This window comes from Arvicola amphibius, chromosome 7 (assembly GCF_903992535.2).
Source record: "Arvicola amphibius chromosome 7, mArvAmp1.2, whole genome shotgun sequence".
Classification (NCBI taxonomy): domain Eukaryota; kingdom Metazoa; phylum Chordata; class Mammalia; order Rodentia; family Cricetidae; genus Arvicola; species Arvicola amphibius.
The window spans coordinates 4804003-4941420 of record NC_052053.1 but is presented as its reverse complement, the minus strand read 5'-3'; the positions used below and the strand labels follow the sequence as shown (position 1 = coordinate 4941420).

The 137418-nt window shown below is 40.9% G+C and overlaps 1 protein-coding gene across 1 annotated transcript; it reads right to left on the bottom strand.

Moving 5' to 3' along the window:
• Window positions 1-34404: 34404 nt before the first annotated feature.
• Window positions 34405-113707, bottom strand: Nckap1 (NCK associated protein 1). Its single transcript, XM_038336072.2, has 31 exons — window positions 113544-113707; window positions 103421-103531; window positions 89634-89726; window positions 89289-89345; window positions 88476-88618; window positions 88304-88394; window positions 83605-83742; window positions 82480-82528; window positions 80094-80250; window positions 77433-77489; window positions 76488-76584; window positions 76084-76190; window positions 74808-74940; window positions 72315-72396; window positions 70416-70474; window positions 66730-66875; window positions 64976-65108; window positions 61808-61927; window positions 55473-55612; window positions 54037-54168; window positions 52269-52487; window positions 51522-51652; window positions 51243-51340; window positions 49708-49801; window positions 45008-45090; window positions 44608-44688; window positions 42167-42260; window positions 40250-40366; window positions 39473-39582; window positions 35983-36072; window positions 34405-35285 (listed from the first exon to the last, which is right to left on the bottom strand). Exons 1-31 carry the CDS (start codon window positions 113649-113651, stop codon window positions 35169-35171), a joined length of 3387 nt encoding a protein of 1128 aa, XP_038192000.1. The 5' UTR covers window positions 113652-113707; the 3' UTR covers window positions 34405-35168.
• Window positions 113708-137418: the final 23711 nt, after the last annotated feature.

Genomic DNA, 137418 nt, shown 5'->3' with positions numbered 1-137418 from the left:
ACTCCCGTATCCACCCCGGCTACCCCCCTTGGCTTCCACAGCATTGTACGTGGGAAGTCGTGCGGAGGCCCAACCACTGTGCCCCTGTGGAGGAAAATGATTGAGCGGAGGGACGGCAGCGTCAGAAGACAGCGGGTGCTGAGAGGCAAAACCCGGCAACAAAGCCTGAGTCACTAGAACAGTCCCGATTCATCCATCCAGCCTTCCTCAGCGGTCAGTGTTAGGCAGGGAAAGTCAGTCTCCACTTCGGAAGGCACACAGCGGGAGACGGATTTAATCCCCGGCGCTGGCTCAATGGCACTTAGGGAATGTCAGGCGCTGACTAGAGCTGAAGGAATTTTTATCTCCGAACTGATCATTAGCAGCGGTCAGTGTTTTCTGATGGAAGTGTGGCCACTTCATAGGAAATCAACAACAGATGGCAGCTAGGCCACCATTTAATTAATAAATAAACCATTCCTGGTTTGCAATTATTTTGGTGTCATATGAAAAAACAAAGCCAAAAGTTATATAAACGGATTTAATAAAAAAATTGAACAAACAAAAAACTTGAGCGCTGGGGGGATTATAAACGGAATATTTGAAGACTTTACTGGGTAAAGAAAATATAGGAGGGATTTGAGATTAATTTGAAGGTGAACGATAAACATGATAGGTTGTTGAATATGGTTTTGTTCGTCTCAAATCTTTTAGGGGAAGAAAGGAGCCGAGTGTTTGAATGACCCACACTGACACAAGGCCTGGGCTTCTGTGGTTCAGTCAGCTAGCAACCCCTTTGTCCAGCAACTCCTTTCACAACTCCTCGCCCCCACCCCCACCCCCACCCCCAATTTTGGTTTTGGAGACAGGGTCTCACTGTGTACCTCTTGCTTTCCTGAAACTCACTATATAGAACAAGCTAGTCCTCCTAAGGGTCCTAGCACAAACCCCCACCCTCATTCAGTATCTTGGTAAAATGAAACTCAACTAACAAGGTCACCCACCTTTTCCCCTAAAGTTTCAGCCCTCCCTAAAGTTCCATGCCTCCGTGAAGAGAAGACACAGAGAAATTGAAGTCCACCAACGAAGTTCGATGGGAGTGCACTGTGTGTCCCTGTTAATGTTCTATTCCTGCCTTTCCACTTCAGAATTGTGTTTGTGTGTTTTTACATACATGGAAGCACCAAGTACCATTTAAATACATCTGAAATCAGATACAGCAGAGTTCTGTTTATACAATCCCTTAGCACTCATTATCCAAGCTTCCAAACAGCCCCAAAGGATTTGGGGGTTCGAGCACATCCCAGACATGTTTGCCTATGCCTAAGATCAGCTAAAACCCAAACCAGCCTACATTGCTTCTCTTTTCCTTTCTTTCCTTTCTTCCTTTCTCCATTTTTGTCTTTTGTTTGTTGTTGCTGGTGTGTGTGTGTGTGTGTGTGATAGGATCTCAAGTAGCTCAGGATGACCCATGACCCATTGTGTAGCCAAGGCTACACTTGATGACCTGGTTAACCTGCCTCAACTTCTTGAGAGCTGAGCTGGGATTACAGGATGCAGGGTAATAATCTGAAACCTTTGACGAACTAAGACGACAGACAGACTCTGGCATGCTCTTACCCTAAATAGACACCGCACATTTTGTTATCTCCTTCCTCTCACTACCTCTTTAAGGGGCTTCTTTTATTCTTTGATTTATCTTACAGTGGCAGAGGAGAAATCTAGTAGCCTACAGTTTATTCTAACACAGGGCTTGGGGTTGCTACACTGTAAACAATTAACTGTGATTACAGTCAGATTAGAAAGTAGCCATAAAATTATCTCTATATACCTCAAAATTCACAAAACAATCACTAAGAAGCAGTAGCCCAGCTGCTTATCAGGCCCCGTGGATTTACCACCCCAAAAGTGGAACACAGCTGTGGGCCTGTGAAAATGAGAACATAAATCTGCAGAGTGGTACTTTCACTCGATACTAAGTCCTGCAGATTTATTTTGGTTTATTATTATTATTATGTATACAACATTCTGTCTACATGTGTGCCTGCAGGCCAGAAGAGGGCACCAGACCCCATTACAGATGGTTGTGAGCCACCATGTGGTTGCTGGGAATTGAACTCAGGACCTTTGGAAGAGCAGGTAATGCTCTTAACCGCTGAGCAGCCCCCTGCAGATTGTTTTTAATCTAGAAAAGAGATTATAAATATCTATAAATGACTTCTGGATAAAAAAATAAAGGCCAGCACTAGTGACACATGCTGTCAATCTCAGCACTCAGGAGGCAGAACCAGGCAGATCTCTAAATTCAAGGCCAGCCTGGTCTACAGAGCAAGTTCCAGGACAGCCAGGGCTATATAGAGAGACCCTATCTTACCTATCTTAAACAAACAAACAAACAAACAAACATCAAACAAGGAAGAAGGAAGGAAGGAAGGAAGGAAAGAAAGAAAGAAAGAAAGAAAGAAAGAAAGAAAGAAAGAAAGAAAGAAAGAAAGAGAGAGAAAGAAAAAAAGAAAGAGAGAGAGAGAAAATAAAAAAATTTCTTCGGTTTTGAAGAGGAAAAGTTAGTCACAATTATTGAAATGATTATTGAATGGTACCTGAAGTCAAAATGGAAAACCTCAAGATAATTAGCCAATGCCAATGCCTGAGTCTTCATCTAGATCCTCTTGGTGCAGACAGAACCTTTCCTGGGAGTAGGGTTCGTGTCTCTGCATTGCCAGGCAGTTAGTGGTGCCATCTGTCCTTGCTAAGTCATTCATCTCGCTAATCGTCCATGCCATTTCCTTAGGATCCCTTTCATTGAGCCCCCATCCTCATGCAGGTCCTCGCATCGCCTCCCTTCCCACCACTAGGTGACACTTTCGGCTCTGGCTAGCAATCCTTCAGTCGCCCTTTCCATTCTCCCATCACAAGAAACTGTGTGACTTGCGACGCGGGACAGAGAAGCGCAATCACCTCCTTGTTCATAACCTTAGCTACTGAGCAGTGAAGCCAGTAGCTGGAGGATTCCTTACCTGCGAGTCTCAAACGGCAAACGCAGGCATCTACTCCGTTCCCCAAGCGTGTTTACCCAGTTATACAGACATGACATTAGATTCCCTCTAATGTTGCCTCCCGCAACAGAGAACGCTTTCTTCCTCTGCTGTTACTCCCTCCGAAAACTGTTCCTTACACATCCATTCCTTTTCCTTTTTTTGTTTTTGTTTGTCTGTTTGCTTGCTTGCTTTGTTTTTGTTTTTGTTTTTTTTTTGTTTTTTTTTTTTTTTGAGACAGGGTTTCTCTGTGTAACAGCTCTAACTGTCCTGGAAGAAACTCTGTAGACCAGGCTAGCCTCAGAGTCACAGAGATCTACCTGCCTCTGCCTCCTGAGTGCAGGGATTAAAGGTGTGCACCACCACCACCTGGCCTGCCTGCCTGCCTGCCTGCCTGCCTTCCTTCCTTCCTTCCTTCCTTCCTTCCTTCCTTCCTTCCTTTCTTTCTTTCTTTTTCCTTTTTGCAAGCGGTTGGCTGCTCACTAATCTGGACTTCAGTCAATGTAGTAATGAGGAGTGGGCTACATTCCCGCTGCCCGACTATCTTAACCCCAAAATAATCACAGAAACTGTATTCATTTAAACCCTGTCTGGCCCATTAGTTCTAGCCTCTTATTGGCTAACTTTCATATCTTGATTCAACCCATTTTCTTTTCTTTTTTTTTTTTTTTTTTTTTTTTTTTGTTTTTTGAGACAGGGTTTCTCTGCAGCTTTTTTAGAGCCTGTCCTGGAACTAGCTCTTGTAGACCAGGCTGGCCTCGAACTCACAGAGATCCGTCTGCCTCTGCCTCCCGAGTGCTGGGATTAAAGGCGTGCGCCACCATTTTCTAATAATCTGTATGCCACCACGAGCTCGTGGTGCTCGTGGTTTACCGGGAAAGATTCAACATGTCTGACCTGGCAGCTTCATGGCGGGTGGCTCTCTGCCTCTGCCTCCTATCTCCCAGCATTCTGTTCTGTCTATTCCGACTATCTAAGTTTTGTCCTATCAAAAGGCCAAGGCAGTCTCTTTATTCAACCAATGAAAGCAACACATAGAAAGAAGATCCTCCTACACCAAGTCAACACCAGAAATTTATGCTTTGAATTATTTGCTAACCTGTGTCACAACATTTATGACAAATATTTGCATGTCACTTACCCTGCTTTATTCTATACCAGGCCCCTCCAGAGCTTTAAGTATCACATCACCCTATTGTACAGCACCACAGTGTCATCTGCTTAGGAACAAGGGAATTTTGCAGAAAAATAATTTCTCCCAAATCCTGTGACTCAATAAGAGCTCATGCCACAATTCAAACCAGGTAGTGCAGCTGATAAGGGGAAACCGAGGCCCCTGTTGGGATTCTCGGTCTCATTAATACAGGAATTTAAGAATGGACTCAAAGCGAAGCACGGGGTAACCTTATCACTGCTCAGCAGGAAAATCACAGACAGGCAAGCTGTGAACCTCCACTGCTGCTCGGAGACAGGCAACACAGGAGAGAAGGCAGAGTCCTGGCATGAAGGTCAAACACAAGGCTGACAGACAGCCACAAGGCAGGGAGGGAGGCTTCGGAGAAAGAGGAAGGGATCCTAATATGTTGAGGGAAAACCCAAAGTGGCAAGCTTAGATGACAGACAGCAAAAGAGAAGTTATGCTTTTTTTTTTTTTTTTTGGTTTTTCGAGACAGGGTTTCTCTGTAGCTTTGGAGCCTGTCCTGGAACTAGCTCTTGTAGACCAGGCTGGTCTCGAACTCACAGAGATCTGCCTGCCTCTGCCTCCCGAGTGCTGGGATTAAAGGTGTGCGCCACCGCCGCCCGGCGAGAAGTTATGCTTTTCTCAAGAACTTTGCAAAGGTGGCTAATGTAAGGATCCTCCATGTCCGTGCACGCTTCTGCACTACGGCTGAGGATTCTGGGAAGGAATGGACAGTATTCTATTAAGAACTAGTTATGGTGCCTATGTCTTCAGCATGGCTTAAGGTGAGTCCGCCTTCCCAGGGGTCGTCCCTGGAAATTGAACTAGTCCAGCTGCAGTGTTGGCTCTCACCCAGGCCAGAGATTCTTTTCTCTTGAGCAGGAGTTTGTTCCTTCTCTAATGCAGTTACCATTCCTGTCTCTTTATTTCGGTAGTGCCACCTTCTGAAGGACGATAAATGCACTCAGCCCATCGAGACTCAATGCCCAAGAGGGACAGTTTGATCTGCTGTAGCATAAGTAACTGTGACATCCTATGCTAATTTCTCAGACATACTTGTTGCAATGATATTGGCACTGGGGTATCGCTTACACATTATGAAATACACCCTTTAAATTGGGTGGTTTGAAGCCTACTCACACCTGTGAACAATCGCCACAATCATTTTAGAACATTTTCAGTATCCTAAAACAAAGCCCTGCACCCTAGACAGCCAAATGTTTTTTCATCTATATAATGTGTCTATTCTGGATATACATACATCTGTTTATATAAAGAGACACACACATACTGTAGAATAACCCCTTTGTGCACTGTGAAGATATGCCACTGTGCTTGGTTTAATAAACAAGCTGAGTGACCAATAGCTGTACAGGAGTTAGGCAGGGGAGCCAGACTAGGAGAGTGCTGGGAGGAAGAAGGGCAGAGTCAGGAGTCGCCAGTCAGATGCAGAGGGAGCAGGAGATGAACGTGCCATGCTAATAAAGGTACCACTACTTGGCAGAACGTAAATAAGAAATATGAGTTAATTTAAAATGTAAGAGGTAGCTAGCAATAAGCCTGAGCTATTGGCTGAGCATTTACAATTAATGTAAGTCTCTGTGTGGTAATTTGGAAGCAACTCACAGGATGGGAAACTCTGTCTGCACACGCAACCTGTGTGTGGCCTTTGCCACTGACTTCTTCCACTTTGCACAATGAATCTTTGGGCATATATCAGTACTTCATTGCTTTATCTGGCTGATACATATTCTCCTGTATGAATATATCAGTATTGTATGCCAATATTATATACTACCAATTGCTGGTTTTGGTTGTTTCTACTTTTAACTTTTATAAATAAGGCTGCTATGAATATTTGTGTGCCATAACATCATAAGTTATTTTAAAGTAGAGCGAGCAAGTTACCCATCCTTTCTCATGGCCTGATAGAGACAAAATTTGGTGCAGTTAAGCAAACAACACACTTAATGATCACATGGGGACATCCATCTTCTAATACAAAATTTCTATAATTAAAAAAATTACATTTACTTACTGTGTGTATGTATCCACATGGGCATGGGACAGTCAGAGGAAATTTTGTGGGGATAGATTCTCTTTTTCTACCACGTGGTCCTGGGAATTTAACCCTCTTCATCAGGCTTGGCAGTAGACATCCTTAGCCACCGAGCTGCTGACTAGCTCAACATTTCTATAAACTCTTCATTTCATGTGACAGAGATTCAAGTGTCAAAACATTTCATTAGTAATCACCAATAAAAATGTCAATTAAATATTCTACAAGAATATCATTCCTCTTGTTGGATTTCCTGTTTTTCCTTTTTCTTTATTTATTTATTACGTATACAATATCCTGTCTGCGTGTATGCCTGCAGGCCAAAAGAGGGCACCAGATCTCATTACAGATGGTTGTGAGACACCATGTGGTTGCTGGGATTTGAACTCAGGACCTTTGGAAGAGCAGGCAATGCTCTTAACCACTGAGCCATCTCTCCAGCCCTGTTTTTCCTATTTTTAAAAAGTAAAAAACTTCTAATTTGCATGTGAAAATGTTATCTACTTTGAATAAAAATAGGCATTGGTTCCTGAGAAGGCCTTGGAGGGGAGTGTCCATTAGAACTGTTTATTCTAACGTTTCTGGTTATGGTGATGACATAGTTGATTTGTAGCTATTCAGATCTACAGTGTGTGTCTAATAGGGTCAAACTGAGCAGGACACAGAAGAAACAATACAAGTTTTTTTGGAGATGAAGTAGAATACAGTCTCTGAAAAAGGTATCAAAAATATTGTTGTTCTGGGAAAACAATCCATTCATTTTTTTTTTTTTTCATTGAGTCCTCAGTGTTCACTTTCTAAGTACCAAGCAGTTTTAGATTGTGGTCAATAATATAACAAGCAAATCAAGGTGCATACTATTATAAAACATAAATTCCAATAGATTTTCTCTAGCGCATAGAAAAACCAGCATAGCAGCCAACCGTGTAGATTTACCGAGGGAAGATCAACTAACCTATGTTACAGTGAGATTTCCGCTGGAAATGAAAAATTCAGGGTAACCCACTTAAGAGTGTTCAGATGTGCTGGCTAGTTTTATGTCAGCTTGACACAGCCCTAGGCATTTTGGAAGAGGGAACTTCAACTGAGAAAGTGTCTGGAGTTAGCCTGTGGGCAAGTCTGTGGCGCATTTGTTTGATTAATGATTGACATAGGATAGCCCAGCTCACTGTGTTTAGTACCACCCCTGCGATGGTAGTCCTAGATGCTATAAAAAAGCAGACTGAGCAAGCCATGGAAAGTAAGCCGCTAAGCAGCATTCCTTCATGACCACTGCATCCGTTCCTACCTCCAGGTTCCTAAGCCCTGAGTTCCTTGGATAACGAACTGTAAGCCATAAGATGAAACAAACCCTTTCCTCCTCAAGTTGATTTTGGACACGGTATTTTATCTCAGCAACAAAACCTTTAACTAAGACAAGCATTGACCTGGATCCTTAAGTTAAGTCATCTAGGGCATCACTTGCCTGCCATTGCCTTGGGTTTGAGCCTTAGCACAGCCTATACCAGGTGCTGGTGCACATTTAGAATCCTAGCTTCAGAAGGCAAAGGAAGGAAAAAGAGAAATTTAAGGCTGTCCTTAGAGACATAGCGAGTCTGAGCTCAGCCTGGGCTACACAAGATCCATCTCAAAAAACAAATAAAAAAAAAACGCAGAGAACACATTTTTTTTTTCAAAGGATTTGGCTGAAACTGCCCCAGAAACCCGGCTGCATGCCTGCTTTCTTCAAGTCATTTCTGCACATAATTGAAAGTGAGAGTAATTGAGAGGTGAGGTTTTGAAAGACTGGTGGATGGAAAATAATGAACGGGGCAGGTTACAAAGCTACCAAGGGCTTCAAAGTACACCTTTGAATTACTCTTTGCTCACAAGCGAAGTTCTGTCATTCCATTTCACCAAATTACAGGTTCATATTTTCATTTTATTTTCTTCTTTCACATCATCCATAGACATGTTTTGTTTTCTTTTGTTTTTTTTCAGATCATTGCATTTCCTCTTCTAGGTCCCAACGCTTTAGCTATGGTATCTCTGAGACCACACTTGGCAGATTTGTGCAGCGTGCAAGGCCTGGCTGCTGTCAGCCTGTGCACAGCACCAGTGTAGTGAGCATGACCTGTGGCTAAAGATGTCACGTGTGGCAGGAGGCTAGACGGGATGGTCATGCTCTCCATCTGTTAGGCATCTTGTTCACAGCATCTTTTTCTCTGAAGAATGTGGTCAGGCTGGCGCTCGACTAAGAAGGCCCCTGAAGTATTTAAGAAGAAAGCAGAAGTGTATATAACAGTTGTCTGTGAGCTTTGACAGAGACAAGAGCAAAGAAGAGAACAGTCACAGCTAAAGGAGAAAACTCTTCGTGGAACACTTACCAAGGGCTTCTATTGAACTATTGCCATTTTACGGAAAAGGTTCTCAAACTGTAGGTCTCAACTCATATGGGGGTCAAATGACCTTCCCAGGAGTCTCAGAAAAGATATTCTGCATATTAGATATTTACATTATGATTCATTGCAGTCATGAAGTAGCAAAGGAAATAATTTTATGGTGGAGTCACCACAACATGAAGAACTGCATTAAAACATTACATCATTAGGAAGGTTGAGAACCTCGGTGCTAAGGAAACAGAAATTTCTAGGTTCTGTCTATGAGTGAACGTACTCTGCTTGTTTGTTTTTACAAATGCAATGCTCCTAAAGCATCCATACATTTCCTGTTTTCCCCTTAAATTTAAATTTATTTTTTCTCTCCTGAACAGAGGGAATTAAGATTTTTTCACTTAATATATAGATCTAAAGCATGTTAAGTTATATTTCCATTTTTGCATTTGTAAATTATTACAGACAATATGACTATTCTATCACTAAGGCTACTATCTGTATTTGAAATAAATCGTTCATTCGGAGAAAGTGAAGGGAAAGGTGGCGGTTCCGTTGGTGCTCAACCTCTGTATGCTCTCAAGGTCAGCTTTATCACGAGGAAATCTGTGCCGTCTCTGCTTTACAGCTAGAAATAGAAAAGACAAATATTTGCTAAATTTTTCAAGGGGAAAAAAATGTTTGAAGGCTGCCTGTGCCCAGTACAGCATGAAACCCTCCAAGCAAGAAACGACACGCAAGAGACACTAGAGAAAGAACGCCAGGGACCCTGGAGCTGAAGATGCTGTGACGAGCTCTGTCTGCAGGCAAAGTAGCCACACATTTCTAGACAGAGAAGACATCCATTCCCCCTAGGACTGACAATCGGGGCAGTGCAGGCAGAAGAGCAACTCCCGTGAGTGAAGCCAAGGTCTTTGGACACTCTGGAACTCGGGGTTCTTGGTGCTGTGTGCCATCACCCCGGAGCCCGCAGAGGAAACCCAGTGGGCCAGGACTCAGAGACCTGTCGTGACTAGTAGGGTCAAACAAGCAACACCAGCTCAGTCTATTGTTTTCTCTGCTGGATCTCGTTTCTAATGTGGGTTCTCATTGTGAAAGTTTCCAGAAAGCAGTTCTATCTTCAACCGGAAACCTGGAAGTCTGATTGATTGACTGATTGGACTTCAATGACTATGGGATGCTGGAATGTTGCAGGCCCAGAGTCGAATTACACTTTATCCTGGGCTGTCTTTAGCCTTCTAAATAGCCATCCGTTGCCCACCTCTGTGCTGATTGTGGTTAATGGATAGAAACTTTCTGTAGTGTATTAACTTAATAAAACTGTGGTTTCTACCAACCAAAAGGAGTCTTCAGGTAGCATCTGAGGCCTACAGCTGAGATTTTTCTGCTTGCTTGTAAGTGCGTACTTAAAGCTTCCACCAATGTTTCTGAAAAGCACCTTGACTTCAGGCTTTCTTTATTCTCTTACTATAAAAATTTTTATGAAACTGCTTCCACATTGGAACATGGATATGCAGTAGCCAAAACCTATATTTCTGGGCCATGGTTATACAATTTTGACTGTAGCATAAACTATTTTTTATGTTCTTTGAGGTGAGAGTTGTGTTTTTGTGTTGCTAGCAGATAGAACTTTGGTGGCCGTGGTGGCGGTGGCGGTGTCTCTCGGTTTTATCAGGAGTCTCACTTGTCATATCCACTCAGGGACCCTGTATAACAAGATGGATGTCATCTTTCCACAGTGACTTAACCGTACCCCAGCAAACACAATGGAATTTAAGATCTAAAGGTATTGTTTTTAAGAATATTATCTATTGGAGTTAATTTTAGTTTAGTTTTGTCTTGTTTTCTGAAGCAAAGTCTCACATAACTCAGGTTACTTCAAACTTGATAGGTAGCTGAGAATGACCTTGAACTCCTGAGAATGACCTTGAACTCCTGAGAATGATCTTGAACTCCTGGTCCTCAGTCCTTCATCATCCAACTGCTGGGATCCAAAGACCTGAACCACCACGACCACCTAATATTAGCTACCTTTATAAACAAAGTCAAAGAAAAGAAGCTTCAGAATAATAAAACAAAAACTATTTACAAGGACCCTAAGGCTTTCAATTTTCATCCTCTTCTTGTATTTCATGGCCCCACTCCAACCAATTTTCCTCTCACACCGCCTGTTCTTTGCCTCTTTGTAAACAAAATGCCCTAGACACTAAATACTACATAAACATGGATTGGAACAGATCGTTTGCTGAACAGCCTCGCTCTGAAACCCACGGCCTGAAGTGGTCTCCAGCCGCTGTATGTTTTTACAGGGCCATTGCTGTGTTACTTGTGAGTGTTGTTCAGACTCCTGATCTGCCCCAAGGCTAATGCTGATGCTGTCAAGTACTGTAAGATTCTGAGGCCATGCCCATAGACACGGCTACACATCTGCATGAGCCTGCTTGTGGTTCAACGCACATCTCTCCAGGTTTATCTTCACGGTCACCAGGATTCTCTCTGCTTGTTTTATTTCCATCAGCTCACCGATACAATTAATGTAGAAGGTGTTCTCATGAACCTGAGATGTGTCTAAAGGCAGCCATTGCCAAAACATCACGGAAGTGTCTGATAGAGGGAGATGTTTAACATAATATGAGAAAGCATACGAGAGGAACAGGACAAAATGAAACTCCAGATTTAAACGGGACTCTGGGGCTCAAGAAGGGATTTCCATGTTACACAAATCCCCTAAACCTTTCGGCCATCACACCTTTTCTCTCAACACACCCGAGCTTTCTCTTGTTTCTCTTCTTCCTCCCTCTACACATATGTAAAGTCTAGTTGACTCTAGCTAAATTTTCACTTGGCTGTCTATCTGCTGGTCATACTAAGATTTTCTAAAGCTATTTTTTAAGGTTGAAACAATTCAATAAAACATTTGTAGTTTAAGTCACTGTCCTCTCTCAAAAGAACCCGTGAATGTCTTCACTATGGACAGTAATTTAGGGAGAGAGAGGAGAGAGGCAAAAGACCATCGAGAATCGTGGAGGCTTGGGATCCTGTTGGAACAGCACTGTCAAACCAGAAAACTGTGAGCAGAAAGACTAAATCCATGATTGTCAAATTAAAGCAAGCTTTATTTAATACCGGCCAGCAAGGTGGACACTGACCAGGTCCATACCAGGAATTCCTAGAGAATGGCTGCTGAATTAGGATAGTCTGGTGCTCACAACACACACACACACACACACACACACACACACACACAAGGCTATGGCACTTCCCACTTTTGTCCAGCTAGGGACAAGTGTACATCCTGATGTACTTCCTGCCTACGTACCTCCCACCTATGTGTGAGGAAGCACATCCCACATCCCGTTGCTGGTGGGGCAACAACCCTTGTTTACTGAAGTGAAAACACGTGGCTTGTTATAGTAGATGAACAGCAACCCCCAGCATTCCAGGAAGTCATCTGTCCTTGGGCAAGCAAGCCTTTCAGGTTGTAGCCTTTACTGGACCAAGGCAAAGAAGAGAAGCCTTCCAGCCAGTTTCTCTATACATTATCAACTCTGCTGTCTTCCTACCTCTGATGAGACAGTCCTGATCTGACCAAAGAATCACAACATGGTTCTGATTAGAGTCCACATCAGTGTTAACATGGCAGGACAGTGATGGTTCATAGCATCAACAGACAGAAGGAATCACAAATTGACTGCATTTTGTACATGCGCCGCTTGTTGGTTGATACACATTATGCAAACACAAAGACCAAACGACTAAAACCAAACCTACTGCCCCCAATTAAAGATTTGTTAGTACAATGATTTGAATATGTTCCAGAAACATCCATTTCTTTCTAAAAACAAACCAAAATAAAACAAACAAAAAAACCTCACAGATTTTGTTTGGTTAGTTTGGTTTGGGACTTTTTGTTTTGTTTTATGTTCTAAATTTAGTGCTGCTGAGTTTGCTCAGTTCAAAGCAGGGAATTTAGGACTTATAATCTAAGGATTAAGAAAGGATAACCCAAAATGTGGATGCATCATACCACAAATTACTGAAATCATGTGTCCCCTTCTGGCTTTGTTGGGTGGAAAAGACATGGAATGCACACTGGATCTGTGTAAACAACCACAGCTCCTCTGTTCTTGTCAGAGCCGTTAGGGTGCTTCTTTTGTCTTCACAAGTTCACCTTAAAAAGATGACCTCTAGAGAAAAACCTAATGTGGTTAGTAACAAAATAAAAAATGCTTTAACCCGGAAAGTCTTAAAACTACCTATTACACAAAGCACCTTACGTGTCTCTCTTGCCCAGTAAAAATATCACTTATCAGAATAGAATTGTAAAACTAACTAACACTCTTGCTAGATTGTTCTGTGAGCCACTGTAGGATGAGTGTATGACATGCAGGATGAGCCCATCCCAGTTAAAGCCTTGAGATGGGCTGCGAGAACAACAAAACAATAGCATTATTATTGTTGTTGTTGTTGTTGTTGTTATTATTATTGAGACAGGGTTTCTTTGTAGCTTTTGGTGCCTGTCCTGGAACTAGCTCTTATAGACCAGGCTGGCCTCGAACTCACAGAGATCTGCCTGCCTCTGCCTCCTGAGTGTTGGGATTAAAGGCGTTTGCTGCCGCCCCGCTATAGCCTGGCATTATTTAACTAAGGGTTTGGCCCTTTTTCTTTCTTTCTGAGGCACACAGATTTGAGGAGGCTAAATGAAGCTACCCCGTTCCTGTAGGGTTCGGAAGTGGAAGCATAGTGGGATATGTCCTCGGTGACTCCCCCCACCCCAATCTGAAAGCGTTTGAATCACGTGACAACATGATGCGACCCACATCGGGGCAGGACCACTTGTGAAGAGAAGAGCTAAGCTCCTCCCATCTTGGTGTCCTCAGCATGGAAATTTTTATTCTGGTATTTTTGTTTGCTTTTTTTCAAGACAGAGTGTCTCTGTATGGCCCCGGCTTTCCGAGCGCTGAGATTATAGGCATCACCACCAAACCCAGCTCTGCACATGTTACTGTTTCACCAGACACTTGAGCAGGCTTCAAAATAAGATATTGTTTATTGCTATATCAGCGTAATAGTGCAGAAGCATCGGAAAGACATTATTTTCCTTTATAAAGAATGTACATTTCTTAGATCAATCAGACAAAACTCAGGTGATCTTGGTGCAGTATAAATACACAGCACCTCAAGTGCCAGTTCCTTCTAGACAGTTCTGTTCTCCACTGTCTCCTTATGGTGGCCTTGTACTTGACTTTATTACTAGTTTTAATTTGAACTCTCTAGAGTGACAAATAATTCTGACTTTGTTTCTTGACCTAAAATCAAATGGTCATGACGGTCTCACAAGAAGACACATAAGTAAAGGACACATTCTACAGCTTTAAAGACACTGGTGGAGGAGGTGAAGCGGCAGCTGCTCACTGGGTACGTCTGCCCCAGAGTGAGAACCAAATGTAGACATACAGGCTTGCCAGGAGCGTGTGCTCCTCTAACAAAGCAAAGAAGCACGTGTGTGGTCAATAAGCAAACTGTAGCTAGATTATCTGGGATGTGGGGGTGAAATGTGATCCGAATCCGGGCTGTATCTGCAACTTAAATAAATCTTCTACCCAAGCTTCAAGTACTTAGGGGTGGGGGAGGCAAGACCTTTTATCTTAATGGCTGGCACCAGGATTCTTAGGAAAGAAACTAGATCTGTTTAGGAAATGCTTTCCTAAACATCTCGGATGGGTGGGACTGAAGATCTGTAGCCAACCAGAAGTAAAAAAGAATTTGATGTCAGGGGGTTTGGAGGAGGGGGAGGGAGGACGGGACTGGGGCAAGGAAAAGAGGTGAATCTAACTCCGGGGCAGCAGCCGTGAACAATTGAGATGAGGAGAAGCGTGAGGCTAAGTTACTCCGTGTTGGGCAGAGTTCAGAGTATTATCCATCCTTCCTCCCTCTTCACCCTCACACCACCCGTGGCCGTTGGGTGTCACTGACAGAAACCACAGCACACTGCAGAAACAGCCAAAGCACTTCGTTTTGATGTTGACTGATCTGTGATAGTAATCTCATTTTCCTGAAGCATCTGTCATGTTTTCTACATGCAAACAAATGAAAATAAAAATGAGAAGGTTGACGCAGCCCAATGCCCATAAATTCTTGGGACGATGAAAACATCCTTTAAATAGTTTGGCAGTGATGGGACTGAACATTCAGGGAATGAGACATTAGCAACGTGGGAACTTACACAAATCTTAAAAAAAAAAAGGGTGGTAGAAGGTTTGTTTGCCTTTGTTGGTGGGGTGAGGGATGGAACCTGCAGCCTCACGCCTGGTAGTCAAGTTGTAGGCAAGTGTTCTACCACGGAGCTGAGCTCATCTCCAGACCTAATGCCTGACTCTTCAGCAAGCAAGGCGATCCCAGTAATACCTAGCACACTCAACGTTTTAAGTTGTGCCTCAAATAACTTTCTATTTCAACATCCTATTAAGAAGAGCAATAATCTCTTCCCAAATGAAGTGCAGGCTCTTCCTTCCCCCCACTTCTGCTGAAGGGGCTTTGCTATGATGCTTGAGTAGAAACGTGGAGAAGGTGAAGGGTAAGGGTCAGAGAGGAGAGTCCCAGATACAGAGCTACATAGGGCCTGAGGTGGGTGGGTAAGGGTCAGGAGAGTCCTGGACACAGTGGAGCATAGGGCCTGAGGTGGGTGGGTGGGTGAGTGGTGAGGAGGCCCTGTGGCTGGGGAAATGGAAGGACTGGAAAAGTCACAGAGGTGGCCTGAAGATTCTCATGACTTAAGTCGCAGAATTCAGCAAGAACAACAGGTATTTACAGTGTGTCTTTGTCTGTGTGTGTCTGTGTGTCTCTGTGTGTGAGTCTCTGTGTCTGTGTGTCTCTTTGTGTGTGTCCATGTGTGTGTCTCTGTGTATGTCTCTGTGTCTGTGTGTGTTATGTCTGTGTGTGTCTGTGTGTGTCTCTCTGTGTGAGTCTCTGTGTCTGTGTGTGTCTATATCTCTGTGTGTCTGTGTGTCTTTGTGTCTATGTCTGTGTGTGTCTGTGTGTCTCTGTGTGTGGCTCTGTGTGTGAGTCTCTGTGCGTGTTTCTGTGTGTGTCTGTGTATCTTTGTGTATGTGCATCTGTGTGTGTGTGTGTGTGTGCGGTACTTTGAGTTGTTCATATTAAGTAAAGCCTATAAAATCTTAAAATGACGTTTGGTATGAGGCAGGGAAGCAGGCCTGTCAAATTCTATGGAAGAAATAGAAGTGGAGTGTCTGCAGAACAAAGGTCACAGAAGGGCAGAATTCTTCCACCTTAACCCAGAATCCTGTACCTGTGAATGCTCCCCAGTGAAGAATCAGATATTAGTACATGATATGTAAGCATAAACTATTGAAATGATTTGGACTAAAGAAAAGGAAAAGAAAATGGCATACAAAAAAAAGAAAATGTGGAAACCAAAAAAAAAAAAAAGAAAAAAGAAAAAAAAAAAAAAAAAGAAAATGTTCATGATAGATTGAAAATTTTTGAAGTTATCAAGCAAGGCAGGAGTATAATTAATAAAAGAGCATTTACCTACCATGCACAAGGCCATGAATCTCATTCTTATAATCCCCATAAAACACACACACACAAACGCAAACATTATATGTACACACACATACAACACAATTATTATCTAATGGGTTATTACATAATGTTATGAAAGTGTATCATCAGAACTATGAGATAAATGATAGATGTCAGGATAGATACATAATTGTGGATGTAAACATAGATATAGTTATAGAAACACATAGTTCTAGGAAATATGTTATATATGCTTGTGGACAGATATAGATTTTAATCGTTTAATACAGTGTTCCATAGAGTATACTTTTATATATAGCTATAGATATTAAAACATCTAACAAAAACTTTCTGAGGAATGAAATTCAAGGAGATTTTAAGGTTTTGTATTCTTTGATTATCTGCAAATTTCCTGAATTAACATTGATTTTATTCAGCAAATATTTCCTCAAGGAGGAAATATTACTCTAAATGCCAAAAAATCCTTTAAATTATGTACATTATGAGAAATTAAAATAGATCAACCAATTACCATACTTTACCATATCTGGTATCATATTCTGAAAGAAAAATATTGTATTTTCTATGTTACTATTTCTCAAGTCCCAATATTTCTCTGTCAAAAGAGTTTAATTATTTTATTTTATTTATTATGTATACAATATTCTGTCTGTGTGTATGCCTGCAGGCCAGAAGAGGGCACCAGACCCCGTTATAGATGCTTGTGAGCCACCATGTGGTTTTGGGAATTGAACTCAGGACCTTTGGAAGAGCAGGCAATGCTCTTAACCTCTGAGCCATCTCTCCAGCCCCAAGAGTTTTATTTTTAACACATTTGTGTCTGTCTGTGAATGTGTGCACACGCACGTGGAACCTACAGAGGCTGGAAGAGCCCACGTGTGTCTGTCTGTGAGTGTGTGCACATGCGTGTGGAACCTACAGAGGCCGGAAGAGCCCACTGGATCCCCTGGAGCTTGAGTTACAGGTGCTCATGGGCCCTGTGCTGTGAGGACTGCTGTGGGCGCTGGGGACCGTGAAGACTGCTGGGACCGAACCCGTCCTCTGGTGGAGCAGGCACCTTGACCGCTGCGCCCTCTCTCCGGTTCATCAAGTCGCAGCTTTTAACTGCAGTGCTTTGACCTTTGGGCTTTGTTGCTGGCGGAGCTGTATTTCCCAGGCCATCTGAGCTTCAAAATTCCTCAAAGTCCCTCGGCAACAACTGAACCATCGATCTCTTAGGTGCTGTTGAGGTGTAGTGGATTTTTTCTAATTTTAGGATGCTAAACCACCCATTAGTTGAAACATGATTTAAAAGTCATTTCAAGTTTTCTTTGTGAAACAGCTCAGATTGTCAAAGCGAAGGGGTATCCAGTTCTGAGGAAGACTATTCTAACGGCATATGGATCGTGTATGAAACATTTCTAATTGGTTTGCATATTCTATTTTTCCTAGTGTAAGTCATTTAAATGATTTTTCTGTGTTAACTTACCAGCCCAAGTATGACTGGCTTGGAGTTCCGGCAACAGGAAATTTGTTTTGGCATCCAATTCCCTCATGCTGTTCCATCAGGGGCTGTCTTCTCAGCCCAGTAACAAGGAAGGGAATGTGGTTACCTCCACCAGAGAACACCACCTTCGAGTGGATCCTTTCTAATATAATACCCAAACTCTGTGCCAATTTTCATAAAAAATATTTCCTTTCCCACCTTGGAAGTCTGGGACTTTACCTGGTACATAACAGAAGACCTGCCCTGGAACAGCACAGGAAAACTACGGAAGAAGCAATGTGGCCACGTTTGTGCTCTCCTGGGAGCTGCTGTTGAGAAAACAGCACTGGGGTAGAAACAGCACACGGTGAAAGCTTTTGACAACAGGGCTCGTGAGAGTCTCCCTTGTTCTTTAAGTTTCTTGGCTTTCATTTGTGGTCTCGAAAAAAAAAATAGAACCCCCCCCCCTTTCTTACTTTTTAAGAAAGTGGGCTTCCTGATGACAATAATTACATGATACTTACTTTCTCTTGAATGGGCTAAAAAAGGCTAGGGTAAGAATATCCCTCAGAACCTTGAGTATCCTCTGAATATCATACGTCTGAAAGATTTCATTGTGTGTGTGTATGAGAGAGAGAAGAGAGAGAGAGAGAGAGAGAAAGAGAGAGAGAATCTGCTGCACTCCTCCTATATTGCTCCTTGCCTCACATCTTGTTCAAGATGTGGTCTCTTTGCTGTTGAATAGTCCATATGTCAAACAAGTAGGTTGTGAGCCTGGGGGGGGGGGGGATTCTCCTGGCTCCGCCCCCATCCTGCTCTAGAAGCCCTGGGAGAGAGATGCTGCTCCCGCAGTTGGCATGGGTTCTGAGGATTCAAACTCAGGTCCCAATGCCAGTGCAGCAAGTGTTTTATCCGCTGAGCCCTCTTCCCAACCCCCAACTTGCTTCCATTCAAATGAAGGAGCTACAATGTATCAACCTCTTTTTTAGTTCTTACCAGGAAAGGCAACCACTGATAATGGCTCCCATGCTCAGTGTCAAATGCCTGTTTCCTCATCTCAGAATCCAAGGTAACGAATTACCTTGCCGCTTAACAGAGCAAACCCAGTTCCTGTTACCAAGCCCTGCTAAATATACAAACAAACTATAATTCAGCAGAGGCTAGTTACTAATACTCAAGCTAGAATTCAATACATTTGTTTCCCGGTCAGATGACTTGTGAAAGCACCATAAAACGTCTCCACTGACAATAATAAAAGATTGATTCATTGCATTTCCTGTTCCCTACAAGACTAAAGTCTTGTAGTGTCTACCTAGAGGTCAGTGGTTCTCAACATGTGGGTCATGACCCCTGTGGCAAACTTCTATCTCCTAAAATATTTACATTACGATTCACAACAGTAGCAAAATTACAGTTATGATGTAGTAATACAAATAATTTTATCGTACAGGGTCACTACATCATGAGGAGCTGTATTAAAGGGTTGCAGCTTTAGGAAGGCTGGGAACCACTGTGTACTGGCAAAAGAAAATGACAGAATTTCAACTTCTTTTATTAATTGCTTGGGCTCAGTTCAGCTAACACAGAAGGGGTGGAAATAGGCTTTTCTTTTCCCAGCATGAGCTTGGTTTGGCTTTGTTTAGGTTTAAGCATAACATTCTGCATTCTGGGTGTTTGGAAATCTCTGGTCTTTGTTTCTAAATTAGAGGTTCTCAGTCTATGGGCCGCAACTCTTCGGGGGTCATATATCACACACCCTGCGTATCAGACACTTATGATTCACAGCAGTACAAAACTACAATCAGGAAGTAGTGATGAAATAATTTTTTTGGCTGGGGGTCACCGCAACATGAGGAACTGTATGAAAGGGTTGCAGCATTAGGAAGACTGAGAACCACTGCTGTAGGGTTTCTTTTCAAAATAGGAGTTGAAATGACTTTGTTGCTACTTTATAACTGTAATTATACTACTGTTGAAATGAATCGTAATGTAAATATCTTATATGGAGGACATCTGGGATGTGAACCCCCAAAGAGGCTCCCCAAAGAGGTCATGACCCACAGTTGAGGATAGCTGCCTTAATTTCCCACCTCCAAGAACCCCAGTGAAGTTTATTCGCACAGCTGGGTACGGAGGGTGGAATGGGGAGGAGAGAGGCGCATTCTAGATTGTGACCAGGTTTCCTCATGACACTTGCAAGTTTCCCACTTTTGCCACCTCATCTCACCTTCCCTTATGACCTTGCTTGTGACTGAAGATACAGGGTAGCTTTTCCAGGAGCAGAGCCAGCTCTGTGTGACACCCAAGCTGCATGGGTCCTCAGGCAACTGAAGACACGGAGGACCTTTCCCTTGACTTCACGGCAGCCAGGACTGGACATGTAGGATTTAATCTTCTCACAGTTTCCTACATAGCTTTCCTCAGCTTTTAGGAAAGATTGCAGAAAGGGGGAAGCAGGGAGCCCTGAGGAAAAGGCAAACGGTTTTTAAAAATGTTTACCCATTTGCTGACCCTTGCCTTCCTTAACTGGGAGTTACTAACTAACAGAGAAAAGCAGCATGAGAGGCTTTGCAGTGGCGGAACTCCTCCAGGAATGTGCCAGCTGCAAACGGCCATTGAACGGATGTTCTATGCAGATCGTGCTGGTCAATAATCCTTGGCCTAGCCGGGCGGTGGTGGTGCACGCCTTTAATCCCAGCACTCGGGAGGCAGAGGCAGGCGGATCTCTGAGTTCAAGGCCAGCCTGGTCTACAAGAGCTAGCTCCAGGACAGGCTCTAGAAACTACAGGGAAACCCTGTCTCGAAAAACCAAAAAAAAATAATAATAATAATAATAATAATCCTTGGCCTTTTCTCCATCTCCTTTGAAAAGAACCTAATGAGCAATATAAACTATTAAAATCTAATAAAAAAGGTGACTGTCTACCCCAGGAAAAACACACACGTGTGTAAGCATGACAGTGTGATGGTTGATATGACCAACTTGATTGATCTAGAAGCACCTAACAGACATACCCCAGCTATCTATCTGATCAACTTGACTGATCTAGAAACACCTAACAGACATACCCCAGCTATCTACCAGCCTGGAATTTCCAGAGTTGTTGAATGGAGGAAAGAAAAGCACCCTGATGGGGTCAGCCCCACCCCTGAGCCTGGTATTTGGGAGTGAATACAAAAATAAAGTGAGCTGAGCACAGCGTAAATCTCTCTGCCGTGTCTGCTCTTGGTTGTCAACTTGGCTACACCAGGAACGAACTAAAGACCCAGGCTGCTAGGCACACCTGTGAAGGATTTCTAGTTAACTGAGTCATTGAAGGCCAGAAGATCCACCTAAAATCCAGATCGTTTGAGGTCAGAAGACCCACCTTTGATTTCAGTCACATCTTCTCGTGGCCCCCTATAGAAAGGACAAGGAAGAAGGAAGCACTCTCTCTTTGCCTGTTTGCTCTTGCCTTTCTAACGAGTCCATTCCTTCGCTGACATTAGAGCCCACTTCTCTGGAATTTTGGCATACACTGAACATCTGCTGAGCCATCAGCCTTGTGGGCTGAGCAATACTGGATTCTTGGACTTACCCCTGGGGAGACAGCCACTATGGGAACAGCAAGGTTGTAACTGTAATCCTGTGTATGTACACACCCTGCCACAGACACACACACACACACACACACACACACACACACACACACGCACACATTCTCCCAGTTCCGTTTCTCTAGGGAACCCTGACTTATACACTTTGCTTCTGCACCCGGTGCACCCGGGCACAATGCGACCCAACCACCTCACAGTCTAGTCACCGTGCCTTCCCAACCGTGATGCTGTACCCTCAAACTGTGCATCCAAGTAAACCTTTTGTGACTAACGCCAGAACCTGTGTCAGAACCCTTAAATGGGGGCCCCACATCCCTGTGACCTGAGCACAGGTGTTGAGTATCAGTGGTCTGAGGAACTTACCATACTCCAGCCTGGGAGTGAGAAAGGAGCACAGTCTTAAGTCCCTCCAGGAAGCATGGGGTCTGTGCCAGCGTGGGTACCAAGCTGAACTAGCGACAGTGCCCGAGACATTATTCTTGTTACCCCTGATAGATGTGAAAATGCTGGGCTAAAAGCAGGAAACCCTGAGGTTAGCTGGGCACCAGCAGTTCCAGTGGGCTCTAGTTTATGTTCTCCTCCAGAGCCAGTTCTCCTGGGGAATGCAGGAGCCAACAGCACAGCCTGCTATGTGGCTCATACATTCTGGGAACACACTAGCCATTCAGAACTGTGGCTGTGCCTCCGTAGCCAAGATGGGGAACTTACCAATTACCAGCTGGATTAGAAGCCAGAAGTGGAGGGTTACTGAACTAGCTCTCTCACTTTTTTCCACGGGGATGTAATTATAATAAATGGAAGGAAATTAGCATAACATGAAACCGTGAGCGGCAGGGATGTAACAGCATTTGCTGCTCTTCCAGAGGAGCTCCACGCCTGGTACCTGTAACAGGTAACTCTTGTTCGATAACTCCAGCTCCAGGGAATTTGACAGCCTGGCCTCGGGGGACAGATATACTCATGTACACATACCCTCAAGCAGACAGAATGAGTCCCTAAAAGAAAAGATAAACTATAGTCGCTATAGAAATGACACTCTTGCATGACACTCTTCTTGGGGAGACATAAACATCTACTCCCCAAGAAGCAATGATACCTCAAAGGAGGGACCTCACCAAAGTACAACTTGTGAGCCAGTGAGTTTTATTGGGGTTACTTACAGGAGCAGAAATGACTCAAAGACAGCTGCATCACTAAAGTCCCTCTTAGCAGGAATGACAGCTCACAAAAGCTGGGCACCTAGACCGTACTGCATTCCTGGTAGCTCAATAGGCTGCAGAGTCTTTTGGTCTCTTCCAGGCAGCGCAGCTGGTCTAAGAACCGTATTTGCAGTCTTGCTGGTTTGAGAGTGTCTCTCAGCTGTCTTTACTGCGTACGTGTGCTTGGGCAGAGAGGAGCCTGGTAAATCTGGCTAGTTTTAGGGACTTCCTGAAGCTTTTAAGTTGTGCACTTCCTGGCTTAAAAAGTTTCTTTACATGATGGAATTTTTATTTCCTTTAGAACTTCCCAAGCCTTAACCAGCTTCTCTCTAAAACAGAACACTTGTTTAAAAGTTCTACAGCTAAAGGCATCGTATGAGCCAGGCAAGGCCATGCCCTCATGAACTATAAACACCTGGGAAGAGAAAAACACAAGAATCAGGTGTTCAAGGATAGCTTGGGCTACAAAGTGACCCCCCCCCCCGACAGAAACAAAACAAAATAAATTTTTAAAAATTGTCACACAATTTGGTAATATATATTTAAAATTCTTACTATAGCGGTTTGAATGAGAACTGTCTCCTGTATGTTCTTGTCTTTGAATGCTTGGTCTTTGGTTGGCGGCACTGTTTAGGAGGTGATGAAACCTTTAAGAGGTGTAGTCTTGCTGGAGGTACACACCTTTAATCCCAGAACCTGGGAGATAGAGGTAGGGTGATCAGAAGTTCAAAAGGGGATCAACGTGGGGTTGTCCGCAGATGTCGCTCAGTGGGTAATAGCTGCCATTTCCCTCCGTCTCTGTGAACTGACTACCCTCAGTACCACCGCAGAGAGGAGTCCCAGCATCTGTCCCGTGCGGTTGGCTTGTTTCACTTAGCACATCTTGACTCTTTTCACATGTTGTTGCACGTATTAATTTCCCCCTTTTTACAGCTGAATAAAATTTCATTGTGAACCGCACTTGTTCCTTCATTTACCATGTGTTGATGGGCATACGTTTACTGACTTTTCCTGTATGCTTTTGAAATGAAGTGATCAATCATTTTATTTTTATTCTTTCTTTCCTTTTTTGTTTGTTTGTTAATTGGTTTTTCGAGACAGAGTTTCTTTGTGTAACAGCTCTGGCTATCCTGGAACCTGCTCTGTAGACCAGGTTGGCCTCAAACTCACAGAGATCCACCTGCCTCTGCCCATCAAGTGCTGGGATTAAATTCATGTACTACCAACACCTGGCCTGTGATCGACCATTTTGAAAGCCAAATTTTCCCAGAGAATAAGTTTAGAATGCAAAGTGGCCAAAATAGAAACAATTTGAATGGAGTGTTTTCTGTGCTCTGATTTCTTGCTCAAGTTTTGAGACAGGGTCTTACTCTGAAGCCCAGACTGGCCAGGAATTTAGTGTAAATCCACACTGGCCTTAAACTCATGGCAATCCTCTTGCCTCATCCTTCTAAATGCTGGGGTTACAGGCGTGCACCAACATGCCCTGCTTGTTCTTCGTTTTGAACTTGGTTTATGATTCAGAACAAGATAGATGTTTAACAAGAGCTGAGTTTCGGCGTGAGCTATTGCGTATGCCTAAGAAAGACCTTCACTGCCGTTCTCTGACATCCACAGATTTATACTAAGGTTTAATGTCCTCTTGAGCAAACATCACAAATCCTGATTCATTTAGTACTCTCACACACACACACACACACACAACGGAACCCTGTCTGTGAGACGTGGACCGGGGATTCAGTGAAGACAAAGGGAAACGGGAAACGGCAGAGTCGTTTCTGAGCTGACTGAGGGTAGCTGTAACTCAGTAACGAGGCTGGCTGATTTATACGGCATGGACACCTATGAGTGTGGAACAAACATGAAGAAAAACCACTTGTACAAGAACGGGGAGGTGCCAAGTGCTCTTCACAGTAAACCTTTCTTGTGATGAACAGTCCGTCATGTGTGAGCAAGAAGTCAAGACTTTAAGAGAAGCACAGATCCCTTCTAAAGGCCTCAGCACCATTAAACCAGGGCCAAGCTTCAAACCTGTGTGGGACCAAGGCATAATTAAACCACAGGAGGTCCAGAAGAGAAACGTGGTCAGAGATTCAACTGCTGGGCTCTGACATCAAGGAGAAAGAGTTTCCTGCCGAGACTGCTTCCTTAAGCAGTTTGTACAACTACCTGGCCTTGCGGAAATGCTGTGGAAGCCAAAGCAGCGACGAGTAGGAAAGAGCTATCTTAATGAGCTCTAGGCTGTAGCAGGATCCCAGCAAATCCAATCAGGGCCAACCTTGGCCACCCACCCCATCCTCAGCTGAGTGCCGCAGAAGCTCCATCCCCGTCACGGAGCTTGAACAGCTGTCTTGCATTAGCCATGGCGATTACACAGGTGCTCTGGTAGGAGCATCAGCCCCCAGAGGCCGAACAGTGAGAGAGCTTCTGCATCCAGGGGGATCCAAAGTTTTCTGGAAGAAGTGTTTGTCAGAGGCTTGGAGGTCTGCGCAACATGTGGGGACATGGTTGCGGCAGTTTGGACGTGTGGAGTTCCCGTGGGTCCCTTTCCATCCAGTAGCCTTGTAACCAGCCTCCTCCGCGGGACCGCATTCACACACATCCGCTACACGGCAGCGGTGTAACTCACAACAAAGGGTCCACTGAAGCATTTTTCTTCCAAAATACTTGGGTTCGCCTGTACAGAAACTCACCATTCTGACTCCGGGGGCTGCTCCTCTTACCAGAGCACCTGAGCTAATTACCAGGACTAGCGCAAGACAACTAGCTGCTCAGGGTGTGAGAGGGAGCTTACTTTATGTGTGTTTACCTGTTAAAAACCAAGAGCAAACAGTATATATAGTTTTGTTAAATAAAGAGGAACTTTATGAAATATTAACCAGCATGCCACATGCTACAAACCTAGATCTGGACAGAGCCACCAGAAGCATAGAACGTCCAGGGAGGATGCCACTGTTACCCCAGAGGACACCGAACCACATAGCTTGCCAGTTCTTACCAGCCAATGGGCTCCACCGATGCTACCACTGAAGTTCTCTGTAGTCTCAAGCCTTGGATAAGCCGACCAGCTCCCTAGCCGCAGCGATGATTCCTGGAACACTTACCTTCTTGCATCTGACTTAGATATGGGGTACCTCATGGCATCTGACTGTGTGTACCTTGCAAGAATCCAACGAAAGCTCAGAAAATGGATCCTCGGCTGATCAGACTTTCACCATGCCCTACGCAGTACAGAATCAAGTACACGGGAAAGGATTCAACCCACGAGACAGCCCTCAAGTTAAGATTTTGTCAACCCACAGAGCAAATGCACACTTTATGTACAGTGATACACTGACCATAGGAAAACACGGAAGTACAGACTCGCACACTGTGAACATACAAACCAATACTCTGTCCCTTTGAGCCATCATCATGATTTGGAGCTGGCAGAGTTACAAACTAGTGTGCAAAACCTTCCTACGCCACTTCTCCTTGTTTCCGTTAATTGAAAGATTAGGCTGAAAAGCACCTGTTTTATTGATGGAGAGCTTATTGATGGGAATTACTTAAAAGAAAAAAAAACAGAAAAAAATGTCAGGAGAAAGCGCCTCAGTGCAGTGACTACGGCTCTGTTTTCCCATGAGCTCAGCAGAGAGCGGTCACTGCATAGATGCCCACTGTGAGAGGCCTCTTGAGAGCAGCTTCTGTGTTATTCGTGTGTTTTCATGACAGACACTTCATGTCTCTCAGTTGAGCAGGAAGTGCAAACAATCTAGCAAATAGACTTAGCCCTTAAAAGCTTGTGGCCAGCTGAGTCGACATGATATCAATTACGTCATGGGAAGAAAGATAACAAAACAGAAAGCAGTGGCTCAGAAGGCTTCCGCCCCACTGCTCAGCAGACGACGCGCTTGCTGAAGAAAATGCAGACTTGTTATAAGTATCTTTGGATGTTAGCGTTTAAAAAGGAAGGGAGTTTCGATGTGAGAAACTATGTCCGTAGGGCAGCACACTGTCCATCGGGCACTAATGAATTGGCTCCCACAAATACTTTCCGATCCAGCGATAAAATCCACCTACTATAAACAGCCATCCCAGTTCCGCTTCTGCCTGTGCCAAAAGATTTCTTCAAACCTTTCAGTTAAGAAGCCAGAAGGGATCAAAGAGTTTCCACCGTGCGTGGACTCATGTCCTTGAAAGGCCAGGGCATCTTTCAGCACCTTATAATTTTGAGGTACTAAGTTACATGTTCAAGAAAGGCTCCTTTCTCTGCAGAAAATGAGAAAATACAATATTCTACAAGCTCAGCCATGCTCTGTGATAGGGAAATAATAGGAAATGCGTTCCTTTCCTGCTCAGAAGAATCCACAATCCACAACTGCAAGCGTTTTGCTCTTAGTCATAGCAAGGATTCGACTTGAATGCTAGGTCACAACTGACAAAATGACCCGGTTTCTCCCTAACCCCTTAATGGCCCCTCTTTCAAGATCTCTGCTCACAGCTTTTCTACTCAGTCCCTCCCCGAACTCTTGATCCCCATTTTCTCATCCCTCATCCCCCTTCCTCTGTTGTCCTCCCCCCCCCCCAATTTACCCAGGAGATCTCATCTATTTCTCCTTCCAGGGAAATCCATATGTCCCTCTTAGGGTCCTCCTTCTTCACCTAGCTTCTCTGGGGCTGTGGATTATAGCCTGGTTATTCTTTTTTTAATATTTATTTATTTATTGATTATGTATACAATATTCTGTCTGTGTGTATGCCTGAAGGCCAGAAGAGGGCACCAGACCTCACTACAGATGGTTGTGAGCCACCATGTGGTTGCTGGGAATTGAACTCAGGACCTTTGGAAGAGCAGGCAGTGCTCTTAACCGCTGAGCCATCTCTCCAGCCCCAGCCTGGTTATTCTTTGCTTTATGTCTAGTATCCACTTATGAGTGAGTAAGTAGCGTGTTTGTCTTTCTGGATCTGGGTTACCTCACTCAGGATGATTATTTTTCTGGTTCTATCCATTTGCCTGCAAATTTCCTGATGCCATTGTTTTATATAATTTTGTAAAACTACATTGTATAAATGTATAATATTTTCCTTATCCATTCTTTGGTTGAGGGGCATCTAGGTTGTTTTCTGGGTTATGGCTATTATGAATAATGCTGCTGTGAACATAGTCGAGCCAAGGGTCCCTACGGTGTGGTTGAGCATCCTTCGAGTATATGCCCAAGAGAGGTATTGCTGGGTCTGGAGGTAGATTAATTCCTAAGTTTCTGAGAAACCACCATACTGATTTCCAAAGTGGCTGCACAAGTTGCACTCCCACCAGCAGTGGAGGAGTGTTCCCTTTACCTCACATCCTCTCCAACATAAGCTGTTGTCAACGAGTAACAGTTATTGTATATAAAAAAGAATCACAGTTGTTTAAATATCAAATACAGAGATTCTGCTGTATAAGTACTCAGAAAATAGTTGTCTACTATAAGTATACTGGAAGCCATTCCACATTTAAATTTTTATTTTGTTGGGTTTTTTGTTCTTCAGAATGGGGGCATGGCACAGTTCCCTTGTTAGCAGCATCTGGATCGATGACAGAAATAGCAGAGCTCACTCCGGGCTCCAGAGGCCATCAGCTGCTGTCTCTAGTCACTCCTGGTGCTGTGACCTGCAGCCACCAGGCCATTCGTTCTCCAAGGTTGTTCTGCCATCCCAAGAACCTATGAGCCTCTACGGTTCTCCTCGTGTGATCAGCTGCCAAAGAAAGGGCCAGTGCAGTCTTGAGCAAAGCTGGTGTATAAAATGTCAAGGCTTATTAATCCCTGGCGCTTGGTGACATCAGATCACCAAGCCAGCCTGGTGCAGGAGGAATTTCAGCAAAGGGATAGGATTACAGTTAAGTGCCACAAAGCCCCAGCATTTTTTATGAAGTACTGGCTCCAGCTAGAGATGAATCACTAGGATGGAAATATCATTTATCCGTGGACAGTAACTGCCAGGGTTGCTTTGTGATTCCTCTTTGTTCTTCAATATTTTGTTTATATTTCCAAATTAATTTTTTTCTGCAACAAGGAAAATATTTTTGATATTCCACCGATGCTATTCTGCCTTTCTCAAACTTTCCAGGCAAGTGAATTATCTTGCTGTATGAAATAGCAGAAGACCGTTTTTTCTGTCACCATGAAGGTATCCATATTTTGGTTACTGGAAATCCTCTAATTCCCCATAACTCAGCAGGCTCAGCAACAACACTAGAACCAAGAGAAATACAATCACCCTTCCCCACATGAAGCAAAACAAAGGGCAGCTCTAGCGAAGGAGATGTGCAGCATCTGCCTGGCCGCCACCCTTCTCCACCTTACCGCACACTTTCTGAGCTATACGGAGCTGGAGATCGGACCACGCAGAAAGATGAAATAAACAACAGACCCTACCTCAAGACACTCCCAGAATGAGACAGCCATCTTATGATTCAGTGGGTTCTATTATAAAGGCATCCACAAGGTTGAGAAGCAGACAATGGTGTGTTAAGGAGCGGGGATACTGATACTTGAACTCAATACCTAGAACATGATCAGAAATTTAGCTCAGAATGTAAGAGACCATTCCATTGTATAGGTAGAGAACAGCATGCAGAAAAGGAACAATTGTCACCATTGTTTTGAGTGTCACAATGACATCTGAAGGTATAATAAGCTCTACATCTTACACATATTACATATAGAATATACAAATTATTATGTACATATGCCATAGCATAATCTTAATTTTAGCCTTGTTTATGTTAAAATTAAGGAAATCATTCTTTTTCATTTAAGATGTGAGATTTTCAGATTCTGGCCACACCTGAACATGTCACATACTCATGAGATGATACTGCTAAAAGAAAGATATCCTCTCTGAAGACGCGAAAGCAAAGAGTCTGGGGCTGGAGAACTGGCTGCTCTTCCAGAAGACCCGGGTTCAATTTCCAGCATCCATATGACTGCTCACAACCATCTGTCCTTCCAGTTCTAGGGGATCTGACATCATCTTCTAGCTTCTTGGAGCACCAGACATACAGCTATAACATCACTACACACAAAAGGTAAATAAATTTTTAAAAAATTAAGAGGTATATTAATATGGATACATGGCACAGTACCTATGTTGTAACAGATTCCTGAGATGATTTAAAGGACGAAATGCACGTTGGTGCAATCTCAGTTGTCTGTGCCTGGTTTGTGAGGAGATGGAGAACCATGGTGAAGAGGCATGGGGGAACAGAGCCTTGCAAGCCATAGCAGGCAGGAAGCAGCAAAAGAGCTAGGAAGGGACTGTCTCCAGTGACCTCCTTCCAAGTAGTCCCCACCTCCGGTTTCTACCACTGCCTAGGAATTATGTCATATTTCAAACCCATATGGATTAATCTGCTGATTAGGCCAGAGCCTGTGATGGTTTTATCTTGACTGCCAAATCGACTGAATTTAGAATCACCATGACTAAGTTTGTGGCTCATGCCTCTAGTCATGTTTGGAAGTTTCTAGATTGGCTGGTGTATTAGGGTTCTCTAGAAAAGCTGATTGAATAAGTATAAATATTCATATACATTTATATAGATGGACACACACACACACATACACACATATGTATATATAATTACATTTATTTATCTAGACTTATTAGAGCGGCTTACAGGCTGTGGTCCAGATAGTCCAACAACTGCTATCTCTGGAGAGTAAAGTCCAAGAATCCACTGGTTGTTCAGCCCCAGAGGCTGATGTCTCCTCTGGTCTTCAGTCTATATCACAATCCCAAGAAATAGGCTCTAATGCAGGAGAAGGAACACCTCAGCAGCAGGATATTTGAACTAGCTAGTCAGACTGAGGGCAAGCAGGCAAAAAGCAGAAACTTCCTTCCTGCCTTCTTTCATGTGAGCTGCCGCCAGGTGTGGTCCAGACCACAAATCACCCAATCAAAGAAATCCCCTCAGAGGTGTGCCCAGCTGCTTGGGCTGTAGCCGGGAGTAGCTGGGGGAACTGAGGTGGGAAGCTCCATCCTAAGTGATGGTGGGACCAATTCCGTGGGTTGGGTCCCCAAACTGCTTAAAAATGAGCAAGGGAACTGAGCGTTGGCTGTCACTCTGCTTTCTGAGGATACAGTGACCAGCTGCCTCACACGCCAGCTGCCATGACTTCTACATGATGGACTATACCCCCAAACCGTGAATGGAAACCCATCTTTAATTCCTTAAGTTACTTTTATACCCCCAAACCGTGAATGGAAACCCATCTTTAATTCCTTAAGTTACTTTTATCAGGGAGTCCTTGACCCAGCAATGCAGAAGAGAACCAAGGCAGACCCATCAAGATCCATGGACTCCTCAAAGCCCGTTTGCTGGCCTGGTACCAGCTTGATTGTATGGTATGGGAGGCATTTCAGATTCAAACTCTAACATGGAATCAGAGGCACAAAGGAATTTGATTCAACACACAAAGTTGAGGCCAACAGAGGTGACAGATGCAAATAACAAAATTAGGATCAGTAAGGACCAAGGAGTGGGCAGAGTACCCATGCCTAGCCAATCAAGGAAACTGTTTTAGTACTTGGAAAAGAGCATGGTACAATATTAAAAATGTGGGCTAGAATGGCAACACATGCCCTTTAATGCGGGTTTTCAGTACTTGCATTGCTTCTCTGCAGGAGACCTATTTGAGAGACAGTTCCTCTCATGCACGACAAGTGGGGAAGCTGGGGATGAAGAAGCATGGTCGAGAAAGTGCCTGAGTGGTGTAAGAACTTCAGCGTTGCTTTCTAAGCCTTGCACTTTAGTGAGTGGAAAACTCTGCATTCATATGTGAGTAATCCAGGAGGCAAAAAACACAAAAAACAAAAACAAACAAACAAAAAAAAACGCAGCTTCTGGACTAGGTTTGCAACTAAATGAATGATACTTAAGGTCACGTTACACTGTGTGTTACACAGCACAATGCGATGCACAGCGAGCTCTCGATAAGCCTTACTCTCATTATTGCTTCAGTCAGTATTGTTGGCATGGACCGTCAGGAGCATCAGCCAAGCCTAAATTTTTCCTTGCCTTGCCATCCCAAGTTCTTCCAGCTGGACCTTGCATCAGGTCACACAACAGATCCTTGTACGCTGGGACTGTAGGTAAAAATTAGGAATGAAATGACAGCTCTGACCTGGGAAGTAGTATATTCTCTGCTCCTTAGTGTTAGCCTTTGCAAGGTCAAATAAGTAACTGTCTACTTCCCCATGCTTTATGACACCCACATATGTACTAACAAGTCATCATATAGGTTACGACCTGTAAGTTACTTTCTTTTTCCTTCTATTTATTTTACATCCCGGCCACAATTTCCCCTCCCTCTTCTTCTCCCCACATCTCTCAAACCCACTCCTCCTGTTTCTGTTCAGAAAGGGGCAGGACTCCCATGGGTATAAACAAAACAGCATATCCAAGCTGTGGTAGGACTAAGCACCTCCCCTTGTATTAAAGTTGGGTAAGGCAATCCAGTATGACATCCTGGCTCATACAACCCTTCCTCCCTCTCTTCAGGATTCTCTGAGCTCAGCAAATGTTTGGCTGTGGTCTCTGCATCTGTTTCCATCAGTTACTGGATGAAGGCTCTCTGACGACTACTGGGGTAGTCACCAATTATGAGTATAGCAGATTATCATTACAAATCATTACGTTGACTTTTTTTCTCCGTTTGGTTTTATCCTTGGTCTCTGGGTCATCCAACATCTGGGTTCAGGCACTTCGGGCAGTGTCAGGGGCAGGCTCTCTCATGGCACGAGTCCCAGTCATTGGTTGGCAAATCCCACAATCTCTGTGCCACTTTTAACCCAGCACATCCCATAGGCAGGACAGACTGGAGGTCAAAGGTTGTGTGGTTGGGTTGGTGTCCTAATTCCTCTGCTGAAAGTCTTGCCTGGTCACAGGAGATGGCCAGTTCGGGCTACGTATCCACTATTGCTAGGAGTCTTAGCTGGGGTCGTCCTTGTAGATTCCTGGTAGTTTCCATTGCATCAGTTCTGACCTTGAAGTGCTCCCCCTTTTCAGCCATCTTTCAGTATTCTCCCCTCTCACCACCCCAACTTCATCTCTCATGTTCCCCCATCCCACACCCCTACTCACAAGATCCATTTCCCCTTCCCAGGGAGATCCAGGCATCCCCCATGAACCCGCCTTCTTACCTAGTCTGACTGTATCACAGTTATCCTTTACAGCTAGTATCTGCTTATGAGTAAGAACATATTATGCTTGTCTTTCTGGGTCTGGGTCACCTCACTCAGGATTTCTTCTAGTTCTATCCATTTGTTTTCAAATTCACGATGTCATTGTTTTTTAACAGCTGTGTAATACTCCACTGTGTAAATGCGCCACATATCCTTTATCCCTTCTTTGGTTGAGGGGCACCTAGGTTGTTTCCAGGTTCTAGTTGCTAGGAATAAAGCTGCGATGGAGCGGTTCTCACCTGGCCTCTAGTACAGGATTCTCATTTATTAACAATTCAATGTCCTTTTAAGTAAATATACTCATCTTAGCTGTAACTTGAACTCCCCCTTTATGTCTTTAGATTATAAGCATTTATGTGATACTTGTCATAGCTTTTCTTTAAGTGCTGTGCACACCATTAAACAATGACATATAACTGGAAATCCAGAAGCAGTATTTTCACTCTGAAAGCTAGTTACACTGCTCCACAGGTAACACCCCCAGAACCAGGATGTCAGTCTGTTTGGGCTGCTTTAACTAGATGCCTCCGACTGGATGGCTATTAAGGAATCTCCAGATTAATGTGTTGGCAGATCTGGTATCTTCAAGGCCTACCGGCTGGTTCAGACTGTGCTCCTTACTATGTCCTCACATGGTGGCAGGCATCAGGAACTCCTCCCTCAATGCATAATCACCCCCCGCAGGCCACCCCATCATTACACCGGAGATTATATTTCAACATGTGAAGCTTGGGGGAACACGGCCTATTCTAAAGTTTATGGATATTGTATGATGCAGTAAATGCATGAGAAAACATCAACATCCTGCTGTTCTTTCTAAATACAAGGAATTTAGAAAAGGAGTAATATTGTGATATCTGAAAACATTGAGGAGCATATAAAGTTTATGAGAGTGCCTCAATAAAGTTGTATCACCATCGACAAATACTCAAACCATATTGAAGGGAAATGGGTTTACTGGTTAGTCACTAAGGGATAAAAAGAATTTTTTTTTTCTTTTTTAAGACTGAGTTTCTCTGTAGCTTGAACTGTCCTGGAAATCACTTTGTAGACCAGCCTGGTCTCAAACTCACAGAGTTTGAGGCCTGTCTCTACCTCCCGAACACTGGGATCAAAGGCATGTGCCACCATTGCCCAGCTTATAAAAAGAAATCTTAACAATTTGGTGGTAATCTTAGCATGAGTTGAAAGCAATTACAAAGTATCTTCTATGAGTGACTTAAGTGAGTTTGGAGGTAATGTCACAAGAGTATAGAACAGCTGTGAACAACAGCCCTCGTCTTCAGGCAGAGCTGAAGAGGCTGTCTTACACCAATCAGAATGCAAAACTGAAGGTGCTGCCCTTCTGCCCGTCAACCACAAAGCAGAGACACTGTGCGGGCCTCCACGAGGGCGGACCCAGTCCTCAGCACCACACATGAGCTCTATGGTCTCTCCACTTTTCCTTATTCTTCAACAACTCCATTTGATTATCGATAAAATTAGCAAGCCAATGACACACGCATGCACGCAGACATGCTTTCTTTTAGTTCTTATATTTAAAACAAGGTCATGTAGTCTTACTTCCTAATTTCAGTATTTTTTCCCAGTGGAATATTTTCTAAAACATTTAAACAAATTTTGTAATAATGGATCTGCTATCATAAGATATCCCTAAATCTATGTTTACTTTAAACAAAGTTTAAACTAAAAATTTCATATTCTTGAATAAATTTCCAAAGATCTTAAGGAAATAATTCAAAATATGATACAGTCTAGTGTTTATTTATGTTATGGCAGATACACTTGAATTTCAAAATTTAAAACATATAAAAAGTGGTTTGGGACTAACACCTGTATCAACAGCTGACAAGTGTCTTGTTTATTATACAGCAGGGTATGTGGTAGTGCTGATGCCAGTCGGGCAGCATGGGATGAGATCATCAGTAGGCTTTCTACAGGCAACAGCATAGGCTGCTGTTTGAGAGACTCAGAATCTGCTTCCACTGCTCAAGGTTCTAACATTTCTAAGGTTAAACAATGTTAGAGTATTTAGTTTGGCAAATGTTCAAAACAAAGTGGAAATGTCTTTGTAAGCATCACACAAATGCACATCCACTCTCGATCTCTGCGGAACCATAGGTACAGACCAGAACTCTCCCTCTAGGAAATAATTTACACACATGAGTGCTATCGTATCACTATCTAAAATAATCACTAAATACAATTCATTTTCAGAAATAAACAAGCAAGGTTTTTTTCATTATCAGTTATCAAAAACATAATGTTATGGTATTTCAAACAAAGGATACTCTAAAATCATAGAATTTCACTGAGTTTTGAGAATGTGCAACTAAATCAACCAAGTATACCGTATTACAACCGTATTAGGAAGCCAATGATCAGAAAACACAACGGCATGAAGAAAATTGATCCACAAAAGTGTTTTCAGGCTTTAAGGTAAAACAGCTCCACAGTTTACAGATAAACAAGGCAACAAAACCGCGTGCTTGTCTTGAGTGAATATTCTATGCAGAAGATGTAACACTTTGTTTGTAGACAGCATGGTACGCGTTTCTCAGCAACACATAAGGAAAACAAGATTCCAAGAGATCCATTGTTAGGAATGGTGATTCCTGTACAATCTGGAAAAGTAAGATAACGTCAGAAGTCAAGTTACTCACTCAACAATTTACAATCTTCTCATTAGAAACAGACACCATTTTACTTCAAGATCTAAAATACAAACGTGCCACAGTGAATTCTACCAAAATACTGTCTAATGTGATTTTCAAGTTTATCAATTAATCAATAGAAACACATGGAACATAAATCTTCAGCAAGGGGGCTGGAGAGATAGCTCAGAGGTTAAGAGCATTGCCTGCTCTTCCACAGGTCCTGAATTCAATTCCCAGCAACGACATGACTCACATCCGTCTGTAATGAGATGTGGTGCCCTCTTCTGGCCTCCAGGCATACACACAGACAGAATATTGTATACATAACAATGGAGCTCTGAGTTCTGCTGATTCTCCAAGGCTAAGGAAACGGGAAGCTCAGAGAACTGAACTTGATATATCAGGGAAGTACAAGAGCTGTGTACATCCTTACAGGAGTCTTACTTTCTATTACTGCCCCACGGCTAGATGGAGTGTTACCAGTCTTTGCAGGAGTCTTTAAAGTGCATAGTTTGAGTGGAGTGAACACAGGGAATGGAGAAAAATCAAAAATTGCAAAAGAAAAAACCCAAAACAGTACAACTTTCACTTGCCAAGAAGAGCTATGTTAAGGACTGGACCTTCCTTTATTAGTGAAGGTTAATTAAGTTGAAACGAGACGTACCATATCCAGAAGCAAATAAACGGATTCTCTATTTCTTGTTGTAGTTTTGTCTGTCTCTTGGCCGATTTTCAGTAGACTGGAGGACGCAAGCTTAAAAGTACAAATGTGGAATCAATGAGGTTGGCAATAAAACCCAGCTCCCTTACTTGTTCGTTCTCAGTACGGTTTGACCTCCAACAAGCTTGAGTTACTCAACGTATAATGTATGATGAGCTGGAGACCTTACATCCCTCAACAATTAAGATATACATATAATCAAGTATTCATGAAAACTGACATTTTCCTCAAGTGTGTCTTCTAAGATAATCCATGCTGTTTTCTCCCTTCCAAGTATCTATAATAACTATGCGGGAGCCCATCCTTTTACAAATGGTTTACTTTTGATGGCCAATCACAGCTGGAAAACAAAACAGAATATTCCAGAATTTTCTAATTTCCAATAATCAATTTCTAAAGTGGAACTACATGTCATTCTAAGTAGTGGAATCTTGTCTGACTCTGCTTCCTCTTTCCCAGGAACAGCTGTCCCTCTGCCCAGCACAGCCACACTAACTGCACCTGCTTATTAGTCACTTGCTCACTGGTTACTTGGCTGAATGACATGGCCTTGCAGTTTGTGTGCTCAAGTGACCCTTGCTATACAACGGTGCCCACACCCAGCAGCACTGCTTGCAACTGTACAGCCACGGAGGAGCAGTAAGTTCCTCCTCCCCATGGAAATGCAGAAATCCTTACAGGAAGAAAGTGTCTGCCAGACTCTGAAATCTCCAGAAAAAGCGACTCCATCTGCAAAGGGGCACGTGTTCTAGTGTTGTTGCCACATGTCAAACTGAGGGTCACAGCAACGGTGTATGCCACAGTACAGAGTGGTGGACACAAGAACCTCAGGTATAAAAATGTAACCAGAGTGTGAGCAAGTCATGGTGTTTACACACATCCCAGAACTAGGAAAAAATGTTGGAAGAAGGGTTTGAATTAAAAGGTCTACAACTAATAGATAATATCTGACCATCCTGAACTTCTGCAAAAAGAAAAAAGGAAAATAAAAGTGGCCCAGGCAAGGTGGCATACAACTTTAATCTCAGCAATCTGGAGGCAGGTTGATGATCTCTATGAGTTAGAGGCCAGTCTAATCTACACAGTGAGTTTCCACAACAGCCAGGACTACATAGAGAGACCCTGTGTCAAAAAAACTCAATGATGATGATGATGATGATGATGAAAGAAAGGAAGGAAGGAAAATGTAATGCTAAGTGATTCAGTTTGCAACTGAAACAAACCCTAACCTGAATACAATGCAGTACCAAAAGCTATTTGCTTTTATGGACACACCAACATCCATTACCCCTGCAACAGCTCAGTAAAGACTAGAAATGATGTGAGGAACTCATGGGTACAGTGATGGATGAGCTACTTTAAAGGCTTTCTGAAGATAGCTGGAAAAATAGAAACAAGAAGACAGGTTGGTGGAGAGGAACCAGCTAGAACACCGGATGAGGAACACACTGAAGTACACAGGGAGGGCTCACTACATGAGGACCCGTGATAACCTGAGTCTTCTACAGACAACACGGAAGATGAAAAGGAACCTAGAGCAGAACCAACAAGCTGGCGTTACTGAAATATGCCTATGTTTCCCACTGCACAGGCTCGGAAAGACAAGATTAATGGAGTAAAGTCTCTGGGTAGAAAACAGCGCAGAAGTCAACAACAGCCACCGAAGGATTATAACCTTTCATTAATGCTTTCATGTGTTAAAAATACAGTAACTGCTGATTACAACAGTCCTCCAAAAGGCTTCTGTTAAAGGCTGTTGAGAATATTATTATATGTCTGATAATAGACTTAGCACTATTCTCTTGGGTAGCAAGTCACGACACTCTCATGGCTTGATGAGAGGTCCTGCCTCACACTCTCCTGCCAGGCCTGTGTCTGTGACCGCCACCGCCATCTATCTCACCCACACCTGCACCACTTCAGTATCGTAAGTGTCAACACAGTACAGCAGAGTGTACTGAAAGCGCACGGCCCCTAAGGTTTTTATAGTATATAGGTAAACGTTTTCTATCATGTCCATCAATAATTTATTATGCATTAATAGTTTATTGTGTATAAGTAGTGTACATGTATGTATGTGGTTCAGTCCTATCCCTGGCTTCAGGTACCCTCTTGTGGTGGGAGACTTTGAATGCATATCTTATTAATAAGAGGGAAATTTACTGTGTATTTTTTAGGCCTTAAATAAGAAAACAATTTCATACTTGGTTTTAATACATAGTAATTGCAAGCAAGGACATTAACCCAGAACAAAATACATCAAATAAAAGAAAAACAACTGAACTGTAGTACTATTTTCAAACTTTAGTTTTCTCCTTAAGTTTATATAATTTAAAAGCTAAGAGGATTTCCAACAAAGAAAAAATTCAAATATTCTAGAATTCTTTGCTTGATCTCTTTTCTTTAAGCAAAGTATGAAAAAGATATGTTGATTGAGAAAAAAATTACATTAAACTGTGTCTGACTGACAGATTTAACATTACTCTCTTTTGGTAGCAAGTCACATTTTTATGATTTTATTTATTTTTGTTTACGTGTGTACATATATGTCTGTGTGAGTTTGTATATAAGTGGGCATCAGACCCCACGACCTGGAGTGAAGAGGCAGTTGTGAAGTCTGATGTGGTCACTAGGAACTGAACTCGGTTCCTCTGAAAGAGCAGTAAGCGTCCTTCACCACTGACCCATCTCTCCAGCCCTGTAAATCATATTTTTTTTTCTGAGTTTGTACTCATTAACAGCACTTCTTCAACTAAGTGGAAGTGAGAAAAAACACCTTTTATTTTCCTTTTCCATGTGAGTGCCTGAATACGCCACGTATGTGCCAGGGCCAAGCTGGCCAGACGTTCAGATCCCCTGAAACTAGAGTCAGAGAAGGTGAGCTGCACAATGTAGGCCTGGGAGCTGGGAAGCGAATAATCTTAACTAATGGACCACTTCTTGGGCCCTGGTGTTTCGTACATCCTTCAGCCCGGCTGCCTGGCCTGGGACTTGTACCCTACCCGTTAGTCAGGTGCAGGCTTTCTTTCCAACCCAGCTCTCAAGCAGTGTTTCTACTGTGGAGTTTGCCACCTTTTGTGATCTTTAACTAAACGGAAATAAGTAAATTCTATCTTTTAAAGGACACATGATCTCTCTTTGCTTCCATTTTTCTTTAAACGGGAAAAAAAAAACCTTTCAAATGTGAAGAAAATCCCTTGTCCAAACATTAGTTTAAGCAAAAAGGCCATATGGCAGAGAAGGAGACATTTAAGCAGAGGGGAAAACAATGATAAACTTGATGTAACGTTTTCTCTTCCAAAAGCAAAAACATTAAAATGTAAGTGAGGTTTATATAGTTAATAAACTGAGAACAAAAATATCAATGGAAAGCATTAAATGAAATGTTAAAGCTTGTAAAATGTCATGAGTCGTGATATTTGAATAGACATACCGCCAGGAATTCTTTAAGTCGGTCTTCAATACTTCCCTTGTGAATTGTAAACAAAGCTGCAGCGATCTGGTTGATGGCTTTGGCCAAACAATGTATATTGTTGCAGTGCCCTGAGAAAGTACAAACAGTAGTGTGCAGTTTGTGTGACTTCAAAATTTTGTGACACATTGACTCGCAGGCTACACAAACAGCAGGATGACTAAGTTAGGGTGCAACGTGAGTTACTCTTTTCCTGTTATGAGCTGAGTGTTTAGTATCACAGCAAATACAAGTAATGGTCAGGTCAGTATTTCATTAGCAGGCAAACCCTCTTGAAAGATGTGATACTTGTGAAAGATATACACCTTGTGGTAAAGGCTAAGCTGCTTAGACATGACGTCTCTTTAGAGCATGACGTCTCTTTAGAGCATGACATCTCTTTAGAGCATGACGTCTCTTTAGAGCATGACGTCTCTTTAGAGCATGACGTGTCTTTAGAGCATGATGTCTCTTTAGAGCATGACGTCTCTCATGATGTCTCTTTAAAGCATGACGTCGTCTCTAATGACATCTCTTTAGAGCATGTACCCATCCTTTGCTGTACTTTCGAGCTGACCTATACCTTTTATATTTCAGAGAACTACAGCTTCAAAACAGAAACAGATGCCCATTGCAAAGCTATTATGTGGCAGAACTGAATCTATATCTTATCAGAAAAGAACACAAATTACCCAAAGCAAAAAGCATCTCTGACATTAAAAGCAATGATGTCAGTTTCCGCACACGTTTAAGAGGTACCTTCTATAGCAGGGCTGTACTGCGACATCACATTACTGGCCAGTGTAGGCAAGGAGACTGCTACAAAGACCATCAGGAGGCAAGCAATCTTATATTCTTCTTCTGGACTAATGTTCTCTAAATGAGGAATTAAAAAAAAAATATCAAGCTTTTCTTCAACATTATTTAAAATTAATAATCTAACCTAGAAAAAATAATGGTAAAATTTTTAATCAAAACTTTCTAATTGAAAACTGATGAAAAATTATGAGGACACCATATATACTGCTATTTATAATTTTTTTTACATCTCACAATCTGAAAACTCACTGAAAGAAAAAATCCCTTCCTTTCCCTAAGACAGCTATGAAAATCATTTAAATATTGCTTAAAGGATACCAATATTGAAAAGGGGATAGCATTACCTATTTCTCCATCCTAGAAAACAAAAGGAAGCAGTTATGAATGAGAGTATCTAGCACGCTCTATAGCTGTAAGACGTTTTCTAAAATATTTTCTAAAATACTATTACCTTTACAAAAATATTTATGGCATTTAAGTTGTTCTGTATTGCACCTGATTTCTTACCTGATACCTGGGAACTTTTAGGTACCCTTCAGTTTGCAATTTTATATAACTATGGATTGATTATAGGAAAAAAACCCACATAATATTTTAAAATTTTGGTTGATCATAAAAAAGCAATAATATATTATTTGAATGATGAAAACAAAGTGTAACTAATAACAAAACTAATAAGCGCAAAGATTATGCTTTGGCTCAAAAGAACTGTAAAGGGGGCTGGAGAAGGCTCAGTGGCTAAGAGCACTTGTTGCTCTTGCAGAGCTTGGGCTCAGTTCCCAGCATCCACACAGTTGCTCACAACCATCTGGAACTCCAGTTAGAAGGGCTCATGCTCTCTTCTTCACTCCCTGGGCACTAGGCATGCACATGGTGCAGAAACACAAGTGTAGACAAAACACTTGCACACATAAAATAAATAAAAAATCTAAAAATAAAATAAAATCAATAGTAGAAGGGCATTCCAATACAAACAAAACAGATCCTACTTACACTGTAGACAAACACAGAATTATGTATAACAGTTTGTACTATGTTTCAAAGGACTGGCCTTAAAATTTCTAAACGGTCACGGTTTTTTATGGTACCTTTTATGGTCAAGGTACCTTTTTTATGGTACATATCTATTATAATTAAAACGGGAGACCATTTCTAGTTACCAATTTCCTTGGTATCCTAAGGACAGTCTTCCACAAGCACACGAGCATACAAATGTTCTCAACTTCTCCATCTCAGAAAGCCCTTTCACAACCTGGGGCATAGCTTAGGAGTAGAATGTGCAGGGCCTACCTGTGATTCCCGAAGCAAAAACGAAGCCTTGATTTTTCTTCTGCCTCTAGCTATTGTAACTTTATGTCCTCTTCCCGATAGAGTTGTCTCACACTTAGTGTCTGCAGCCCCTCTGTCTTGCTCATCTGCGAGCTGTTGCACTGGTGCTGCACTGACACCAATGCTGCGCAGCTGATGACCCCCCTCCACCTTCTGAGGAGCTTCCCCCCAGCTTTGGTCAGCATTTCTTTCTGACTCCACTGGTCCTTCCACCTCAGCCTACAGTTCACGGTTCTTCCTCCTCCCTGAGACATGAAGGTTGAACTGGTGTTCTCCTTGGCACTGACGAAATCTATCTACACGAAATGGCTTTACAGCCTCATCTGGTAGTATGGCTCAGACAGTATATATGAAATGCTACAGAAAACTCCAAAAAACAAGGTGTATTGTCTTTTCTATCTTGATATCTTCCAACTTAAAAAAAATTAAAGCTTAATACAAATGCAAAGATAAGCCCCACAAGCACAGCTAGGCTGCCCAGCAATTTTAGCAGGAGCACTGCACATCCGCTAATCTGCATGCGTCTACCTGACTTCTGTGAGGAAAGAGCCACGACTAGGGCAGGGTCGATCTCACACGGTAACCCAGCAGCTGATGACAGCTCATACACATTCATCGCAACCTGATGGAACACAAGAGGTACAAGGAGATCACCATTTTAACAAATGATTTTAATATCTGAGAAAGTTCACTTGAGCAAGAAAGCATTTATCATTTAAATAAGTCTGCCTACAAATATATTAGCAACTTGGCTGAAGCAGGGATGGCAGGGTAGGTGACCCACACTGGACAAAGATCTAACACTATTCCTTATAGCTTCCCACTGTGCAAACAAAATTTGTAGCCCCTCTGCTACAGAATCATTCTAAAGTTACTATTTGTCTTGGAAACACGAGTGTAAAATAGTAAGTCAAAAGAAATGAATAAACGAAGCCAGTTGTAGTGGCTCACACCTGGGCTATCAGCACTTCAGGGTTCAAGGCCAGTCTGGGTACAAAATGAGTTCCCGATCATCCTGGGCTACAGTAAAAGCCAAGAGGTGAACGAACAAATAAAAGCGAGCTAACATTACTGAATCTATGCTTAAGTCCACAGTTATTTAATGGAAAACTTTAGGGATTTAATGCTTAATCAATTACAGAAAAATTTAAAAATCACTACTTTAAAAATCTGATAAAGCAATTTCTAGTAAGTAATTTTCTACAGCATACATGCACGGATAGGCTGATAGTTTAGTTAAAAACTAAGTACATAATTCGTTATCTTTGATACTATAGTTAATAAACCTTAGGCAGATGGAAACAACCATGTACTAAATTCCAGACACACACACACACACACACACACACACACACACTCCTCACCACACATATAAATTCAAAATGTATTAAGGACATAGCATAAAAGCTAAAATTTTGGGAGAAAATACACACATAACTGTTGATGGCCTTTGTCAAGACATTGTTTGTCTGTTTGCAAAACTACAAACAAAAGAAAAAACGGGTAAGCCATACTACACTGAAATTAAAGCTCTCGTGATTCTTGGATACCATCAAGCAACTGCCAAGAGTTCAGGGGGAAATGTGCAGATGGTGACTCTACGGAGGACAATGACGTGGGCAGTGGTGACTCAGCAGGAAAAGGCACTTGCAGAAACCTGGCAACTGGAGACCAACCACTAGCGCCAGGCAAAGGTGGAAAGAGAGGGCCAACTCAGCACACACGGATGACAACATGGTTTAAAACCGGGCTTGGGATCCAAATAAACCATTCTCTAAAGAAGCCATACAGAGATATCGACAGATGTGTGGCATCCTCTTAAATGAAGGAAATGCAAACCAAAAGTGTGACATCACTGTGCACCAACTAAATGGCTCTTATTAAGGAGACAAGGACTGGATATAGAAAACCCTGGCACCTTCATTCAGTGTTGATAGTAATATAAAACATGGTGCAGTCTGGTGGTTCCTCAAAACTAAACACAATTTCTACAGAACCTGGCAATTCCATTCCTTATATAACAGAACAAAAATATCAACATAGGGGCCAGGCGGTGGTGGCGCACGCCTTTAATCCCAGCACTCGGGAGGCAGAGGCAGGCGGATCTCTGAGTTCGAGACCAGCCTGGTCTACAAGAGCTAGCTCCAGGACAGGCTCTAGAAACTACAGGGAAACCCTGTCTCGAAAAACCAAAAAAAAAAAAAAAAAAAAAAAAAACAACATAGATAAACAAAGTAGCATTATTTACAACATCAAAGAAGTAAAAACAACCCCTATCTCCAAAGATGGCTGAATAAAAAAACTATGGCATATTAATACAATGGAACACTAAACAGAGTGCTAACACATGCTGTAACAAGAAAACATGCTAAGTTAAGGACGTCTGAGTCAAGAGTGAGTATCTTCTGTACGATTTACAGCATACTCAAAACAGGCAGTCTGCAGTCAGCAACACAGCCATCTAGGACGGGGGGTGGGGGGAAAGTGCCTGCTATGGGTACAGATGCTCTTTGGGGATGATAAAAATATTCTGAACCTGACTAAAAACTGTGACATCACAACTCAAAACCACTGAACCACACTGAGAAAAAAATCTTTTAGCATTGGGGAATCTAGAAATGGTTCTTAGTAATTACCCACTTTTAAAACTGACTAGGACTGAATTTAAAACAATTCATCTTTCTGCTTTATGATCATGGAAGAAAAAGCTGTCATATAAGGGGGGAAAATGATCAATTTTAAAATAAATTTTATGTCCTTTTAGTTGATCAAAGACTAACTTTCAAAATGCTTAGGAACTTTTTGGTGCCGAGAGCTTAGTGAAGCAATCGCATAGACATCAAGCTATTTTCAGGTTTGCTACATGTTTAATTTTGTTATTAATTTTCCATACCCCCCCCCCACCATGCCTCAGATCTCCCAGGTAACTTGAGCCTCGCACTATAAACTACAAACCACACAGGTTCTACCTTCATGTCAGTCTCCCTTGGGATGTGGTCCTTGAAGTCCTCAATGGAGCTCACGAGAAAAGGAACGTGGTAGGACAGGACCTAGGAGACGGCACAGACACGGGTCAGCACTCAGCAGCCTGCACACTATGAAAGGTGACCATCTGGAAAGTCAAGTTTGCACAAAGTATTTACCAACCTCACTGGACCTGTCTAAGAGGCATTCAGTGCTAAGATGAGTCTAGCTCAGAAGGGACACTTTAATGTAGGAATAGCTCAAAGAGTATAGCAACCTAATTTCAATACCAAACCAAAATGCACTTTATTTACCATCGCTACGCAAACTGCAATTTTACTCTTAATATTGCTGCTAATTTTAACTTTTGAAAAATAAAGAAATGATATGGAAATGATTTCTTACATCTCTCAGTGCTTCTTGTGCCAGTGAGCGGAAGGATAAAATAACACCGATTATCGTCATCCTTTTCAATACACTGTCAACAGCTAAATTACAAGGAAGGGGAGAAGAGAAGAAAAACAAATACATAAACTTCTTGACTTTGGAGAAAATTCTAAAAATCATAATATTTTAGTATTTCTGAAATAAATGCCAAAACTAGCTACAATTTGATTCGACACGTGTTTAAAGAGCTAAGCATACTGATAGTCGATATTTAAACTTTAAATTATTTATCAATTCACACCCATATATTAAAACTGTTCTTTTATATGTATTAGAAGGCTGACATTCATCGAGATCCTGAAATAATACGTAATCCCTCACAAACTTGGCAGAGGTAAGAGTAAGGCAAGAGCTGTGGAAAAAGGCCATTAGGATAGTAAGAAGTTAAACCCTCAGATAGTAACAGGAACTTTGAGTATTTTATTTGTTTTTAAATTTTTATTTTATTGCATTTTATGTGCATGGATGTTTTGCCTACATGTATGTGCTGGGCACCTGCAGAGCTTAGGAGTGGGCATCAGATCCCGGGACTAGAGCTACAAAGGGTAACTCTATGTTACCCATGTGGAAGCTGGGAGTAGCAGCCAGTGCTCTTAACCTCAGAGTTTTATCTCCCACTATTTTAATTATTTTTGGGAGAAAGGGCTTTCAAGAGAGGGTTTCTCTGTGTTCCTAATTGTCCTGGAACTCACTCTATAAACCCACCTGCCTCTCAAGTGCTGGGATTAAAGGTGTGTACCACTGCGGCCTGACTTCCTATTCTAAAAATTTAAATACTTTTTTCTTTTAAATGTGCATTTCTGTGAGTCTCTCTGTGTGATGTAAGTGTGTGGATGTCCAAGGCGTGCAGAGAAGGTGTCAGGTTCCCAGGAACTGGGAGCTGTGGTTACAGGCAGTTGTGTGCCACTGAGGAGAACCTGGAACCAAACTCCGGTCCTCTGCAAGAACAGCAAGTGCCTTTACCTGCTGAGCTATCTTTAGTCCATGGAGAAAGCGCCTAACTTGTGAGCAAAAGCGGAAAAATAGCTTATTGAGATAAGCAGGTCTATGAACATACCACCCTGAACATCTCTGATCTCGGAAGCTAAGCGGGGCCATCATGGTCAGAGCTGGAGGGGAGGGAGATTGTAGGCAGTGGACACAGAATTAAGTTAGGGAACCCATAATGATGAACGTGGGCGTGTGCATGTTGCTCAGAGAAAAACTCTTAAAATGATTACTATATACTTAATACTCACACTGTGCAAATAAAATAAGTGGGATTCCAAGGGAATATTTATTAAATATCTATACAAGGCAACAGACTATGTAACAACATAAATATAGAAAACAATCTGGGCTCAACACAACAATCTAAGTAGATAAGGGGCTGGAAAGAGGACTCAGGTGGTAAAGTGTGGGTTTGGATCCTGAGCACCCATGTAAAAGCTGAGCATGGTTGTGTACACATGTAATTCTAGTGTCATGGGATGGACACATGGATGGAGGATCCCTAGGGTGTACTGGCTAGACATCTTGAATGATTGGTGAGCTCCAGGCTGGGAAAACCTTGTCTCAAAAAAACATAATGTGGAGAAACAACTGAGGAGGACCTTGGGGCTCCGGCCATGGGTATCCATGAATACCACCCCCCCCACGTACACGTGCCTCTAAAATATGACTGCATTTATGTTAGAAAAAATTCAAATAAGCAAATTTCTAGAAAGAGGTTTACAGAAAATCACAGATGAGAGTTGAATAGCAGGAATCGAGGTGTTTTGTTTGGACATTCTAGAATTTAAACTCTCACTATGAATGTTCTATTAAGTAATATAAGTGAGAATATAAACTAAGTGTGATAAACGTAAACAGGTAACAAAATGACACAGCACATGGTAAGTTCCACAAAAATCAATCTATTCATCCTTTATCTGTCTAGAGTAAACTAGCGCCTGCTGCTGATGAAATGAAATCATGCAATTTAATGAAAGCAATGCAACAGAAAACTAGGGAAGTGTTTCTACCAGAAGGAGAAAATGAGTGTGTAGGGGGGAGAAGGGGGAGGACAAGAGATTTATCTGAGAAGTTCTCATCCTAGTTGGCATAAAGGAGGACTAGGAAGAAAATATATCCATGCCAAAATGCTAAATAAGGGGCTTGCTGCCAAGCCTGACAATTTGAGGTCAGCCTCCAGGACCTCCATGGTTGAAGGAGAGAAGCAACTCTGACCTCCACATACACAGCCTTACACGGTGCATACAGACACACACAGTCTTTTACAGGCACTTACAGACACACACAGCCTCACACGGGCACTTACAGACACACACAGATGCACTCTAAACGTAAAAGGAGAGAAGGTGTCACTAATCAGAATTTATGAAAGGGTAAATAAGAGAGATCTGGAGAGAGGCTGGGTTTCAGTGGCTGACACAGACTGGAAGGAAGCAGTGGGACACAGAGCTCCAAACTGCACGACTACTGTGGGAGAACTTCCAGCGAGGTCACCACCCTAAACAATGCTCTGCAGAGACAAGGAGGGTCAGACACTGTGACAGAAGGACAACAGCAAATGAAGTAGATACGTAAAGAACCACGGCAGAAGCTCGAACAGAACCATCTGGGATCAGAGAGACTGTCAGAAGACAGAAAGTCAGGACCAGGGACACGGTCAGATGGGCTCGAATGAGACAGAAGCCCCAAAGTAGAGCCACTGAACAGTGCCCGTCTCTGCAATAGAATGATTTGCTGATTCCAAATCAAACTTCTGGCTTTCTGGATATGGGGTGAAGGAAGATCAAGAAGGGGTCAAGGACAAGAGTATATTGGAAATATTTCACCCCAAAGAATAGTGATCTGCTCGAAGAGGCCTCTCTGAAGCACAGCTTTGCTTTTTCTAATAAAACACAAAATAGGCCTAATATATTTTATTTAAAGGCTAATTTTACAAATATGGGTCACAAAGACTCAGTTTAAATTTCAGTTTTAGTAAGTCCCAAAGTCTTATTATACAGAAAATTTAATCATGCAGAATATTGATATGTGACAGTAAATTTTATTTTAAAAGTCTGCAAACTCTCTTGGGAACTTTAACAAGTTCCATTTTGTTTCATCTGCACGGGTAGAGTTAAGGACCAGGGTATTAAACAGCTCAGTGTATTAATTGCTTCAAATGACAAGGTCTAATAAAAAAATGGCTTATTACTAGGAAAGTTAAGTACAGTAAGGGTGGTAGGGTGGCCATGGTCAGCTGACTCTAAAAACTGAGAGAAACAAAAACAAAGAAGGAGAATAAAGAAAGAACAGAGATAGCAAAATAATAATAAAGATTAAAAGTTAAAAATTTCTCACTTATTTCTACTTTTCCCCTGTAAGTCTATCAAGCTGATCTTTTTTCTTTTTCAAACAACCACAGGATAAATTCATCTTCACTCCCCACCCCCGGCCACTCCCGGTGCACAGTTCTATGAAATTATCATGTATTTGTTACAACATCACTTCTAAACATCCTATAGCTTCCTGTCTAAGTTCTGGCAATTACTGCCGTGTTCTACAAGACCATCTTTAGTGTTCTGTAGCAAATGAAAATTTTAACTAACTGAGGTTTTTAAAAGCAGAAGTAGGCAAAAAAAAAAAGTGATTCTCTAAGCATTTGAAAGGAAAATGTCAGATGTTAGGTATCAAATGCATGCTCCAATTGTTTCAGACACACGGGTGTTCAGAACAGGAGCCACAGCTTGCCTGTGTTAAGGATGCACACTACCACTGAGCCCCACCCTACCGGAACCTGGGATTTTGGGTGGGATTTCTGGAGAGTAATAAACTCACTCTCCCTTTATCAAATACAAATAAATTTTATTCTGTATTCTTTAAGTTTTCAGTGCTGAGATAATCTTTACCATTCTAAGTAAAGCATAACTGCCCCACCAATTTCAAGAAAATATTTAAAGAAAATATTAAGCTGTAAATGACAGGCTCTGGGGTTTAGTGCAATAGAATACTAATTAGCAAAAAAAAAAAAAAGGAACGAAGTTTTCACTCAGCGGATGACACAGACAGGAGTCGTCTGTGACAGGAAGGGCTGCGCGAGGCGGGGCGCTGAGACGACAGGACTGCCGCATGGCCACAGCTGCAGGCACGGTCAGCGGGCACCACAGCCGTTGCTGTGTCTGCACATTTCAGGGAAGCTGACTTTAGGAGGTTACAGACTCGGAAGTTAATTATCCTTTAGTCTAATGAATGTAGACTTAATGTATTAAATCTAATAGGTTCAAGAACTTATTAATAGCAATGTTTGCTAATAATCAACACATACTAAAAATACATTCTGAAGTAAAGCCAGTATAGTGGTTCACCTCCTTAAATCCCAACAACTCAGAAAGCAGAGACAGGCAGACCTTTGTGAGTTAAAGCCAGCCTAGGTTAAGACTCTGTTTCTCCCTGCCCCTCCCAAAAAAACCAAATAACCAAAAAACAAGACCAAAAATAAACAAAAAACTGAAAAACTGAAGTAGATATACAGTGAAAAGTTCCATTGACTGCAATTTTTTTCTTGTTCTCTTCATATGCTAATGAACACTTTGCATAATTTGCTGCTTGCATTATGTTACAAATTTTGGCTAAAAATATTGTATATTATATCTTTCAAATGTTTATTAAAAGGACCACAAATTACTCACATGATAATCTTTTAAAGAGTGCAGCCATCTGGTCTGGCTTGTCAAAGCTGGTCCTCATTTGTGTTAGCACATCAACGTTCTCCACCACAAGTTTCTAAAAAGCAAGAGGAAGACCAAGTCAGGCACAGAGCCTTGTGTTAATGACTTAAGAACTTGCTTGTGAGTTACAACTGGAAAATAAAAAAACAAAATTCATGAAGTCCAGATGTTCTGTGCGATACAATTTTGTTTTAATGAAAGAATCTCAATATTGTTCACATAAGATTAATGTTTTCCAATTCAAGAAGGGGTCAGGAAATTCAGCAGAGGTGAGTAGCAAGAATAAGGACCATCATATGCTTCGATGCAAAGCAGCCTTTTAAAACATATCTTTTATAGTCTGTTAAATTCCAAAAGTTTTAGTGACCCAAATTCAAATTCTCTCAAGATCTACAGCCACTACACACACACACACACATATACATATCTAAGTACTTATTTAATATAGTTCATCTTAGCACTGACACATTCTTAAATGATAAAAATGGTCATTTAAAATGTGGCTGCCTTTAATAGCGTTTTTTAAACACTATACACCCTAAAGACATCTTTTACCCAGCTTAAAGGATTTAAGAAAAAAAAAAAAACACACTGAGCTAGGTGTGCTGGCTAGTTTAATGTCAACTTGACACAAGCTAGGGTCATCTGAAAGGAGAGAACCTCAATTTAGAAAATGTCTCCATAACATCAGACTGTACAGAAATTTCTTAATTAGCAATAGATGGAGGAGGACCCAGCCAACTGCAGGTTGTGGCCCTGGGTTCTATAAGAAAACAGGCTGAGCAAGGCATGGAGAACAAGTAAGAAAGCAGCACTCCTCCATGGAGTGCGCATCAGCTCCTCCCTCCAGGTTCCTGCCCTAGCACCAGGTATGTGGCTAGTGGTAGAGCATTTGCCTAGCATGTGAGAGGCCCTGCATTCAATCTCTAACATGCCCAATAATTTAATAATGTTCATGCAAAAATCTGTGGACAGGTGGAAAGCAATACACTCAAATGATACATTAGAACATAACCAAATAGAAGTAGCATCTGCACCAGAACTAAGGCTTTAGTTAAGAACACTGAGAAACCTAAACTCAGTCCCTTTTGCAACATAATTCACCTTTTAGGCCTCTTGCTTTCTCACCTATGACTATGCCAAGATACCACTTAGAGCCTCTTAAGTGTTTTAGTTTTATTTACATGTTGGTAGTTTCACATCAAGTTAATTTAAAATTCTACATTTTCTCACATTCTTACAATGTTTCACAAGAGTTACTGTCTAAGGGGTGAATTAAAGGCACGCCTGGCAACCTACATTTAAGACTACCAGCTATTTGGGAGGCTGGTGCGGGATGTCTGAAGTTGACTAAGACCCTGTTCCAAACTGAAAAGTGAGAAAAGGGCTCCAGATGTCCTCAGTGGTAGAGCACTTGCCAACTCACATGAGGTTGGAGGTTCAAAGCCCAACACTGCAAACAAGGACAGCAAGGTGGGTTCCTAAGGACTGTGTACCTTAAGTTCAGCAACTTGTGATGAAATATGCCACATCAGACTCTCACTCAGGAACTTCATCCCATATGGGCCTAGGAGCTCTGATAATGATCTCATTTCTGAAAGGAAATGAATTAATTTCAGTTTCTTGACAGAGCAAATATCTTGAGAAACAATGACATACTGTATATGACATACAACCTCATCTTACAAACTAAATATTAGTAGCCAAAACAAACAAGTCAGATCAAGTTATCATGTAAAACAATCGAGTTGTCTTCATTAGTATGTAATATTCACCTGATATGTCAGAATACTCCTCTGCATTGAATGTTAATTCATTCTCTGTGGGTAAATTCACAAATGCTTTCATTGCAGGGAAGTAAGCTATATGGCCATTGCTGACTTGTCTTAGTAAAGTCTCCAAGTACCTAAAGAGAAAAGTAAATTTATAACCACAAGAAAAAAACCCTACATTTTGGAATAAAGTACCAACAACTAATCAAATTTACATTTTTTTTTTGGTAAGGGCTAGAAAAGAAAATCTTTTAATTCCTACTATTGTCTCCACTCTACTATCGCAGGGAAAGACCTACCAGAACAGGTAAATGAAGTGGAAGGCTTACTTGGTCGCCGTCAGCCTCTTTCCTCATGCTCTCAACACCCAGTTTTTCCCAAAACAAATTTTTGAATAAAAAATATCTGTTCAAAAATGTATTACAGTATACATTTGTATACATACAGTATACATATGTAAGTTTCAAGTCAACTGTTAAATGAGAACATGACCCTAGAGAGATGGCTCAGACGGTAAGAACACTGGCTATTCTTCCAGAGGGCCCCCGTTTGCTTCACAGCACCCCCGTGCTAGTTCATAACCGGCTGTGACTCCAGTTTCAGGGGCTCAGATGCTCTCCCCTATCCTCTGAGGGCACCAGTCACACATATATTCATATATAAGCACTTAACCATAAGATTACTTTTCCTAAGGAGTTTATTATAAAACAAAACTCTCAATCATTCAAAATTTCTAAATGTGTTCCTTACCAATTTGTATATAGACTGGTAATGGTTGGTTCTCCATGGCTGTCTAAGTGTTGTGTTTGCTGAAGAAGAACATTATTAAATACTCTGGTGATATCGATCTGTACATAGTTCTCTATGGACTGGAGTACAGTCATATATGCTCTTACACTTGTTAGAAGTTCAGATGGTTTTGCAATTTCCTGTGTAGCTTGATTATACATAGTCATTCCAACAATTGATCTGAGGATAATAAAAGAGGTAAGAATTTCCCACTTATGAAAACAATCTACTCAATCTGCTAATATCAAATATGCAATAAAATTAATTTTGAAAGATTTATAAAGCCATGAAATTACTACTGTCATTATCTTAATTACCTGAAAATGATGAACTAGGAATACAAATGATTAAAAAACATTCTGAGAATGTAAATTAATGATAATGGTAAAACATAAAAAGGACTTTAAAAACTGCATTAATACAGCAAGGATGATGAGCTATTTAACCGATAACTTAATCTGCAGGACACTGCTGCTTGATGCTTTTTGTATTTTATGGGCATAAACTACAACTCCAGTGTTTAATTACATGACTATGTAGTTGCCATCACTAACATTTCATGAAATAAACTAAGGTCAACTAAAAAAAAAGTTATTGTTTGGAGGTGATCTGTCTAGAGCAAAGAAAGTTTCCAAACACTACAAAGATATGTACATATGCAGCTACAGAAACTGTCTAATTAAGCACCTATGAAGGCACACATCCTGCATCTAAGGCTGACAACACGAAGGATCACTTATCCATAAACGTCTGCTGACTTAATGTTGATTTTCAACAAACTGCATGATAGTTAAAACAGGATGACAATGAAACAGCACATTACAACTCACTTTATTTCCCTTGTATAGATAAGGTAAAAAGGAACACAAATTTAAAAATACTTCTTTTGGTAGCTTGAATGTAACTGGCCCCATACGCTCACAGGGAGTGACACTGTTAAGAAGGGTAGGTCTTGTTGGAGCAGGTGGCCTTGTAGGGTGAAGTATGTCACTGTGGAAGTGGGCTTTGAGGTCTCACATATGCTAGGTCGTGCCCAAAGAGACAGACCACTCTCTTGTTGCCTGTGGATAAAGATCTAGAACTCTCAGCTCCTCCTCCAGCACCACGTCTGCCTGCATGCCACCATGTCACACACCATGATGTTTAACCAAACCTCTAAGATTGCTAGCAATCCCAGGGAAATGTCTTCCTTCATAAGAGTTGCTCTGGCCATGGTATCTTCACAGCAATAGGAACCCTAAGACACTTCTCTAACTGATCTTTTTCTGCATTAGTCCCTCCTAATCCCCTAAATATTTTTAATTTAAATTAGTTATTTACATAGGTGTGTGTGTATGCTCATTCATGCCATGCTGCACATGCGGCGGTTAGCGCACAAGGCTGAAAAGTCTTTTCTCTTTCTGTCTAGTGTCTGCTTGCTCAGCAGCAAGCACCATACCTACTGAGCCATTTGCCATCCAAAAGCCTGAAGACAGGTCAGCAAATCACCTACTGTTTGCGTAGGACAGCTAAACCTCAGGAGACACTGGCTGATGTTCACAGTGTCAGTAATCAGTGGTAAGTATGGGACAGGAACCTGCTGCTCAGGAAATCTCAGTTCACTGCTGTACACAGCTCTCAGTCCATTGCTATTTGTACTGCAGTTCGACTCGCTTGTCTGGTAAAGGTCATGTCTGATGGGTACCAGATAATGAACACGGTAGCGCCAGCAGTCCGTGCACTCTCTTACTTAGTAAAGCGTATCTCCAGGTGAGAGGTTAAGTACTCGCGCGGCGTGAAGGTGTGCTCCCACACTACCATGTTCGGAACATAATTTATGGAGAAGCATAACTCCGAAAGTGCAGTGTGCAACTTATCAAGGCTAAAAAACAGTAAAAAAAATAATAATTAAAATGATACTTCATCATAAACAATTCCAAATCAGTTTCATAAAAATAGCAAGACTTATAGAGAATTCTGCAGAATTTGATTTCTCTATTTATTCTTAAACCGATAGCCCAAAATGTTTAACTCATCGGGCATTTTTTAAAATCATGTTACTTTACATGCGGCTAACAATGAATACACTGAGCGACCACAGGAAGAGGTGCTTATTCTGTGCTCAACATCATAACCTCCTCATGATGGTGCTGCTCTGTTACCTCCCTCTGAGAAAGGAGCAGTGTTTATAAAGTGGCAATGGCTTGTTCATCTTAGGAACAAGTAGAACATTTTAACAAAAAACATTCACCCAATTACAGACCACTTATGCTTTCCTTCCCAACAATAAAAAACTTAACAAATCTCCCAGAGTGTTTTCAAATAATGGTATCAAATACATTCTAATGTATCACTAAATGCTACAAGTCTCACTTATCTGACCTAAGTTAAGAATTAAGATTGTTTATATTGCTCCTCAGAAAGCTTGAGACAGATTCTTGACCTTTCGCGTTTAGTACATAAAGACAAATACCATCTATTATATGTCAGTTTAATAATGACCGTCATCATGACAGATTAAGAGTCACCTAGAGAATAAACCCATGGAGGTATCTGTGAGTAGCTTCTAGATTGGGTCAACAGGGGTGGGAGGACCTATGCTAACTGTGAACAGTGTCGTTCCTTGGGCTGGGGCCCCTGGAGAAAAAAAGTCAAAAGCAAGCTGAGTACCAAGCATTTCTCTCTCTGCTTCCTAGCTGCAGAAACAATGTGAGTAGGGCCTCCAGCTCCTGCCTCTGTTCCTCCTCTACAAGCATGGATCGTACTCTCAAAGCATAAGCCACAATAACCCTTTCCTTCTGAAATGGTTTCTTCTGGGTTTCATGTCCGTTATGGCGAGAGTCATGCATCTTCAAAAATCTCCATTTTAGGCCAGGTAGTGGTGGCACACGCCTTTAATCCCAGCACTTAGGAGGCAGGTGGATCTCTGTGAGTCCGAGGCCACTCTGGTCTACAAAATGAGTTCCAGCACAGCCGGTGCTGTTACACAGAGAAACCCTGTCTCAAAAAAACAAAAACAAAAGAAAGGGGAAAAAAACATCTACATTTTAAAATAAAGTACTAGCAGCTTATCAAATTTACAATCTTTTTGGTGTAATCTATTTAATTCCTACCACAGTCTCTCTCTGCTCTACTATCGCAGGGAAAGACCTTACCAGAACAGACACAATAAAGAGGAAGGCTTACTTGGTTACCACCAGCCTGTTCTTCCTCATGCTCTCCACACCTGGCTTTTCCCTTTCAGGTTCCCCTTTCTTGCCAGTTTGTTTTTTTGACTTCTTATTCACTGCTTGACTGATGGTTTTGGCACAATGCTTAGGCAGCAACTGCAATGGGGGTAAGAATGACATTAACTTTTGCACCAATTTTCCAGAGTGTATTATCGAACCCAGGACACCTTAGCTGAGTCTGGACAAACAAGCAATAGGACAGAAATGTGGGGAGTATCCAACTCACACGACCTACAGAGCATGGAAGAAAGTAGAAACCTATTCAAGTATCAAGGTTTATTCAAGTTATTACTCAAAAGATAAGTAAAAACATACAAGGCAAGTACGGGGAGGGATACAACTATGTGAATGGCCTTTAAAAAAAAAGAACAATCTAGCTGGGCGGTGGTGGCGCACGCCTTTAATCCCAGTACTCAGGAGGCAGAGGCAGAGGCAGGCAGATCTCTGTGAGCTTGAGGCCAGCCTGGTCTACAAGAGCTAGTTCCAGGACAGGCTCCAAAGCCACAGAGAAACCCTGTGTGTCAGGACCAGGTGGGCACACTACGTAGTGCAGCATGAAGTGCAAAGTTGTGCAGCATGAAGTGCAAAGTTTCTGCAGTGGTTTTAGCTGTCAGAGGATCCCAACTGTTTGTCATAGCCAGAATCTGGAAACAACCTAAATGTCCCTCAACCAGAGAACAGATAAGGAAAATGTGGTACATTTACACAATGGAGTAAAAACAATGACATCTTTGTTACACAGCAGAAAAAAACAATGACATCTTTGCAGGAAAATAGATGGATCTAGAAAACATCATATTGAGTGATGTAATCCAGACCCAGAAAGACAAATACCATATTACTCACTCATAACTGGCTTTCAGACTTAAAGCAAAGGAAAACCAGCCTACAACTCACAGCCCCAGAGAACCTAGACAACAATGAGAACCCTAAGAGAGACATACATGGATTTAATCTACATGGGAAGTAGAAAAAGACAAGATCTCCTGAGTAAATTGGGAGCATGGAAACCATGGGAGAGGGTAGAAAAAGAGGGTAGAGGAAGGGAGTGGAAAAAAATATATAGCTCAATAAAAACAATAAAAAAAAACAATTAAAAAAACCTCATCATTGCAAAGTCCCTTCTGTGTGCTGTGGTTATCATTAATGAATAAAAAAAAAAAACTGCTTTGGACCTATAGCAAGGCAGAACTTAGGTAGGAAGAGAAAGCCAGGCTGTATGCTGGGAGGAAGAAGGGCAAAGTCAGAGAGACGCCATGGAGCAGGCACCAGAGACGGATGCAGGAACTTTAGCTGGTAAGCCACTGCCACGTGACGATACACAGACTAATGGAGTTCAATTAAGATGTAAGAGTTAGTCAATAAGAAGCTAGAGGTAATGAGACAAGCAGTGATTTAACTAATACAGTCCCTGTGTGATTATTTTGGGGGTCTGGGTGGCAGGGAAACAAACAAGCAACCCTTCCCCCAACAATCCCCTACTCTTGAGGGAGGGATACTTCCAGGGTGTTGAAGCAGAAAGGCTTCTCTGGACTCTCCTGCTATCAGCTTTGGACATGCAATGCAACCTCCATAGACTCCTCTTCACAGGACATGGTGAAGAGGCTTCTCATAGACTAACCCGGGGCAGCTTGCAGGAAGGAAAATGAAAACTCATCCCCAAAGAGGAGGGTGATACACTCCCACTCCACAGGGACAGAAGGTCCCATGCCTGGGTTCTTGCAGACCTATCCTACATATCTTTCACGTGGCTATCCATCTGTGGCCCTTGAAATATCCTTTATAAAGAACTCTAGATGTAATTAGTGTCCCCCACGTCTAGCAAGTCATGCTAGTAAGTTAAGTGAATCCAAGGAGAATGGCATGGACCCCAGCTTCCGGCCAGCCAGAAGTTCTAAGTACCCAGTTCATGATTGGAAGGGGTTAGTCTTGGGGACTAAGCCCCTCTCCCCAGTGGGCAGTGTTGGTGTGAGAAGAGGTGGGCAGTGTTGGTGGTGAGAAGACACCTACTTGGAAGACTGCTTCATGGAGGGGACAGACTCCTCATCTTCTAGAGCCAAAGAAATCTACTATGCTGGCTGTGGTGCGACAACACAAGAACGAAATATTTTTTCTCCAATTAAAAAAATAAAATGACCAAACAAAAAAAAAGTGTACAAGTTACCTCGATTTGGGAAATAAGCAGGCTAGCTAAAACATAAAACAATTATATTCTTATTTATTCTAAGGGGAAAACTCACAAAACAAGAACAAGAAGTCCAAGCTCAGCTGTGCTGCAAGGGAACCACAGAGAGAGAGCACCTGGGTGTGCACCTGTTTTTCTCTGGGCCCCAGCAAGCCACACCCTAACTTGGTCCCACCTCTTAAAAATAATTTGTTGGCCAAGATTCCCCATCAAAAGAGCGTCCCAAGAGTGAAGGTTTCACATTGCAACCAATCTTGAACACAGGGGCCATTTTGACAAGTGGAGCCACAGTATGAAAACAATACCTCCTAAGGCTAATTCTTACACTGAAGAAACAATTAAAACAAGAAAGCTAAACAAAGACTACCAGACAAGTTGTGGGGAAAGGGTATAAAATAAGACAAGAAGAATACCATTAAAAAAAGTCAGATTTGAGAAAGCTTTAGTTATTTAGGTATGAAACACAGAAGGAGGAAAAAGGTTTCTACCTAGTATAATGCTCACCCCACTGCTACAAAATTCAAGGAACAACTAGGGAATAATTTAGAGTGACGGATAGCATCAGGCAAAGAGAAATGAGACGGTGGGTGAGGGCTGTGCTGCACTGTACAGCAGGGCTGCCTTATACCATCTGTATGCTCAATGTGTGCCTACCCAGTTAACTGTCCTATAAATAAACATCAGATTTTAAAATTCTATTCAAAAGTGTAAAACATTTTCTGATTAGATGGTAAGATGATGAAAAATTTAGATATATCACAATAAATAAAATATCTTTAAAATGAGCTTCTCCTATTTCTTTTTTATATGTTTTAACATGGTTACGATAAACATTTAAATTACACATGTGGCTCACATATCTCTGCTGCACAGCGATGGCCTGAAAGCAATTTAGTCATAGATACATACAGTGACTAGCTACAGCCATGGAGACACATGAAGACAAATGTATGTTGTCAGGAGTACCTTCCTTCTAAACATGCTCTCTAACTGACAAAGAAACAAACTTTCAGAGCACAAACCCAAACCTATGAACAACATTGACCATAAAACCAGATCTCTAAACATCCAAACTACAACCCCAATAAACCTAGAGGGAATCGGAAGATCAGCGTCCATCCAGAAACAGTCAGGTAACAGGGAAACTGAGACCCTAAGAAAAGGGTCCCATGGCCTGAAGGACTTCAAGTCCCACCAGCTCTCAACACCAAGCTCTACCATCGGCAGGGCCCAGGCTGAGCAGACCTTCTGGGAATAGCACCGACCTGTACACGGTAGGAATTAGAGGTAAAAGAAGAAGACACAGGTGAATGGGGCACTGAACAGCAGTCAGCCCTGTCTGTTAATGTCAAGTGGGGACAGCAAAGTGGAGGAAAAGAAGAAAAACCATCTAGTCCCTAACCCCTTTTACAAATCCAGGATAATTAACTGCATGAAAAAATAAGCGAGAAATAATACATACTTTTAATTCCACACAGAGCTGATATGAGAAAAAAAAACAAAATTTCTAAAAGCTACTTCTATAGATAATCAAAGTACAAGAAAAAAACCAAACCCAAGATATAAAATTAAAGAAAAATAAATTCAAAAACAAACAAAAAACATTTCATAGTTGAATATCAGACTCTCAAAACATAAATTTTAAAAATACATTATATAATACCTTAAAGAGGATAATAATGAGAGATAATTAAAAAAAACCAACCAGGGCTCTATCCACGAGACTCTGAAAACATACAATCCTGCTATTGCCCTTTGGTTACCCAGAGATGGAAGGTATATTGCTGAAGCCACCATTTCAGAAACCACCCAGAGACCCCCGAGCTGGCACTAACCTGAAAGTCACCTCCCTAAAGACTACACCAGAAGGCATTATTCAAGCTTCCTAAGGAGGGCGACAGCCAACAGTCCTGCCCACCTATGGCACCTATGAACCACAGCACCAGGCAGCATGGAGAGACAGCCCTAAAGGTGTAGTAGTAGTGTACATGCCTTGCTGATAACCAACAGCTCAATAACTGAACTTAAGACCCATTCAACACGAGGGATACCCTCTCTAGTACTGGAAACCTAGCCAACCACTCAGTGCCAGTAAGTCATGGATACTGGAGGAGAACCTCTAACACTAATTACTAAGCCAGTGTAATCCCTAACAATGACCTATAAACATCTGTCCCACAGACAAGTGTACTCTTCATTCCTCATCAAGGAAATTTCTCTTTTCAACACATGAAGACCACTATAGACAACTATAACCAACCAAAATGCAGAGCTGTGGAGCCCAGTCCCAGTGGATATATCTACAAAACACTCCTGTACCTAAGACTCAGGGTATACTGCAAATGAGGGGGCAGAACGATTTAAGAGCCAGAGGATCAGGGAGTTTGCTCTAAGACTATATATATCTACGGTAACATCAGAAGTCACAGCCAAAAAGTCTCATAAACATGTCTGCTCAAATGTGAGCTGAACAAGGATGACACCAATAAACATGTCAAAGTGAACAGGAAGAAGTCCACCAGTCTTCAAAGAACCACAGGAAACTGAGCAGAGCTGGGAGGAGGAAAGAGTCATTTTCCCCCCCGGAGCGAGCACATCAACCAGCTGTCTGGTGCCGGTGTTGGAAGCCCTGAAAACATACATGCAGGTTAACATATGGACTGAGCAGGATATAGTTAGGAATATGTGAGTGTGTATGTATGTGTTTGCATGCAAAAACAATTAAAGAAAGAAGAGGCCATGAATTTAAAACCAAGCAAGGAGAGGCATATAGGAGAGCTTGAGGTAGGAAAGAGAACGGAGGGATATTGTAATTATATTAATCCCCAAAAGCTAAACAAAACAACCTTCCCAAAAGAATCAACAAAAGATTGTTGAAAACAGAAAATGAACTCTAGCAGTAAGTAAGCGCATACAGAAAAGCACCAAAGAGATGCACATGCAGTAGAACTGGAGCATGGAGCGTTCCCACAGAAGTACCAGTGACATCAGCAGAGCAGAGCGTGTAGTACTTAAAGCTTGATGTCACTTATCATCACCATAAGGTCAGTGCCAGGAACATATGCAAAAGAACTGTAAATTTCTGTCAGTAATTATATACCTGTGGCAAAAACATTCATATTATTACCATGGAACTACGGCTATAAAACAGGGGAGGCAGCAATGGAGTTTTATGGACTCCGAGTGCGGTGAGGATGACTGTCTATGAGGCCTAAAGAAGACCAGGAAGCACCCTAATGTTAGGACTGGGGCTTCATACGTCCACTGAAAGAAACTCAAAGAAACTGTCTAAGTAAAAATATATACAAGATGAAGTTGGTACTTTTAAATTAACTGTTTAGTTTTGCACTGGGGATTGGCCCTTTTACGCACTAGGCAAGTGGGGATGCACGCACTATCCCAGCAAGAAGGCTCTCAGGTACTCTACAGATTATCACTGGCCAAAGATGAGCCAAATTGTGCTACAGCATAGAAATATAGTGAATTAAAAAAAATTATCAAACGTGGTAAATTCCAGAAACCCACTTAGTATAAAATAATTTACTAGTCACCTAGGAAATAAAGGGAAACAGTCAAGTGTTTTGTTACTTTCCTTTACAGTTATACCACCAAGTAGAAGCAGTTGAGAAAATCTGTTTAAATATACCACAACTACTAAATGTAAATACAGTATGAAGGGTCTTAGATCTTCCCCAAAGCAATGTGCCTTACCCGCTCTGAGGAGTGGATCGGGAGTTGATGGGGGTTAGTTGGAGAGGAGGGGAGGGAGTTGGTTGAGTAGAATAAAAAAAAAGACAGTTTGTTTTTTTTAAATAAATGAAGAAAAAAAAGAGAACTGAAAGAACATTCTGCAGTCACAAAATAATGGAATCAAGTAATAAAATCACAAAAACCAAATCAAGTAGACAATACATGTCTCTTGAGAAAAGAACAGACATGGACAGCCTTTACATCTCTAATGAGGTCTATCAATGGAGTTCACAAGCAGAGGCAATAACTGGGCTTTCTGAGAGTCGGAATTATAAAAAGAAAAATAAATGAAAATCTAACAACTTGCTTTCTTGCCTTCACAAATTCCTATCTGTTGGAAAAACTTGAAGTATTACCTGGTCACTAAGAGTGCACTGTTCTGTGCAAATATCAGTGATGAGGTTTCGAGCTTGTTTGGCCATTTCATCCAAGAACATATTACACAGGGAAAGGCTGCGATCTCCAATATGGTGGCGCTGGCAGGCAGAGGATGGAAACAACACGTGTCACAAGAAAGTCACCAGAACAAAACACTTGAAATAAGTCCTATTCTACTGTAAGGGGTAGAAAAGCAAATATGCATTGCTTTCTTTACTATAGAATTAAACTATGATTCTGTGCGATTGCACGGTTCACATAAAATATGTATTTTATAGCAATATAACAAAATTATGACTAAAGATCACTATTTATGAAGTATAGACTATGTATTTAACCAGGCATAGTAGCACACATCTGTAACCCCGGCACTGGAGAAACTGAGGCAGAAGGATGGCAAGACTGACTGTCTCAGAAGGAAAGGTAATAAACTATGTATTTCATCACTCAGATTCACCAAGTTCTAAATCTAGAGATCGGTATCTAAAACTAAAGCACACGAGGTACATGAGCAGTTAGTATTCTAATCGTAATTCTTCAATATTTATATCTGATACATGAATTCTGAAATAGTTCTAATAATAAATAAGTCATAAATAAGAGCTCAAATAGATAAATAAAAGTATTAGAAATCAAGTTGGGAAAATAAATGAGACATTTAAAATTTCTGAAATTATCTCTTCACTTTCTACTTCCTGAGGATGGAGAAGGAAACATGCATTCTTTGAACACAGTAGTGGGAAATGATGTATTTTATCTCAGAATAGAATTAACACATCTGTATGTATACACACACACACACCACACACACATACATATATATATATATAAAATAGACAACCTACTTATCTCTACAGGAGTCTGCATTTGTTTAGTCTGGTAGATTGTAGCTGGAGGGATTTTGTTAAAAATAATTAGAGCTGCCGGGCTGCGGTGGCGCACACCTTTAATCCCAGTACTCGGGAGGCAGAGGCAGGCGGATCTCTGTGAGTTCGAGACCAGCCTGGTCTACAAGAGCTAGTTCCAGAGAAACCCTGTCTCGAAAAACCAAAAAAAGAAAAAAGAAAAAATTAGAGCTGGGTGGTGGTTGCAAATGCCTTTAATGCCAGCACAGCAGAGGCAGGTAGATCTTTGTGAGTTCAAAGCCAGGGTAATCTACAGAGAAAGTTTGAGTTCCAGGACAGCCAGGGCTATACAAAGAAACCTTGTCTTGAGAAAACTAAACAAAACAAAAGGAATTTCTGACTAAAATATTTAAAATAGCCCGTTCTAGGGAATGAGTTCCAGAACAGCCAGGAATACCCAAAGAAACTTTGTCTCAAAATAACAAAACAAACAACCAAACCAACCAAACAAAAGAACTAGAATGTTCAGTATATGAAGGCATAAATTCTCTACTATACATGAGATATTTTACAAAGAGAAATTAAGAAAAAATTTCCTTCTGTCTTCCATATTTATGTAACATACAGAAAGTCTGTATGTTGTCAAAATAATGGTACTCAACACACAAATATTTGACTCATAAAATAATCATTTCTGAATCTATCAACCTTAAATTTTATTTTAAGCGACCTATAAACTTTAATATGAATCCAAACAAAAGAGACTGTAGCCAAACATATTAAGTGCTGGTCAATTTGTATGTGACCGTGGGGGGACAGCGCAGGGGATTTTGCGGGGAGGGGAGACACTGCAGCTTGAACCCAGGACCAGGAACAGTTTAACTGGGTAAGCGCTCTACCAAAAAGCTACGTCTCCAACCTCCACTTGCCTTTTTTATTCTGAGACAGGCTCTCATTAAGTTGCCCATCCTGGCCTTAAGCATGCAATCCTCTTCCGGACTCAGCAGTGGGAGTACAAGCTTGGGCCATCAGGCTCGGCTGAGTCTTTCTTTCGGTTCCCAAAGAGCTTCCTGTGGCCTCAACTTTTCTCAAAGTGTTCTTCCCATGGCATACTCACAAGCTAGATATGCTACCCCAAGTTTCTTTTCAACATATCCTACAGCTCTAAGAAAAGAGAGTGAACACTAAGTTACACAGAGATACATTTTTCTCGCTTTCAATGTATAGTCTTGCCACACTTAGAAAATGATAATTCTTTTAAAGACTAGAGAAAAGATCTTTTCATTTTATTTCCTTACTGGCTGTCAAATATAAGTGCATCTATTAGATAAAATGTGATGTTTTATCTATGTATGGCTTTCTTTTACTCTGGGGATGAACCCAGGGCCTTGCAGACCCCCAGCAGGCACTCCACCACACTGCAGACCCCAGCAGGCACTCCACCACACTACAGACCCCCATCAGGCACTCCACCACACTGCTGACCCCAGCATTCCAACATCATGATCTTTGTGTATACTGGAGAAAGATTCAATTACTTCACCAACTTGATTTCTGTAGTAAGGATATTAAAATTCTACTCTTTTTAGCCAGTTAAAATATTCATTATAAGTACTATTTTCTGAGATGGTCTCTCTAGGTAGCTCAGGTTAGCCTTGAATATGCAATCTTCCTGCCACAGCCTCCTGAGTGCTGGGATTATCCCCACACCCTACTCTAAATTATTAACTACATCACCATGCAGCCTAACAGATGACTGAAACTTATTTTTCCAAGCTAAGCCTTTCCTTTTAATACCCAGTATATTTTTCACAGATACTTAAGGTTTCCGAAATTACTGATTAGCTCTCCTCAGGAGCTGTGTGTTTATATCTCCCTCAAAGTGTACAAACCTGGGTTCTACCTAACAAATCCATGATGCTAATGAGTCAGTAATGCATAAATTCAATTTTCAAGTCCTTTCAGTGTTAAGATGAAAAGTACATAAATTTAAATATTAAATCCAATAGTCAATTTACTGAATCTATAAACAGTAATACCAGCCGTATCAGTTATTTTAAAGGGCAAAAGACTGATACACATGCATGCCTATTCACCCACGTACATTCTTAGTTGCCATACCTCTATCATGCATCTTACTGACCGGTGTTTTATCATGGATTTATTCAAGTATTTCTCCGATCTACATAAAGAGGTTTAGGTGAGAACAAAACTTAAGTAACTGGGTCTTATTAAACATCTGGCTGGCTACCCATCTGATCCAGCTTTGTTGCAGAAAGCACAGCACTGCACTGAAGTTACCTCTTCGGGACACAACTCGTGTGTGCAGCTCATGAAGTGAGTGCAGAGGAGAGGGAAGGCTATGGAGTATCTTGACTGGGAGGGCAACTCCAAGCACTGCTGAAACATCTTCTCAAAAGCACGGCTGTAAAAACTGTTAGGAGAGACAGCGAAAGCATCAAACAGCAACACCACAGCTTACATGCAAACAAAAATGACACAGTGACAATGGCTGGTTAATTTAAACTCAAATGAATAAAGGCTACCAACTGATCACATTTATTCCTTTCAAAATGTCCCCCCAAAGTACTTTTTACATATCAATAATTCATTCAAAGTAATACTCTTTCAATAACATCAAAACATTTTAAATAAAAATTTAAAACACGTAACTTGCAATATCTACAGAGTATGAATACACACATTCGAAATTCTTATCTTCAAATTTTATCATAGCTAAGGAATTATAAGGGCCACTATTATTTTAAATATCAATGAGAAAAATATTGGTACTAAATAATCATATGCCATCAACTTTAAAATATGGATAAAATTAATCAAATATGACTGAAAATTACAAAACAAATATTATACAAAGTGCTTTTATCTCTAAAAATGGAGGAAGTTTCTAACTATATATATATAAAATATATATATATAAAAACATATATATTTTACAGTAAAAACCTTTCTAGAGTTAAAAAAGTAACCCAAACAAAAAGTGTTCCATTCTCTTTCTATGACAGGCTTTGGATCAGACGGTAATAGATCCAAATAATCTTAAAATTCTCATCAATTTAACACAGAGGAGAGGGCACTACGCCCACAAGTGTGTTCCTGAGAACAGGCCTTCAGTCCTGGTGACTTCTTTTCTAGCACTAGTAATAAAAGCTATCCTAACAAACTGCTAAAATCAAAAAGCCTTTGATAATCATCTCTGTGCTACTCCTGGATACCACTACTACCATCTGTGCAGACATCTCCACACTTCAGAAGGAGACAGATTATGGGGTTCCAAGTCTCCCCCTAACAACAGGCCAGGAAGCAGAGTTGGGTGGGCACCACACAGCTGCAGAGTCTGACCACGGCCTAGTTCACTCATTCATTCACCATTTCTTAAACACTTAGTATTTTAGGCAAAAAGGAGACAATAACATAAATTCCCTTAGGAAGTAGGTTTTCTGGAGAGGGAGATGAGAGAAGTGAAGGCTAGCACTAAGTGTAATGGAGAGGCTTTGCTTCACAACGCGTGGAGCAGTCAGCACACTCCTGAGACTCAACTGTCTAAAACTAGAGGCAGGAGATAACCAGGCATTAATTTGCAATATTTGCTCTCCTTCATTTATCCATGATTTTTTTACACTCAAATTAAATATTTAAAAGAGCCCTTAATGTGAGATTCACATCTTCAAACAAAATGCGAGAAAGACACGTCACTCCATGAAGAGTTTCTCTTAGGAGTAACTAAAAAAAGACCTAAAAACCTCAATTTGGCAAACTTGTTTTTGTTACAAAGGAAAGGCTTCTCTGTGTAGATCTGGCTGTTCTAGAACTCACTCTGTAGACCAGGCTGGCCTTGAACTCAGAGATCTGTCTACTTCTGCTTCCCAAGTGCTAGGATTAAAGGTGTGAGTCTCCAGCCCCCAGCTTGTTAGAAAGTTTGAGTCTATTGTTCCCTTACTGAACTATCTTAAGAACTGTACTAACAAAAAAGAATCAAGCAGCTTCAGATAAAAAACATTTCCAGTTCAGATTTAAAGAAAATTACAACATACCAAAATATGGAGAGATCAGATGTTTCTACCAACATTTCCACCAAGGAATCTACCATTTTTGTATGAAATATTATTGTATTCATCATCTTTCCAAGTTCTCGGTGATCTGCAAGGCTAAGTGACGCTTTGGAGACACTAGTGTATGCCTGCAGCAGGTCAACAACAAACAACAATAGTTTAGGAAGAAACTAATGACTCAAATCTTGTCATTATAAAGTGGGGGAAAGTCCATTATTGAAAAACATTAAAACTGTTCCAGTAACATCGTTTTCTACAATTGTTGTTCACAGTGGGATTTCGTGCATTGGCTCGGCAGGCAGGCCTGTTTGTGGCTGAGCCAAATGATCTAGTTCAATCTCTTAGGCCCACATGGTAGAAGAAAAAAACTGACTCCCAAGGGTTTTCTTCCGACTCCATGTGTGCCCTGCTCTGCACCATTTACACACACACACACACACACACACACACACACACACCACACAAAACTGGACAATAAACTAATTTGATGGCTTCTACAAACTTATGCAAATAAGTAAACTATTAAAATGAATTGGACAAAGAAAGTTAAGACTTAACCAACACTCTCAAGCAGGTTGCGGAGAAAAAAGTTCCATAACTTGGACATCAAGTCCAATATTAGAATCCTGCCTGTGAATAACAGAGAGTACCAGGAGGGTGCTTACAGATCAATACAGGTCACAGTGGTCAGAGTTTGGATGCAAACAGAAGAAGTGGTGGACAAAGATTCAACCAGAGTATAGATCACGCTAAAGGGTTCAATCCCTCAGGTGAACCGCTGAGGGCTCTATGTAATGGCCATTTTTATTTAACAATGCACATGGAAGAAGTAGGAAAAGTGGGTGTAGATAGACAGCAAAAAAGGGCAAAAGTCTATTAGAAGGACATGCTGACGACGTGTCTGACAGCTCTGACAGACACTCAGATAATTCACTGTGGGAAATGACTAACCGTGATGAGCGACAGAATTCCAGATGCTGACATTTCTGGCCGTTAGGGGGCACTTCTTCATGAATCTCATGTACGCCTACATTTTGTTAAATATGAAAAGACTCAAGACTCAAACTACTTATTCCCAAGGCTAATTATTGAAGTTGTATATATAGCAATCAAACTTGAAAGATGAGGCAACATTCCCATGGCAACAATGAGCAAGCACGTATACAGTTGAGAACAGAGCTGCACAGGAGGAACGCATCTGCAAGGCCCTGACCTATTCCTACAGGACAGACAAGAAAATGATCACACGCTGACATACATGCTGGAAACATCAAGCACTTGGTCTCTTGGAGCTTCATGTTCTGTTAACCAAGGAATGACAGGAAACTAAATTATGTTTTATAAGCAAGACAAAAAAATCAAATTTCTAATCTCACAATGGCAAGAGACCTTCAGCTAGACAATACTACCATTCATTAATAGCAACAAGTCAGAAAATGCAGTTCTTTATGTTTTAGTTTTTGTTAGGAAAGGGGAGAGAGTAAGAAACATGTCAAATTACTGATGTAAATATATATCAAAAAAAGCCTAATTGTATTTATTTGTTTTAATCTGTTTTAAAGAGGAGTCGGTTGTGGCCACAACTTTAATAAAGATTTCTATTATGTGATGCCTACTTAAAAAGCTCAGAATTTAAGTAACACCATGAAAACACATTCAGGAGAAACAGTGCCAAGTGAAATGGCTGGAAACTCACTTCTGAAATTACAACATTGGAAGGAGAAGTGTGTTTCTACACCGTTTTTAAGAAAGGAACGATCCAAATAAATGTGAAGAAAGACAGGAAGATGACATTTGGAATGGAACTGAAGACTCCTCAGGGCCTAAGGGACTAAAGTGCTTAGGGAATGTGACCCCTGTTAAGAGGAGAATGACTAATAATGCACAGATAAAAAGGTCTCAAGAGTAGGAAAAAGTGAACCATGAAAATGATTTATTAAAAAAATAACAATCTCAGAATCAAAACTCGATCAGAGGCCAGTGAGGACAAAGTACACAACCGAGATTCTCCGAAGGCTAATCCCGCTGGCTCTGCTCCCTGTAAGAACTGTTAGAATCCGGAGAGCCCTCACCGCTCCTGGCCATGCTTGTTACCCACCACTGCCCTTCCTCCACATGGAGTCACCGTGATGACTGATGGCTGTCGCCACAGTTCCTTCTCACAGCAAACTTCCTGCTCAACAGGCTTTTTATTTAACTCAGTTCTGTCCTTTTCCTGAACAAGCTACCTTCATATTTAAATTAATTTTTAATTTCTAACTCTGTGTAAACATTATTACTATCAGTTGAGCTTTCTCCCTCCCAAAGCTGATATTAGCTAACACATATCTGTGGTATCTCTTCATTCAATCCTTTAAAAAAAATAATTTATTCATCTATTTAATGTGTATGGATGTTTCGCCTGCATGCATGTCTATTCACCGTTTGTAATGCCTAGTGCCCAGAGGCCAGAGGAGGGCATCGAATTGCCTGGAGCCAAAGTTACAGACAGCGGTGAGCCATGTGGGAGCTGGAAATCAAACCCTGGTCCTCTGGAAGAGCCAGTGCTCCTAACTGCTAAGTCACCTCTCCAGCCCCAGTCTTTTATATTTTCAAATGTTTTATTTTTTTATATTTTGCATGCCTTATCTTCATAGTTAATTATAAAACTCTTAAACAGGGTAACTCCCTCTTCTTTGTGTAACTACTAACAATAAAGAAAGTAAATTACTGCTAAATTACAGTACACAAAGACAATAGTGGTGTGGGAAGTCCTTCTGTTTATGTGTTGCTTTCATTGGTTAATGAATAAAGAATCTGTTTCAGTCAGTGGTTTGGCAGAGTAGAGGTAGGCCAGGAAAACTAAACTGAATGCTGGGAGAAAGAAGACGGAGTCAGGAGAAACCATGTAGCCCCGCCAAAAACAGAACTTTTCTCGGTAAGCCACAGTCTCTTGTGGCGATACACAGATTAATGGACATGGGTTAATTTGAGTTAGCCATAAATAGCTTAAGCTATTGGCAAAACAGTATTGCAAATATGATTTCTGTGTGATTATTTCGGGGCTGAGCAGCTGGGAACAAACAAGCGGCCTTCTACTAGACAATAGTATTGATTTAAAAAAAATACTCAAAAATTATAAAGTGAACCTACTGAATCCAAAACTATGTAGTTCTGTAGTTCAGAAGTAAAAGTTTGGGGCAATGGACCAGGTGATGGTAGACCAGTTCTTATCTTTATTAATATTTTTTGAAATACATTAACACTGTTTGTGTATTGTCTGCAGATGCTCTGGTATTATAATGAAAGTGCTATTTATGCTAAGCACTGTAAAGCATTCACATCCAAGTTTTTTTTTTATCAATTTTTAAAAAAGTTTATAGCTACACTATAAATGTGCTTTGTCAAAAGAAACTTTGTTCTTTCATATTAAATTTAAATATATGAATCAGGATAATCAAGAGAACAAGGGATATAAAATTATGCATATCATACAATCATAACCTATTTTATTAAAAACCTCTACATTGGCTTGTTAGAAATATATTTATACATGTTTAAAAATGTACAAAATATTTAATTTTGGGGGTTTATCACGGAAGACACTTTTTTCAATAAGTTAATTCAAAAGTTATAAAACTATACTATATTCAAACAAAACATAACAATAAAAATCAAGTTATTCTTACCTGTAACCTAAACCAATCTAATCTCATCCCTCTGAAATCAAATACTTCCCCATCTTCAACTGTAATAAAGGAAAAAAAGGGAGACAAAAGAAATTAATGATTTTACAGATCATTAATTATAGTTTATACTTTAAGAACTAAGGCACAACATGTGGTGCAGAATTTAATCCTATCACCTAGGAGGCAGAGGCAGGTAGATGTCTATGAGTTCTAGGACATCCTGGTCTACACAGTTCCAGGACAGTCAGAGCTACCTAATGAGATCCTGTCTCAAAACCAATATAACCAAAACAAATAAACATAGAACTAAGACAATTCAATTTCTGGGTATACTGTTAAAAGAAAAAGAGAGTCTCAAAGTGGTATTTGTACATCCACAGTCATACTTGGGGTAATTCAAAATACCCCCAACTGAAAACAACTTTAGTGTTTGCTAAAAATGAGTACGTAAATAAAACATCATAGAACTCACAAAAGAATATTAGTCTTATATAAGAAGAAAATTCTACATATGGCTGAATACTGATTGCATGTTCAGTGAGCCAGATTCAGTGGCTTGCTCCTGAAATCCCAGCTACTTGGGAGGCTGAGGCAGAAGAAGCTCAAGAGTTGGAGGACGCCTAAAGTAATATACTAAATCCCGTCTCAAAACAAAACAACAAAGAAAGCAGCCAGCCACAAAGGTACAACTGCACGGTTCCACTTCGTACTGTTTTAGAGCAAATTTACAAAAATGCTAAGTAGAGCAGTGTTTCCATGGATGGTAGAAGCGGAGCGCGGAGTTTAAGCAACAGAGCACCAATTTCCAGCGTGGAAAAGCTCTCCAGACTAATGCTTAGGCAATGACTGACATGACTAAACAATGCACTGAAAAACAGAATATTTTATGTTAAGTGAATTTTCTAAGTAAACAAATGAAACCAACATATTTTAACTCAGGCACGAAGACGGCAACCCTTCTCTAATCCTGTAAGAGACGCAGGCTTCTGTGGAAGAGCGCTGAGTCTTCATGTGCTTACAACACAAGCCTAAGAGAGCAGGACAGCGTTAGCGCACTAAAGCTCAGTGAGGTAATGCCACACAAACCAAGCACCACTACGTAACACTGTAGCAGTCTCCTTGCTATACACGCAGCAGAAAGCTTGATGGAACTAAAATTCAGCTATCGATCTCATCTTTGCAGGGTTCTTGACATCTTTTTATAAAGAACACAAACTAAAACACACCAATCTATTGGAACAGAATGTTCAAAACAAGGGTCAGCAGGTATAGATGCAACACTAATTTTTGAGATGGGCATACCTAACCTCGAATTACTAGTCTTACTTATAAATAATTGAGAGGTTAATTCTTAACACTTTAGGTAACCCAGAGTTTCCAAATATGACAAATAAAAGTAGTAACTAATTTTTTTAATGCTGTGGATTAAATGGGACAACACACATCAAGTCGCTGGTACAGACTTTAAACTATGACTACTACTTGTCGGCCTCGCTGGTCGGCCTCTGCCTCTGCCTCCCAGTGCTGGGACGGAAGGTTCCCAGTGCGCCCGGCTCGAGATGAACTTGCCATCCCTGACACCAGTGCACTGATGACCCAGGTCCGCCAGAGCCACACAGACACATTTCAATGCTCAGTGCTCCGTTTCACCTACGGGCAGACATGTGTCTTTTTCTCCTAAGTCACAAACATCACAAAATAACTCTTAAACTCTTATGAGCACCACCTGAAATCCAGTTTGGAAATCTACACTCTGACAGAACTAAATTAAGACAAAGGTAACAGATCAAATATATCCAAACATAAAGGAGAAGATTTTATAAAATTTAACTGTTAAAATTCTCTCTTTAATAATCAAAGCTTGAATCTCTAACTGAAAGGCAACATGCCCTAACTTACCTTGTTTTACACTTAGGGAAGTCATGGTGTTAACAAAGGACGACATAATGATTGATTCATCCTCAGGGCAAACAGAGAGATTCTTAAAAAAAAAAAGAATAATATGAAAGCCATCTAGTTAGACAACTCACAGCCCCATCAGCAAGTGGATAAACGGCACATCCACACTACAGAACTGTTTTTAAGGAAGAAAAAGAAATGAAATGCCGATCTGAACTATAAAATAAATCTCAAACTCACTATGCTAATGGAAAGAAATAAAATCAACAGATGAAGCGGGATCCCACATGCATGAGAGCAGCTCCAGAAGGTGAAGCTGCAGTGGCAGGATGGCCAGAGACCCATGGGGATCCACCAGATGCTGGGACTAGTCGCTCAAGGTCACAGGAATATGCACTCCATCAAAATTGAAACAAATAAAAACATTATTTTTAATAGATGTAAAAAAAAAGCATCAAAAAATGAGTACCAACAAAACAACAACAAAATCAACAAAAGTCCCAGGCCAACCTCTCAGGTGTAGCCATGCAAGTTCAACATGGCAGGGCCACCGTAAAGCAGTAAATTCCCAGACACAAAATGAGCACTTGGGAGCTGTGACTGTCACTCAGCAGTAGCGCTCTCTGCCTGCAGGGCACAGACCCTGAGCATAATTCACAGTACTTCAAAAGCAGAAGTAAGAACTGAGGTTTAAAACTCTGACTCTAAAGTGGATGTTACAGACAAAACCCAACAACAAAAGCACACGTGGGGCTGAGGGCAGCTCAATGGTCAGGAGCGCCGGCTGCTTTTCCAGGATCTGATCTGATTCCTAGCACCACATGGTGACTTTCAATTGTCTGTCGCTCAGGTTCAGGGGAATCCACTGCCCCCTCCTAGCCGCCATGGACACCTAGCATGCACACAGCACACTGACCTACAGCAAGGCAAAAGACCCTTACACATAAAATATAAATGAGTAAATCTTTTTAAGAATTTAAAAAATAAACAACAGATACTTAGCTCATAAGCAGTGTATAAATATACTTTGAAAACACTAAGACCACACAGCAATGTAAATGTCACTAAACTATAAATTTAAAAACCAAGATGCTAAATTTTGTTTTTTATTCATCAATACAATATAAAAAACTAACATCTTTAACAACAAACTTCATTAACAGGTTTGTAACCTTACTTTTACATTTACACCTTAGCAAAAAGTTAATTAGCACTGTGAATGTACCCTGAAAAAAGTACAAAGCTGTCTTTCCTGTTAAGACCTAAGTTTGAACACTGGCTCTGCTTCTTATGAGATACCAAAGGGCAATCAGTTATATTTGCCATTTTTCTTCAACAATTATTATTTTCTCTACCTTCACAGCAACTTTATTATTATTCTTGCTAACGCTACTAATCTTACTACAATCCCAGGAGAAATGCTAAGAAATTTCAGTATTGGTGCCCTCTATTTTAGATAAAATACGCCAATACAGATTAAGTGGATTAAACATTTTAGAAATATAACAAAAACCTGTAAAATTTCTTTACAACTATCCAAAGTGCTACAATAGTCTTAAAAATTTCAAGAAACTAGGAAGTTTGAGTTTGTTATAAAATTATATGCTATTGTGAATAAATAGTAAAAAGTAATGATAGGCTAATACTCATCTGTAAATAAAATTATAAGGCAACAATGCTCTGGGAAATTTAACAGGTACTCATTCTGGTCCATTTTAATGTCCATCTTTAAAAAAAAGGAGTCTGAGTGCCACCTAGTGGCTAAAAAAATAAAATTAAAAAATAAAAAAATAAAAAAATAACCAGAGCTTTAGAGAAAATTTTATTAGTCCTTTTTCCTACTGTTCATTAATTTACGGTAGTTTTAGGAACCTTTGAGTTTATAAGGTGAAGCAAAATAAAACAAATAAAATATAAGTAAAGAAAATCTATGTTAAAGTAAAAAGACCAAAGAAATTACAGAAAAAAAATCTTTTTAACAAAAAGCAAAGATTAAAAACCAGAGGAAATTCCAAAATAAAAACAAAATTAGGACACTCGAGTAAGGTTCGGACAGATTTTACATTCACTGACCATCTTATAACTCCTCCCTCCTCTACCAGCTACACTGCCATCAGTGCGCGCCTGGTCTGCCGCAGGGATTCTCTTCTTTCTCGTCTGTCTTCTCCTTGGCCCCTTGGCCCTACCAATGCTTGAGCCACACTGGGCCAGCATGATCTTTCCAAGTGCTGACTTAGGACTACGCTCTTTTGCAAGGCCCTCTCGAATTTGGCTAGTATACACATGCATCATGGGAATAAGCAGTCATTTCTATACTGTGTTCATTCTCGTGTGCACAAACTCCATGAAATGACCAACTATGTAAATACCTGTTTCTTCACCTGCAGACAATGGTCTCTCTGGCAGAAAGTGACCAGGGCTTGTTCCTATTTACACCATTTGGTACATGTAGCTTATGTCAATGACTCAACGGGTGGGAGTTAGACTTCCTACCTGCACGAGCTCGTTGAGGACGACAGCGTCAAAGCCAGAGAGGTACTGCACATAGTACCTCTGCATTACAGGGCCATACTTCCTGACATGCGCTCTGAGTTCTTCCATGTAAAATATCAGCTCAGCAATGTGCCTTCGTGAAAAGTCAGAGGAAGGTTTCAGAGAGTAAGTCCGCTGTTGCCACACAACATACTATGTGGTTTTGATATTATTTCTAGAACTTTTCCCCTAAGAAAGGCTATTAATTTTTAATGTCAATTACTTCCTTGTTGATGTGGGAGAGTCTTCTGTTTGAGTTGATTTCATTGGCTAATAAAGAAACTGCCTGGCCCATTTGATAGACCGCCCCTTAGGTGGGTGGAGTAGACAGAACAGGAAGAAGGAAGTGAGGTAGATGGCTCAGTCAGATGCCACGCCTCTCCTAAGTTAGTCAGACCACCATGCTTCTCCTGAGAGAGATGCCAGATGCGATGAAGCTCCAGCCCAAGATGGACGTATGCTAGAATCTACCTGGTAAGACACCACTTTGTGGTGTTACACAGATTATTTGATATGGTTTAGTCAAGATGTGAGTAAGAGGCAAAAAATAATGGGCCAGGCAGTATTTAAAAGAATACAGTTTGTGTGTTGTTATTTCGCGTGTAAAGCTAGCCGTGCAGGAGCTGGACGGCCAGGAGGTGGGCGGTGGGAAGCGGCCCAACAGCTCCTCACTACACCTTGTAAAATTCTTTTATAGCAATAAAAATCATGAAAAGAAAAAATGGTAAAGACTGAAAACTGGCAGCAGAATATTCAAATGCAAGTAAAATTTCCCCTTCTCACAACTACATAATTAAAAAAAATGGTAGAGTATTAACAAGAAGTTAGATTTTCTAAATGCATTCATTTCTATTTTCAATTATCTTACTCTGACTGGAAAACTAGGGACTAAAAGATATTTCAAATGCCACAATGATGGCAACGAAACCATGTTATGATATTTAATATTTTGTGTGGTATTAATTTTGAAAACCAAATGTGTAGGATACATATTACTGGGCAGAGCCAAAGAACAACTTTCTTATCACTACTATAATGAAGAGAACTGTTAAAAGTCTTAGAGCTTTTGTATTCTAATTACATCATTTAATACATTATCAATATTTCTTCTATTACAAATATAAAGAACCCCAAAGAGTTTTTCAAAGCTTCTTTGCTTTAATATAAGTCCGCAGACTCACAACCCATAAACCAAAATAAACAGAAAGTAGGAGTTCCTCTAATGTGACTAACTTACTTATCTATAAAGTCATCTGCACTCTTCTTTGGCATGTTATCTGCATGACGGAGTAGCCAGATAATTTCATCACGGGCAAAAGATAATGCCATGAAAACAAAAAGTGCCTGAAAAAAAAAAAAACACTGATTATGCTATGATTAAAAAATAAAATTGCTCATATTCTTGTTCTAATGAAAGCCACTGGCAAGAAATGATACTAAATTTAAAAGAGGTGGTCCTTCCCAGATGGAGCGCACAGCAGTGTCACAAAGGTAAGTGTGCACCTAAGAAACGAGGGAAAGAGAGAAGGGTGATGTCGGGGCCCAAGTCAGCAAGTCCATTCTTGGCTCAAGCTCTGGTCCAATTTCCTAAGGAAGCCATGCTTTTACGCTGCTGCCAGGGCGCATTCATCAGTCAGTTACCTTGGGACCAAGCAGGCCAGGCTGGTCAGAGAGGACAGTCGCCAGCTCTTTCAGTGCAGACCTTAAAAACTTGCGCCTTTCTCTGTGCATCGAGCCGCTGTAGAGAAAGAGATCATTACATGTCGCTCATGCTTCCCTCAGGAGGAAAATGCAGGCACATGGAACAAGACAAAGAGTGAGGGCTTAAAGCCTGTGACCTGCTGCCCTCACCTACGGAGTGTGCTTGTCTTCTCTATGTCTGGTAGGAGACTGATGGATCAGTCCACCATCCTATCTTCTCTAAGCTCATGGAGACCATGAAAGTCACATATTTAATCACTATGTTGAGGTATTGAATTATTTTATATGGAAACTGGAAAGTTGTTTACAGGTCTTAAGTACAGTCATTTCTATATATTTCTTAATTTTAGAATATAAAACTGGAGCAAGGTGAGGCGTTAACATACTGCCTGCGTGTGCTACGTTCTCTCACTGCTTGCATCCGTGTAAGAACAGAACAGCTTTCATGGGGGTGCACACAAATCAGCACAGCTTGGAAAGCACAGCAAGGACTACAGAGCACCTGCCACCAACGCAGACCATCTGAGTCTGATCCCCAGAATCTCCATGGTGGGCTGAGAGAACCAACTCCCCCAAGGTATCCTCTGGCCACAGTAAACGTACCGTAGCCCATGCACCCATGCTTATTCTCACTAACTAAATACATATAAAATAATTTTTAAACAAATAACAACTAAAAAGTCTTCTGCATGGAACTTCTTTATTTTATCAGTATTTCAAAACCTGGGAGATCCACACTAGTCACAAAGTCACCAGTCACAGAGGCTATAACTTACTTCTCTTCAGAACAAAGCTCTCATCCTTTGTATCTCCAAATCACTAGCCTGTCCTCATCAAACAAAACCGTATTTTAGGAAGAAACTCCTCACAGATGGAAGTACTCACGCGTGTGATACAGCCGCCTCCTTGCACTCTCTTATGTCATTAATACGTTTATTGTAGCTGCGTACAAGGAAAATATGAACCACGTCAATCTTAATTTGAAAGTCAAAAAGAGTGATCAAAATAAAAAGTCAATTTGAAATATTTATTTTCAACAACAACAAAAACCATTTACAAAGGAAATGAAGGGTGAAGCCTACCTACCTAAAATGTATTTCCAAGTACTTTACATACTCAAATCAAATCTTCTTAGAAAGATAATAGTTACAGTAAATCCAAAAGTAAAATGAAAATTGTATTATTTCCTTAGGCCCTAGATATATTAAAATTTCCTTTTGATGTAAGTAAGTGATTTCCCAGTATCTCAAGTACTCAAAAAATGACTGCTTCTGACACCAGCACAGATCAATTCTAAAAGGATACAATGAGGATCAACACCAGCAACTCTGAATGCAGGTACCTTGTGGACAGAAAGCTAAGGCAGGAAAGCACTTTGATTACATCATTTTTAAGAGAGAACCAGGCTTATTTTTACACTGTACACACACACAGATTTCTTCTGTTGTGATGCCTTTAATTCTAGCATCTAGCCAGTGGCAGGTGGACTACTGTGAATGCAACTCAGCCTGCTCTACAGTGACTCCCAGGTCAGCCAGGACTACAGAGGCCCAGGCTCTGATAAAACGTAAAAGAAACAGAACTCCAATATTAATCAGTTCAGAAATACCACTAAAGTGTATTAATAAATAACTTCATAAATACTACTGATAAAAACCCACAATTCATAAAAGGAAAAAAAATCTTCCTGACAACTTAGCTGAGCTATTTATACTACAATGAAACCCAATTTCTATATGTAAGCACTCTATATGGGCCTTTGTAATGAACACAATTTCATTTTATGACTTGACTATGACAATTTTTTTTAGTGGGACTGAAAACTCAAAACAGAAAAACAAAGGAAGAAAAATGAAGAAGAGGGTTCATGGGAATGGAAGGCACAACACTTAGGGCAGGGACAGAAGAGATCCTTCAGCAGTTCAGAGCATTTGCTGCTCTGAAAAGAACCAGGTTTGGTTCCCAATACCCACATGGCAGCTCACAATTCTACAAGTATCCATAACTGTAGTTCCAGAGAATCCAACACTTCTCTGGCTTCCTTAGACACCAGCATATACACAGTACAAAGACATACATGAAAGCAAAAATTCATTCAAATAAAATAATAAGTAAGTCCTTAAAAAATATCTAACAGGACAAAGATAATTTTGCAGTATTACTACTTACACCGTGCATAACTTCACTGAAAATATATACATTAACTGGCTTTAAATGCTCATGTATTTAAAGTATTCTATAAAGTTATGGCTAATGCATTAAGGCATAATACAATTCTTTTCATTTACAATCCCAATAAAAAGCAGAGAAGCAACTTGGCACTAGTTTTCTTATTCTGACCAGTATGACAGAAGTCAGGACATTGCTCTCAGGAGTAAGAGAGGAAGGAGTAAGAATGGAGTGGTACAAAGGCTCATCTGTGAAGACAGAGATGTCCTACACAGCATCTAGGTGACGACACACAAGGTCACTGTGCCATATCCCTAAACTTTATTTTCTGTTTGGAAACAAAAATAATAAATTATTCAGAGTGCACAGAACTATTTATTTTCCCTAAAACAATAGTGATGCCAGAGAACCTGTGTTCAGTTTGCATCTCAGGGTAATGTACAGACCCACTAAGATGCAAGACTGGTTCAAATTATCATTGCTAGATACGTTTTCATTTTTTAACAACTAATAAAGCTTCATTTTGTCTCAACTCTATGAAATACTGAACTGGACATGAATATATACAAATTTCACTTTTTTCCCGGCTACCTTATCCAGCATATTCAGCTAAGTACAAGGAATTCTGGGGTATTTTATGTGCTCTTTATTTCAAAAGATTATATGACTGCTCTCACATGTGAATTCAACATGGCTTTTCATATACTGGCTACAGGTTCTCAAGAGAATGAAGCTATTAAAGATAGTAACAAAAAGAATGCTGACAATCATGTCAGAGATGTGTTTGCTTTGCAGGGAATGATTACTATGTCATCTGGGCTGACTCTGCCGTCAAGAACCATGATCCCTATGAGCCGCGTTGTCGGTCCTAATTTAATGGCATTTTTTTTTTATTGCTTCAAATACTTTTATAAATACATTCTGTTCTTTACTGGGGGGTGAGACAAGACAATCTCAGTGTAGCCCTGGCCATCCTGGAACTCACTCTATAGACCGAGCAAGCCTCAAAGTCAGAGATTTGCCTGCCTCTATTACCCAAGTCTGGAATTAAACGCTAAAGACACCATGCTGGGAAATATACCCTATATTTTGTTTTCATAATAATTATGTATAAAATCATGTGTGAATTAAAAAGAGAAAACAATTCTCTATAACACAAAATTTGAAAGGGTAAGAAACCCTAAATTTTTAATTAGTAAAATTACCTATAGGAGCCATTATCATGATGTTGTTAAAAGCAACTTGCTAGGCTGAAAGACAGTCTAGGCCACACCTTCCTGTAGGATGTGGCCAACTCTCTAACCCCAAAATCTGTTACTAAAGACATTGCATTCATCACCTTCTCCTACCAAACATGAATAAAGCAAAATACCATACCCCCGAATGTTTACAAATAAATCTTCTGCCGCTTTGTGAATGTGGAAAACTTCGTCCCGAAAGAGAGAGAGGCAAGAGCTACTCTGAAGAGCTAGCTTCCAAAGGTTCAGTGCGGTAGCCTCCGTATTTAGCATCCCATGGCACAGAATAAAGCCAACTTCAAACACAAAGGAAAACAAGTACAAGTTAAAAGTATTGCAAAGGCAAGTTCCTCTGGTTACAATGTAACTTTCTGTAGATGGGGGAAATACCCTCCATCACTGAATAGAGATTCCTAAGTGATTCACATTGTATTACATACATGTGCAAATATACATATGTATATGAACAATACACACACACACATTTGGCTTTCTGAGACAGGGTTTCTCTGTGTAGCTTTGCATCCTGTCCTGGAACTCACTCTGTAAACCAGGCTGGCTCTGAACTCAGAGATCCACCTACTTCTCCCTCCCGAATGCACCACCATTACCCAGCTGAACAATATTTTAAATTATAATTTTCTATATTCTGCAGAGTAAGTTCTTTGAAGATGCACTAACAAAAGGGAAAAATATCCTTTAAGAGGAGGTTATGAAATTAAAAAAATAATTAAAAACACATTTTAAGCAAAAGATCAGAAATTAACACATACCATGGTAATCACTACAGCTGTTAAAGTAACTGAAAGATCAAAGTAATCAGTTTTTGTAGTCACCAGAAGGAACACTAGAGTAACACCATCGCCTGTCTCAGCAGTTTCTCCCTTACTCATCTTTGCAGACGCTACCCCACGCGGCAATCCCTGTGAAGCAGTCAAGACTGTATATTCTTTCATAGCTAAAGGAGTGAGAGCCAGCAATACTAAAGTAGCAGAGGCAGGCAGGACGTGGTGGGTCACATCCTTAGCCTAACACTCAGAGCCAGGCAAGAACTGAGTTCAAGTCCAGTCTGGTCTGCATAATGAGTCCCAAGCTAGCCCGGGATAGGCCAGGAGACTCTGTTTCGAGAAAAAGAAAGGGGGGGAGGGGGGTTCAAGTATTAACTCTTAAAGTACAACATGCTCTCTTTACATGGATTCTAAATATTTTTTACCTTTGGTTACCTAATCTGGAAACCCCACACAAATGTTTAATGCTACATATATGTTTATAAATGCCCTCTCTAGCCTTCTACACCAATGCAAGAAGCATGGTTCATTCATTCAGCATTTACTTAGTACTTGTTACATATACACAAAGTCTCAACTTTTGTTGAAATTTTTCTTCTTCTCTACAGTTGCTCCTAATTTTTTAAACTAATTCCAAAGTCCTGGCTAGCTTTGTGTCATTTAAACAAGCAAGTGGCATCTAAGACACAGGAACCTCAAGTGAGAAAAGGTGGAGCTGCTAGCAGTCTGTAGGCTATTTTCTTCATTGGCGATTGATGTGGGAGGGTAGAGCCCCCTGAGCGGAGGCCACCCTGATCTTAGAAGCTATAAGGCAGGCTCAGCAAACATAGGAGCAAACCAATAAGCAACACCCTCCATGGCCTCTGCGTTAGCTCCTGAGTTTGTGCCAAGACTTCCCTCTGCAGTCAGGACATGGAAGCTGAAATAACCCTCCTCACGGTGTGTTTAGTTACGGTGCTTTATCACAGCGACAGGAACCCTAACCAGGACAGCTGTACGGTTACCTACTAGTAGACCCAATTCTTCAATCACAGCCAAATACAAAGTGAAAACTAAGAATCATTACATCATCCAGCAAAATCAACACTTCAAACACCTCACCTTTCTTTAAAATTAGGTTCATAGATAAGGCACAAAAATGTAAACTTTTAAGAAATAAATTACTCTTACAAATCTGAAAAGTAACAAAACTAACTAAAATGTCTAAGTACAGGTGGTATGTGCTAATAAATTCCTCTTTCATATTTAATGTTACTGGAAGAACCAGTCTGTAATGATATTTTGTATTATTTCAAAATCTGTAGTCATTCTAAGTGCAAACTTAATAATATCTAATTGTTAGATTATGCCAAATCTAACAAAACTATGGGCTTTTATGTCTAATACCTGTTTTTGTTGAAAATTTTTTCAGTCCTTATTTTACTAAAGTATTAAAGAAAAATGGTCCTTCAACAAAGTGGGAGAAACACTGATAGACAGCTGACAGTTAATACATCAGGAAAACACCACAAACTATCCTCATGGTAATGAGCAGGGGATTAGCCCTCCCTGGTCTCTGTCACTGTGGAGCTATGTGACCTAACTTCAGATTCCTCACTCCATGATTACCTACATCCCGATGGGACCAGCATGGGGAATGAATGAGCGAAAGCACACAGGTGTTCACTACAAGTGAAGGCAAGTCACCAGCTAGTTCTCACCTAAAAAGTAATCCCATAACTAACCCATTATACTTACAAATAATCCATTTCTCCATTGCATCCAAGGAGAGATATTCACAAGGCATCTTAAAAAGAGAAGGACACACCTGTGCTTAATATAAATTCTTTAAACAACTTCCTACTTAGTGTCTCTCTGCCTGTGTTACTAATTCTTACTGTTCAATTCTTGGTTCAAATACCACAAGAAATCTGAGACACTGGGTAAGAATCAATAATTATTTAAACCCGCAACATGCAGAGGACAATGAGAACTGTAGCCTTTGCACACCCTCAACCATCTCTGAACTATACTGTTGCCAAACTGTCTTCTGGCAAATGGTAAGTTTCCAACTTCTTGAGCTCACTTTAAGAGTTTGCATTTGTCCAAAAGATTTATTTTAGTCAAGTGAAAAGAGACTGTGTGCCTGGATCCTCTGCATCTCCTTCCACATGAATCCATGGTCTGTGTGCCTTCTCTGTAACAGCAGCAGCCATGTTCATATGCCGAGAGTAATTTAAAAAATAAACATAGCAGATGATAATGATTGTCTCTAATTGGTAAGATTTGACAGGTTTGCTTTTTTCTTTATATTTGTCTACATCTTCAAGTTTTTATACAATGACAGAAACAATTTTTTTTAAATTACATTTATTTGTGTGGGCAAGCATGCCCATCTTGGCTCTCTTATTCCACCAAGGCCTAGGTCCTAGGAATCAAACTCTGGTTGTCAAGCTTGGTGGCAAGTGGCTCTGTCCACTGAGCCATCTCATCAGCCCAACATAAAACAGTCATTTGTATTAACTTCAATTTTTAAGAGCTAAGAAATTTTTTAAAAACCCTGTGTGATTTTTATGCTCATTTTATTTTTTAAAATATTTATTTATTTATCTATTTATTTATTTATTATGTATACAATATTCTGTCTATATGCCTGCAGGCCAGAAGAGGGCACCAGACCTCATTACAGATGGTTGTGAGCCACCATGTGGTTGCTGGGAATTGAACTCAGGACCTTTGGAAGAGCAGGCAATGCTCTTAACCGCTGAGCCATCTCTCCAGCCCTTATGCTCATTTTATAATAAACCTGACAGACCAATGTTACTTAGAAAAAATGCAGTAACATGTTTAAATGATAAGTGACTGTACAAAACTGGGCCGTACAGTGTCGGACTGGGCTGGGTTGAGCATTGTACTGGGTGCACTGATGAGGCTCAACAACTGGGCGTTTCTCCACTGCTCTGCTGAGAGATTCCGTCTAGGATACACCATCTGGAGAGAAATCAGTGCGTCTGAAAGAGACTGAGAAAACAAGAAATAAGGTGAAGAACAGTGTGCTTCTCTTCCATTTAGACTTCAGCCTCAAGGCCTGTGCATATCTGACTCTAACCATATCCTATAATGGGTTTCAAATCTCCTCTAAATGTGTTTCCTTTTGTTTTAAATACTGCAAAAGTTATAGTCTATATTCCCAGGCAAGATCTTTAATCAGGAAACCATGTCACTTTCTTTAAAACAAAACAAAACAACACCCCAGTATTTATTTATTTTCCTGCATGGGTGGTTTGACTGCATGCATGTCTGGGCACCATGTATGTGAATGATGCTTGTAGGGTTCAGAAGATCTCCAAGGATACAGGATCATCTGGGACGGGAGTTACAGGGTTTTAGCAGCCATGTGGATGCTGGGGGTTGACTGGGTCCTCTAGAAGAGCCAACTCTCCAGCTCGACAAGTTACTTACTGATGTGGTCACCTTGGGAATCTTTTTTATTTATATATTTCTCAAACAGTAGAACTGAACTCTCTCAATAAGTTTAAATTACGATTCTCACTAAAAGGAAAGGAGTTTGTGATCACATGCCTAAGTCCATCCTTCCTTCCTTTTCTGGCAGCTTTTATGTGCAGGGATTCATCTGTGTAAATACAGAGACACGCCTGCAGAAGTCAGGGGACAACTCTGGGAGGTTAGTCCTACTCTTCCACCTTATTTGAGTCAGTGTTTTTTTGGTATTTCGGTGCTTTATACATCAGGTTAGCTGGACCTTGAGCTTCTGGGGACTCTCCTAGCTCTGTCTCCCATCTTCTGTAGAAACATTAGACTACAGATGTCCTTGCTATTGCATCTGGCTTCTACATGGGCTCTAGGGATTTAAACTCATGTCTTCATTCTTGCATGGAAAATGTTTTTAACCACTAAGACATCTCCCTAGCCCATAGCAAAGACTTTTCATTGTTTTTTGAAACAGGGTCTCATATACACCAAGCTAGCTTCAAACTCACTATGTAACTGAGGATGACTTTGAACTTCTAATCTTCTTGCCTCCCCTTCCTGAGGGCTAAAATAACAGGTATGTACATACAATTATGCTCAATTAAGAGGGAAGCTGGAGACTGAACTCACAGTTCCTTACATACTAGGCAGGCAATCTATCAATAAACTGCATCCCTAGCCCTATGAGTAAGTATTAAGATATCTGAGCCAGCTCTCCAGCCATTTGGTCCTTTCTTTATTGCTAATTTTTGTTTTGTTTTTCTTTGAGACAGGGTCTCACTCTGTAGCCCTAGCTGGCCTAGAACTCACTATGTAGACCAGGTCAGCCTCAAACTCATGAGACCCCTTGTTTTCGCCTCCCAAGTGCTGGGATTAGTGTGTGCCACCATGGCAAGCTGTTTCCTACTTTGTGTTGTATCTATTCCTGCCTAAGAACTCTGTAAAGGGCTTTTCTTTAACCAAATTGCCAGTTGAAAGGGATCTAGGTCTCCATTAAAATGTGCTTGCTTGATTTCTGCAAAAAGAAACCAGGAATCTCTAACTTTATTAGTTCTCACGTAAGATTCTGATCTAGCTAACTAAGAATGTTTTATTTTTTTTAAAGATTTATTTATTTATTATTATTATGAATACAATACTCTGCCTGCATGTGTACCTGCACCCCTGAAGAGGGCACCAAATCTCATTATAGATGGTTGTGAGCCACCATGCGGTTGCTGGGAATTGAACTCAGGACCTCTGGAAGAAGAGTCAGTCCTCTTAACCGCTGAGCCATCTCTCCAGCCCCTAAGAATGTTTTAAAGGAATCTCTAACTTTATTAGTTCTCATGTAAGATTCTGATCTAGCTAACTAAGAATGTTTTAAATTATGTGGTTAGTTTAAAAATTGGCAGACAGATGATAGCTATTCTATTAATTACAAAACTGGGAAATATCAGAAAACATAAGAAAAATCAACATTAGGAAACAACTAATCCAACTCAGATGAATACTTTTCCTAGGTAATTCACAATCATCCACTAAGTGCTAACGACTGCTCGCTGTAACCACCACACTGTGGTCCGCCAACAGGCACACGGTCCGGCCACATCTTCTTTTCTAATCCCAACAGAGAACTTTCAAAGATGAAAGAACTTTAAAGAAGTATTTCAACTTCAATAGAGAGGAGGGGGAAAGAGTGTACAGTATTCAAATAAAAACAAGCCTACACTGGATCACCCAGAGAAAAGAAGGGCAGGGAAGACAATAGTAGTAAGAAGTGCCAACAACTCAACTACAGAGCAGACAACACGCTTATGTTTGAATGACATCTCCACAAGGGGTAGTGTTACTTCAATGTGATCACATTCATTAGCCTGTTTCAAACTCTTTCAAATTAATAACCTAATTTACTTCAAGGTATTTTTAAATATATGTAATCTTACGGGTATAGGTTAAATATCCCTTAACTAGAATGTTGGGATCAGAAGTGACAGTTTTTAATTTTGGAATAGATACATACCCAATTTCAAACACAAAATATATCCACATGTCCTATACATTTACACAAAACTCTAAAGCAGCTTTGATAACAGTTTTAATGGACCCGTGTTCTCACTGCAACCTGAGAACGAGGTCAGGGGAATCTGCACATGGGATATCAGGTCAGTGCTCAGAAGAAAAATGACTTACGATATTTTAAATTTGGAGTTTTCAAATTATAAATGTTCAACCTACCAAATACAGCTATACAAAGAAATTAAACTACAAAAATATTTTCAAATTTTCATGAGAAAATATTGAAAAAAATTCTTGATAATAACTGAATGTCAAGAAAAATTACAGCATCATAGAAACATGGCATTATTCAAAAGTTCAGTTAAAAATAAAAAGAATAGCAGAGCCTTTGTCCTGGTTTAGGTACTGCTGCCAAGGGCTTTACTTGGTCATCTTCCCCAGTCTTCAGGCTCTACCTATAAATGATGAGGTCAGATGAGACACCTCCTGAAGTTTTCTGGACGCATGCAGGTTTGTGACAGACACTGCTTGCAGGGTAGTTACCACAAGATTTCTTCCCATCAAACTTACTTCATTAAGAAATATCTTTCACCAGGTGGTGGTGGCACACACCTTTAAAACCAGAACTTGGGAGGCAGAGACAGGCAGATCTCAGTGAGTTTGAGACCAGCCTGATCTACAAAGTGATGTCCAGGACAGGCAGGACTGTTACCCTTTCTCGAAAGCCAACCAAACAAACAAACAAAAAAAACCAACAACAACAAAAAAGAAATATCTTTCAAGGACATTTCATACATTTTCCACAAAATCCCTGCCATCTTTTTCTCATCAAGAGACTAAAACACAATACAGCTAAAATTGACTCAACACTGTAGCTCTAAAATCTTAGGATGAAATATTATGTAGTAAACTCTTTTTTAAATGATTTATTGCATGTGTCTGAAATGTATGTCTGTGCATCACATGTGCGCAGTGCCTGCAAAAGCCTTATCCTCTGGGACTGGAGTTACAGGTGGTTGTTAGCTGCCATGTAAATGCTGGGAATCAAACCCGGGTCCTCTGGAAGAGTCGTCAATTCTCGTAACTGCAGAGTCATCTCTAAATTCTTTATTAAACTAAAGTAATATTCTTTCAAGAACAAGCACACAGCCAAGCAGGACAGACTGAGGAAATCTCATTTTTATGAGAGAGAAGTCACAAGATAATTTCAGGTGCTGTCTTCAGTGATGCTTCCTATTCTGGGAAGTTAGGAAATCGTCATCCCCGATAGCTACCTCAAGTCTAGCAAATCCCCATTTGAACCCTAGCATATGCTCATGAAGGTGACATTGTTTGCAAAGCTGCCCTTGTACCTCCAGGCCTCACTGCGAACCCATGGAGCCCTCAGTTCTCCTGCAGCACGCTGCTCCTGACTGTTTCTAACGGAGTCCCTCTAGTCTCCACCGTCCGCAGCCCGGAAGTCAAGAGTAACCTTCCAGCCATCTAAACTTTTTCTGATGAAGTGACTGCTTCGATTTTTATAACATCCATATGAGGCGACTGCTACTTTAAGATATTTTTAGTCAAAAGAAAAGTTCAAGACCATGAAGTTGGTTAAGTGACGTACAATATTTCAGAGTGTACTGGCTGACCTGAGACACCGCACTGCACCCTTGAGTACCTCTCAACGCTACACTCAATTTAACATTTAAATGAATCATTGCATTCCCAAGTCTTTACACAATCATGCATCTAAATCAGCTATCTCACAGACAAAAAACAGTTATTCATGGGCTGGAGATATGGCTCAGTGGTTAAGAGCACTGACTGCTCTTCCAGAGGACCCGGGTTCAATTCCCAGCACCCACATGGCAGCTCACAACTGTCTGAAGATCCAGCTGCAGGGGATCTGACACATTCACACCAATGCACATAAAGTAAAAAGTTAAATAAACCATAAAATTTTTTTAAAAAGTTATTCATAAGCCATTATAATTTATACCCCCAAAGTAAGTTATTTCTTTAATTCCCCAAGCTTAAGCAATTCCTTACATGTACTGTAGTTAAGCAATTCCTTACATGTATGGTTACACATCTAAAATATGGTTCTTACCTTGCTATGGGGGACAAATTCTTCCATCATCTTCTTTAAAGGGTTTTCATAGTCCACAATCATCTGACCAAGGCGTGGGTATTCTCGGTCACTTAGAACACACATCAAATGCAAGTGAGTAATAAGCCATCAGATCAAGAACTTTACAAGAATCTGTGTGACGTCTGTCTACCTTGCTCCGTGGGTCATTTCATGTGCATAGTTGTAGAGTCCAATGATGGCCTTCCTTTCTTCAATCCGGGACAGCAATATCATTAATGTTGTATAGGTTACGGTCAAATCTAAGTAGTTTTTTGTTAAATCAAAGTTCACAGTCTAGAAAAAAACAAAACAAAGCGAAACAAAAAGTTTAATTCCTGTAAAACTCTGAAACACAAAAACCTACACACCGCTTCCATAGCTTTGTTCCCATTTCTGGGTTTCTAGCGTCTCCTTCTAAACATGTACAATCTGGGGCTATGGCAGCAATGTTCTGTCTGTGATGCGGTTTCATAAAAGAAAAGGACGTTGGCCGCTGTACTCAAGCTGGGATGATGAAAAGGACAGAACCAGAAGGAATAAGGAAGGGAGGGAAGGAGAAAAACTGGTACCAATCTCACTAAAGCAAAAAGAAGTATTGAATTTTTGATATTTTTACTATTAAGTTAATGGACACATTTTTTACCTTGACTTTCTGTATCTACAAAATGTCATTTAAAGGAAAATTCTATCAATAATGACTACAGAAAAATACTGTTCAATTTTTTATAGTTGGGTGTATTAAGATAAAATGCTAAATTTAACAGCTATTTTACAAATGAATTAAGACTTATATTCAATAACATACAAAAATATATAATAAAAGTTACCCTTTTTAAAAAGTTATTCAGCAAGCCAAATAAATAATGCTATAATTTTATACTCCTATAAAATGTTTCTTTAAAGAAAAACAATTGGTTCCCTGGAAACAGAGAGAATTAGAAAGTTTCCCAAAAATGATACTCACAATATCAAAGAAGACTTGGCAAACGTCAATAGTGTTCAGCAAGTCACAGACATGGTCCTGAAAAGGAAAGCATAAACTAAACTCTATCGGTACGACTTTTGGAGGAAGTGCTGAGGATGAAAGCCAGAGTTTCTGCATGCTTAGCAAGTATTCCTTCTACCACTGAGCCACACCTTCAGCCCCAAATAAGTAACTTTTAAATTCAGAAAGCACAAATGTATAAAGTATACTTTAGACTTTGGTTCTGGAAGAATTCTATTTTTACTACAAAAGTGACAAAGCAATTTATACTATTAACAAATAATCATTTTTGTAATCTTTAAGTTTACTTATTAAAATACATACCTTAAATTCCATAACATCTACAAATGTAAAGTAATATAACGCCAAATTTTTCAGAATCTCTGATTTTTCTTTCTGTAGTTGTGCAAGCTGTTGCTGTAAAAACAAAATTAGAGTTTATTTTAGGAAAGAACAGAAGTATCAAGTTTCACTGCACACTATCCTTTTCATGGCTGCTATACGAAAGCACAAGCTTTTAGACTTCTAAATGATTGAGGTTTTTTCAAACCTAATCACTTGAGAGGGCAACCACTAATGCAATCAGCAGCTGACAGCGGGAGGCCGTAAAACAGGCCAAGGCGGATTAGTACCAGACTGCACTACAACAGAAAACTGGAGATGTTAGGAGAAAATACGTCAGATGAACACTTTAAAAAAATTAAAACAAATGATTATGTCCACTAAAAATGGGAGAAAAGATGTCAAACATTACAGCTTACACTACAAAAAACAATATGCTAGATAAATTTGGAACTTACCAAAAAGAACATCCAGGCAAAGCCACGTTACGCATGCAAAATAAAATGTAGATACAAACATAAAATACAGTAACGGTTCCCTGATCAGACCCACAGAACACAATAATATTTTAAACAAAAGCAAAAATCACAAGAACAAAAAAATAAATGAAAAAAAAAGCAAGACTATAGAGTTCAGACATGAGAGAAGGAAATGTGAAGAATTACAATCAGCTGAATTACTGAGCTTACAAGCACCACCTTTTCCTAGTAAGTCAACTCCTGCCATCATCTCTGCAAGACTAGTCCTTTTATGATGCCTTATTTAACAGTGTGCCCAGGCGGCCACCCAGAGCCTGGATATTCTGTGTGTTGTCTAATGATTATCATTTAGGGTCTCATTAGAAAGGCCGACTCTCTGCCCCACCTCAGGCCTGCTGAGTAAGAATCTGCCTTTTAAACAACATAGCTCGAGTGATCTAAATAAATGAGAAATGTCTGAGAAGCACTGAGGACATGAAAAAACTACAAGAAAGCATTTTAAAATGTCCAACATGGGACCAAAAGCGCACACCATTTCGAGGTCCTCAGAGGGTCATGTATACTTACATGGGAGCACGAGGAGGCATCCCCACCCGTAACTATATTGAGCCATTATAGTATGTCAGAAAGTTTACAAAACTGAGCCTAAAGTCATTAAAAGTGTCTTCTAGAAAAGCTGATTGAAAACAGCAAGCAGTCTGGCAAAACACCCTAAATACCTCTGTGTAAGGACATTTAAAGAAGGAATTATATCTGGGAAACATGAGTAACTCAATCTCATTTCTCCCCAAAAATGTGAAAAAAGTTATACACCTGCAGCGATGTGTGACTTCGATGTGTAATGTCCTTCCTCTACGAGAAGAGTTCACTATTTTGTATAATATATGTTTCAAAACAATTCCCTGTCTCTCTCTGTATTCTTCAGTTCTATAAATTTAGTTCCAATGTACAATAGAGAAAAGTAGGCTCAAAAAACAAGATATAAAAAGCCAGGTGTGATGGTATATGCCTTTAATCCCAGCACTCAGAGGCAGAGACTGGTGGATCTCTCTGTGAAGATCATCAGGCCAGCCTGGTCTATATAGTGAGTTCCAGGTCAGTGAGGGCTATGTAAAGAAACCCTGTCTCAAAAGAACAAAAAACAAACAAAAAGATATGAAGAGCCTAATATGGCTGCTCTGGGACTTTTTAATCCCAATTTATTTTAATTCCACTAAGGCAAATATTAACAGTGCCTTCCTTTCCACCTCAACATCCTAATCTGCAGTTAATGACACATCATACTCTTATAAACCTTAATGATCTTTTATACAAACCTTCATTTCATGTATCAAGAATGTAATATATATTTAGTTTTTAATTTTTTATAAAATTATGACTAATTTTTATAAAATTACATGCACTACCTATAAGATCCAAAACAAATTTAGCAAAGTTAATCATCTACTTAAAAACAGCCAAGATGAGAAATCTCATTTTTCTCAAACGTGTTCTATTTTCACCTACCATTTCCCTTATCGATAATAGAAGCCCCTCAGTCTAAATTTCCCCTTTAATGTTACCAAAGCAAGTATTGCTAGGCTCTGTGTCAGCTACAGAGACTACACAGGAAGCTGCTCTCTGCAGCAGTCCCTTTACTTTTCCAGACTCAACCCCTCATCCATCCACAGACCATACAGTAAACAAAGTTTGCTATTTTCTATGCACAGTTCATGATTTCTAACTGTTTCCCTATAGAGCTATCAATATCTCACGTTTATATCCAAATCCCACTAACCTCAACCACTCATCTTAAATGCGAACTCCATTTTGCAGAAACCATCCTTGACTGAACATCCTTCCTCAGCACAAAACCTTCCTCCTGAGGGCAGGCACTGCTTTCTAGCTTGTCACTGTAATCCTAGCAATAGAGACAGTCAGCGCTCAAGACTCATGGCTTTAGTTTGCAAAAACAACTCTACATATCAGTAAGTATCCAATCCAAATGTCTTAAATGAAGGATCATAATGACAGATGACATATTTGGGAAGAAATGCTTTTTAGACAGTCCATCTCCAATATTACAAACAAAAAAGGGTAAGTGGCTTACTTAACAGCTCCAAGTCTAACACCTTCATTACCACATGGAAACTAATTGATAGACTTAACCAAGGCAATTGTATAAATTGGCACATGACAATACTGAACAGTGGCTAACACCTACACACGATGTATTAAATGTTAGGAGATAATAAAGGAGGTTTAGACCATCACTCCAAACAAGCCAACACTAACCACTGTGTAATTATCCCCAACACTACTCATAGTGCACAGACTAAACAAGGATTTGCTGAGCACGCACTGGGCGTCCAACACTCATCTATCATTTTAAAGCATCATATGAGTCTACCTACTAGTCACAATTAAGTTCCCTATTTTAGTGAACATAAACTTTCATAAAACTATGAATGAAAGATGTCAAACAATATAATTCTCAGGCTTCAACTACAAGGGAAAAAACAGAAGGAAATACATTTTTGTTTTCAAAGTGAATTTGGAGATTATTTAAAATATGCACGTGCAATAATTACTGGTGTTGTTATATAGCAGAACATTACAGAGGTTCTACTTGAAAATCATGTATTCAACAACTGAGAAGCCTATTCATGTGACACATGAAAATATTTTAGCAAAACATTTTTATAATGCTTTCATTATGTTTTCTGGCCCAGTGCCATTGTCCTTAATATTAAAATAGGTAAGTAAAACCTGAAATAGAGCATACATGAGACATGGAAATTGCATTTTTACACTGAATATCTTGTTGATTAATCTCATTTCAATTAAAATAGCATTTTTCAGACAGACAAAATTAAATGTAAACTGAAATTTAGCATTTGCTACTTTTTGTTACTTTCTAAGAAAGGCATTAGTAAATTCCCGAAGGAACCAACACTTAGCAGGACTAACTCACTAATCTTTAACACAAGGAACATGGCTAGAGGTGTTAAGTATAGTTATCACCTTCGTTACTGAAGTTGCTGTATATATACATATTTTTCTTGGTCTAGATCATTGCTCTCAAAGGAAAAAAAAGTTGGGTTTTACAGTGACACACATCTGTGATTCCAGCAATCAGAAGCTAAGGCAGGATTGAGAGTTCCAGCCCAGCCTCATCTAGTCTCAAAACTATGCCAAAAACAAAACACAAAACCAGAAAAGCAAGAAGTCTAGTTTCAGGAAAACTGCTCAGTATCTTGGTAAGAGTCCACATTATAGTTTAAATAGGAAAGGGCTCATAGGCCTTTCTGAACTGCCCTAACTCCCACTCCCTAACTGGTCTCTGGACCTGTGCTCCTCAGGCGTCTCCACAGGGCCCAGCAGAGTGTGGACCTGAAGGCACAGCACACACCACCCTCCCTTGAGAAGCAGTTCTAATGGAGGTCATACAATACGCATGTGCAATACACAGTGGGAAGGGCAGTGTGAGAGCTCTGTGTTCCTTAAAACTTTATGCCCATCTAATGTTATTTCAAAATAAAGTTTTAAATTCCAGTAATCTCCTGGCATGCTTAGGATAAAATATAATCTCACAGGCACCTGATGTTTTCTTTCTCAAATCTTAGCCCCTATGTGCAGTAGCTGGCACACTGGCCCTGGGGCATGTCACCAACCTCAGAGCTCTTGCCTCTGCTTAGTCACGTCTGGACGTCCTTTGCTCACTTCTCAGGGAAGGCCACACTGCTGAGGGCTACTGCTCTAAAGTAAGCTTCCTTCCTACTAGTCACTAACTCGGTTCTCAAATGGCCCTTTCACAGGGATCGCATGTCAGATATCCTGCGTATAAAAGTCACAGTTGTGAAGGAGCAACAAAAGTAACTATTGTTGGGGGTCACCACGTGAGGAACTGTATTAAAGGGTCACAGTGCTAGGAGGGTTGGGAACCACTGCTCAAAACCCTGCCTTGCTTCCTACTTCTTTCTCACACTGTGGCGCATTTCATTTGTATTTTAATAAATAAAACCTGCCTGAGGATCAGAAAAGTAAAACAGCCGCCTGGTCAGCCTTACAGACCAGGCAGCAACGGCACACACCTTTAATCCCAGTAGCCACGCTAGTTAGTCATAGAAATCAGGCAGCAGTGGTGCAGGCATTTAATCCCACAACTACAGAGGATTATAAAACAGAGGAGACTGCTCTCAGACTCAGTCTCATTCTGAGATCCCTGGAGGCAGGATCGCCATTTTGGACTGAGGTAGAGGTAAGAGACGGTGGCTGACAGTTTTGCTTCAAGTTGAAGCCCGATGTCTGTCTCTGGGTTTTTATTAATCGTGCTTCACCCACTCATCTCAAGAAGAAAGTGCATATTCATCCACTTTGTCATCTAACATGTCCATCTGAACTAAGCTCTACAAGAATGTGGGGAGGGGCAGGGCTGTTTTTTCAGAGCTCCAGCATCTACAGCCTAAGTACACTATAAATAGGTGATTCTCAAGCTTTTCAAAGGAAAAACATAAAGAAGGCCTTAACAAACTTTTGTGCTTACTAAATGAACTCAAAACCTGGAATACGTTCATTTCCCAGGTGAGTGTATCTTAACATATACAGATATACAGTGACTGAACTGCTTTAGTAAATCCCCAAAATTGGGCATACTATTTGATCATGTCATTCCAGAACAGATAACTATAAAAGAAAGTAACTAAAAAAATGGTATGTGTACATAATCAATAAATCTTTTAAAGTTACCCGAAAATCCAAATTAAAACAAGGGTTTTGTTTCTTTGTTGTTGTTGTTGTTTTAAAGATCATAGGATCCTACTAAAAGTTCTTCATATACCACTGATTTGAACAGACTGCTTGACCAGCAAGTTCTGATAATCTACCTGTCTCTGAAGCCACCCCCCCTCCCCAGCACTGGGGTTACAGACACCCACTACCATGGCTAGCTTTTACACATGTGGTTGCTTAAGATCCAAACTTGAGCCACTGAGCCATCTCCCCAGTTCCTGCCCCTTAGGCACTGTATTTTTAAGGTTTTTGTTTCTCTCCCTTCAATAATCATGTTTCCAAGGAAAAGTAGTACCCTTTAATGTATAGTGTGTTTAAAATTACATATATTCCGTAGAATTAAGAAAACCCAACTAGCGGAGCTATGGAAGCAGAGAAAATAAACTTCAGTGATTAGAGAATATCACTTATTTCTCAAGATTATACTTTTGTTTAATTTTAGTATATTATACTTATTAAGCCACCAACCCTATTTAGCTTAGCAGATCTCCATCATTCCAAAAATGTTCCCTGTGCTTACTGGCATTAATCTAGGTTTGACGCTCAGCCCAGTGCAAATAATAATTGCTTCCTGTCTTAATAAACCTCCCCTTTTCTAAACACTTCCTGCAGCATAGACTCAAACAGTGTACACAGCTTGGTTCATTTGACTCCCTCACTTAATATAATGTCCTTAATGTTCAGTTGTAGCATAAATGTTTATCAGTAGTGTTCTTTGAGCTTCCAGAAATTCGGCTAGGAATAGGGTGTGTTAATCACGTTGTGTTTATTCATTAGTCAGTTCTGATGGGCATCTGATCTGTTTCTAGTCTGGAATTATGAATAATCAGTGCTACAACATCTTATAAAGACATTTTATTTTGTTAGAGAAAATTTGGATTTTCTTCGGTTAGACCTGCTCTCTTTCCTAGTTTTCAGTTGAGACTCAGATAGCCAAGTGAATGAAATTCAATTGCTAAATAAATCATTCCTTATTTGTGAACAAATACTGCACTGAAGCATGAGACACTGGGAGAAGCTGAGGAAAAGTCTGAAGACAGACTACTAAATGAAATGCAGTGAGGGAGTCACGTAGACATGTTTGGTGCTGAAGGTAAACACACAGTTGAGAAGCCAGTTCTACAGCTATTTCTAGGGAGAATTTAAAGATGGTGGGAAGCTTTACTTCCCACATTTCCTTTAAGCCACTCACCCACTGGTAACGGCAGGAAAGGGGTAAGGTCTTGCACTGTGCACACAGGAAGAAAGGCCACACCTGAGTGCTGAGGGACAGGGGCCTGATGGAGGAAGTCGTGAATTATCTGGGTACGCACTAACAGGGCAGGGCAGAATGGTAGTTTCCTTAATTGGAAGCCAAAAACAAAATTATAAAATTTATCTTTTAAGTTATCTTGGCTTCTTTTAGGACATCTATCATTCCTGGGAAGTTTGGAGATGTTAGATGACATTAGAGAGAGAGAAAATATACCTCCACCAACTCTCTGAGCTCAGAGGCTCCCTTGACTATTCATTTTACTTTTTTTCTTTTAACTCATTATCATATCCTAGTCCCTTTCTTATCCATCTTAAGTTTAAATGGCCATCATTACAACTATCCCGGGTCCTTCTCTCCCTCTTACAACTGCCTGATGAAGCCTACAGTAGGAGAAAGCAGATATACACACTGACTTGATCACAACCTAACTCCATCAACAGGAGATGAGCCAGGACCCCACTTCAGTCTCTCTGGTCAAGTCAGCGTCCCTGTCGTCAATGGTTAACGCACTTTCTCAAGTCTCTTAAAACCCACTCTTTATTCTTAGCTTACTCCTAACTCTCACCTGAGTTCCAGATTAAAACACACAATTTTTTTAACTGTCACATTTTATTAAGGAAACTTCCCCATTTTAAGTAAAGAGGAAGTTCAAAGGATGTCTAACATACAACAGATTTAAAACAGCCATTCATGGCTGGAATCAAATGTTCTGAGTTGTTGTTTAGACAGTATTATAGAAATGGTGACAGTAGTCACCGTTCACACGTCTCCTAAAGCAGAACCACACCTGCTTTACCTCACAGTCACTTCAGTTTGGTGCTTATAAAACACACAATTTGTTGCAGTGTCTCTACTCAGATCTCTGTGGTTCTCTCAAGCCTAACACATTACGACTGAGCTGCTGTACACAACCCTCCACTGAGTCCATTTTTCTTTGGCTTCCTCTCCCCAGTAAATACCGATATTTGTTTAAAACAACCAGGTCTTCTTTCTTGTTGTTATTTAAAATATTATTGCCTGTTATTTCTCACTATACTGAAATTCTTTTAGTTTTTAGAATTAAAGTTCAATTTAATTAAAAAACAACATTCTATCAAGCTCCCATCAGGAAATACATGCACTCATACTGAAGTACACCGCCAAAGTTTATATACTGTATACCATGACGATTCCTCCTAAACCCAAGTTTACTTGTGATCTATATTTCCTAAACATTAGAATTATATCTCCCAAACATCAGAGATTCAAAAATGAGGGAATAAAGAAAGAGGTCCATAAAGACAGATATGTGAGGTGTCAGAGAAAAATACTGGTGTGGTTTACTCCCCCTGTTGAAGAATGAAAGCAATAGCAAACGGGGGGGATTAGAAAACATGAAAATCAATGTTTGGCTTATGATTGTACCTGTCTCAACAGACAACATACACCTGAATGAGGTAAGTTCATGAGACTGTGTAGAGCGGAAGACAATCCCCAAATAACCAGCCTGCAATTTTATAAAAGTGAACAGAGACTATAAAGATTCTAGTTTAAACAAGCAAGTTCCATGATAATGGCTCAGGGCAGGGAACACAACAGAAAGGAAAAAAAGAATACTGTTCAATACTATAAACAAAATCTGCTGCCCAACATGGAGCTGTCCAAAGGATAGTAGACATTCAAACCACAGAAAGCAGCACGCTATTTCATTAAAATCAAAAGCAATGGGGAGGAGTCACTTGGAAACCTACTGGCTTCCAGGTAAACCAGAGAGTTAGGAGGTAATATAACAATAGCTACTGTTCTTAAAACCACCTGTCAGAGTGCACTGAATGCTTTAAGGCATATTCAACTCCTTCAGATGGGAATTATTTTCATTTTAGACAGAAGAAAAATGGTGCCTCTAGATGCCAGATTTTTCCTGAATCTCTTAGCTTGTCCATAACCTCGGTTCCAACTCCAAAGTTCACCCTAACCACTACACCACCCTCACAGCTGAAACCACAGCAAACCAAGAAAAGCCCCTTAAGGGCTGCCTAGGAAGGAATTTAAATGTTTTATCATTTCCTTCAACCTCCTTCACACAGTTGGCATATCAAAGGCAGTCCTGCATCTACTCCAAAACCACTACCACACCAACAGACTTGTTTTTAAAGCTGGGGAACTTATTCTTTTACAAGGTTATTTTCCGGAACCCTACCTACAACATCATTGAGAGTTGATTTACTTTTTGAAAAGCACTGGGATTTTTAAAACGATTTTGGGTCCTCATAGTTCTAAGGCAGTATTTAATACAAGTAAATGTTGGTATTATATAGGCTTGTTCTTCATTAAATGTTTGATATTCTCTATTATCAAGCACCAGGGATTTTTAAAAAGTGTTTAAAAATGTGAGTTTAAACAGAAAATAATTGTTGCATAGCCTCTTGTAATATTGTGCTTCCCTAAGAAGTAATATCCATAACTTAAAATATTTTTCTTTGGTTGAAAATATGATTTTAAGCCAGCAATGGTGACACATGCCTTTATTCCCAACACTTGGGACAGAGGCAGGTGGGATGTCTGATTTTGAGGCCAGCCTGGTCTATAGAGCAAGTTCCGGGATAGCCAGGGGTATACAGAGAAACCCTATCTCAAAAAAGCAAAAAAGAAAAGAAAATATGAAAATTTGGACAGTCTGAAATTAATGAAATATACCAAAATGTACAGCCCAGCACAAATAAAGACAAAATAAGTGGCTACTATAATTATAAAACCAGTTTGTTATGATGAATTCACCAGCTTACTTTGAAGTATATGAGGCATACGCTTTCAAACTATTTTGAAAATTGTCAGTTTTCTGGTCCAGAACCCATGTCACCTTTGTTACCCTCTACACACCAACAATGTCCTTGTTCTTAGACCCTAAGATAAATTCTATACATAATTGGCAGTGATTAATATTTTCCAATTATACTGGGAAATAAAATAAAAACATTATACACAAATGCATAAAGAAAATTTTTGTAATGACAGAATTTTTTTCATACTTTTGTTTGTTTGCATTTCAAAACATGGTTTCATGTTGCCCAGGCTGGCTTAGAATTTATAACTGTGAATGACCTTGACCTTCTGACCTTCCTGCATCTACTTCCTAAGAACTGGGATTACAGGGTAGTATTTTTCTTATTAAAAAAAAACACTAAATTTTAGATATAAATACAAAGAAAGAAATAGAAGAAAAAAATTAAGTTAAAATTATTTGAAAAAATAGCAAGAATTTAAATATGCACATGTAGATATTTAAAAATTTGGAGATTTAAATGTGGAGATTTAAAATTTTTTCCTATGAACAGTAGTATTGTTTTAATGGGTTTCTACTGCATTCCTGATACTGGATCAGAACAGATCTTCAGACATCTAGAATATGGACATCTTCACAGCTAACCTTTCAGGATAATGGAAATTAATAGTTCAACAAGTTGGACAATCTGAAATTAAATGAAATCTACCAAAATACACAGCCTAGCACATACAAAGACAAAGTAAGTGGCTACTATAATTATAAGACCAGTAGGTTATAACAAAACTTCATTTCATCAATTTAATTAGAAGCATATGAGGCATTTAATTCAGTATTATAGTTGGGGAATGGAGGCACCCCTCATTCTTTGGTACAGTTTTCCCCCTAAATCCAGAGCTGAATACACAGTAACTGTGCACAAAGAGCCCTGAATAAGAACAAGATGGAAATGACAAGGATGCACTACCTCACACCCCACTGCCACAGCAGCGCTCTCCTTGACAGACCCTCAAAACTGTGCTCACGGCTTCCACCAGAGTTAAAACACTTAGAGAGAAGAGGAGGCCAGTTACTAAAGAAGGGACCAAAACCAGAAACATTCTCAGCTGCAATGTTGTAAGAGTAACCCTTTTCTTAAAGAATCTATTTTAGAAACTTCAAAAAACTTTTGTTTAATTTTCATTAAAACAATCTCTGTTCTTGAGTTTCTTTCCTTAAATGGAGGACAAGTGTTATCTGTAAAGCAGGAATGGACACAGACACAGTGCCAACTGTGGGCCCACATGAGCATGTTCCACGGCACAAAGATTACAGGGAGGAGCAGACAGAAATCTGCCACTTCCCATGAATCCCAGACACTGCCATTCAAATCTTTAAACTTTCATTAACTAATGTTTGTTTGGAGACAGAGTTTCACTATACAGCACTAGCTGGCCTGAAAATCATTTGGTAGAACAGGCTGGCCTCAAACTCAAGAGATTGCCTCCCTCTGCCTCTTGAGTGCTGCAATAAAATGTGCAACCTTCATGAACTAACTCTACAGAACTGAAAAGTAATTACAAAGCTCGACTTCTCACTTCCTAATCTAGACCAGCCAGGAGTCTATCACCACTACTGAGCAGACCCAGACTAGAGCTGATACAAGACCTCTCAAAGAGTCAACACAGGAGCCAGGCCTTTAATCCCAGGCAGAGGCAGGCGGATCTCTGTGAGTTCAAAGCCAGCCTGGTCTGCAAGAGCGAGTTCCAGGACAGGCTCCAAAGCTACAGAGAAACCCTGTTTTGAAAAACCAAAAAAATCAAAAACCAAAAAAAAGGGGAAAGAGTCAATACATAATACACCGTGACAAGACAAGTAGCACAGAATATCATATACAGAATAATTGTAAAAGCATATAACAAACAGGCTCTGCAGAGTAAACTGTACATATAGTCCTAGCAGTTAACAGCATGTTGTCAATTTTATAGGTTCAACACAGAACAAAATGCATATCACAGCAAGTTTACTCACAAAATGTGTTCATTAAAAGTAAACTAAATATATATATATATATATATATATATGCTTACACACACAAAAATGTTCATAATACTATATTATTCATGGTCAAGAAAAGTAAAAAAAATACAAACATCTATCAATTTATGAATGAATCCATAAAATATTTTACATTCACAGCAGGATAATTTTCACAATTTTAAGAGATGAAGTGTGCTAGCATTTGGATAAACCTGGAAAGCACTGTACTAAATGGCAGAAGCCAGTCACAAAATACTCCATGTCATGATTATCTTTACAAGAGTTCTAGAACAGGCACAGACACAGAATAAATACATCAGTGCTTGCCTAGAACCCGGAGGCTGGCAGGGAATCAGGGATCCCGAATGCTCAGAAAGCAGAGTCTTCTGGGTGAGTAACTGCTCTCTACAAGTGACAGGGTTGTTGAATACATTAAAAACCCATGAACAGTTTATTTCATGTGGGCCAACAATAGGGTACCTGTGACTCAGAATTACTCTGTGAAGACACTAAAAATCTTAATCCTCACACTTCAGAGATAAATTGTACAGCATGTGAAATATATCTCAATAAAGTGTTTATCAAATTTTATGCTTTTCATACTGAAAAAGAAATACTACTGAAGGACAAAGGTCAGCAGAGTATTATTATTGTAAGTGTCTGCCAAGCATACTGAGAACAGTAAAAACTATTAAATGGCTATTAAGAAAATGTTTATTATTATTAAAGTTAATATGTACCTAATCAGCTCCTAATAAGATCTCATATTCAGTAAATGTGCCATATGGAAATTACCATGCTAAATTAAGACGTTTTCACATCAGATACTTTATAGAAACAAGTCGGCATATCCAGAATTAAGTGACAGATTTCCACTAAAACTCTGTCATTTCGGATGAGTTCATAATCTCTCAAAAGAGAGCAAATTACTGTTCACAGCTAATATTTGGCCTTTCCATAGAGACTGTGAGAAAGTCTCAATGTAGTCCTGGGGGCCTGGAACTCCCTATGTAGACAATCTGGCCCGTCACCAAGACCTGCCTGCCTCTGCCCAAAACAGTGCACTACCACACCTGGCAGATTATGCAACTATTTTACTTTGCAATGCAAACAAATACATGTTTCCTATTTACTTCGTTTTAATTTTTGTTTGTATGGAAATTATTCAGTGAAATACCATCATGCTGGCTTCTTTTTTTAATTAATCATATTAAATAACTGTCTTTTTAAAAGTGTGTGCTTTCAATATAATTTTTCTTATCAGGACCTCTTTGTGATTCCTTTACACAATCAATTAGTGGTGCACACCTTTAATCTCAGCACTTGGGAGGCAGAGGCAGGTGGATCTCTGTGAGTTCGATGCCAGTCTAGTCTACAAGAGCTAGTTCTAGGACAGGCTACAAAGCTACAGAGAAACTCTGTCTCGAAAAAAAAAACCCTAGTACATAAATACATACAATCTTTTATAAAACTAAGGTCTTTACCAACCCAAACTTCTACAAAAACAGACTTTAAAAAAGTATTTAAAAAGCACAAGCAACCCAAACCAAGACTCTTTTTTTAGAGTATCTGACTTATTTTTATTAATTCTGACTAATATTTCTCTCTACATTGAAATGTTTTCAAGTATTAGAAACAAGAGAAATATAAATCTACGATCACATATCATTTGAGGATAAAACATGACAATCTATCTTTTAAATAGATTCTCAAGACTGGGGCATTCAAAAGGAGAAATTGCTTTATAATTTTTTATAACGCAAAAAAGAAAGCAAGGGTTGCAATATGGGAACATCAAGGAAAAATAAAAGAAAAATGATGACTTGTGAAAAGATTCCAAGTCAATAAAACTTCTATAAGTATGTTACAATAAAACAAAATTCTGAAATTGGTTATTTCTATGATTACTCTAAAAACTGACCCAAATAAACACAGCAGAAAGACTAAATATGACCAAACTTTATGCAAGAAAACTTCCACATAGGAACTAATATGGAAATAAAGACCTTATACCATAACCTCACTAACTTCCAGAAATGCTTTTGAAGCCACGAAAATGCCAGGGAAGCAAATACAACTTAAAAGCAAAATCAGCTGTTTATGAAAGCAATAAGAGCTCTGTGAAGCCACTGCCAACCTCCAAAGAAAATTAAGTTAATGATATAAGGATAACAAGATGCCCCAAGTAACCACACACACATTTGGGATGCTTTTTATCTTCTATGCATTAACTATTCTTATCGTAACTTCAAAAAAAAAAAAAAAGTGTAAGAAATTACAATTTAACTTTCCTGTATAACATGTAACTAGAAGTTTTTCTAATTTCAGAGATATGAATACTGTCTTTAAAAGCATTTAAGCAAGGTCTAAAATCTGTGCATCAAATGCTGCACACAGCGTTAGGTTAATGGGAGATACAACACTCCACTGACCATTGCTCTTTCCACACATGGGTGGCGCCAAGGAGAAAATTGGGACAACTTACATTGTTGTTGCGCGTTTCTACAGCAGGAAATTTTCTGACTATGAATTTCACAGCAGACTCCAGGTTTTTGTCAATAAGGTAGGATGGTTTAGCCTTGGGATCTCCACATGCCTAAAAAGACAACAGCAATGAAAAAAGTGAAATGTATCTTCCTAAGATCAAGGAAGAGCAGCACATCTGAAACCAGAAGTTAGAAAGGTTTACTGTTTTGGTGAGCAGGTGATAAAATGAACAGGCAAAGTGCAGGGATTGTCACAGCTGAGATATGCGATGGGAGACAGTACAGAGATGTTCTTCTACTGAAAAAAACGCATGGAAAGTTTTAAAGCAGTTAGCGCAGAACAGCAGTGAAGGAAAAAGCTCAAACCTAAAAAAAGGAAAAGAAATGAAAAACCTTTTTGGTTTGAGGTAGGATTGTTTTCATCTGGCGCTAATAAGGTATTACAAAATTAAATATTAAGTAAAATGTTTCTGAGTGTTATAAAATGAAGGCTTATGTTTGAAAATGTCTTTTCCAAATGGTTTCCTCATTCACTGTCAACATTTTAATACACAAGAGCCCTAGTTCAAGAGAACTGGAAGCTGCTCACACTGAGGCTGGCCTGCACTCCTGATGTGAACTGCCTGCTCCTCTGACGTCTGCGTCACAACACTGTGTCCCCTCACACCAGCAGCCCCTGCCCCTGCCCCTGCATCTGTCCTGTCCCCATCCGGTCACATCCCAGTGCAGCCTCCTCTGCACCACACACGTGCTACTGGGAAGGCTAACAGCAGAACCAACACAGCAGTACGTGACAGCTAACTGCTTGGATGAGATGCTGTTTCTTAGGGAAATATTAAAAATCACATCATTCTTGCTTTTTATTCCATTTTTAAAGCATATGCTTTCCCAGTGATGTCTGCCGTGTGTGAGGGGTACAGTACTGTGACCTGACCTTCTAGCTCCCTGTGGCTGTGTTGTGGATCACAGAAAGAGAAGTTATGAAGCATGAGACTGATCTGAAAGCGGGCAAGCGGGCAGAGGGAAGGTGAAAAGCTTTGCAAACCTTCCAAACTTGTCCTTGCTGGGGAAGCATTGTAATAAAGAGAGAGAGAATTACGTGTAAACAATGATTGTCAAACTATGACATAATTTTCAGTAGAAAACTTATGCACTGCGGACTATGAATAACAATACAAAATGAGAACTGTATGGTGCTACAACTGATAAGGTACTTAAGTAGCAAGTTCATCACACAATAGATTTATATAGTTTACACTATTCATATAGATTAAATACTACTGTGTAAGTGTACAACCATGTCAGTATCTTGGTGATCTTTCTAAACCAACTTAAAATAATACTAGAAAGAAGGGAAAATAAAGACTACATGCAGCTATAAAAACAGGAGCAAAAACCATTAGTGAAATTTTACATACCTTAAAAAGAAACGGTAGCCAAGAATAAAAATGAATTGTTACAAGATGAACTTTGTACTTCAGCTCAAATTGAAACTATTTTTAAAATATCACCTAGCTTTCAAGTCAAAGTATAAAATAAGAAAGCCAATAAAAACATCCCTATTTTTATAAATGGAAATAGGAATGCAGTACCAATTCTCAGCATAATTAGATCAAACAATTTTTTTAATTTAGAACTTAACCTTTAATGAGAATGACAAGGCTACTATGCAAATCAATTTCTACATAATATTAGCATAATCTTATTTTTCCTCAGATTATAAATTCTTTAAAATAGTTTTTGATGGACTGGTCTTCTAATTTGTCCTCTTTCTTCAAGATACCATATATAACATGAATTTGACTCACATAACCAAGACTCATACAACTAAGAAACTGCCCTTTAAAAATAGCTACAGATTAGCATTTCTTCATATAAGCATGTCTAAGCGTACAGAGTCCTTGAGTGATTCAATATGTTGACTTTTCATGATATGTATCTTTTATATTCTAGTTATTTAAAAATCTACATATTACTTTAACAGTATTAGCAGCTATCAATAAAAACAATACCCATTTCTCAAGATATCTGTATATAAGCAGCTCTTCTTAAATTGAAAACAAAAAAGGAATTTCATTTCAGTGAACAACTAAAATCATACATAACTTCTTTTAGAAGTGGATGGCCTTTGTGTGTGCTTGGTGGGCATGTGTAAGTGCACCTGAGAGGTGACCCCGACTCTGCTAAGCAGTTAGGCTGAGATCCCTACCACTCGCTAGCTCTGGGGCCTCACATTTTAACACTTCCCGGTCTCAGTTCTGTCTTCTGTAAGCGGGCGAAGGGAAAGTACTTACCTCACAGTGTCATGAGGGTTTCAAGAGCTTAGGTGACCCATGTAAAGCTTTTAACAAAGTGACTGGCACAGAAGTGCTCAAAAATGTACATCGTTATTAGGAATGGTTATAATAAGGAACATGACAGTCACCTAAGCCATCTCCTACGGAGACTGGTCATCCGTACAGTCTACATGTCACGATATCGAAACCAGCACATTTAGTGTCACCTCCTTAACTTGAGGCTCTCTCTCAGCCACACTATTCCTCACTCACCCTAGGACTGAACATACTGTGTTTGTTTTACTTACGGGAAGAATACAGCTTTATGTTTTACTTGGGGTTTCTGGTACTGAGGACTGAACTATTGAATGCAAATATGCTAAGAATATAGTCTACCACGACATCCCAAGAACTTGAGTTTTAAAATAGGACGCCCATGTTCAAGTCCTGGCTAGGTCACTCAACAGCTGTAAAATCAAGAGTTAATGATTTTATCCTTCCTCTCTTGGTGTCTTCTACTAAACTGGAAACAATAATTACAACCTGTCCTAAAAAGCTCCATACTCACTACATACAACAGAGGCTGGCATGTTTGTGGGTAGGAAGAACTTACAGGTGTACTTCACACACAATGAACGCTTTAAGAAAAGAAAAAGAAAACCTAATACAAATAGAAGGACCTTAAGGGAGTTCCAGTCTACTTTTTCTAAAACCAATTTACTTAACATTTTTACTTAATGAAAAGATATTTATATAGGAAATACTCAGGAAAAAAGAGAAAAGTACAAAGAAACCTAAACTATGATCTGATGAAATTACCCAGGTAAGATACACGCTAGTAAGGAGCTATCACTGTAACTCAGTCATGGCTTTCACATAATACTACCACAGTAGAAAAATTCTAACTGACCAGAAATCCGTCTCTAAAGATTAATTTTCCCACTACTGTTTTAGAACAGAAATTGTCAATATATTTGAAAGTATCTCATGCTATCAAAATTATAATTAATTCTTCACTTTTGATTAGTCATCCTAGAAAGTAGAAATTTTTATAAAATTCCTAACATCACTACACTTAGCTACTAAAGCCATCTGTACTAACACACCCAGAAAAGCTCATAACCAGGACTGAATCTAAACATGTTAACCAAACGAGCTGAGAAATGGCTCATCAGGTCACATCTCTGCTCTGAAAGCATGAAGACACGAATTCAGATCCTAGCAACCAAGTAAAAGCCCTGTGCAGCAGAATGCCTGGAACCCCAGCATTGGGGAAGGATAGAGACAGGCAGATCCTTGAGGCTCGATGGCTATCCAGACTAGCCTGAATGCCACTTTGGTGGGCTGCCTATGTAACTCAGTGCTTGCCCAGCATACTGAGCACATCCCCACCTCCTCCCCCAGTATGGATGCTCAATACAAAAGAAAGAAAAGAAAGAAGGAAGGAAGAAAAGGAAGGAGGGAGGGAGGGAGGGAGGGAAGGAGGCAGGAAGGAAGGGAAGGAGATAGGGGGTGGAACTGTCTTCTGGCCCAAATGGCTCACAGCCCAATGATTTAATTAAGATTATTACTACCTATCTTATAGGTGGACATAAGATTAAAATATACACAGGGTAGAAAATGTGCTCATCTCAATGCATAGAACATAAGTATTTTAATATTGTTCTAAATCACCTCACTTTTAAAGTAAAACTTTCAATTTTACATTCATATTGCTATATAAGTTAATTTTCTCACAAACCAAAATCTAATGTTATCATCAGAAATAGATGTCCAGAGCACATATAAGTCACAGAACAAATGCCTTTGACTAGAAACACCAAGACAAGCTGATAGAATCTCTTCTGCTAGCTGACCACTGAAACCCTTTTAGTCCTGTCCTCAAGTGTTTACAGCTAAGACTACACAGCTCAATCTTACATGCTTAAAGCTACGTTTCTCCAAGAACCCCAAGATGCAAAAAGTCAAATATAACACTCTCACAAAATCTCACTATCTATTCATAAAAGATTATTAACAAAATAGTCAAAAGGAAGAAAGCAGAAGCACCACTTCCTGGACAGTTCTTGTATTCAAAGGTACTGTGCTTTAGACATACCTGAACAAGGAGATTCAGGGAAACAAAGCAACCTAGCCAAGGGTTTAGTCACTACAAACCTCTAACTTAAATTCCCAACACCAGAAGGTGTATCTCTAGATGAATGTCCAGGTGATACATAAAAATATACTACATTCTTATCATAACTCAGCTGCTCAAGACTGATTTGATAAGTCTTTTTTTTTTTTTTACTATAGCACAATCTTGATTTGCAGAATTAGTGGTTACTATTCCATTTTTTTTTCTCCTGCACCTCCTATATTTTGGTCAGTATATCTACTTAAACTAGTACTTTCCCTGAGTTTGAGTAGGAAAAAAAGAAATACTCTACTAGTAGTTTAGACTAAGAGGCTGAGAGAAAATTGTGTCAAAATTATTAAAAATGCTTTCAAATTCATGTAATTTTATTAATAATTCTAGCTCATAATTAGTTAGTAATTGCAGATCTAAAGATAAAGAAATTATAATTTCTGTTCTCCAGGCATAAATCTTGGGAAAATCATGTCTAAGAGGTTCAAACCATTACATCCTTCAAAATCATTTACTAAAATGTTTTCTAATTCCCAGCAGTCACAAGCACTTGCTGCTTCTGCAGAGGGCCCTGGGCTCAGTCCCAGCACACCTGCAGTGGTTCACAATCATCTACAACTCCAGTTACAGGGGATTCGAAGCCCTCTTCTGACTTCCTCAGGCACATGGTACATGTATATACTTGTGGACAAACATTTGTACATATCAAAACAAACAAATCTAAATAAAATTATTCTAATGACTCGCATTTAAGTTTCTAACAGCTATTCAATTCACAAGATAACTATGTCAGCACATTTCTTACATGTCTGAGTTCCAACACAGAGACTATCTCAGTTTATGAAACAAAGATTTTTTTAAAGTTTTGTACAGAGATACAAATATCTCAATATTAAGTGGATCTTTAAAGAAATACTGCAGAACACACGTCTGCAGTTACTCAGTATGAACACTAATGAGATGTCTAACTATACTGTCAAGTAGTGAAAAGGTACTTAAGAAATGTTTCTAACAGTGCAACAGAGCTGGGCTTAATGGGAAGGGGCGTGAATTATGAAGTGTCTGCTCTGCTCCAAAACCCAGAAACAGAATGACAGGAGCCAACATGATTCTGTTTATTCCTTTTTTAAAACTTAAGTGGGGAAGGGGAGGAAGAAAGAGAAAGAGTTGATTTCAGGTGTCTGTAGAAGCCAAAGGAGAATGTTGGATCCCCTGAAGTTGTAGTTACAGGTATCTGTGAGCCAGATATGGGAGCTAGGAGCCAAACTCAGGTCCTCTGAAGAACAGTGAGAACCCTTCATCAGTGAGACGTCTCTCCAAGCACACACATCCCTTTTTACCAGGCACTGCACTAATACTTGACATAAACAAGCCCACTTAACTCTCAGAATCTGAGGTTAATAGCAGCACTGCACCATGAGGGAGAACTGGACTGTCTACTTAAGATCCCAAGGAGACTGGAAATCAGTAGTGCCAAGGACTAGAGACAGAGCAGTAGTAGAGGCTAGCCAGGCTTCACAGGGCAGAAGACGCAGGGCGGCACCCAGCACGCCTCGAGGGCAGGCAGGTACAGTGAAGACACTTGCGTTTAAAGAGAGCCCTGCACCACCGTCCAAAACTGTAGTTAGAAGCCAGCTGACCAACCGAATCCTGAATGCTAGCTGTGGGGAGAGAGCAGCGCAGCAGCTGACTGCACCGCTGGCTGTTCTTCTCAGGGCCAGCACTACTTTCTGACTCGTTAGAGCCATGCCAAGACCCAGACATTCTCAACTTTTTCCAGGACAATTCTAATGTGTGATGAAGAAGAAAAAGGACAATTCAACTGTAGGTTAAGAATCTCTGATCTCACTTAATAAATTATAGCCAAGAATGATAATTTGTTCAAGGTTAAAACAAATTAGTATTAAAGCTTTACCTAGAATGTGACTCTCAACTCACAATGTCTCAACTTGGAAAAAGAAAATCTAAGGGAAGTATAGTCTGCTTGCCTATTTTTTTTAAAGTAAGTTTGCTACATGGCTCAGCTGTTAAGACTCTTGCTCCTATGCCTGATGACTGTTATTAATCCCCAACACGCAGATGACAGAAGAAAAGAACAACCTCCCAAAGTTGTCCTCTGACCTCGACACTGGGGCGCACACACACACACACACACACACACACTAAAAAATCTAATTAAAAATATTAGCTAGCACGAGTATTTTATAACCTACTTTGTATCTTTATCTAGTCTACTGAACAGAAGCTGTGGAACTTAATCTTTTAATTCTTGCCTGTGCACTGTGGGAAGCCTGGTGCCACCAAAGGCCAGAAAAGGGTTCAGATCCCCGCCCGGAACTGACAATAAGGACAGTGGGGAGCCGCCATGTGGGTGCTGGGAATCAAACCCAGGTCCTCTGGAAGAGCAGCCAGTGCTCTTAAGTGCTGAGCCATCTCTCCAGCTCAGAAAATTTCATTATTATTTATTTTGTGACCATGGGTGGGGGTGCAGAGAGAGAGATGTGGAAGGAGGCACGCTCATGTATGCTCACGTACGCTCACTTATGCCATGGGTTAGTGCCGTCCTTCCGCCCTGTGGCTCTGAAGTCGTTCTCCAGTCACTGTGCCTGGGGGAAGGGCTTTCACCCACTGAGTCATCTCCCCGCTCCTGAAATCTCCACAGTAGGCTCTTCAGGAATCTAGTTGTGGACAGACCCAATTCAATTTTTTAAACATCTAAAGGGAATATGCAATTAATAGTAAGATGCTAATACCCTTATAGAAATGACAAGTAGAGGAATAAATTTTCTTTTTTACTACAGATTACTTGTGATGAAATTTATATGAAAGGCTCGTTTTCATCATGTTAGCGATGTATCAGTGAGTATCAATGGAGATTTCTGTTTGGCTTTATAATGTATTAAAAGGAGAGAAAATTTTAAGCTAGCAATTTTAAATTTTAACTCAAATGTATTTGGTAAAATATATTTTGTATCAACTTCGCATGCTAAATTTATTTTCCTTTGTGATTTTCTTTACATAGATTGACAGTAGTTGCATGCACATGTACATACATATGTCTCTATATATGTATATGTATATATACACACACACATATATGTAGAGGCCAAAGGTCACCTTTGGTGTCATTCCTTAGGAGTTACCTAACCTTTTTTTTTGGGGGGGGGGGGGGAGGTCTCTCACTGGGACCTGGGGCTGGCTGATTAGATTAGGGTGGCTGGTTAGCCAGCAAGCTCTAAGAACCCACCTGTTCCTGTGTCCCTAGAGCTGGGATTACAAATCTGGAACTTTAGGTCGGTGATAGGAACTGAACTAAGACACTTACGCCTGTGTAGCAAGCTCTTTCCAGCTGAGCTGGCTCCTTTTATGCTAAGATTTGGTCTCTGACGCATTTTATTTTTTTTTTTCGAGACAGGGTTTCTCTGTGTTCTGACGCATTTTAATGTGTGTGTACTAGATGAAAGAAGCAAACACATCAGTAAAACTAAAAGAAATAAATACGACATTTTGCTAAATTGGAGGAAGTATATATAAAACAGAAAATCAGAATGAAGAGAAACAGTGAAATAAAATTTTTCTCTCTCTCTCTCTCTCACACACACACACACACACACACAAAATAAACAGATGCATTTAACACACACAGAGCCGATTTCAGTGAACACTAATCAAAGCCTTGTGTGCTAGATAATGCCCTAAGTATTAGTCTTCAAAATGAATTACTCTTCTCAGAAGAAATTCATGAGCCAAGTAAGTAGGCAAAATATTTCAAGAAACTAAATATATGTAAGTGATGAACTATAGCATTTCAAGAACTCGAGATGCTCGACAATTAGATATAATGATGGCATCCGCTTATTTCCCATTTCAGTCGTCAACACAAGAGCCTGCGGTTTCCCAAAGCAGGAAGTGAAAAACACTTTGAAAAGGGGCAGCAAACTGTAATTTTAAGTTTAAAAACGCTTAAAATTCCATTTGCTATTTTCCATGAACATGAAGTACTACAGCCTGTCTGCATTTACTCTATATAGCCGTTTAGTGACCTGACTGCATTAAAGAAAGCATCTCACTCAAGCACCCGAATCACTTTTGATGTTGCTCTCACTTCCTCTTCTGGAAACCATCCTAACCACTTCCTTTAACCACAATACCGCAGCACCACTTACTTTTAGCAACATTTTGACTTGCTGGGCTTCTTTTTTTTTTTTTCTTTTGGTTTTTCAAGACAGGTTTTCTCTGTCTTTTTGGAGCCCGTCCTAGGACGAGCATTGTAGACCAGGCTGGCCTCGAATTCACAGAGATCCACCTGCCTCTGCCTCCCGAGTTAAAGGCGTGTGCCCCCACCACCCGGCAATTTTTTTTTTTAAAAAGTCCATATAGAACTTGGTCTTCAAATTTCTTAAGCAGTGAAATCCAAAAGTTACCACCAATGCAACTTATACTACCTAAAATTAAATGTTCCTGACCCCGAAACGTTACAATCAAGGAGTGAGTGCAGAGGGCTCTGCCATGTCACAAACGGAATGGGGACATCCCAGGTCAAGACTGGGCTGTGTTTAGAGACAACCATTCATTGAAACCAAGGGAGTAGCCAGAACAACACTGCCATCCTTCCTTTCCCAACGCTTAATATCACTAACTGAAAACAGTGTGCTTCAGAAGGTCAGTGTCTAATTCAAACTGGAGGAGTAAGACAAGTTTATTCTGGACTTATGCTTTGACTTTAATTTTTAAAAGAATCTTCATCAATACTCACACACAGCCTGTACTCTACTGCTATGGTCAAAACTATATTTGTTAGAGTTTTAAAAACGAGATTACGAAAAATATGGCACAAATACATAGAAACCCACAAGGATGAAGGGGTATAAACTGTACCACAAGCAAACTTCTCTCTACTAAATTCAGAGGCTTATCGCAGCTGTCTCAAAACAAATGGACTTGGGATTGTTTGCCTGTAAGGTAAATGAATGGCGTGTTTCCCCCATCTTTATCTCTCTCTACTTAACTTCAATGGAGCCTTGCACTCCCTAATCTGAAGACACAGACTACCAATAGTTGCACTGGCTAGTTACTCAAATCATCGGAACAGCAACGGGAACAGATTTGGTTTTTATTTTATACAGCCATTGTACTGTAAGGCACGGTGCTTTGGTGCTCATCAGATAGGGCTGGGAAAACTAAGACGAGGAGGAGCAGAGAGGAAAGGTTGTTATTCCTGTTCTAGTGACTCACAGCCCTCAACTATTTCAGACGAAAACCGGTTCCACCCTCACTTCCCCCTCCTGTCCATCTCCAAAATGAAATTCTCCTGAACGTCAACATGCTGTCGGGGGGGGAGGGAGGGTGCTTTATCCAGCGACCGAAAAAAATCAAGGGACCAAGCGGGGAGCGGAGGGAGGATCGGGAGCCACATTCCCCCACTCCCACGCCGAGAAACCCGGGCCCGTGCGCCGCAGCCCGGGAAGGCCGCGCGCTCGCCCTTCCCGCAGACCCAGGCGCCGGCGGCGGCCATGCGCGGCCCGGCCGGTTCCCGTCCCCCGCCCGGGAGCCGGCCCGGGAAATGGCTCCCGCCCGGCCGGCCGGCTGGCCCCGCGACTCACTCGAGGCCGCGGCGCCTCCCGGAGGCCCCGGGCGAGCAGGCCGAGCTCGCCCCCCGCCCCCGCGGCCTTGCCCCCGCCGCCGCACCCCCGCCCGGCCTCGCCGGCCCGTGCGCACCTTCTTGATGTTGTAGAGGCGCGTGAGCATGCCGACGCCCCGGTCGTTGAGGATGGTGAGCTTCTCCGCCAGCTTCTGCTGACTGGGCTGCAGCACGGAGCGCGACATGGTGCGGCCGCCGCCGCAGCCGCCGCCGCCGCCGGGCGCGCAACTCCCCGGCTCGCCGCCTCCCTCAGGCCCGCCCGCCCGCCCGCCCGCGACCTCCGCCTCAGCGCGGCGCGCCCATGCCGCGCGCCCACCCGCGCCGTGACACAGCAGCCGCGGCGCTCGCTTCCGCCCGCCCGCCCGCCGCCCTTCCGCCTCCACCCGCGGCGCTCTCCACCCCGGTCCCCCTCCCCACCCGGCCGGGCCGCCTTTCCCGGCTCCTCCGCTAGGTGTGGCGACGGCGGCCGTGACGGCGGCGGCGGCGGCGGCTGAGAACCAGGCGGCTTCCCGTAGCCGGGACGGGCGCTCGGTCACCTGATCGGCCGCGCCGGCGCCCCCGCCAGGTCGGCGGCGGAACTGCGCCCTGTGCGCCCCGCCCGGCCCCGGGCTCCGCGTGCCTCGACTTCCCCCAAAGTGGCCTCGGCTCGCAGCCTCCGGGGTGCGGGCGGGCACCGGGTGCTCCGGGAGACTCGCGTCCCGGGAGGGGCCCGGCGGCTCGGAGCCTGCGGTCCCCCCACGCCCCGACGGACGCTCCCGGGAGAACGCGGCAGATGTGGGCTCCGCTCGAGCCGCTTCGACGGCCTCGCCGCCTCCCGGACCTCCCAGGCCTCGCTCCCGCCTCCAGCCGGCTTCGGGGGAAGAAGGTCGGAAGTGAGGGCAGCTCGAGTTCCTGAGATTATCAGAATGGAGACTTATCGAGGACCGGCACCCATCCGGAGGAGACACGAATAGGCTCCGGCGTGGGGTAGGCAAGAAAACAAACAACGAATGTTTGTTCGACGAAGGAGAAGGGTTCGCTCCCAACCTCCACCTGAAATCCCAGTCCTTTCTGGAAACAGCGAGTCTCCTTTTCTGCCCCTCACCTCCCAAGGATTCTTTGTGCATGGCCACTTCCGATCACACAGGGTTTCAAACATGAACAAATTGGGTCTCCACGTGAATGACCAGAGCGACAACGTCCACCGCGGTGGCTCTGGGGTCACCTGGATAAATTTGGGGCTTTAACTAATATAAGCTAATTTTACAATGTATTCATTAACTGAAATCAATCCCAAAATGCCCCACTATAAAATAAAATAAAAGGCGTGCTGAAGATAATAAGATACAGGAATGAGAGTGGTCAAAGCTACTTTCTAGTGAAATGTCACTAGTAGCTTCTAAGGCATTTTGAAAAGCTACTGTCTACTCCTTGCAGAAATCGAGAGAGTACACAGAATAGGTTTTCCTTAAGGGCTGTTTAAGAGTCCTAGTGCCACCCAAAACGTCGAAAGTTTCTGTCAGTGTGCACTATTCATAGAGCTGCCTGCCTTGAATGCATATATTCTCTCTCTCTCTCTCTCTCTCTCTCTCTCTCTCTCTCTCTCTCTCTCTCTCTCTCTCTCTCTCCCCCTTCCCTCCCTCCCTCTCTCTCTCTTCTCATTTCTCTCCCCTCCATCTCAGAGAAACCATCTGTTGAGCTATTTACTGTTATTAACTAATTGGGAAATTGAATTTATTCAGTGACTTGCCAAGCTGGTAGCTAACATTTAAAGAGTTTACCAGAGACTGGGGTTGGAACCTGAGACAAGTCAAAGGAAACCGGGAAGGGACAGCTGCTGGAAGAAGTTGGGGACAGACAGTCGAGAAAATGTGAAGGCCCTGGATGCAGACAGTAGCGTGTGGCCTTAGGGGAACCAGGGATCAGTTCTGTCTAGATGGGCAGCAGAGTTTTTTAAAGATGCATTTATTTTTATTTTATGTGTATGAATGTTTTAGCCTGCATGTATGTTAATGAGTTGAGTGCAAGCCTGGTACACACTGGGGGCAGAATAAGGTGTCAGATCTCCTGGCACTGTAGTTAGGTCCAAAGCAGGCCCCCAAAATGGCGGTGCCACCAAAAATGCTTAGCTAAGGCAGAATTCTGATCATCTAGACAAAGCAAGAAAATAGTACATAAATTTGAACAGATTTCTTATTCAAGAAGTGCTATTATTCTTCCAAATATTTCTTTGTGGCAGAAAGGCTTGTTGTTTTATTTTGGTTCATAATAACATTTCTCTATGTAACTCAGGCTGGTCTTGAACTTGGTGGTTGTCTTAGTTACTTTTCTAAAGAGGTGATAAAATACTGAAAGCAGGTAACTTCTAAAAGAACTAGTTTAACTGGGGGTTTACTCAGACACTTAGAGTCCATGACTATCTCAGGGAGCATGGTGGCAGGCAGGGTGCTGGAGTAGTAACCAGGAGCTTGCATCTCGATCCCTGAGCAGGCCATGAGGTTTTGAAACCTCAAAGCCCATTCATTCCCAGTGAAACCCCTCTTCTAAGAAGGCCACACCTGCTAATCCTTCCCATATAGTTCCACAACCGGGGACCGAGTCTTCAGACGTAAGGCTGTTGTGGCCAGTCTCATTCTAAGCACCACAGGCATCTAAATGAAAAGCCATAGCCATGGCTTCCGGGAGAGAAGATGAGTCCTCTCCAAGGATGAGCTCCCTGATCAGGAATCCAATTCCAAGTGCTCAGCCCTAAACAAATACACATGCAGGTAGGCAACACCTCAGTAGGCTCTGTGTGTGTGTGTGTGTGTGTGTGTGTGTGTGTGTGTGGCAATAATTAAAGGAGATAAATTTGAGGCCTCTTGAGGGATGGGTTTACTACAGCAAAACTTGATTTTAATGATAATAGTTTCTTCAACTCACATTATAATCTCTGTATTAAGAAAATAAAATAAGGAATAGAAATTAATGTTTATACTACCTATCTCAAGAAGAAACTTTTGAGATGTTATATAATTTTGCTTTCTCCCTCCCCACCCCTCTCTCTCTCTCTCTCTCTCTCTCTCTCTCTCTCTCTCTCTCACACACACACACACACACACACACACACACACACACACACCTTCCTTCTGTCATTCCATCCCGTCCACTTGTTTTTCTTTCCTTACAATGCTGGAGAATAAAACCCAGGTCCTAGTTGAAGGCTAATGTACTAAGATAATAAGGAAACTGGTGTGCACATAACTATTCTTTAACTGTGGAAGGGCCACCCCATAGACAGTAACAGATCTGGTATTGGATCTCTTCTGTCTGACTCCAAGTCATTCATGCACGAAGTTTATTGTAACAAAAAGATCGGTTGGTAAGATTATATCTTTTGTTTCATCCATCTGATCAATGTTTTCCTCTACAGTCCCTCAGCCCTATCCAATCTCCACGAATGTTTCCTTAAGTTACCATCCTTCAGTTCACAGCTATTGTCTGACCTGTGTTCCCTGACAGATACAACAGATACGTGAGCTATGCTTTCTCCAGAAACTACAGAGAATTGCTTATGTAATGTTCTTTACTAATTGTGAAGGTTTTTTTTTTGAATTATGTATTTTATTGTATCTTTTCATGCATCCCGCAGCCCCACAGCCTATGGGGCTTTATGTTGTTGTGGGAGATCTTTGTTTTTGTTTATTCACACAATATATTTTGATCCTGTTTTTCCATCCCCCAACTTTTCCTAGATCTCCCCCCACCTCCTTATAGCCCAACTTCGTGTAATCTATCTCTTGCCCCCTCCTTCCCCCCCAAACCAAAAAGCAGTGTTCTCCAATGGAGTGTCACTGAGTGTATCAACCACACTCTAGGGCAAGGAGAAACTGGCCAGCAGAAGAACTCCAACCCATGTTTTGCTTCTGTGAACTTTTTGTTTTACTTTGTTTTGTTTTGATTTTTTTTGTCTTACTGGTTTTTTGTTTGTATTGAATATCATTTTTTTGTGAAGAATCTTACTTTCTGATTTTTGAATCAGTTAGCTGACCCAGCATGTTGTGAGATGTTTGCATACTATGTGAGGATTTATTGCTATGATTGGTCTAACAAAAAGCTGAACAGCCAATAGCTAGGTAGAAGGTATAGGTGGGATTTCCAGGGAAAGAAAGGAAGAGGAAGAAGAATTGAGGCACACAGGGGATTCCAGGAGACAGGGAGAGGAAACAGGAGGTAAAGGTGAAAGAGAGGTAATGCCATGTGATGGAATGTAGATTAGTATAAATCAGTTAAGTTATAAGAGCTACTTAAGAACCAGCCTAAGATATAGGCTGAGCTTACATAATTAATAAGTCTCTGTGCCATTATTTGGGAGCTGGCTGGTGAGACAGAAAAAGACTCCATAATATATGATGTCTAATGTGCAGGCACATATTTCCACATAGGACCTGAGAAAGCTTTTTAAAAACGTTACAGACACACAAACATGGAGCCAAGCATGGCTTCCTAGTCCTGTAGTCTCTCAGGCAGGCCTTGGTGTGCAGAGACATGGCTCCCCGCTGCTGCCCACAGGCTTGAGCCAGCCGCACATCAGGTTTATGGGTTGGCTCACACTATCAGAGAAAGTTGTAGGCCTGCATTAAAGTAGTCCAGACTAGGAAAACCTTAAAATAGATATAGTAAAGAATGGGTATAAACAGTCATAGAAAAGTACTTTTAAAATAATAAAGTCTTTAAAAAGAATAAAGTAATAAAAAGTAATAAGCCACTTAAGGATTGGCAATATATAGGACATTTGTGTAGGCAGAAGTTTCTATCCCTCCCACAGTTCCCAAATAACCAACACAATTCTTGGCTAATAGCTCAGGATTGCTAATAAATAGCTCTTACAACTTAACCCATTTCTATTGATCTGTGTGTATCCACGTGGCCTGTGGCTTTACCTGCCCTCCAGCGTGTCTTCCTCCCTCTGTGTCTCCTGGCGACTTCCCTGACTCTGCCCTTCTTCCTCCCAGCATTCTCAGTTTAGCTGTCCTGCCATTCAGCCTGGCTACTGGCCAGTCAGTAACCAACACACACACATACACACACACACACACACACACACACACACATACACACACACACACACACACACACACATCTATATTCACAGTATATAGAGGGGTTACTCCACAACAATCTGGATCCATTGAGCTGGACATTGTGATGTAATTATTACCTGATAATTGTTCTTACCGTAAATAGTTTCACTATGTTAGAGTTAAAACCTTTCCTTCTTATTTAGACAAAAAGGGGAAAATGTTGTGGGACATCTGTACACTGTGTGAAGATGCACTGCTGTGATTGGTGTAGTAAAGAGCTGAATGGCCAATAGCTAGGCAGGAGAGGTAGACAGAATTTCCAGCAGAGAGAGGGGAAGTCAGAGGGATGGCTCTAGATGCAAGAGATGCCAATGGGATGCAAAACAAGTCAAGACAGAGGAAAGCTAATCAAGCCATATGATAGAACTTGGATTAATAGTAATAGGTCAGTTAAGTTATGATTAATTAAGTTAAGTTAGGTTAATTCAGTTATAAGCTAGTAAGAAAAAAGACTAAACTAAGGCCAATTTTTATAATTAATAATAAATCTCTGTGTCATTACTTGTGGGCTGGCAATCCCAACGAGAAAGCTTATTAACCAGCCCTCTATTGTTTCTCTACATAAAAAAAGAACAGAGAAAGCTTGTTGGCAGGATTTCCATACGTGCTTAGGTTAAAACCCCTCTGATTAGGATGTCTGCGGTCTAAGATGACAGTTCCCTGTTTCTAAAGACAAACGCAACAGTTTTCCTTCTATCATACCTCAAATTGGATACTGCTGGCTCAAAATAGATGGATAAATTTCTCTTTGAAAGCACCTAAGACAAGGTAATAGACACATTAGTTACATATGCCCCTCATCTCTTCCTTTGGGCAACTGCTGCATTCTGCCAAAATAGAATCCAGAGAAGAAAAACAGGGCAACCCGTGGGAACAGTAAGGCAAAGAATAGTAAACTGATGAAGTTTTTCAATGAGTTAACATTTTAAAAATTGTGTTAAGAACTGTGTTTAGTCAGACTGTAGTGTGAACAGAGGTATTGACTCTAGGCAAAGAGCTATGGGGAAGTATGGGAGGTTTTATTACAGTTTTAACACAGGTCATAGGAAAGATAAATAGTAAGATGCATGCTAAATCATTACTGCAGTTTCTGTTCTCCAGCACGGCAGAGACTATAAGACATGGGACTTGAGCCACTAAAAATGATCAAGACAGAGAATTAAGAAGAGAGAGTGCAACGGTGTCCTGATGTCTGTGGAAAGTGGAGTAAGGAGCTAGAGCTTAGCAGAGTACAACACAGTGACAGAAGAGTAGACAGACAGCCTGCAGGAAGCATAAGCCATCGGCAGCGGTCAGCAGAGGAGATAGATAGAACCCGTGCAGAAGGATGAAAAAGAAAGCAATGAAAAATTAACTACAGCGCCAAGCTTAATCGTTCCCATCCAGAGAGTGTCATCTTACAGTTTTCTAGATCTTCAGTGATGCACCTCGTACGTGCTTAACGCCTCTGTGCTGTACAACCAAGATCCAGTTCAGAGCCCCTCTTCATTTCTGACCCAGTGAACAAGTACATGACTGTTTTCAATTTTCCTTGTTATTTTGGAAACACCAAAGACTCATGAGGTTTTTATTTTCCATATGAGTGTATACAAATATTTATTGATCCTTTTGGTTTGTTTTTTTTTTTTTTTTAAATTTTATTTGTTTATTATGTATACAATATTCTGTCTGTGTGTATGTCTGCAGGCCAGAAAAGGGCACCAGACCCCATTATAGATGGTTGTGAGCCACCATGTGGTTGCTGGGAATTGAACTCAGGACCTTTGGAAGAGCAGGCAATGCTCTTAACCTCTGAGCCATCTCTCCAGCCTCGGTTTGGTTTATTTTTAAATCTTAGACTTTATATCTGGCAATGAAATTCACAAGCGCTTGCTTCTTTAGCATATGTAAAGACCTGGCCTTAAATAAAAATAAAAAAAAATAAAGATCTGGTCTCAATCTTCAGCACCTCACACACAATTGTTTAAGATTGTGACATATAATTTTGGCAATATTAATGACAGAACATAACTGGAGATAGAATACAAATTAAACCTGTGATAATCCTGCTGGGCCATGTTGACACACGCCTTTAATCCCAGCATTTGAGGGGCAGACACAGGCGGACCTCTGTGAGTTCAAGGCCAGCCTCGTCTATAGAGTGAGTTCCAGGACAGCCAGGGCTACACAGAGAAACCCTAACTCAAGAAATAAAAGACAACAACAAAAACCTGTGATAATCCCCACGCCCAACTGAAACAAAGGTGACCCGCTCACAGTTTTACATTTGGTCTTTTCTGAACATGAGTGTTCTTTCAAAACTTGGGAGGAAAACCGAATACGATGATAAATGGGGCTTTCAAGGAAATGCAAATTGGAACCTTAAGAGTAAAGTTGGGTCAGGTGTGGTGGTGCATGCCTTTAATGCCTCAGAAAACAGAGGCAGACAGATCTCTGCGAGTTCAAGGCCAGCCTGGTCTACAAAACAGTTTTCAAAAGACAGAGAGTGCCATTATGCCGAGAAACCCTGTCTTGAAAAACAGGAAAAAAAGAAAGTTTAAAAAAATGGGGGAGGGGGAGTACAGTTGGTATTTGTACAATTAAATTAATTTTTGGAAAGTAGGTTGAATAAGCAAAATAGAATCTTGTCCATCTTGTCTCCATACCTGACAGATGCCAACTGTGGGCCCTGAGTAAAGGAAATGAAGGTGGCAAATGACCCATGAGGTACCTGCCAATCATAAACAAATGGAGTCTGGGAGGTCAAGAGAGAGTATTTCAACTAACCGTGGTCAACCCAAGTGACCACTGGACACTACCTTGCTTTGTGTTTGTTCAGTGCTGGGCACTGAACTCAGGTTGTCCCACACATAGAGTGGAGCCGGGTCCCACCCCGCTGACTGGTGAGAGAACTGAGTAGACACACGCTCATTGAACTTGGCAAACTGCAAGTTCATGACACTCAAGAGAGCGAGAAGGGAGAGAAGGAAAGAGATGGAGAGGAAGCAGCTGACATGGGGCCAAACTAATTTTTGTTTTAATGAGGTGTGGGTAAAAGAACCCCAGACAATGGTGTTAATTCACCAGATCTGAGCACTTGGAATGTGCATGTCTTCCCAAGCGTCTGATATGGGTTATTGAATTCCATCTTAATAGCAAAGCCTTGTAGGAAGCTCAATCCTATTGCTCCTGTGAAGCAGAGAAGGGAGTCCAGCCAAAACTCATAGTGAGAAAGAGGCAGAGCTCCTACTGTTAACCCATGCTGTGATGTAGAGCAGCAGAATTTGCATGTCAGGGGCTTGTGAGATTGCTCATTGGATGAAGTGCTTGCCACACAAACCTGGTTGGTAGCCTCAGCCCCATTTTTAGCATACATCCACATAAACGTAGGAGGGAACTCTGGAAGTTGTCCTCTGACCTCCATGCGTGTGTATGCATGAATGTGTGCATGCACACACACAAACACAGCAGCAGCAGCATAAATTAGAATTTCTGTGTGGGTGGACTCCATAGTTAAGAGCATATATTACTTTTGGAAAGGACCGGATTTGGCTCCCAGCAGCCACATCCATCTATAATTCCATCTCCAGGGCACCTGACCCCCTCCTTTGGACTGTGTGGGTTCCTGGACTCACAAATACACACACCCCACCACACACAGAACTATCCACAGAATTTAAAAAAACAATAATTTTCTGGGAAAATTAGAAAAGGTTTGTCATATCTTCTAATTTTTCAGTAAAATGAAGTATTTCAACTTCTTGAAACATGGGGCATATGTGAGAAAATGTTCACTATTTAGGGTAGGTGGCGTAATGCAATGGCGAGCGCATGCCTAGCACGTGAGTGTTCTAAATTCCACCCCAGGCACAGTCAAAAAAATCCCACGTTCCTTCAAGCTTCACATCACGTGTTCAAATGGTTGTTAGAAGAGCAAAGCCCAAGCTAAAGGTCAGCTGCGCAAAGGTGGGACCGGCTCTGTTTCTCCCTGCCGTGTGGCTGTGGGGGGGGGGGCGGGGAGCTGGAGTACGCAGTAAGTGTTGATTTTTCACCTTAGGAGAGATGGTTGGATCTAACTCACGAGATTGTTGCTGCAAGAGACCATTCCAGCAGACGCAAATTAACAGTAAGATGGGCTGTCATTATTCTCACGGTCATCAGTATCGTTATAGCCCCTCTTTGTACAGTGTGCGCTGGACACTGGTACGCGCGCCGGCTTGTATGAAAATAGAAGCTTGTGGGATTTCTTTTCTTAGTTGAGTACAGTGAGGAAGGAGAGCGGAAAAGGAGGAAGGTGATGACTATGGCACAATAGCCTTCCTTAAATAGCTCACGCATTGTGTTTTAGCATTCAACCAAAAAAAAAAAAATTTTAAAACCTGCCTAATTGGGGCTGGAGAGATGGCTCAGAGGTTAAGAGCATTGTCTGCTCTTCCAAAGGGCCTGAGTTCAATTCCCAGCAACCACATGGTGGCTCACAACCATCTGTAATGGGGTCTGGTGCCCTCTTCTGGCCTCCAGGCATACACACATACAGAATATTGTATACATAATAAATAGATAGATAGATAGATAGATAGATAGATAGATAGATAAACAAACAAACAAACAAACAAACCTGCCTAATTATCTTAAATTGCTTTCCTTGAAAAACTCCTATTTCAAAGTAATAATTTCTGAAAATGGTATTTTCACTGTTTGATGTGAGACACACGCCATAATCACTATAATTCTAAGGTTATTGTATGCAAATGTTATGGGCATTAACTTTTTCTTCATTATAAAATATGCATTATGTTAAAGTATACAAGTTCATCATAAGATGATTTCTCCTCATTAAGATGTCTTGCAGTCTAAATGTTTATAATAATTCAGGTGTTCACTACTTCTTAACTTCAGCGTTGTAGGGACTGGAGAGATGGCTCTGCCCTCGCCACGCAAGGCCCTGGCCACACAAAGCCCTTGCTATTGCTGACTCGAGTTTGATCCCAGGAACCCAGGTGAAAGTGTAAAGGGACAAATGACCCTGGAAAAACTTCTCTGACCTCCACACCTGTACATGCACACACACAGACACACAGACACACACACACACACACATATACACAAACAATAAATACAATTTAAAAATGAAATACATTCAACTTTGTATTAACACTTAAATGGAAATCCAATGTTACCAAAGTCAATTAGTATATATTAAATGTATAAATATAGTAACATATTTAGCATATAATGAATAATTATGTTACATGTAACATTATTTATATATATTTATTTATATATTTATATTATATATATATATATAAAATGGAGTTATGCCACAGGGTATAATCCTTGCCCCCAATGTCACAGACTATCTAACAAAACCCCAGGCCCGGGCATGGAAAACCTCTTGAAAGCCTCTCTTCAGATTGTTGGCCAGGGATTTCAAGAGACTCCCAAACCATATAGGCTATTGCCATTGCCCTTGGCATCCTCAGGACTTTATAGCTGAAGACACCACATTCTTTGAATACAATACTTGGAGTAATTAAGCTGGAACTGACCTGGAATCTTCCCTGAGGACTGGTTGACATAATATGAGACAGTGCCGTGCAAGCTGTCAAGAGAGAAAAGCATTAAGTCCGACTCAGAAGTGAAGCCTGTAAACCATAACAATGGCCAGCACGGCTAGATATCCCCACAGGGACAGGAGTGCCATTCATGTCTTGGGGTGGACAGTGACTGTCTCATTGGACTTAATAAACAGGAGTCACTCCTGGTGCTAGAGACCTGGCTGACTAGCCATGGCTGGAGATGACACAGACCCTGGAGACGAACCCGCTGCGGCAGATCTCTTCAGCCAATACGACTTGTAACTGCATCTAACTATTATTTATTATACCCATAGACAGTGCAGCTCTTGCCACTCATCAAAGAAGCAGATGGAGACTATTGCAGAGATCCACAACTGGCCAAAATTTAGAGAGTAGGTGGTTCTGTGGTGCCCAACCCCAGCTGATAATCTCCAATACAGCCCTCCAGTTAAGCAGGGGATATCACGGAAGGAGAAGCAGAACACTGGTGAGAGCCCGTGGACCAGGGCGTCTGCTGCGAGACAGTATCTTCTAAGTATGACAGCGACTCTTGGTCCATGAGGTCTACAATGTGGTCGCCTGCCCAAGACTACAGCAGTTAATATGCCAACGTGGATGGGGGACATTTTCACAAGGACCCATCCCCAGACAAAGAGCTCCGGGGAGTCTATGGCTGCCGAGGGAGAGAAAAATCAGAGAATGAGCTTTCCCTGGGGCTGAGCCATATGATAATAAGTGGTCAGCGCTGAACAGATGGATATAAGACCAATAGTAAATGGACTCAATAGATTTGTGTGTGTGTGTTTAAAAGCATAACTATAGAAGAGGCTGTGAATTGGAGAAGCGGCGGGAGGTTACATGAAAGGAGTTAGAAAGGAAAAAAAGAACTCTCAACCATGTTTTTAACTAAAAATGTGAAGATGTTCTAGGTCGCCTAGGCTGTTTCCATACTAATGTTGTACCATTTCTTTTTTTCTTTCTTTTTTTTTTGGTTTTTCGAGACAGGGTTTCTCTGCAGCTTTTTTAGAGCCTGTCCTGGACCTAGCTCTTGTAGACCAGGCTGGCCTCGAACTCACAGAGATCCGCCTGCCTCTGCCTCCCGAGTGCTGGGATTAAAGGCATGCGCCACCACCGCCTGGCTGTTGCACCATCTCTTGTATCATTTTGTATCATTTTTAATTGCCTCCACTCGTTGATGCTTTTACAGCCCTTTAGAATCAGAATCCACTCAGATCTTCAGTCCTTTTTATGTTCCCCCATTCTGCGGTCTTAGTTTGTATGTATGAGAAATGAAAGAATAAACAAGTTATCTTTAGCTTGTGAACAGAAAGAAAATCTCACCTATGATCCATTTTACTTGTGTCATATAGTTGATTCTATAATTAAAATAGCAAAGTGAAATTTAGCATTTACAGCATATCGATAATGCTTTCTTGTCTTGGACTTTAAGCATGCAGTTGATTGACCCGAGCAGGAAACATTGGGAAGCTGTTCTAAAATGCTAGCAATTCTGTCATGTACCTGTATGAGATAAACATACACGTGCTTGTTTGTAAACTACAAAAACTGCATATGCTAGAAAGGAAACCTGGCTGACACAACCCGCGTTGGAAATAACAGAGTTCATCTGGACTGCTTTGTTTTGAAAGAGGGCGATGATATTTCAGTCTTATGAACTGACTCAGAAGAAAGGAATGGACAGCTCATCTTCACTCATCCCCCCCCCCCCCCAGTCAGAGAAGACAGAGCTGCAAAGCTACAGTAGTTCTGCCGTCATCACAAGGCAGGCCAGCTGTGCAAAATGACTGTAGTGATTGCAGCTTTTTCTTTACCGGTTGATACAATGTTTATCCTGAGTACTAAGTTTCCCCATTAGCTTTTGGTCAAGGACTCTATGATACATCCAAGGAACCATCTATCCTAACAGGTATAAGGTGTGACTCATGGCACTGTGCATTGTTTTTGTGGGTTTTGTTGTTGTTATTTCTGTTTGGTGCTAAGCATCCAACCCAAGACTTTGCACTGTAGAAGGTATGAGTTATCTGTCTATGTTACTTTCATTTAAAATAGATCTAATATGAGTTATCTGTCTATGTTACTTTCATTTAAAATAGATCTAAATATTATAACTGTAATACTTGCTTGATAACTGTTTTGTTATATGTAATTTTGCTATGTTAAAGTTGAAGCCTTTCTTTTTTGTTTAAACAGAAAAAGGGGAAATGATGGAGGAGAGTTATCTGTCTATGTTACTTTCATTGGTTAATTAATAAAGAAAACTGCCTTGGCCCTTTAAGAGACAGAAAATTAGGTAGGTGGAGTAGACAGAACAGAATTCTGGGAAAGAGGGGGGAGACACTTCAGGCAGTCACCGTGATTCTCCTCTCCAAGATGGATGCAGGTTAAGATCTCTCCTGGTAAGCCACACCTCGTGGTGCTACACAGATTACTAAATATGGGTTAAAGAAAGATGTGAGAATTAGCCAATAAGAGGCTGAAACAATGGGCCAGGCGGTATTTAAAAGAATACAGTTTCTGTGTAATTATTTCGGGTGTAAAGCTAGCCGGTGGCCGGGTGGCGGGACGCAGCCCCGCCGCTTCCTTCTACATTGCACGTCTGAGCTACATCTATAGTCAAGCACAATTTTAAAGAGCTCGTTGTTTTGCTAGGTGCATAGAAAGCTTCAGGGACCCTACACAGAACTCTATAACATCTATCAAAAGAGGCAAAATGAGCCAGGCATAGTGAGCTATGCCTATAATCCCAGCTCTCACCCTATAGAAAGTATAGCAGGTAGGGGCAAAGATATATGAAGCTCCAGTCTACCTATACTATATAGTGAAACCATTAGAGGGAGGGGGAGGGAGGGAGAGAGAAGAGGCATAATTGGAACAAGAGGTAACTGTGTGAAGTGTCCATGTTTAAGCTGGACATAAGTGGCAGAAGTGAAGATTTTTTGTCACCTATAGCTGTAGAGTGTGGAGTTTTCCTTTCCTCATGGGTTCTGTACACTGGCCTCTGCTGCAGGATAGCCTCTCTAATCAACATTTAATCAAGGCCAAATACCCCACTGTACCAACCTCTCAAGTTCCCTCTTGATCACGCTCTCTGGCTGCCAGGCCTGGCACCTCCCACAGAAGGTAGGAGGAGAGACAGAAATGTGAAACCCAATGTGTTTTGTTTTTCAGTTGAACACCTTGGCCCAATGCTTTCACGGAAAGGAGAAAATGGAAGCTGCTGCTTCACACGAGGATTTAAACTGTCTGCAGGTTGTCATTTTCTGCATTTCCCCTTCTCTGTGCTGTAAGTAGCACAGGGTTGGCTGTTCTGTCCTAAATTAAATGCAGTGTTTTATAGCGAGTCCATGGTTTCCGCACATGACATAAGCCATACTTAATCTGCCTTAGAACGATTGCAGAAACATTGCAAATTTAGACTCTAAAACCTGCTGCTGAAGTGCACGCAGCCAGTTTTTCAGTGTTCAAAGCTGCTCTGTGTGAAGCAGTACGCTGGGAAATCTGTTGCTGGTACACCCTATTCATCTCCTCTTCCCAAGAAGACTCTACATGAGGAAGAAGAGACAGAAGCTACTGCCAAGATCGCAAACATCAGAGAGGCAGCAGCGAGGACTGGCCAGGCTCTCCAGCACCCAGACACCCACATGCTTCAGGGCTGAGAGCCACCCCCTAAATGCCTCCCCTTGACTTTTGGAACAAGTGGCAATCCCACCCACTGATGCACCTGATCCTGTTTCAAACTGCTAGTGTTTTCGTTAGGTAGAGAAAAACGGAACGTAAAAAGCCATCTATTACTCTCATGTAAAGTTAAAGAGCAGTTTGCATTACTTAACAGGGCTTACCAGAGCTAGGTCAGTGGCCTGGGTTCACTGTGGGATAAGACAGGACAAAAAAGATACTCAGTTACTAGTAATGAGGATACTGTTTTCTTTGGTCCAGGCAGAACAAATTAGCTCAATTCATGTGAGTGGTTTATTTTTCTTTGTGTCCTTTTCATTTAAAGAAATAGTCTTGCCTCTAATGAGAAGGTTCTGAGTTTCATAAAGCTTTGAGAAACAGAGAGAGACTAATTTTGTGGGGTACCCATCCCCCCAGCTTTGACCTTTTCCCACCTCTTCTTTTTTCTTTCTTTCCTTTTCCTTTTTCTTTTTCTTTTTGAGACAGAGGTTTGAAGTGTGGGCTAAGCTGACCTCAAATTCACAGCGATCCTCCTGTCTCAGTCACCAGAGTTCTGGGTTATAGGTGTTCACCACAATGCCCAGCCAGATTTATTATTAGTGATATTTTCCCAAACTTGAGTGTGAAATAATTTCTTTGCCAATAATCTAAACCAGATTTTTTTATTTGTGCTATGCTAAAAATTAGAATATAAGTGATAATAAACAAGTCTTTTTTCCTCTATTTTAAAAAACTATTTAAAAATTTTTATTTGAGTGTGTGTGTGTGTGTGTCTGTGTGTATGTATTTATGTGTGTCTGTGTGACATGTGTGCAGGTGCATGTGCAACCTACAAGTGTGCTTCGGATCCCCTGCAGCTGAGTTACATAGTTGTGATCCAGCTGATTTGGGTCCTCTAAGAAAGCAGTGTGAGTTCTCATCCTCTAAGCCATCTCTTACCCTATTATTTAGATGGATATCAGAGGACAACAGAGCTTGGTCCCCTCCTTCCACCGTGTATGTCCTGAGGCTTGAATTCAAGTTACACATGCATTTACCTATAAAGCCGTTTCTTTGTGTTGTGGGGTATTCGCCCGAGAAGAATACTCAGATGTGGCTTTAAGCCAGTATTTGTTAGCCAGCTGGTGACAACACTGGATGTTTAGGATCTCAGTGTAGCCCCAAACTTTTCTTAGGGTGAGCTTTTAAACACAAAAACCATGTTCTGGATTGACATACTTCAGTTAACAAAAACAGCCAGAGGCAGAGCTACAAAGGCCAAAAAGCAAGGCTAGTACATTCAGTCTTTTGTGGAGCTATAGATTTTGATAGATTAAGCCTGTGTTTTAGTGTTGGCAGGCAATGCTATCTACATGCTGAGTTTACAGGCTGGGTATTACTTCCACCATGGAGTCAGTCTTGCTAAGGTCTCAGAGCCTACTAAGTCCAGGGTCCTGTTACATTCCCCACTGGCCTTAGTGAATGAGCCAAATCATGGACTCATCTTGCTCTAAAGAGGTGTGGTTGGATCTAAGGACCATCAGTTTTACTGAACTGATATATAATTGACCATATAGTCTAAGATGCAGGCAGGGGCCCACCATTAATCAGAATGAGAATTAAAGGCCCAGTCAGTGCTGAGAGCAGAGTAGTTAGCCAGGGGGACCAAGAGAACAGAGACTGGTATCAATTGTCTGATTTATGTCTTTTTCTCTTTCTCTTTTTGAGTTTTCCCCCCAATCATGGAAAAAAATTAAGATTTCTCCTGATCAGTTAGCATAGAAACAACAGTTTTATTTTCAGAACCAGGCATAGTTCCCTCTATCTTATGAGAAGTAAGTCTCTTCAGTTTTGTAGGATCATTTCTTGTGTGTGTGTGTGTGTGTGTGTGTGTGTGTGTGTGTGTGTGTGTGCGTATCCATAAGGGGATCTAAGTATTGTTTTATTACTTCTAGGTCCTGCTCAACCTGTCTTTGGTTTGGAAAGCATCAGAAGACATGTATTTAGTCAAGCCATTGGTACATGCTATCACGAACTCTCAGGGGCTCAGCAATATTGCTGTTACCCAGATGAACAAACCCATAAGGCAGAAGAGCAAGCCTCACAATAAGGGGAAGTGCCCAGGTTAAGAGTTTTGGATATCAGACAAGTTTTAGGCCCTTATTAGTCCTCTAAGGTTAATTTGGTTTGCCCGCAGTCCCGGTGAGTTTTGTCAGTAAACAAACTGACAGGCAGGTTAGTTCTGATTCCTATGAAGTTCAGGGGCTGAAGGTCTAAGCATAACCAGCAGTCCTGGCTGATTTCTGGCTGGGAATGGTTAGCTCTATCCCCAGGATCCCTTCTTGTGGCATAGAGTCTGATCCCCCAGGTTTTCCTGTTTCCCCAAGGGCAGAATCCTTTAAAAGGAATTTTTCAGGAAGCCTCAGTTTTACAACCCCAGGTTTTTGCAATGGAAATTCCCTTGTTGCTGGCAGCTAGGGCACCAGCCACATGACTTGCATAGAATTTTAAACTCTGTATTCCTATTTCAAAAGATAAATTCCCATAGCGTTCTTTTTCTTCATACAACCAGACACTTAAAGTAGACAACAGCAAGTAAAGGTCAAGATGGAATATGGGTTGCTGGTCTGTAGTCACATCAGCTAATGCCCTCCCTGTATCTGTCCTTCTCAGTTCCCAGTCCAAGCCTGAGGGTAGTGGAGACTGGACCATAGCCCTGTATTCATAACCATACTGTAAAACACAAGACTCAAGAGGAAGTAGAGGGGCAGGGAGTGGAAAGACCCAGGGCCCAATGAAACCTTACTTTCAATGAGTCCATAGTTCATAGGCAATTCATTTGGTAGCAGTATCTGTGGCTTTCACTTTCTTGGCTGGGATGTGGTAGATCCTTGGGGTAATGCCAGCCACCCTTGCCACTGTAGGAGTGAAGAAAACCACCTTGCACTGTCCTTTCTGGGTTAGTTTCAACATCCCTTTGGCTATTTGCTTGGCCCAGATGGAATCACTGGACTCAAACACAGGAGGTGAACTCAGGCTGGTTAGGTCTCTCAGGCAGTTCAAGGAATAGCCTGTACAGAGATCTGGAGGATCTGTAGGGACTTGAGGAAGGAATGGTTAGAAAGTCGACCAAGTGCTGATCTCTGAGCCTTGGAAGCAGGGGGAGGGCATCCAAACATAACCTCAGAGTGGGGCAAATCTTTCCCTATCTAGGTTGCAGCGGGCCAGAGCAAAGCAAAGGAGGGAGGTATAATCCTCCCTTGCTGGACTCTAATAAAGTTTTGTTTAAAGTTTCTATTAATATCCTGATTATTATTGTTTTTAACCTGACCAGAACTCTGAGGTCTGTATGTACAATGAAGTCTTCAATCTATGTTTAAAGTTTTAGCTGTTAATTGAGAGGTTTCGGCTATGAAATCCAGGCCATTTTCAGATCCCATCGCTAGGGGAAGGAGGGACTTTTTAGCTACTCTTTGAACAGTCTTAGTCTAGGCTGGGAATGCTTCTACCCACCCAGAAAAGGTATCAATACCAACTAGCAAGCACTTTCATCCTCTCCCAGCAAGTAAAGTAAGTTTTTCCCAAGTTTGCTGGTCCCTCACTTAGATCCCTTCTCGGGTAAGAGCTCTCTGTTTTGGATTTACTTGGGCACAAACCTGGCATCTGAATGAGATAGCCTATGCTAGGCTGTCCAGTCTAGGTATAATAGACCTTGGTCTGAGCAATTCAGGAAGTTTCATGGACCCCAGATGACTAGCCTGGTGAAGGTCAGTCACCAAAGTCCCGCCAGTTCGTTGTTTTGGAAAATGATCTTTTCCTCCACCAATCCATGGAGTCATAGAGAGCACCGGATCACACGGTATGTAATCAGAATATCAATAGGCCCACTGGTCTAAGGGCTGTTTGTCAGGTAGCGGGGTCAGCAGCCCTGCGGTGCAGGACAGCAGTATGTAGAGGAAATCAAATTTCTTAATGGTAATTATTAGCAAGTTTTGAAAGAACTAAGAACAAATATCAAAGCGATACCCCTGGGGGCTGGAGAGATTGCTCAGTGAGTAAGTGTTTGGTGTGTAATCAACAGTGCTAGCGTTTATATCCACAGCAACTGTGGCGTATCCACAGCCAGGATCCCCTCACGTCTGTAACCCAGATCGCAGAGGAAGCAGAGACAGGAGCATCACTGGAGCTTAATGGCTTCCAGCCTGGCACAAACCCTGGGTTCAGGGAGAGATCTGATACTCTTACATCTCTTGCCACACGCGTGTGCACATGGGTGCACGAGCGCACACACACACACACACACACACACACCATAAATAAGTAAATCTTTTTTCAAAAGCAACACTTCTGGCAGCAGCCATTCCGAAGGGCCAAACTTATGAGATCAGTTAAGTATGCATGTCTCTAGCAAACTGAACCTAAGCTAACAGCATGTGATATGGTGGCCACATGACCCTGCTTTCTAACTATCTTTGAGAGTCAGACGAAGAATGCATGGGGTTTTCCATTGCGCTGAGTCACTGGCAGGAAAGAACAATAATCCCCTCCAGAATAACTGCCTCTTCTTCTCCTAGTCAGTCTGTCCTTTACAAACTCCAAGGATGAACCAACCAAGCCTTATGCTGCCTCTCCTCCTCACGACTCCCCAGACCATTGCCTGTTCAGCGTATTCGGACAATGAGGCAAGAACACAGAATCTGATTACGTTAAAAAGTACTCGAGCTGCTAGGTAGATATAAGGAGAAACAGCTTCTGAATTTCTAATCAGATAATATTCATACTCACAGTGAAGCGTTATTGACTGTTTCCCTCAGTATTAAGCGTTTGCTAGGGACTTGTGCTGACAAGTAAACTATAAAATAATTTTGGTTCAACTAACAAGAATAGTGATCCCTCCTTCTGTTACAAAAAAGATGAAAGTGTTTTTTGTTTGTATTTTGCTGGTAATATTATCTGTAGCTTTGGGGAAATTACCTTTATTGACAAGATTGACAATATGTTCATTTAATTCTTATTTAGTAAAATTTGTTTAATTCAAGAGTCATTAAAAAGAGCTATAATAAAACAGTGAAATAGTAACCTCTATAATTTGCATTATTTGTGAGATGAAATTTCTGCTCTTGATATCACACAACTGCCCGCACCTAATTTTTTCATTTGTTACAGCATGAGAAAAATGATCTTCAAAATTAAGAGGAACACGATTCTATATTTTAGAAAATAGCAAAAAAATTTGTTTATAAAAGAATTGTTTTTAAATTTTTATTACATCTTTATTTATTTTTAGAGGGTGTAGTTGAGGATGCACACATCCCAAGGCACACATGTGACGGTCAGAGGACGATGTGGCGGGGTGCATCCCAGAGATTGACCTCTGTTGTCAGGAGTGATGTAGTGCCTTTGCCAGCTGAGCTATTACCCCAGTCCAGAGTGACTTTGAGTAAAACACCTATAACTTTTTTGGAGATTAATTTAGATATAATCTGTCAAGAGCGTTCAAATTATTCATGGCTTCTAAATGTAATCAGTTACACTCACATTTTAAATTTTAACTGGAAATTGCCACTAAGAGTGATGTGGAATTCCCCTCTGTATGCTGTGAATATGTTTTATTACCATTGATTAATAAAGAAGCTGTTTCAGCCTATGGCTTAGCAGAGTAAAGCCAGGTGGGAAATCAGAACAGAGATAAAGAGAATGAGTAGGCAGAGTCAGAGAGAGGCCAGACACCTAGATCCTTACCAGTAAACCACAAGCCTTGTGGTAAAAAGCAAAATAATAAAAATGAGTTATTTTAAGATATAAGAGCTAGCCAATAAGAAGCCTAAGCTATTGGCCAAGCAGTCTTGTAATTAACATGGTTTCTGTGTGATTATTTGGGTCTGCGTGGTCAGAAAAAGAAAGAGTGGTCTCTGCCTACATGAGAGAAATTACTTTCTCAAATTATAGACCAATATACCATGATATTAATGTAGATTAAACACAATGTAGATCCCAAAGAAGGGAGTGGTTATAGGACACATACAGCATACTCACATACTGATATTTCTAAGTAATTGCACACCGATAAAAGAACTCTTAGGTACCGAATCTCACTAAAACTTGCCATAGAGATGCTATCTGTCCAGATCTTGGAGCACAGAGAATTTAACGGCACTGGAAACTGTGACGTGATATTGAAAATAAGAACCTCAAAATCCATGGAACCAGGTTTCTACTTTCAGGCAATGTAGAGAGTTGAGTAGAGGCGTCTGTGCCTTCAGGGGTCCATCCATCTATGGACAGTTTCCTAGTCAACTCAGTTGAGGGCCTCAGAGTATTTCCTGCTCTCTCCACAGGGGTTGGGGGAACTCTGAGGTTGAAACCCCAGCAGAGGAATGTGGAGGTATGTTTGTAGAATAAGCACATTTGGGGGGGGGGGGGTCAGTGGATTTTTAATTATTTCTTCAAGAGTTTCTCACAACATGTTTTGATCATATTTACCCCCCCCCCCCAGTATTTTCCAGATCCACTTCCACTTCCTTACCCACCCGAACTTTGGGTCCTTTAAAAAAAGAAATCAAGACCAAATTGTGCTATCCATAAAACTGTGTGATGGTGTTTGCCCCAATATGAGAACCCTGAACCCTTTTCAATCACTCTTCTTTAGGAAAATTAAGATATTTAAGATATTTAAAATATTCCAATCTTTAAGGAAATGCAACTATCTCCAATAAAAATAAATAAATAAAATCAGACCAGGGCTGGGAAATAACTCTGTCAGTAAAACACTTGGCCTTGCTAGTTAGTGTTTGACCCCAGAACCCCCATAAACTGTTGAACTTGATAGTGTGTCCTCATAATCCAGGCTCTGGGAACATAGGGATAGGAGGATCCCTGAGGCTTCCTTGCTAGTGGGTCCAGCTTAATTAGTGAGCATCAGGTCAACAAAAGACCCTGCTTTATGTGTGTGTGTGTGTGTGTGTGTGTGTGTGTGTGCGTGTGCATGTGTATGTATATGTATATATGTATGTATGTATTATTTTATTTTACATTTCAACCACAGTTCTCCCTTCCCCTTCCCCTCCTACTCCCTCATCTCTCCCTGCCCCCATCCACTCCTCCCAAGGGGTAAGACCTCCCATGGGGAGTCAATAAAGCCTGGCAGATTAAGTTGAGGCAGGACCAAGCCCCTCCCCCTACATCAAAGCTGAGCATGGCATCCCACCATAGGGAATGGGCTCCAAAAAGCCAGCACATTTGCACCAGGGGTAGATCCTGGCCCCTCAGAGAGACCAAGCTACACAACTATCTCCCACATGTAGAGGGCCTAGTTTGGTACCGTGGAGGCTCCAAAGGAAGCAGGCAGCCCTCCTAAGGATGACACCTGCAGTTGCCCTAAATCTTCAGACACAAATATGCACCCTTCCATCACAAACACTAAAACTAAAGTCTTCACCAGATTGTTAGCGCAGTTCTGAAAGCCTCCTTAGCTATTGAGACTTCAGCCCCCCAAGCGTGAGACAGGGTTGGAGGATGACTCAGGCTGAAGGCTCTGCTGTCGGTCTCACAAGGCTAATTTAGATCTCCAGAGCCCACACAGCGGAGAGAGAATCTATTCACACACTAATGTGAAATGGAATATAGAAAACAGCTCTCCCCAAACCCAAAGACGCCCTTAGACATATTTTCTCTGCGGGTTTGCATGTGTTTGTTGTCCGTGTGCTAATTGGTTAAGGAATGGATCAGGTTTTTCTAAATTGTTTTTTGCAGCTATGGTGGAAATCTATAAAAATGGGCAATAGCCTATTCTGGGCCCATTGTTCAGAAACACATTTATCTTAGAAATGGTTACCATAGAGACGAGCAGTAGTTGTGTGACTCTACAGCTGGCAAGTCAGAGCATCTGTACTACTAATTTAATTCAGTAATGACCTCTGGGGGTAGCAAAGTCTGCACATCTTAAAATGTACAAGGATGTAGTCTGAGTCCAATTCTAAGGCTAATAATGTACTTGTAGCCAGACAATGGTGGTGCTAGCCTTTAATCCAAGCATTCAGGGAAGCAGAGGCAGGTGGATCTCTGTGAGTTCAAGGCCAGTCTGGTCTACAGAGTGAGTTCCAGGATAGCCAGAGAACCACAGATACATGGAGAAAACCCTTCCTGAAAAACCAAAACCAAAAACAAACAAAAAAAATACTTGTAAAATAAGGGTTCAGTGTGGCGGTGTGTATCCATAAGGCCTTTGCTTAGGAGCTGGAGGCAAGCAGGCCATTCAGTATCATCCTTTGTTACATAACCAGTTCAAGGCTAGCTTGCCCACAAACAGAAGAATAAACAAGCAATAAAATACACCATATAAATTAAATGTTAATGTCATGTTCACTGACTAGATACAGTCATGTCTTCTTTGATAGGCTTCTGTAGTCTAATGATCTTCAGGAAGACATCACCCTAGTCATTTTGAAGCAAGGCACCTGTGTTGACCAGTATGGGACCCTCATGAGATTAACACTCCTTTATGGAGTGAGATGAGAGCAATACAAGACTCAGGAGGTTCAAGGAATCCTCATTTGACCCCTCCCCACCCCAAAATCTCAATCATGACTGTTGAAGAGACAAGCCATTGACTGGGGTGGGCATCTTGGTGGAGTTTCTTAATTAAACACCTCTGTTCCTGTAAGTGACACAGGTAATGTCCCTGGTTCATTCGACTGAACTTGGAGAGAACCCCTTTGCTCCCTTGGTACTTCTCCGTCTGTAGGAAAAAGATATTTCTTTATGATACATGGATGTGTATACACATGGGTGCCTGTTGTCCATGGCGGTCAGACGAGGAAGTCCAAGCCCCAAGAACTGGATATATGGATGGTTGTGAGCTAACCATGTAGGTACTGGGAACCAACCAAGGTCCCCTGCAAGAGCCATGAGTGCCCTGAGTCATTTCTCCACCCCTATTAATTATTCTTTAAAGGAGTGTCTTGTGAGTCATCGGTTTTTAAAGGGGTTTTAACAACATCGCGTTTTCTATGCCCCTTATAATTAAATTAATACTTTAGTTTCCTAGCTCGTCCTCAGATACGTTTGCTTATTATTCTGTAATAATATTTGATAATGACATCCTCAATGATCACAAACTATAAACCCAAATAACTCCGCATGGTTTTTGAGGTTTACATAATCTAGTGGGTATATGATGGTTAATCTTAACTGTCAGCTAAGACACACATCTGTGTGGGTCTGCAAGGGCGTTTCTTGGAAGGATTAAAATGAGGAGGGAGACGTGGTAGCACATTTTCTGGCAGGGGCCCAGAGGGAAAAGCACTGCTGACTTTTGCTTGCTGGCCTCCACGCCGGCTGGTGAATGTATCAAAGCTGTCATAGTTGCAGTGGCTGTCACTTCACGATAACCCTAACCCGGCTTTCTCATCCTTAAGCGTGAACTGAAGACGACGTCTCTCCGGGAATCTTGCTGTCTTTCTTTCAGTACCAGGTTTCCACCAATGCCTCCCTGGCATGCAAACAACTCTTTTGGACGGCCTGTATCCTGTAAGTCGATCTAATAAATTCCCTTTGTACTAATCTATTCATCCTTGATTATTCGTGTAGGGACACGTGATTAATACACTATGGAAATA

What these genes read in the sequence shown, in the direction of transcription:
- Nckap1 (XM_038336072.2), bottom strand. Translation starts at nt 113,651, where the DNA reads ATGTCGCGCTCCGTGCTGCAGCCCAGTCAGCAGAAGCTGGCGGAGAAG. An exon ending in ACCCAGCCCAGTCCGACACT is followed by an intron (nt 82,529 to 83,604) that starts GTACGGCCCAGT and finishes TCTCTTTTTAAG; the next exon opens with ATGCCTTGTGAATATCTCTC. An exon ending in CAAGGGAGACTGACATGAAG is followed by an intron (nt 42,261 to 44,607) that starts GTAGAACCTGTG and finishes GTGTTCCATCAG; the next exon opens with GTTGCGATGAATGTGTATGA.